The sequence below is a fragment of the Homo sapiens genome, chromosome 12 (genome assembly GCF_000001405.40).
Source record: "Homo sapiens chromosome 12, GRCh38.p14 Primary Assembly".
In the NCBI taxonomy this organism is placed as follows: domain Eukaryota; kingdom Metazoa; phylum Chordata; class Mammalia; order Primates; family Hominidae; genus Homo; species Homo sapiens.
The window spans coordinates 46,761,356-46,905,534 of NC_000012.12; the positions used below are offsets into that span (position 1 = coordinate 46,761,356).

The following is a 144,179-nucleotide window of genomic DNA, read 5'->3' on the forward strand; positions in this document are numbered from 1 at the left end:
ATTATCTTAGCAGCAGCTTTACCCTTTCATCAACCCATCAGCATAGTTTCTTGCTATAGGAACTTAGATTATTGGCTTGAGACTTCTCCTCATTTCTTTTTTTTTTTTTTTTTTTGGAGACAGAGTCTTGCTCTGTTGCCCAGGCTGGAGTGCAGTGGCGTGATCTCGGCTCACAGCAAGCTCCACCTCCCGTGCTCAAGCCATTCTCCTGCCTCAGCCTCCTGAGTAGCTGGAACTTCAGGTGCCCACCACCACGCTTGGCTAATTTTTTGTATTTTTAGTAGAGATGGAGTTTCACCGTGTTAGCCAGGATGGTATTGATCTCCCGACCTCGTGATCCACCCACCTCAGCCTCCCAAGGTGCTGGGATTGCAGGCGTGAGCCACTGCGCCCTGTCAACTTTTCCTCATTTCTAATACAAGCATTTAGTGCTATAAATTTTCCTCCTAGCACTGCATTGAATGCATCCTCCATATTTTAATATGTGACTTTAAAATTTTCATTCAGCTCTATGTATTTTAAAATGTCATTTGATACTTCTTTTTTGACCCATGGGTAATATTGAAGTGTGTTGTTTAATTTTCATTTATTTAGAGATTTTGTTATTGCCTGTTATTGATTTTTAATTGATTCCATTATGGTCAGAAAATATACTCTATATTATTTCAGGTTTTTAAATTTGTAAGGTTTGTTTTATGTCCCAGAATATGATCTATCATGGGAATATGAAAAAACTGTGTTTTCCACTGTTGCTGGCAGACTGTTCTATATATATATCAATTAGAACTTGGTTGATTGTGTTGTTTATATCTTCTATATCTTTGCTAATTTTCTATCTAGTAGTTCTATTAGTTTCTGAAACGTGGGTGTTGATGTCCTCAACTAAATGCAGATGTATCTACTTCTCCTTTCTACTCTATCAGTTTTTGCTTCATGTGTTTTGAAGCCTGTTGCTTGGTGTGTGCACACTTAGGCTTATCTCTTCCTGATTAATTGACCCTTTATTCTTATGTTCATGATAGGAACAATGGACACCTCTTGTCTGTAGTAATTTTATTTTCTCTAAAGCCTGTTTTACCATATATTAATATAGATACTCCTTCTTTATATTATTAATTTTTGTATGTATATCTATTTCCATCCTTTTATTTTCAACCAACTATGTCATTGAACTAGAAGTAAATTTCTTATAAGTGGCATATAGTTGGGTCATGGTTTTTATTCACTCTCCAATCTCTGTTGATGGGTATATTCAAACCACTAGCTTATAAGGTAATTATTGATATATTAGTGCTTAGGCCAACCATTTTATTATTTGTTTTCTTTGGTTCTTGTTCCTGCTTTGCTTTTCTTGGTTTCTGGTGGGTTACTTAAATATTTAAATACTTAAATAAATTCATCTTAATTGATTTATAGTGTTGTTGAATGTATATCTGTGTATAGTTTTTATAGTGGTTGTTTTGTATATTACATTAGACATACGTGACTTATTGCAGTCTATTGGTATCATTTAACCACCTTGAATGAAGTGTAGACACATTACTTCTATTTAGGTCCCTTACCTTCCCCATTAAAAAAAAATCTTTGTCTTGAGTATCAGTGTTTTTTTCAATCAAAAATGTATTTATAAAACTCATTAAAAACAGAAAAGTCTTATATATGTCCCATATTTCTTATCTTTCCTTCATTTCTTCTTCTTTCCTGATACTCCAACATTTCTCCTTTTATCATTTACTTTGTGTTTGAAGAACTTCCTTTAGTCAATCTTTAAGGGCAGGTGTGCAACAAATTACAGGTTTAGGATTTAAGTTTGGAGGATAGGAGTTGTATTAGTTTATTCTCATATTGCTATAAAGAAATACCAGAGACTGGATAATTTATAAAGAAAAGAGGTTTAATTGGTTAATGGTTCTGCAGGCTGTGCAGGAATTATGATGCTGGCATCTGCTTGGCTTCTGGGGAGGCCTCAGGAAACTCACAATCATAGTGGAAGGTGAAGAGGGAGCTGGCACTTCACAAGGCCAGAGCAGAAGGAAAAGAGAAGTGGGAAATGCCACACACTTTTAAACAACTAGATTTTGAGATCACTCATTCACTTTCACTATGACAGTACCAAAAGGGATGGTGTTAAACCAAAACCACCCCCATGATCCAATCACCTCCCACCAGGCCCCACTTCCAACATTAGAGATTACAATTCTACATGAGATTTGGTGGGGACACAGATCCATACCATGTCAAGAGGCTTCTGAGGCTTCTTTTTAAAATTTCTGTCATTTTTTTCTTGGTATAGTTTTTGCCTTGTGGCTAGTTTTAATGTATGCTGATCTAGTTTGCCTTTATAAAGATGTTTAATTTAAAATAAGTTTTTCCAAGTACTATTTTTGTTTTTTTGTTTTTTTTTTTTGCATCTTGGTTAGATGATCCAGTCCTACCTATATGGGCCCAGGACATCAAAACATTTAATTTTGACTATACCACTCTGATTAATTTTATCTCATTAAGACATAAATTGCAAAACTTTGAGCTATGGTGACCTGGCCCCAGAAAGATGTAATTAAGACACCTTTAGGAAAATAAGCAACCATACCATAGACTGGGAAAATATATTGGCAATCTGGACATGGATCCATATTTAAAGAGCTTCTACAAATACCCAATAAAAACACATAACCTAAATTTTAAAAATGGGCAAAAGATTTGAATACACACTTCACAAAAGAAGATATATGAGTGACCATTAAACACTTGAAAAGTTTTCAACATTAGTTGTCACAGAAGCAGAAATGAAAATCACAATGAGTTACCATTTCAGACCCACTAGAAAGGCTAAAATGCAAAAGACAACACCAAATGTTGGCAGGGCTGTGGAGTCAGTGGAAGTTGTAGGTAGTACGGGTGGAAATGAAAATGGTAGAAACACTGTGGAAAACTATGTGGAAGTTTCTTATAAAGTTAAGCATATACTTACCCTGTGATCCGTCAATCCCCCTAATCGTTCATTCATAATCAATCCTTAGCACTCACATGTTTTCCCTGCCCCCATATTTTCTCTGCTCTTTATTTTACTATTCTCAGGTTTCTTCTATTCTCTCATTTTCTATCTTCAATGGATTCTTTCAAACTAACCATAAAAGACTCATTTCTTCCACATTCATTCTAGGTGGTATATATGTGATGCCAAAATTATAATCATCATAATAATTTAGGATTAAATATCTATTTTGCCAAAATAAGATGGCAATTATTTTCAGGATGATGGCTATAGATGTTAGTTATGTGTCAAAGGTAACAATGAAAATGGAACATAAACCAATATAAGAAAGACAGTATTTGGATTTTAAATTTTGTTTCATGGACAAATAACACAACATTCTTTAACAATAGATCAAAAATCACATCATAGTCATTTGAAAAGTTCATTTATTATATACCAATATACACTTTCTGTAATAAAAAAGAAGCCTCCCAATACATTGAGCCATCTTATAAATGAAATAAGAAAATAAAATTTTCATCTGTTTACAAATGGGGTTAAATTAATCAGCACAAGCTATCATATGTATGTCTGCCCTGCAGTATATATGAATTTTAATCCTGGTTATGAAGAAAAAAATGGTGCTTTATTATTTGGCACTATAGGATGCTCTTGAACATTCAGAAGATACCTTTTTCCACTTTTTATTTTTGTATACTTTTTAGATGAGTGAAAATGTAAATATATCCTAAAGATGCTATTTGGCAGATTTTTTTCAAATAATAGTAGCTCAAAAGTACGTGTATGATACTTGTACTTCATAATTGGCTTTACTAAAATATAAAATACACAAGTGATCTTACTATGATTTGAAAAAAAGGTAGTGAACTCCAGAAGTTTTAGGCTGTGAGTAGGAATTTTTAAATCCATTTTATGTAAGTTTGTTATAGAAGTGAGCAAGAATGATCGTGTGCATTTCTTCGTAGTGTTAGCACTTATACTTTTACAGAGAACCACTCAACACTGTATTAAATGGCCAATGAATGTCAGCAAACACCTGTGTGAGCTAAACTGAACTAAATCCTATTTTAGATATGCTAAATTAAAAGAACAACTTTAGTATGATAAAAATTTGCAAAAAGAAACTTATTTTCTTGTAGATCATCCTATTATTGTAAATATTGAAGAAGAGCATTGCCAAACTATATATAACTTAGGTTTCAAATTTAAATTATCCCCAGACATTTGTAGACAGATACATATGAATGGATTTTCGAGCCCACCAACTTAATTCCCTGCCCCCACCCCCAATAATATAAATGCTTTGACTGTGAAGAAAGAAAACTACACATGTAAAAAATAAAAATCAAATGTACCTTACATTAACATTCTGATGACTACAGAATAAGATTATATACATAAACATATAGCAAATCACAGTTTCCTGCACTGAATGTTTATCAAATAAAAATGTATCAAACAATACTGGGTAGTGTATCTCCACGATTGTGGTCTTCTAAAAATTCTGAATGAGGATGGAAGACGAGAGGGAGAGCATTGTTCAATGACAAAAGTATGACAAGAGGATTTAGGAATAACATGAAAAAGCAGATGCTTTCTAGAACAGGCAGTTTAGCTATAAGCATTATTTTTGTTGTTGCTCTATGATTGAAATAAAGCCCCTCTCTATATTTAGTGTTTTAACATTTAAATATAGATGTTTTAACATTTACAAAAATCTATTGAATATAGAAGTCACAACTCAATGTCACAAACAGGGTGGGCAAAATATTATTTTGCTGTTGACAATAAGATGCTCTAGACTGGTGTTTGACCATTCATGTACCTTACAGAAACAGAAACAGTTCCTAAGACATGCCTTTTGCCTCTGTTAGTAAACAGACCAGAGACTTTGGTGCAAGACTGAGAGAAGACATTAAATGGTGATAGCTTTGCCACCAGGGCATTTTTGTTTGATGTTCTGAGAATGCAAATGTTTGGTACTTTTTTAGGGGGTGCAGGATGAGGAGACGGCAGGGGAAAGAGTACTATCTGATGATTGTTACATGCAGTTACCCTTATTCTGCTCGTAAAGCAGCAAAAATACACCTTCATCATCTCACACTGCTCTAGCAAAACCTGGGTAGAAATGTGCACCACAGGTTTTATTTTAAACACATACACAACCATCCTTGACAAAAACAGTGATTTTCCTCTTCTGCAGGTGCCTGGTGATATTACTGGTAAACGTCTTTGGAATCTTCCTGTTATTTCCTATGAATAACATTCCAATCAAGATAATTCAAATATCTTTTGGAGTATAACTTGTAACCATTTCCAATAGAAAAAGAAAGTATTTTTCCTTGTGTTAGTGATGCTTGGAATTTGGAGGATCATAAATCCAGTCAATTATAATGAGTGCCATGCTTCCAATCATGAAGAATATTCCAACCACAAGGAAAATTAAAGCCTGTAATTCAGAGAGACTCTGTTAGGAGCACAGAAACCATACTTAGTACAATTTGTTTTTTAGTTGTTTACATAATATGGCAATCTGATCTATATATTGAGCCATATTATTCTTAATATCTCAGATGCCCAGGCCTAACCTATCAGTCAATTTAGAATCCTAGTTGAAGAAAGAAGAGGAATACAGTGGAGAGATACAACCTACAGGTTCAACAATGGAGTAATAGTTAATTGATTTAGTACACCAAGATGATGGAATACCCTGTGATTATTAAAAATCAAGGGACAGAAAAAGATTCAATAATCTAGAGAATGCTTACAATCTTTTAGGTGAAAAAGAGCAGGTTAAAAAAGAATAGCATATATGATATGATTCTAATTTTATAAAGCAAACAAAACCAAAAGCTTAATAGATGTTGCAACAAAAAGTGTATATATGTGTGTGTGTGTGTGTGCATACATATAATATACACACACATATATAAGGATATATGTACATACCTACATATAAAATACTTCAGCATTTTAACACCAGAAGAGGCCTTACATTTTATCACATACTTAAACCTCCTAATCCTACATATAAGAAAGCAGCAACTAAACATTTTTCACTAGAATGGGTCTAGGAGATAATTGTACTCATTTCACAATTGGTCAAACTGAAAATAGGTCACAAACAGGACAAGTAATTTGCCAAGGTCACACTGCTGTAAAAATCCAAGCAAGACGGACTACATAGAGTTAAAATTTGGGAGCAAGCTGCTGGGTGGACCTTTTGATACCAAATTATCCTGAAGTCCCCAGAACATCCCAAAGGTAAATGACTTCAAGGTAAAAATTCAGAGTAATTCAGTAAGAAATATTCTTTTCAAGCCTTAACATGACTTTATTAAGGAGTGAAAGATAATATTTCCTTATTGGAAAAACAATTATTTCTAGCATTTGTTTCTATAGTAGTCTTATGGAAAAGAAATATGTACTCTCTAATTTAATAAGACTGTATTTTGTATCTAAAGAGGTTAACAGAACGATGAATGGTTCTGTTCTGGATCTTAGTCCACACCAGGGACAACAGGTACTATGGAAGGGAAAACAAAAGCAACATCTTTCCTTTGGCTTTGCAAACCTAACAACCATGACCAAAATATTTAAATTATTCCATAACACCGCTAGGGAGCCTAATTCCTTCTTGCATGATTTTCCACGGATAGCACAACAGCAGCTTGGTATTGGACACTGCTATTTGCCTGAAGCATATGTGTCTGTGGGAAAGGCTACTACTATTTGACATGTATGACAGACTCAACACAGGATATTTGATATTTGAAGTAGAATCATTTGAGTTTCAGAAATATGTCCCCTTTCTCTGCTACCAGAAAGTTCTAGCCCAGTTTTGATTTTTGGTTCTTGTACATTGATTCATTTTTCTGAACTATGTGTATTTTCTAGTTTATTCTAAGTAGTTGGAAGAACAACTAATAATGGGGGAAATTGCAAGGTTTACTTACCCCGACCTTTTGGGGTGACCTAAAAGTTTCTTTCTTGACAAGTTTAAGATAAAAAACTGCTGGAAGAATAAAAATCAGCATAGTGGCAGAAGAAGCCCCTGAGAAGACAAACACAGGGCAAGGTCAATGTCTTACCCAGCAGTTCCTAGCAAAGGAGATGCCAGCACACACTTTAAATAAACCAAATATAAAGCTATCCTATACTTAGCACTAAAAACACACACTTAAGTCACATAAGCTCATCTTGGTTATTTATTCATAGAAGATATGTTTATAGAGACAATTAAAATGTACCTAACATCAAAGCTGCATAAGTATATGCAACATATAATAAGCAACAAAAGGCTGAATTTAACACAAATTTACAGGGGATTAGTAATATAAATACATACTAAGGTGGCTGAACTCATGACACACCCTATCCACCTCTTACTTTGCAAGTGACCTACCCATGGTTCTTTTAAAGTTTTAGATTGTGTTTAAAGTTTAAGTAAACCCTCAATGAGTAGAATGAAAATTAATAGACCATGCAGTTATGGGGAAATACTAATAATACACTTTATATAATCAACCTCCTATTCCTCTGAAGATACCTTTCAATGTTCAGCTGATACTCGTAGTATCAGAGAGCTTCTGGCAGGTAAAATCTATCTTCCTCTTTTCCTGATGGTGGAGCTAATACCTAAGTCCAAATCCTGGGTCCACACCAAGGTATATGACTTGACTTTTATAGGGGTCAGTTTCCTCATCTATCAGAAAAAGCAGCTTGACTAAATGACCTATAAGGTGGCTCCCAATGTCAGTTAGGAGGAAGAGACAGTGAGCAGCTCAATCACCAGAGCCTCTCAGGGATAAAGGGAATCCATGAGCCTGAGAAAGAACGGGGATCTGGATGACCCAGCACTGGTTCCCTGTCCATCATTTAATGAGGCGTGAGTTTGGGTTGACCAAATTGAAGCCTTTCTGAAACTCACCTATGAATCCGAAGATGTATTTTATAGTTGGCACAAGGATGACCAGAACATTATTAAGTGCAATAAGCACAGCTGCAATCAGGAAATGTCGTATCCAGCTGAAGGGTCGTTTGGGAAATAACAGTGTGATCACTGATGTACGAATCTTAAACAAGAAAGTTCAAAGGCAAGATCATTTCTTTGTTTTTGACTTTATCTATTACTTCAAATATTCTCATCACTCTAATGCATTTTCTTTCCTTTTCTTTTTTCCCAGAAAAGATGTTGATGCTTTTTTCAATTTTTTTATTATTATAAAACATACATAACATAGAATTTACCATCTTAACCATTTTTAAGTGTACAGTTCAGTGGTATTAAGCATAGTCATTTCGGTCAACAACAGACCACATATAAGACAGTGATACCCTAAGGTTGTAATACTGTATTTTTACAGTAGCTTTTCTACGTTTGGAGACACAAATACTTACCATTATGTTACAGGTACCTCCACTATTCAGTACAGTAACATGCTGTACAGGTTTGTAGCCTAGGAGTACTAGGCTATGCCATATAGCCTTAGTGTATAGTAGGCTCCACCAATTAGGCTGCAAGTACAATCTATGGTGTTTGCACAATGACAAAATTGCCTAAAGATGCATTTCTCAGAATATGTCCACATTTGTAAGCAACACATGACTGTACATTCATCTTGTGCAGTCTTGATGCTAACTTTTGATATTTGAAATGGAGTGTCATTTTTTCCTTGGCCTATTTTATAAGACAATATTTTATGCTTTCACTTTCTTAGTTTTCAGAATTTATTGTTAAAAATAATCTCGGTCAGAAAGAGATAACAGGCAAGACACATAATTAAGAAACATAGTAAAACCCTTGTTGATCACAAAACATGTCTCATCAGACTGGATGAGACATTAAGGGCAAGCACTGAATTGATTTACACAAGATTGTGAAAGGAATTTTTATGAATCTAGGTTTTCCTTAATTTTGCATGGTATTTAACATTTTAAAATAAAATTTTAAAATGGTATTTTAAAATTTTGACGTTTTTGTGTTTGCTCCTTCCTCTTTCTCTCCTTTTTAGCTCTCCCTATCAATAGATTGTAAATCTATGAAAGGCAAGGAACAGGACCTAATAATCTAAACATTCCTCAGACTTTCTAGCTTAGTGTTGTGCACACAGCAGGCACTGAATAAAAGCTTAAATTAAATTGAATAGTAGGAATCTTATCCTTCCCTTCAGGATCCTTGACAGATTTCAGCCCTATTTTAGCAGCTGAAATAAGTAGGCGAAGGGTCAAGAGAGCCTCAGTTTGCAGCAGCTGCTCAAGTTACGCTGCTGTAACTGGATAAAGATCCCTGTGGGCAGAGGGAGGGAGTGACATTTGTGTTTGTACAGCTTGACAAAGTTGAAAACACTCTTATCTTTGGAATCTTTTAGAGGACACTTTTTGGACTTAGTGGAATTACTCTATCAGCTTTCCAATAAGTGAATACTTCGGTTAAGCTAGGAGTTCACATTTTTGGAAATGCTGTGATTGATGTTCACTTTAAAATTTTAGTTCTGAAGTCACTTAAGGTGCAGAGATGGGAACTCATTTAAAAGAGAGAAAATGTAAAATATATTTTGAAACATGTATGAATGACAAAAAATTCAAGCTAAATAGCTTGCAGTTTCTCATGTGACATTCCTTTCATACCACTCCACCAAAAATTAAGGCCATCTGTTTAGGCTGAAAAGGCAATTTCATTTCTAGAATGACAAACCAGATAGTCTCTGGAAATAGTTTAAGAATAACTTTGTAAAGGATTTTAAAAATTGGATTAGTGAACATTATGAAACTCATTCTGAAAAGGAAACTGAGGAAAGCAAATGGTGTGATATTGTTTTCCTCAGCAGCCTATAATTCTACATTATGATCTGCAATTAGTGCTTATTCAATATTGTCAAAACTGGTCCAATTAGTAGGCTTACGAATAAGCTTTTTATGGTATATACATAGTGCCAGAGGACTTAATTTGTTTCACAGTGTTAAACAGAATAAATAAGTATGAGATATAGGCTCATTTTCAGAGAATAGTCACAGTTTGTTTTTTAGTCACTTGTTAAAAAGGTGCATTCAAGTCAATAAGCTGAGTTAGAGTGAGTTAGAGGCAGTCCTATATGTCCAGGGCCTCTGAATGTGAAAGCAGTCTCCTGGCTCCCAGAAAGATTAACATTTGGCCTAATGATATGAGATCACAGAAAGTTTATGGCAATAATAGGTAGAACGGTTGGAGTAAATGCAAAAGCTTCTTCCTCTTTCTGAATAAGGAATAGGAAAATTCCAAACAGAACTGAAGGTGGTTTCCAGTGCATTCCTGAAGAGAGCAACAGAGCAAAGAGGGAGGGAGGTACTAGGCTTGTGGTGGTGGTGGAAAAGATCAGGAAGGAAACTTGCTGGTCATTCCATGTTAAAGTGCCTCCCTGAGTAGTGAGCCTAGGACCAAAAGCCCCCAGCAGTTCTGTTTACCTTTGCTAGGGCAGACCACTGGCTGATTCCCACCAAGCCTCATCTGCTCTTCCACTTAGCTATGTGCCTTTTTCTTTACTGACACAAGTCGCTAGGAACCTGGAAATGTGGGTCAGATGCTGTGGGTCAGGGAGGTCCCCAGCACCATCCAGGGCCTCTGACCCACAATGATTCCATTAAGGTTCTATGCAGCTCTAGAGACAACATCTGTTATTTCCAGAGAAAGAGTCCTGAACAGGAGCCTGTTAGGGGGTGCTGTATTCTGATGCAGGGGCCCAATGTGAAGGTCAAAAATGTGGAGGCACAGGAGGAAGTGAGAGTCTTAGTTCTAACTCTTAAAAAAAAAAAAAAAGCCTCTCCCATTGTTTAGACGTAGCTCACACTTTGATTTTGCAGGTTTGCTTAAGGCAAGGATGTTGGAAAACCTACGAATCACTGCTCCACTGCAGTTGATAGCAATATACGCTGCATTTCTATGTTGATATCTATATACACTTCAAAACAGGAGATCTGAAGGCAACATAAGTGAAAAGACTGATTTTAATTATAAGATGAAATACAAGTAGCTAGGGATCTTTTTTCAAAGGCATGGCAGGTGAAATTTTCATCTGTGTGTTCATTATATATCCATTAGGATTATTTGGTTTCTTGTTCTTTATGGAAATATGGAAACTTTACTGCATAAAGGGAAGCATAAGCTGAAAATGACATGATCAGTCCTCTGGAAGGAGGTGCCATTCCATAACTGATACCCCACCCACTACTAAGAGAGAAAGAAATGTTGGGCTGCTAGTGAAAACACTACCTTAATTCATTTCATTTATTCACTTGTTCAACAAATACTACAAGCAGTTACTATGCACCTTTTACTAAAAAGGAAAAAACTAACCTGATTGGAAAAAAGAAAGATAATAAATGAAGTAGAGAAAAACAAACCCCAGTCATATCTTCTCAAGCTCCTAAGAAAGAGAGCCCAGTTACCATGTTGAAAGAAGGAGAACACAAAATAATGCCTAAAGCTGATAGATTTTAATTCAGATTAGGTTTTGTTAGTTTTATTATTAATGTGTGGAGATATCAAGGCAAGTAAATAAACTTACTGGTGAAGAGTTCCTTAAATGAAATAAACTGTCAGGAGAACCATGCTGTGAGTCAGCATTTGACACATTGAAAATCTGAGCCCTAAGTTATACGAAATAAACAAGCAAAAGCGCCAATAACAACTTTTATCATTTTAGTAAAGAAAAAAAATTGAATTTAGCTTCAGAGGACTTGATTGAGATCCACTCACGGAAGTGACCACTCTCTGTCACCTTCTCTGTGTATCCTTCATGTATAGGGAGGTTTGGTTCATTTAGCCCAGATCCTCAACCCAGCTGAATTCGTAGCACATGTCACCAAGGGAAAGAGTGTCTATGCTTTTGCTAGAAAAGGCAGTTTATACATTTCAAGACAAAGCAAGATTCATTTGAAGACCATTTTTCTTCCCAAGCACGACGGAGCTCACCCTCTGTGCCAGTCACTGTGCACATCACCAAGTCCCAGGGACTTATGACTCTGTGGGGCAGTGGAGCACTTACACAGATTATATAAATGTAACATTGCAAGGGTGAGGACAGGATAATGTGCAAAATGTTTCATAAATGCTAATGTTGAGTGGAAATACATAATGAAGGACAGCAGTTAGTCATTTTTCTGAACTCTGGTTCTTATGGTCAATTTTGGTTCTAATGGCATCTAATGTTTACACACTATTGCTGTTCCTGATGGTCAGATTTATATCAGTGCTTTATTTCTCACATAGGGTAAGAATTTCTAAGGGGAGATTTGGATTTTCCATGCTGAGGTGAAATGTTCATCAGTAAATGACTTTTACTTCCCATGACAATAATTGCAGCCCTCAGTGTTGGGCTATGAGCTGCACTAGTTGAACTGTTACCAGCTGTCTGTGTGACGATGGCCAATTCTGGCAATCCCTTAAAACCATGGCTTGAAAACACTATATGAATATGAATAAAGCAATACAGAAGCACATCACAGATTTCTTATGCTTTGATTCTACAATGATGTGAATGCTTACACTGTGCCAAAATTTAGTGAGTGATTTTTTTACACATAAAAAGAAGGGCTCCAGATATCCTTTTCTCAGTGAAGTTGTTTGCCTGGCAATTTTACCCTATCGTATACCTTCTGTTTATAGTTGTCTTCTGTCTTGTACCCAAGACGGAGCTGATTTTAGGCTAAAGCTATGTGTATGTCATCTGAAATACTTTCAGATATATTAGAGGCAAGACATGATTTAAGAGTAAAATATTAGCCACCATAGTAGTACGGATCTGATTTCATGCACTCATGAAAAAGGAATGTGCCAAAATATATTTCAGCACACAAGCTGCATTTAAAGTGACCACAGTGTCATTATAGAAATAGTCTTCATATGCAAGCCCTGTATGGAACATTATGTCCAGGACAGTGCTGGTTACTGTGTCACTTATTTTTTTCCCCCTCAAATGAATGAGTAAATTCAGTGTTTATGAAACAGGAGCTGGCAGGAGGGTGAAGACCTGTGTTTATCCTTAGGTGGTGGTTTTAACTCACACAGCCCAAATCTTCACTACCAGCTCTGCTCTGGGATCTCAGAACAAACTGACACCAATGACAAATGCCAGGGAGGGGTGACCTGGTGTGAGTCTGGCAGAGGCCATGTGTGAGAGAGATATGTGATAGATAGCATAACTGTTTTTTGAAAAATTTTTTTCTGGTATATAATTTACTTAACATGAATCCCCTTTTCATTAGCCTTCAAGGCATCAGGTTAAAAAAGGCAACTTTTGTATATTATTGCAGCACAACAAACTGGAAAAAAAATGAAATGCCTTCAAAACTGTGATGAAATTTAATAAGATTTGAAAGTTAATATGGTTTTGGCTTTCAAGGTTCCAAAGTTATATGAACTCCTACTCAGTTTTACTAATCCACAAGACAGAAGCTCCAGCTCCACTTTTCAACTTTGAGTTTAAAAATAAGTTTTATGATTTTTTTCCTACACTATAAAAATACCACCTGAAACTACTTGCTCTATCTACACATTAAATGGCCAATTTTAAGTGACTCAAAATGCTATAGGAAAATAATATCCTCAGGCATTGCAATTGCAAACTCACCCTATAATTAAATCAAAATGAAGGTAGAACACATGTACTAATTTATGGGGTCAAGTAGGTTTCTTTCATCAAAGTCTTATGTACTTACTGGGAAGAGGACAATGGGCACAGTTAGTGTTACTGCCACAAGGACTGCCAGGCGAACCATGAGAAGAGGGATGTCTAATGTATACACTTTGCTGTAGGCATGAAGTAATTCATCTTCAACTTCTCCTACAACAGGAAAAAGAGAATGAAACCGCTTGGTGTTGTCAAATCAGCACAGGTCACTTATGGCAACATTTTATAGAGAGAACACAGAACAGAGGAAAAGACCTAGGCCTGGGAATCCAGGCACCTCTGGTCTTGCCTCTGAGCTCATTAGCTATGCAACCTTCATTCAAATGAACAAAGAGGTCCTGAAGCTGATAACGTTGCAGAAGGTATAATACAAAATAAAGAGCCTCTCAAGCTCATTTACATTGTGATAAATCTATCTCCGCTGTACAGAAGCAATTACAAATCAGACAGAGACCAAGGTGCTCTTGTTGAAGGGGATGAGAGACCCAAGCCCCACATATTGTCTCTCCCAGCCTACCACCTCCCCTGTCCCTACCTGCGCAGCCACTCCTGATGCAGGTTACAAACCCAGTGTGTAAACTCTAGGATGAATGATTGCTACCATTTTTTCAAGCTCAACAACTATGACTCCATCACCACACTAAAACAGATATTTTTGGGCTCTTTCAAGTTTTTGCTTGTCTTATGAAACTCATTAAAATAAGTATAAGTAACATGCAGGGATAAATTAGTATAATTTTTAGATGGTCTCCCAGTGGGTACTACTCTAAGACGAAGATGCAGCCCTACTTGAAAACACCTTCATTCAGGACTCCAAGCACAAATAACAAGAAAATATCTATGGAATCAAGCGTAGTTGGATTTTCACCTCAAGATCAGACAAAAAGGAGTGAAAATACCTTCAGTAGTATTGACCTCGTCATTCATTATTTCACAACCGGCAAAAAGTTAATGCCCAATCTAAAGCACATGTTTGGTTAATAGTCAAATATTAGTCAAATAGAAAAAAAACCTAAGCAAATGGTGGCCTACTCCTGAATCTTTTCCTCCACAATTTGTCATACATGCAATTCAATTTACCAAGTCAGTAAGAAAAAAATTAAGTTAAAAACTTTAAAAGGAGGTTTATACAAAAATATATTTATATTGATACACTGATTCATGTAAACATATGCTACCAGGTCAATATGTGATTCCATGAAATCTGTTTATGTGGCCACACTTCATGGAAGGAGTACAATCCTACTCCCTTTGTGAACTGTTAAGATGCCAGAGAGGAAATGTTGCAGGCATAATCTAATGTGGCCATAGTCACTTTTTTTTGGTGGTGCATTCTTAGATTGAAGGAAATTCTGTCATGTCCTCTTTCTTAGGAAATCATTTAGTATAACAAAATAGAATGGGATATGTCAGAAATTTTACCTAAAGTCCCAAGCTCCCAGATTTGACTTGACTGGTAAAGAGGAGGCAAATTCAAACTTGAGGACCTGGCAGTTTCCCTGCTATTTGTGTGGCAGGTAATAATTCCATCAAAGGAGCTTTATCACATGCAAGTGGATTCATTCTCATCACTTGTAGCCTGAGTTGGACTATGGAGTCTAGCCAGAGAAATATCATCTATCCCTAGAGGAAAATAATTTTGTTTGAGGGATATTTTTTATAAAATAGGTGTTAATTCACAAATTCTTGTAACTTGTTAGCCAGGCTGAATCAGGCCCCATTTCCTCAGGTCAAGTGACAAAACTAAAATAGTATATTAATTGAATATGTGTCATCTATAGAGCATGCTTATAGAAGGCAATTTTTAAAAATCATACCTACCCAGGTCAAGGACCAGCCTAACAAGGATTTGCATATAGAGAATGACTTTCAGAGTGACCTACCATAGAAGGTTAGGTAACCAAAGAGGGCGGCAAGCAGGTACATGACAAGCATCCCCGTGATGGAAATATTTGACACCGTTTGCATTTTTCTCCGGGACCGACTGGAAAAAGAAAGAACACCAAGCTTTGTTTTTTAAACTTACAAAAAAAAATCACTTTTCAAAATGAAAATAATAATAAAAAAGTATATCTATATTGCTCATCATGAAGACATATTTAGTACATAAACTTATAGCTGATTTAAATTTGTCTTAGAGAGCTAATGAGGATTCATTTCCATTTTTCTTAAACACTAGTCCTTCAGTCTTAAAAACAATCATTTCCCTAGAAGAGGAACAGTCTATTTCACGTAGGTCAGTAAGCTTGCCCACTGAATAAGAATATAATTAACATAAAGATCAAACAGGCTCCTAACATAGAAAGCTTTTGCATTTCATAATGAGATGACTTTAGATGAGGAAAAGAACCTAGTAGAGTCAGCAAAGTACTACTGCCAGGAGTCCAGACTACCTGAAAAGCTTCTGAAAACCATTCTAGAAGGAACCTGGCTGCCAAAGATCAATTGTCAGGCTTCTGGAGTAACTGCTACATGTAATTTTCAAAGTAAATCAAAGACATCAAAATACTTGAAAGTGTTCTGAAATTTTTTATGAGGTAAATCAGAATTTATGGGGAAAGTTTTGCTATTTAGTGAGAATGAAGACTGAGGTTACTGATGTCTAGATTAAAGAAGTTGAGAATTATTATATAATACCCTCCCTTAAAGGAAAGAGGAAAACAGCTATAATGAGTTCATATCCTTTGTTCCCAAGCAAATATCAACAACTTCAAAGGGAAAAGAATACAAATGAACCATAGACCATCAGCTGGAAGAAACAAGATTTTCTAGCCAGTGACTCTATTGTACAAATAAGACAACAAAGGACAGATATTGACACATCTCTTGTAATGAATGTGTTCTAGACAAGGGTTAGGTGCTGACTATAAATGACATCACTGGCTTATCGAGGCTGCCCCTAACCATAAGTTTTGGTCGTCATGGGTGTTTTCATTTCTAGTCCAGCTGACATCGTTTCTTCCGAACAAAATTCAAATTTAAATTCCCAACACCTGCCAAAATTATTACAACCATCGACTCCTTGTCCACCTGCCATGAACCCCTCCCCTGAACCATTATGGTGGAGAGAAAGGAGAGAAAGAAGATAAGGTAGTGCTGTGGTGGGCTGATTCCCACCTTTCTGATTAAAGCATGTTACTGAGGAGTGGATGGAGTACATATTTTCTCTGAAGAGGAAGCTATAAACTGTGTTTCCTGTTAAAGAATCTTTGAACATATGAGCAGAATTTCAAAGCAAATTAGAATGCTAAAATGATGGCTGCCTTACTCTTTAAGTTCACTGTAGATGGGAAGGACCTCAGGGTGGCATACAAAAGCAAATACTAGGATAGGAATTGCATAGGCCGTCTGAAAAACAAAGACAACACCACGTGTTTAGCATTCCAACATAGATGGTGATCTCAGGCCATCTCAGTTTATTGAATAAAAACTTAGAAAACACATAACTGTACTCATTAGAAGCCCGGACCGCTCACTTACCCGGGAGTTGAATACAAAGTATTTGGGTTCACACTTGTCATCACTATGAGCTTCATATTCTACTCCACTGTCATGAAGAGAGCCCTTGGCCTGGTTCTCATCCAGCCCTGCAGGATTGCGGTGGGTGTAATCCATCATGAAGTTCACATCAGAACTCTCAGAGTTGTTGGGTAACATTACCACATGCATTGGAAGCGTGTTGTTGAATGACAGATTTCCAACACTGTGATCCAAAACAGGTAGAGGGCAGGGTATTTGGAATTTCTTGTAAATCACCTAGACTCAGTCATTAAAAAAGAAAAAAAAATCAGCTTTTTGAGAAAAAACAATGAAATAAGAATCCATATGTGTGGCTTATAGGGTGGGGGGTGAGGGAACTCAGTTAGGGATTCCTTTTAGACTAATGGACAAAGTAAACTTCCTCTAGCCTCTGTTCTAAGGGAAGAGTTGGAGCTGTGATTGGCAGCCCTGCCTCTTAGAGTTAACAGGACAATATTTTGCAAGAATCCTTCCCACCCTCTTTCATGCCCTTCCATGAGAAAGATGATCATTTCCTTATTTCTTCAAACTAAGGTGACATGGGTCTTCAAAACTTTTTTTCCTTCTCCTTTACCTCTTTGGGGAAATGCTTTATAAATTTTGGCATTCATGATAGTGCAAGAAATTCCCTCTTTTGTCAGGGGCCTAGAGAGGAGGATTTCTTCTTTAATCCCACTGTTCTTGTCCTCTCTTAATGGGTGGAATGTGTAAGAGAGAATGGCTGATTCATGTGAATATGGGTATAGCCTTCTTGTTTCTCATCTGGGACTCTCCTCTGCTGTTCTAAATGCCAGATTATTGTCATGTTCCTGCTTGAAGTTTTCCTTTTTTCCCCATATATAACCAGTGTGCCTAGACCAAACCATTAGTAGTAGCTTTGATATTCTACCTCAACTATCTTTAAATCGTAGCTGCTCTTTTTTTGCTCTAAATTAGTCTACAAGAAAATCACTTGTGATACAAGAACTATTTCATATTAGTGAAGTGCTTGAACAAAATGAGGACACTAATTTAGGCACAAAAAAACTCATGCTAACCAACCTGCAAGGATCATGTCATCACATCACTTACCACACTAACAAAAAACACCATGCAGGTAAGAGAAAATCCACTGGTATAGCCAAGATAACCTAGAAGTTAGAAGAAGCATTTTGGAAGGTGAATATGGCATCTACAATTAGCTAACCTATTTAAATGTGAAATAAAAATAAAAATATTTCCAGTTAGAAAATATCTTTACCTAAATTTTTAAGGAGCGAAAGTGGAAGAATAATTCCAACAGACACAAATATGATGAGGTAGTTGCCATTGAGGTACCATTCTCTAGAAGTGAGAGACAAGGATATTAGAATCAGAAAAGACCAAGTAGAATGAGTCACTTGATGTCACAGAGGGAGCATAAGACATACCCAGTATTTTCTTCAAGTCCCATGAATGCTCTGATTACTTCAGGTAGTTCATATTTAATGATAAAGAGGTAGCTTGACATTGCTAAAATGGAAAATGTGACAGCTTAATGGTGTGGACAGTACTGAAGTCACATGCAAGCAAGTTATGACATTTGGGATATGTAAGATGAACATCTAATCCCCCAAATGGAAAAAAAAGTCATTGTGTATTTGGCACTGCTTCCAAGTTCTCTTCCAAGATAGACATTTGACCTTCCAGCTCTTTCAGGTGGACCTTTGTTAACAGTATCAGGGCTGATTCTGTGTTAAATCCTGCTCCAAAGTTTACAGTGAAGCTGCAGTTCTAAGGTTCTGCCCTCATTAGTTATAAATCAACATAGCCCATACTCAGTGTGCCTGTGTTAGTGTCTATAACTTGGGCAGTAGTCTGGCAACAAAAGGCATGGGCCAGCTGAGAGATGGCAGAATCAAAGGGCAGATCTGCAGAGTCAATATATCCCCTCTGGTTTTCTGCAGATGGGCACCAATCTAGTCCTCCGGGACCTATCTGAGGAGTACACAAAGTCTCAGACCACTTATTGTCAGAACCAAAGGCTTCCTGGATTGATAAAAGAATACAAGAGATGACAGCTTCTCTCCATCTTTGTCAAAGAAGTTTTTTTTTTTCCCCCCTCTTCATCTTACTCTCCTTTTGGCTAACTAAGGAATTATATAAAGTGGCAAAATTTCATGAGCATCTAGGTAAGTGATACATGAATGATTATCTACTCTTGTGAAAGATTTCTTGATGAAATCTACAAGCCTTCTCCCTGAAAAAATGAATATGTATTCATATACATAACATTACAATTTTGCCTACAACTGTAAATATTTATGCATCACGCCTTTTTCAAGCCCACCCATTTGGTGAAGGATAACGTTAATTTGTTGACACATGGCCAAAAGATTCAGTTAAAAATAGAACTCACAAATTTTACATGAAAACTTTAAGTGTGTCCTACATCCTTCTAGTGAATTTTTGCTAACAGGCACTTTAAAACACATACTTAAATTGTAAATTAAACTACTGAGTTTAAAAATATTTTCTTCACTTCATATGAAAGTAACAGTGATGATAATAATTCCCCACATTGGTTAGTTCTGCACATTACTTCATTTGATCATCTGAAAAACCCTGTGAGATGACAAGATATATGTTGTTATTCTCATTCCACTGATGAAGATATAAAAACTCCGAGATGTTAAGTTGACATGTCCACAATCATACAGCTTGAAAAGGACGGACTACATCTAAAACAGAAGGGCTGGTGCTTCTTCTGTACTGTCAAAGTGAAATGATTTTTACAATAGCGGATGTACCTTCTGTACACATTATTTGGTTAATCTTTGCAAAGACCTTGGCTAAAGCTAAATCTTACAGAGTGTGAACACAGGAGATATTTCTGATTAGCTGGCTTGGTGAGGTACCATTCAATGTTACAGCTATTAATTGCTGGTTTTCAGTGATGTCAGTGATGTTAACATGTTTGGTCTTCAAAAATTCAGAATGATCCAGACATTAATCTGTTAATGTGAAAACATCTGCAGTAAATGTTAATTTTTTAGGGGATTGAGAAAATTAAGTGTTCTAAATGTAGAGTTGTTAAATAGAGAAATACAAGTGATTTCTCTTATGCCAAATATCAACTAATCAAATAAAGTAACCAAAGTGAGAGCATTATTTCTGGGGTGATGTTACGATATTTCATCTTACTCCCTTAAAGTCACGCCTCTTACCTGTGTGAGGCTTGACTGAGAGACCGCTTTATACTTTATTCCATTGTTTAGAAGCGTAGTAGTGGCTATGCTTTGAACCACAGCTGAGGTGCTGCCACTCAACTTCTTGAGTCCAGGGTTAATTATGCTTATGCCTGGTTATTTCAGTTGTTAAATTAGACCAACTATAAGGCAATCCTATGAAATGCTCGATACTTTAAACCTTGATAAGGCTGAGAGTTTGAAACAAATGTAAAGTGGTCTATTTGTTGGGATTTGGGGGGCTAATATGCATATGGCTCCAAACCAGTAAAATGAATGAGACAATTTTGATATTACTGTCAAATTCTACCCAAGATTGTAGTCTTAACATATAAAAATTTTTTTAACACAAATCATAAGATATGGCTGAATTTTACTTATCTGCTTACCAACTATCCATTATCAGGGTGAGTATAGTTAGATAGATTACTAAAGAAATTTCTGCATTCCAGAAATCCTTGATAACTCCAGTGAATTTATTTATTAAAATGGGTTGCCTGTTTGCAAGATCTCTGTGCAAGTGTATTTACTGTAGCATTTTTATAACAGTGAAAAATTAGAAACAATCCAACTGTTCATCAATAAGGATACTGTAAACAAATTATGGCACATTTGTGTAATGGAAACCTCAAAAATCATTAAAAAGAATAACATGCAAATATATTCAAGGCATATTGTTAAATTTAAAAAGAAAGCTGAAAATCGGTATCATAAGATGATCCAATACTAACAATATTCAATGTATTTGTTGAATTAGGCATAGGGGAAAACCTATGAGTAGTTATTTCTGAGGATGACTGACATAAACTTTTCTTGGTAATTTATATATTTATGCAGTGTTTTAGTTTTTCACAATCATCATATATTTGTTTTATAATTTTTTAAATGCCTATTTAAAAAATAATTCAGGCAACTCCAGAGACATGGATATGGAAGCAGAGAACCAGGGAGGAGAGAAGCATATACAGAACACTTATTATGTGCCATATGTTACCTTATTTCATCCTCACAATAGCCTTTGTAAGGTAATTTTTATACATGAAAAAATTAGACAAAGGAGTACAGTGATCTTCCCAAGTTCACAGATAGTGACAGAAACAGACTCAAATTCAGGTCCATCAGACTCCAAAAGCTTATTCTCTACTCAAGTGTTTTAAAATATCCTTTAGAAAACAGTAACATACTAGATACAAACAGGACCATGAGAGCCCAGAGGAACTAGTATTTACCAGTCTAGAGGAGCAATAGACCAGGTGAGCAGAGTGAGAGAGAAAATGTGTGTGTGTGTGTGTGTGTGTGTGTGTGTGTGTGTGTTAGGGTTGGAGGACTTTGAGAGACAGTCAAGGGGAGAAAGTAGCCTGTGAAAAGAAGGCATGGATGATTTTTAAAAATATTAAAATAGTACTGTTAGGGGAATAAATATAATTTGTTATGGTTTGACACAGGACATGTAGGGTATAGATGATGGATAAATTGATAGATGATAGATAGATAGATAGATAGATAGATAGATAGATAGATAGATAGATAAAGATAGATAGATATGGGCATTGCTAGGAAAGGTTTAGAAAGATTGAGCAGAAGAACTAGACGAAGATCTTGTGTCAGTCCAATGAGTTTAAGTTTTTCCTTGAAAATAATAAAGGCATGCTGAAGAATTTTATGCACGACAAAAGTAGAAACAGACTCAAATTTGAGAAAGTTTATCTGGAGAACAAATTAGAGTTTATCTGAGAGCAGGGGAAACTCAAGCCAGGAAGACCAGTTAGAAGACTACTGCAATAGTCTGAGCTATAAATGGTGATCATCTGTGGTCATGAGGACGGACAGAGAGGAGAGGTTCAAGAGATAAGTAAGAGATCAAATGAACAGACTTTGCCATTTGATTGGACATGCAGAGTTGGGGAAAAGGAAACATTTACGCTGACATCCAGATTTCTGCCCTCAGAAACTGGATGACTGCTGGTGGTATTCACTGAGAAAAGAAAGATCAGAGAAATAGAATAGCAGGTTTAGGGACTGGGTAGGAGGTGAGGGAGTAAGTGTCATTATGTGGGGAGATGGCTGGGGCCATGTGCCAGGAAGCAGCCGGCAGGACATCTGAAATATGGGTTTGGATGCCTTCTGAGGGCCAAAGACACAACAGAAACAGTATGAAGCTGGTGGGCAAACACACCAACGAGAGAACATTGTTAAAAATATATATATATATTTCTAGGTCCTACACTGGAAATGATAATTCAGTGGGAATTATAAGAATCCATAGAATCAACAAACCGGGGTTTATAGTGCATTTGATGCCTAGCCAGACTTTTGCCTTAGTAAACTTCCAGAGACACTGTCTAGTGGGCTGGCTCAGTGCAGGCTGCGTTTCAAGGACCACAGCATTTGGCTATGTTCCCCCAGACAACCACTTTTCAGTTTAGTAAATCGAACTCAGTCACACATAGAAAACGTCAACTGTTTTGTCAATGACAGATATAAGCACAAATTCTTCAATTTTTAAGAGTAATAATTCATGCTGTAATAACATTAAAAATCAAGAAAGCTTTTATTTTATATTTTAATTCTAGAATTCAATTGGCAGGGTTTTATATGTTATTTCATTCTTAGATATTGCTGTTTTTAATTAAAGCAGGACACAAACCTATTTAAGAAACTATCATTTTAAAATTTAAGAACTATAAGTAGCAATTTTTCTGTATCTAAAGTGCCTGTTTATTGCCATAAGTTTTCTTATTTATTGAACACGCTATAGAAAGTTTATGGGATCCATTGAAAAGTATATCCCCTTACCTCCAATGTTCTGCATTGTAATGGAAACAAAAGCTCCAATTTTTCCCGGCCATCCAAATGCCTTTTCTCCTAATTTTTCATAAATCAAAGACCCTACAATCAAAGATAAAATAGCCTTGTTAAAGAGATTGTTTTAATGACTAAAATATTTTTGTCATATAATTCCATGCTGGAGTCTCAAACATGTAAATAAACATCATATAGAAATTATAAGCCCAAAAGATGCAACCTCAAAAACCAATAAGCAATATATCAAAATGTTCTCCAAACAAGAATCAATGGTTTTATTTATTTTAGCTGCATGTAGCAAGTCAAAACAGTTATTTCTATCATATATCAGAAATTTCTTTTTTCTATTTGTCTTGAACCTGAGCCAGTTGACTTTCACTCCTGCCTCTCACTTGCCCAAACAACTATAAACACTGAGAGATCGTGTCACTGGGCTCAGAAGAAAATGAAATGTGAAACTGACTATAATCATCCTAAGGTTATGAAGCAACAGACTGAAATACTCTTTTATGAGAATTAAAATAGAATGTGTTGGACTCAAGTGGTAGCATACCTCCTTCCTTGGCTGTTTTTAATAAAAGGTGAACTGAATACAGTGATAATATTGCCACAGCAAGCAGCATGATTCTGCAAAGGGAAGAGAGAGTAGGTAATAAAGTTTCTACAATAAATAAAATGTAATTATGTTAGATGTTACAATAAAGGATCACATTAATCTTTTCAATCATCAGCTTTCCAAAAGTATGTGGATTTGGGGGAGGCTGAGAAATTCTTTTCAGAACTCTACACATACCCTTTAAAGTCGTAGAAATAGAATTTGCTATATTTTACATACCTGAAGTCCCTAACTTTTTTAATGTTACCCAGTGGTAGAATCTGGTTCATAACTTAGATGCTAAATGTATAGCAACATTAGCAAATGCTACATCTACTTACTCAGCACATGGGAATATGTACATCATATTTGCATGATATTCACATCAACACTTAGAATTGAAGGGCTATTCAATAGCCTGACTAAACCTTAATCTGAAATCTAGGAATCCAAAGGCGAAAGCATGCAGTCTGAGCTGCATTACTGCTGATCCTGTGCATTAGATTACGAAGTACTTTGTAAGATAGAGGGGCAGGCAGTTGCATATATAATAGAGAAAGCAGAGAAAGCTAAGGATGGGGCACGAAAATTCCTTTTTTTTTTTTTTTTTTTTTTTTGCATTCAGAGTTATTTCTGGTGTTAGGACCCCCACATGCATGTATGGTTTCTTTATGTTTATACGGATTGGTATTTTTCCAAATCCAAGATTTGGAGCACAAAAATAAGAATGTTGATAGAAGCATCTACGTAATAAATGGAGGAGCAATGCTGCCTTTTACCTGGAATTCAGAAAAAAAATCTTTATCTTTGTTTATTTTTAAAAAATACACTTTCCCCACAATTGATCTAATCCCTTGGTAATTCCCAATGAAATCAATACTACAAATGTACATTTGGACCATGAATTATAAATTTTATAACCCCTGTAGCTATGTTGCACTCTTATTTTCCATAGAGTATGTTTGCCAGAACTGTCTAACCAATGACTTATTCCTATATTTTTCCATATGCCTTATGAACTTAACTGTTTTTAAGGAATAATGTAATTCAGATTATATAATTTTGTTCCCTGGAAAAATAATGAGCATTCCCTGTATTCTAAACATGTACTTTCTCTGGCAGAAAATACTAAGAGTAAAACCTTTAAAATACTGTGTCACTTGCTATAAATTAAGAGAGAAAGCTTAATCCAGTCTGGGCTACTTAGACACACAAAACACACCCCATGATGTTTAGTGATTTAATTGTTCTGACCAAATTCATCTGCTAAGTGTTTATAAGCCTAAAATGAGGCCCTCATTTTAAAAAGTGGAACATTCTTCTCTCATGAAGATGATCTATGACTGTGGGATTGGGGGAAGTTTTTCCTATTTCTATTCATCAGTGATCTGTAACTTCCTAATTCATTTTAATGGTATGTATAATTAATAAGGAAAGGCAGCTTTTTTTGTCTTAGAGGTAAGCACATTACAAAAGCATACAAATATATGACTACATACATAGCTATTAAAATTCAGATTATTAAAATCCTAGTTTATTTCAAAACATGGCTTATATAAAAGTAAAGTTGATATAAAAACCCATTCAGCTGAAGAATATTATACATAAAAGAGTTCAATCAAAGCACTAACACAATACAAATATTTATAGTCCTGATGCTTAGCCCTCAAATAGCTGTGTGATTACTAATCATATGTGATATTCAGAACATAAACAGCACATATTTGTGATATAAATGTTGCATTCTTAGACAGTTATTTAACTCTCTAGCGTTGCATTTGGGATTAGGATCTGTGTCCACAGTGGTGCCTAACATCAGACTTTATTCTTGTGAAGAATTCCACTGCTGCCAACTATATCCTGGAAAATGCCAGGCTGTACATGATGCACATAAACGTCTGTTGTTGTCTGTCATAGACAGTGCAGTATCCACCCTACAGGTCAACTACCAGATGCTGCTACCCTTAGGCAGCATTTGAACAAGTTTGGTGAAAGTACGTAGGTTTAGGAATAAGGTTTGGTCACTCAACAAATATTGCCTGTACCAGGCACTGCTCTAGGTTTGGAGGTAGAGACATTGGTGAGTAAAAACAGACATGGGCTCAACTTTCTAGAGCTTATAGTCCAGCAAGAGGGACAGATATTAACCAAATGAATCAGACAAATGGCACTAAAACATTAAAATTGTGGTGAGTGTTATGATAAGGTGATTTGCCCCAGTCATGGAGATCAGGGCGCGCAGTATTCAGGTGAGACTGAACTGACATATGAGGAGTTAACTAGATGAAGAAGGAAGAGAAGAGGGTTCCAAGACCATGTGCAAAGGTCCAATGGTGAGAGGGAATGTGGCATCTTCATAGGATGGAGAGAAGGCTATTGTGCCCAGTGTATCTGTCGCACAGGGGTACAGGGAATGGGACATAAGGTAGGCAAGGGCATGCAGGGCTCTTAGGCTTGGTTGCTTCTTTCCTAAGAATGAGATAAAATCAGATTTGCTTCTGGGAAAGATCTTTTTGGTTGCTAAACACCAAATTATTTCAAGTATTTACTGAATAACAAAATTCTTCTGGCGAGGCTGCTCCAGCACTTTGGTTGATTGAGCACATACACTTTCTGCCGTTGGGTTAGGGATGGTTGGGTGACCAAGTGCCATGATTAGCCTCCTCTGAGTCTTCACGTTCACAAAGATCAAACTTGAGATTGTTAATTGAAAAAGCCACCAGGTATGCATGGACTTCATCACCAAATGTAGACATATACATTCACTTACATAAAAAGTATGATCCCTGTGTTGGCCATGGCATAGGACAAGCCCAGGATCCCACTGCCCATGATGGCATTACTCAGGTTAAATGAAGACATTCCAAAGGAAGTGGTTCCGGGATGCTTGAAAAAGAAGGGATGTATTATAAGCAAACATTTGCCAAAGGGCATACCTTTAGGGGTTATCCTTATTCTCACATTATCTGCAGATTACAGTCCAAAATTGAAGACTAAGATAACATTACAGGAGTAAAGCCATTACTCAACATCAATAAAAGCATGTAATTTTCAACGGAATGCAGTGCTTGGTTTCAGCAGAGGCCTCAGTAAAAATACAAATTACAAGGGGAGTCACATAAAGAAGGGAAAACATGTATGATTGTAGATTACCTTTGGGTTAGAATGATTTCCCCCCAAAACACATAAGTTTCATAAATGATTCATGCAGCCATATGGCGAACAGGAAAAAACAAGCCCTTATTCCAGTAAGAGCCTGAATAAACACAGAATGTGCTGATCAAGGCTTGGAAAATTTCAGTCACATTGTTTTCCCACAGAGACCTAGGTAGATCAGACACCCTCAGTCCCGTTTATTGCCTGAAAGCATAGATTCACTTACGTGTTCATCAGCATAATCTGCCAGCTTCTTTTTCCCCAAAAATCCATTTGTCAGGAATTTCTGACTTTCAGTGTCTTCATTAGCAAATTGACTGAACACACACACACACAAATAAGAAAGTGAAAACATCTAAATATATGCTCTGAATCATATGTATGTTTCAGGTGATCTAAGTAACTGAATCAGAGGAGGGGAAATAAGACACCCCAATTTTCTTTTCCTCCTTCACACTAACGGTCATTCCAGACCAACAATTTTGAGTTCCATTTACAACTATACTTTGGGATGGAAGAAGGATGTTATAAAGGAAGGAAATATTATTTTTAGTTAAAAAATTGTTTATACCACATTCCCTCTTTCTCACATTAGCTATGCAAGAGACTACAACTAATTGTGTTCCCATTTAGAGCCCTTCCAAAGAAAGAGTACAGGGTTATGACAGAATTTTCTGAACTACTACCATACCATAATCAGATGATTTTATTAATTCAACGAATATTTATTAAATGCCTAGGCACTGTGATCCTTATCTCATCTGATGTTCAAAATATCCCTATAGGGAACTGTGGCTCAGAAAGGTGAAGCAGCAGGCCCATACCCACCCATACCCAGGGGGAGACCCCATTCTCCCCCTGGCATCAAGCAGTCCCAGGCAGGGCCCTGTAGCTGGTATTTTCTTTCTTTTTTTTTTTTTGGTACAATCATTTATACATACATCTCTTACTGGAAAGTAATTCAGTGGTAGCTGTGTGTTGTGTTGGTTGTTTCTGTGTGTGCGTATGTGTTTTAATTACTCTCAAAATGTACATGGATTATTAACAGATAATGAATGAAACTAAGGAAATTATTAAAGCAATTCAATGAACTGGCAAAAGAGTTGGGAGGGAAAGAAAACTTTAAGATGTCACTATCCACAGAGCGTTGTGATTCTGGTTTTCTTGGACACAGGCTAGAAGATGTACAACTTGGTTATAGAGCTGTGCTGGTCAGCTCCTGCAGTTACAAGCCAGGGCCTTTGAGGCTACGGACCTAGGACCAGCCACATTTCCAAGAGGCTCAATTAATAAGGCCTGCTGCTGCCATTGCATTTTTATACTGCAAAATGTCACAGACTTTTTAGTTGTTTTTATATAAAATGCTCGACTATGTATAATTTTAAAAGTGCTTTCAAATTGAGGGTTTGAAAATTTTAGGACATTTCCTACATGAAAAGAAAGATAAAGAAAGATAAAATAATTGAAGATTGTTCTATTAATATAATCCTAGAGGCCAGGCACAGTGGCTCACGCCTGTAATCCCAGCACTTTGGGAGGCTGAGGTGGGTGGATAACTTGAGGTCAGGAGTTCAAGACCAGCCTGGCCAACATGGTGAAACTTCGTCTCTACTAGAAATACAAAAAGTTAGCCGAGTGTGGTGGCAGGCGCCTGTAATCCCAGCTACTCAGGAGGCTGAAGCAGGAGAATCGCTTGAACCTGGGAGGCAGAGGTTGCAGTGAGCCGAGATTGCACCATTGCACTCCAGCATGGGCCACAAGAGTGAAACTCTGTCTGTCTCAATAAATAAATAAATAAACCTTAGAAATAAAATAGAAAATAATTATTGTAGGAGATCTGTACAAGCTATTTTTTATAACAGAAGCTAATCCTGAAAATAATCTGGAGAGGAAAGAGGATGACAGGGTTACTTTTTGAGAATAGAAAACAGTATGAGATGTAGATAGAAACAGCACACGAAACCACAAAGTTGTATGTGCTTTTCTAGAACTCAAGGCATAAATAGCTCTGAGTACACAAGTTAAGAACATTTCCTAGCCTTCTCCCCATATTTCTCACAGAAAGCACAATGCCCTCAGTTGTTGCCTCTTTCCATTTCCATTCACCCCCCACCCACTGCCCACCACTCTTTTGTGGTTTACATTAATGGTCTGTAATTAATGTACCTGCTATGTGAAGACTGGTACATAATGTTCACAGTTGGAGACTGAGATGACAGGATAAAATGAAGCCTAAAATGGGCCTGAGGACTATAAAAACAAAAGTGCCACCTAGAATTTAAACTCTGGAATCTTTATTTTAATCAATAAACTAAAATCTGTATTCCATAGTAGTTTTTAAAATTGAGAATTTGAAAGTAAACAGATTTTCTTTCTTTGAGGCATTTGCATGTTCTTATTTTGGCATGAGATGAGTTGTAGTCATTTAACATGCCAAGATTGTATAAAATAGATGAGAAATGTCCCCAGTATGTTAAATGTTTTGATACCAAACCCAGCATGTATTGAAAACACAAGTATAATGATCACAAATAAATACATTATGTTGAATTTCTCAAAAATTTACATTTAAGGGTTCAATCCAAACCACACATAGATAAAACCCATCTCTTTAAACTGATTTTAAAAACTGCAAAATGATGTCCTATGTTTAAGCCAGGAGATAAAAGGTAAGTCACTGTGAGTGGTTCGGAACACATTGCATGAAGCTTAAGAAAAGCATTCATGCTCTTTCTACTCTGGCTTTTGAGGATCAAGTGGAATGACACTATGACAGTTCTTAGGAGGGTGTCCCCTTTAACTCTGTCAACCTCGGCAGAGCTCATATTTGTGTGCATGCCTTTCAGAAACATCCTCAGGTTTGAATCAATTTACTGAGGGTAATGCAGTGAAGGAGAAGTAATAAAAAAGTATTGAATGTCATCTATATTCTGGTCACCCATCTCATCCTTGAAAAGCAGCTGTTGGTTTGCCATTTTACATTTTCCATTGAAGCTCAAAGAGGACAAACAGCTTCTCTAAAGTCAGGCAACTACTCTGCAGACTCCAAAGCCCTGTCTTCTAGCACCCTAGTGTTTCTTCAAGGGTCACCTAATTTAGAAAATGCTATAATTTACATCTCAGTGGCCTCTCTAGTCCGACATCCCTAAAGTTCATTGCACTGAGCTACTTGAAGGAAGAACGGTAGTTTCTCCTGATGGATTTTCCTGGGTGTTGTAAATAAAATGAGAAGTCTTTGTTTGAGCACAATATTCTCTATTTCACGCCTAGATTTGGTCAAAAATTCCCTTCTGAGCATCTTAAATCATGTACAATTTGATATAACATTTTGTGGGAAATCAATTGACTTATCAAATAACTATTGTGCACTCACTATGCACCAGACAATGTGGCAGGTGGTGGGACCACAGAGGCCATTAACCTGTAGTAGTGGCGTAATTAACATCTGCACAGGGAGAGGGTACATGAAGGAGGGGCAGTCACTTCTACATGGGGGAGTAGAGTAATTTGGAAAAGGCTGCATAGGAGACCTGATGTTGAGCTGATTCTTGAAGGATGAGAGGTGTCAACACGGAGAAAGGGGGAGCAGGTGACTGATTCCAGGCAGTTGGAGCAGAATGAGTGAAGGCAACAAGTAACAAATAGGGAGAGGGCAAAAAACAGGACAGGAGGGGCAGGTCAAGAACAGATCACAAAGGACCTTACGTGCCCAGCAGTGTGTGTAATCTACTTTCTCTTATGGCTATTGGAGAGGTGCAGAAGGGCTTTATCTAAGGATGGAAATTGATTCAATTTGCAATTGTAAGAGATTGCTCTTGCAGGAGTGTAGAGGGCTAGACAGAGGAGAGCAAAATGTAAGACAGGGAGAGAAATCAGGGCTCTCTCCCTGTCTCACATTTAATGTAGGCCTAACGTAAGACCACAGTAGAATGGGTACAGAAAAGTAGGTGTATTTGAAGCATTAATAAGGTCAAACCAACTGGATATGACTGACCGTTGGCTATGTGGGTCAAAGTTTACACCTAGGGGCTTTTGAGTGAGTTGCTACATGATAGCAGTGATTTTCACTAGGATGGGGATTACTAGAGGAGGAGCAGGTTTTGGAGGGAAAGATAGGAGTTCAGTATTAGACATTACAGGTTTAACTTTATAAATGAGGCAATTTAGACACAGTAATGGTCCAGTAGAGACGTGCAGTAGACATTCAGATATAATTATCTGAAATTCAGTAGAGAAACTTAACAGGCTGGGTATATGGCATATATTTGGAGGGTGAGGCCATAGTAGTTGTGAGTGAGCTTGCCCAGAGGATACTTTTAGAGAGAAAAGAATCCCTACAGAAACCAGGAGGTGTAGCAACATTCAAAGAGGAATCTGAGAAAGATAAGAGGAGCAATAGGCTAAAATAATTAAAATTATTACACATTATTAATGGAGACAAAGACATTGTAACCTCAATTCTAAATCAGTCACAAAAGAGATTGACATTATCACTGTATTTCAGGACCAGGGAATTGATGTGCTAGCATCAATATCATTGTTATCACAAATTTACCTGTAATAAATCCAGTTCTTCCCATCAAGACCCTGTTTTCCATGTCCACATCCTGTCTTATTTTTCCATGGAACATAGTAATTTTTAACCCCATACCTGCTCATTGCTGCCTTTTCTGAATTTCCTATCCCGATGTAGCTATCTGGAGCACTTTCTCCACTGCTGCTCTCATCATCTGGTTCGATGTTGACATTTCTCAGTTCCATGGGATCCATTTGAGCTGTCAGCGCTTTCTTGTCCACACACAAGCCCCTTCAGTGTAAATAATATACTGTACCTTCAGCTTAAGGTTCTTCCACTTTGTGTTGATGTTCAGAACACTCTGTTCTGCAAACAGAACACAACATACATCATTATAATTTTATTTAAATGAAATAAGTGAATATGAATCATCTACATTTTGTATGCTCTCTGTAAAAGGGAGGAAGGAAAGAAACTCCTGAAAACTTTACATAAGAAAATCCTGAAATGTTCCTTTACCCAATACAAGAAAGGAAGAAATGGAAGAGAAGAAAGGAAATTACTAATAATTGCTAAATTAGCAGATATTTATAGAGTGCCTATGTATAATGAAAATGGCAGGTTTTACTAGTCACTATGGAAAAAAAAAGAAATCTTAAGACATGGCAGCAGTCTTCAAGGAAATTTAGGTATTTGTGAGTGGGATACATGTTTTAAAAGAAAGGAAGACAAAAGTAAATTGTTGACAGAGGAAGGTCTACCAAGGCAGAATCTACCAGTGTCTCTACTAGCAATAACTAGAAAGAAAATTACTGCTTTAATTTAATTGGACATGAAAGAATTAACACCACCAAATGCTTGATAATATGCAACATAGGTGAGGATCAAGTTTAGGAAGTAACTTTCTAGGCACTTGGATCCTGAAGCCAAAGTTAAGAATAGTAACAAAAGAAAGTTCAGATTTACCTCTGGGTCAGCATTACTCATCATCTGTGTCAAATTAAAATGTATTTTAACAACAAAGAGATCTAGATTTTAGCCTCTGCTCTGCCTTTAATTCATTGGATCTCAGCAGAAGTCATTTAACATTTGGGGACCTCATTTTCCTCAATTGTATAGTGAAAAGGGGTGGACTGGCATTGTGTTTTTGAAAAATGCCTTGAATCTACTATATGTAGTTGATATAATTTCTTCTGAAATTCTTACCATTAGATTCATTCAATTATTGTTGAACCATCGTATTAGGAGAAACACTATCATTCTTGAAAAGTGTGGTCATGACATGTGCAATACCCATTTGATAAGGAAATCTTGAGCAGAGAAACTAACATAAAAATTGCTCCAGAAGTCACAAAATGTGCTATTCCTCTGACAAACAGAAACTACCACATGGGAATACCTCCACAACCCAGTGCCATGGCAGTACTTTTTTGAAAGGCAACTCACACTTGAGAAAAGTTCACATCCTCAAATTACAAAACATATAGAACACACATGGAAACTCACTAGCAAGAGTGCCAGTAGGCACAAGAAATGATAAAATTCACATCTAAGGAACTACAAATAACAAAGCAATTTAAAAGGGACTTTTACATTAAATTAATAAAAAGAAAGACATTTTGAAAGAAAACATTCAAAATAAGAGAATAACTTTCACAGAATAAAAACATTATAAAGGAATATAAAAGGAGAACAGGCTGTTGCAAAAAGAGTCAAAAAAAGGAATTCTTAAAAAAAAGAAAAAAATAGAATCATTGAAATTTAAAAAAACTCAGCTGAAGGAAGACTTATAAAATTGAAAGACAGATCTGTGGAAATCACTCAAATTATAGCATGAAGAGATTAAAAAAAGAAAAATACAAATAAGAAGTTAAGAGGAATGGGGAAAAAATAAGAATTACAAGTTCAAATATACACTGATAGTCATTCCAATATAGAGAATTGTGAGACTAGGGTGAGACAAAACAGAAAGAGATAATGGCAGAGAATTGTCTAGAAATAAAGAAAGCAGTTCTCAGAATTTAAAAAAATAGCACACAGTGTTTTAAGCAGGAGGAACAAAAATGAAACTATTATTAATATAAGGCAGCCTAAATGTATATACATAAAAGATGAAAAGAAGCAGGTTAAAAGCTAAGAGAGAATAGAAGTAAGACATGCATATGGGTAAAAGAAAAAAAAAAGAAACTCACTAAATGAGTACAAAGGTTTTCCTCATTCTTCACACAGTACCAGTCTCACTTCCCAGCAGCAACCACTATTGACGGTTTCTGTTTTTAGCTTGTTACTTAAAGTTAGCCATTCTAGATCTGAATAATTCACTAAAGCTTTTTTGACTTGGTTTACTGATTTTAGACTGGTTACCCATAAAAAATAAGGACATTAGCATACTTTTTCTTTCTTTCCTTCCTTCTCCTACACTCCTAATTATTTTAGTTAATAAAATACTTTTACAATTTGAGAATCATAATATTTTCATCTTGTTCTGTGAAACAAGTGTCATAACTTGCCTGTAGGTTGTTTCTAAACATGGAAAACCAATAAGCAGCAATTACAGTATTATCACTGTATAAATAGTATGCCCTAAAGACAAAGTGGTGTATTTGACTACATAATAAGTGAAATATAATTCTATATTACCAAAACTTTGAAAGCAAATTTTCTATGCTCTTTCTCATTCTGAATGGCTTCCTCCTCCAACCTCTGAGTCTTGCTCAGCTGCTAGTTTCTTGAACGGCATTCTATCTTCTTTCTTCAGTTTATTTTGCATTATGCTAAAATAATGCCTTGAATAACTTTTTTCACACAATGAGCCTATGTCTGTAAATAGAATTTCTGAGTTGCTTCATGTTGGAAAATTCTTTATTTTGCCTTCAAACTTTGTTAATTGTTTGAATTCTAGATTCAGAAGCATTTTCCTTCAGAATATTGAAGAAACTTCTCTCTTCTAGCTTCTATTGATGAGTCTGGCTCTTATTTCTTTATAGATAATTTATCGATGGTTTTCTGAGGATTTCAGAATTTTTATCCTTATCCTTTCATCACGACGTGACTAGATGTGAGTCGCTTTTAAAATTCATCATACTCAGCATGCAGACGGCCCAATCAAAAGGCTTGTCTTTCTTCTATAGAAGACACATTTTCTAAAAATAAAAAAAGTTCTACTATTTAAAAAAACTATTTCTTCCCCTTTGTTTACTCCTGAAACTTTTATTAATCAGGTATTGGACCTCTTGATCCATATTGCTAAGCTTTTCTGTTTATGTTCGATCTGTTCATCTTACTGCTCGATGTTCAGGAATATTTCCTCAATGTCACATCCAAAATAACAAATTTCACCTTCAGCTATATCCGTTTCATTTTTCAACTTGTCAGCTATTTTTCTCAATCATGCTCTTAATTTCTAATAATTTGCTCTTATCCTCTTTCTCTTTTTTCATATCACTTTTTTTGTTTTATGGATACTATATTTTCTCAGATTTTTCTAAGGATATTGATGTGAGGTTTTCAGAAGTTCCTTTTGTTCCCTAAATTATACGTTTCTTCTGAAGTTAGTTATTCTGTTTGTTCCCTTTGGTCCTTCTCTTCCATGCTGCTCATTTTCCTTAGTTTCAAGTGTTCCTAGGTTATCTGTTCATATTTGTGAATGACAGAGCGCATCGATTAGCTTGGACAGCTGGTACTCAGAGCTTCTCTGAAATTGTGTGGGCCCATTTCACTGATGGGCTGCTCCCTTGTAGGTTCTGTGTAAGTGGCTCTTCTGCTGCTTGTCTGTGGGAGGAGCATCCCACTCCCAGACACAGCTGCCACTCTAGGAGCAGTTACTCCGGGGGTGAAGCATTTTAATGTATCTTCTTTTTGGTAGAGCTTCCATTCCTGTTTGTTATACCTCTTTGTCTGCAGTAGAGGCCCTAATGCTTATCCTAGCATCCTCCCTTGAGGTTTCTTTACAGATTGGATCACAGCTTTATCTTATAGTCAAAAATGGTATCCCAAACAGACCATGATGTCTAAACTGAGGTTCCTTGGTGGATACCTGATCACTGGTTGCCCATGATCTATGCCTCCTCTTTGTCTTTATCGACTTAACTTGAAGCTACTGCAGGGCTCCCTATGGGAAAAGCACACTTATCTTGGTTCCTTTTCTCTTAGATTTTCCAACCCTATCTTCTTTCTGCCTTCTAGGAATTCTCAAAAATTTCTATTTGCTGATGACACCACTATTGCTTTTCACAGTTTTTGTGGTTTGTCCTTTTAAAAATATGTGACATTTCATTGCTTGACTTCCTTAAAGCTAGATCCTAAGCCCCATTCTTCCAGTCCACTCCCAAGACTTCATATAACGTGATGGTTAATTTTATATGTCATTGTGGCTGCATTAAAGGATGGGAAGATAGCAAGTAAAACTTTATTTTGGGGTGTGTCTGTGAGGGTGTTTCTGGAAAAGATTACCATTTGAATCAATAGACTGAGTAAAAAAGGTCCACTCTCACCACTGAAGGTGAGCATCCTCCAAACACTCCAGGTTCCACATAGAACAAAAAGGCAGAGGAAGGGCAAATTTACTGTCTCTGCTTGAGCTAGGACATCCATCTTCTGCTGCCTTCTCCTGCCCTTGAACATTGGAGCTCCTGCTTCCCAGACCTCGTAATTCTGATACTTATACCAGCAACATCCTGTTTCTCAGCCTTTGGCCTCAGATTAAATTATACCACCAGCTTTCCTGGTTCTCCAGCTTGCAGATGCTGTACTTTGAGATCTCTTGGCTCCATAATCATGAAAGCCAATTCCCATTATAAATGTCATCTTATATCTATATACATCTATACCTGTCTGTCTATTTATCTCCAGTTGGTTCTGTTTCTCTGGAGAACTCTGATGAATACATATACCAAAGACTCCTCAAGTTACATCAGCCTAGGCTTCTCCTGGGAACTCAAGTTCCATGTGTCCAGGGGCCTAAATGTCATCTATATATCTCAAAGGCAGTTTAAATTCAATGTGTTCAAAGTCTAACTTGTGATAGGCCCTCTTCTTCCAATGTTTCCATTCCAAAGAATGTTGTCACCATTTATCCAATTATTCAAGTCAAAAGCATAAGAGCCTTCTATTATAAATTTTTCTTTCTTACCCTCCACATCCAGTTCTTTACAAAGTCTGGTTGACTTTTACAATAAACTGAAGTATTTCTCAAGTTAGTCTTTTTCTCTTCATTTCTTTCACCTTCACTCTTGTCCAAGCTACCATCATGTCTACTGTAAAAATCTCCTAATTGATCTTCAATTCTCTTTTGCCTCCCCTAACCACCCCCACCATTCATTCTTTACCCAATACCCAGAGTGATCTTTGAAACATAACAGCAACAACACAGATCATATCATTTATTTGCTTAAAACCCTTTAATGTCTTCCCTTTACTCTGAGGATAAAGTCCAAAATTCTCAACATGCCTGGTAAGATTCTGCCTGGTCCACCCACCTCTCTGGTCTCATCTCCGTCCACACTCTCCTCACCTTAGTGTTCTAGCTACACTAGTCTTTCCATTCCAGAAATCCACCGTGTTCTCTACATCTCAGGTCATTTGCACATGTGGGTCACAGTGACTGGCATGCTCCCCTCCCTCCTCCACTCCATCCTTAATTTATCCAGCCCCTCTAGGGGGCCATAGCAGTGTCTTTCATAGTATCCAACTTAGTCTGGGGGATCAGGGAAGGCTTCTCTGAAGAAGGAGCAGCAGGGCTGAGATCTTTGCTGCTGTAAGTATACATGTCTGCAGTCCAAAAGCTTCAGTTAAAGTCTGTTCTACTTTGTATATTAATAGGAACCTCATTCATTTCATTTGCATTAAGCCATGCTAATCCCAGAATTTTTTTAGAAAAGATATATCAAACACTCATATGGCACTTACCACATGCCAGCCACTGTTTTAAGGCCTTACATCTATCAATTCTTCAGAGCGGTCCTCTGAGGTGAGTACAATTTTTTTTCTTATTCCCATTGTACAGATGAGGTAATGGAGGCACCAAGTTGAGTGGCCTTCATGCTATGCCACCTTTGTATTGCCATCTCTACTACAGAGAACTAAAGCCTAATCAGGGAACAGGAACTATGTCTTTGGCAGTAAGCGAAACTGGGTATAAATCCTGGCTGCATTAACTAACTTCTGACTTTTCCATTTTCTATGAAATGAAGTTAATATTATTTACCACAAAGCAGTGTTGTGAGAATTTAAATGAGATAATGAGTGTCAAAGTTTGGCCTATAGTAGGCCTTCAATAAATTTAGATCTGTTTTCTCTCTTCCAGTAATCAGAATTGAATTGATGTCTTTATGTAGCTGCAAACATACATAATATTTCATATGCATAATTAGACACTTACAAAAGAGGGCTTTACAGTTCTCAAAACTCTCACAAACATTGTGAGTGAGGTAGATGCCCCTTCACAAATGAACAAATTAAGACCTAATTTTATGCTGTTTTAACATATATAAAATATTTATTGGGATGGGCACGGTGGCTCACACCTGTAATCCCAGAGCTTTGGGAGGCTGAGGAGGGTCTATCTCCTGAGGTCAGGAGTTTGAGATCAGCCTGCCCAACATGGCAAAGCTCCATCTCTCCTAAAAATACAAAAATTAGCTGGGCATGGTGGCGCATGCCTGTAGTCCCAGTTAATCTCCTGAGGCAGGAGAATGGTTTGAACCCGGGGTCGGAGGTTGCAGTGAGCTGAGATTGCACCACTGCATTCCAGCCTGGGCAACGAAGATTCCATCTCAAAAAAAAATGTATTCTATTTTTGCCTTGGCCAAGGGAGCTCTCACAAAAGTTGAGACACTTTTTCATGGCTTATATCTTAACTCTGAAGATTATATCACTGATCTATTTAAGGGAACAATGGTTAAATGCACAATTCAAAAAGAATTAGCACATTATGAGAAACTAAATATTCTGAATCATCTGTCTACAGCACAAAGTATATACCTTGAAGCCTTTAGACTATATCATAATTGCTAAAATTTAATCAGAAACTATGGAAGACACAGAGGATGAATAAAACAGACTCCTTGCACCTGAGGAACTCAGCCTACTAAAACAAACAGATTTTGAGCAAACTCTTAAAGCATAATATAATTAACATTTTTTACCTTTTTCTTGGAATAAATGTGCATTGAATTAATCAAAGAATTATTGCATGGGTAGGATAGAAAAGAATATTGCTGGCAAACACTGTAATTGAAACATAAAATTTTCATAGGCATAGATTCTTCTGCTGTTTGCCATCTCAGAACATGCTACCTTCATTCACCCAACCACTCACTGGGTAGACCTGGCTGTCCCATTCTCTATCCTTCACCTCCTACTCATGTCCAACGTATCACCAAGTCCTATCAGTCCTTCTTTCAACATTTATTTAAAATTCATCCACTTCTATCTCCATGACCACTATGTTATTCCAAACGACTGCGCTACTGAAGGCCCTACTGTGATTTTGTCATCACTTTTAGACTAAAGTCAAATTTCCTAATACACTGGAAGGTCTATATACTTTGACCCAGACATAGCTCTTTAGTCTCATACTGAAGCCGATCACCCCTCACTCACTGAATATATTAGGCTTCTTTCATTTCCCCACTGCCACTGCAGGACCTCTTAAGGCACTGTTCCCTCTGCTTGGACTGCCATTCCCCACATTCTTAGCCCAGGTCCCTCCCAATGTTAACTAAAACAACCTGAAAATCTTTAAAGGCCAATTGGTCAGAGTGTCCTGCTCTGACCCCACATTCCCACATTACACTAGATCTGCCACTATATGCTCTCCTCTCCTGCGTAGTATTTATCACACTTCTTACTTACTCTTTTAGTTGCCTATTTGATAATTAACTGTCTTAGGCAGAAGCTTCATGAGAATAGGAATGCTGCTGGGGTTGTGGATTCTACATATTCCTAGCATCTAGCACAGTGCCTAGTGTTACATTCCACTAAGATAAATGCAATTTGATATGATCTGTGTTATAGTAATAGATAGAGGTATGCTTTTTGATTATAGTTTTATAGGATAATGCTTCAAAATGAAATGAAAATTCTCTCCTCTGATTGTCAGGAGAAAAAATCGCTTTGTTGCACAGGGAATGTTCAAAATGCTTCTAAAAGAAAAGTCAAATTTAGTTCAACAGAATTTTCTATAGTCTAGCCTTTCTCCTCATTAAAGTTAAGTTTCTCTCTAATACAAAGAGGTCTCGCAGAAACAGACTGGATTTTCTAGCACAGCAGTGCTCAACTGCGTTGTTAATTCAATTGACTCTTCATGAAAATACAAAGTCAAAACTTGAAACCAAGTATTTAGAATATTATTATATTAGAATAATTTCATTTCTATCATATTAATTAAAAGGTATCTAAGTGTTCTGAGTAGCTAATTCTTTATATCCAAATTCTAATTATTAAACATTGTAATGTCTTGTTCTTTGGATGGGTACCTAAGAAGTTCAGGGTGTAAGGGTGTCAAAACAGTAAATTTCTTAAATTTTACCTGTATGGTTCAACTTTAAAGAAAGACATCAAGTCTGGAAAGCAAAACAGTCCTTGAGTCGAGAAGCAAAAGTTCTGACCTTCCCTAGTTACTGTAAACATTTATTTTACCTGATAAGTGAAAGTGAAAAAGGGAGCTAATATAGCCAGAGCAGATTTCCCAGCATTGCTATCTGTCTCATCTTTCATGCCTACCCAGTATTGACAAATTCACTTTGAAATTTAGGTTTAGGTAGCAGAAAGCCTCACCTATCATTTACCCTTTGGTTGAGCAAGGGTCATGCAACTTCTAAAAGCCAAATCATCTTGTATCCAAGGAACTTATTTAAATCTACATCCACCCTGTACCATAGATAAATGAATGTAGCTTTTACACTACAATCAGTCTAATATTACCTTTATATTAAATTATCTTAATTTCCCCAACAATGCCATTCTTGTCATATTTTGTCAGTGAGAGCGCTTGTTGGTCTATAGCATGAGTTCTCACAGAAATTAGCTTCCATAAAAGTATTCAGTCTGAGGTAGCTCTTAAAGAAGAAACCAACAATAACAGCAGAACTGTACTTGACTATTTCCTATTGCTAGTGCTAATATTTTGGCATTTCCTTTTTTCCTCTACTCAGATATAGCTTACAGATAATATCTAGGAAGAACTAGAAAAGTTAAGATAAATAACCAAATACTAAGGTCTTTTCCCATTTCTGAAAAGATTACATGCTTGCTAATATAAGAATTAAAGCAGCCATTTGATGAGGTATAAAGGACTGGTCATAAGATTTGAATATGCGATTTTGTTTACAGACTTTCTAGCTCTGCTCTTAGAAGAAAACATAGTCATCTTAAACATAAATTGCCACATAAATTTTAGTTCATATTTTCCCAAAGAGTAGTTTCCAGAATGCACAGGGATATGTAGCATACATGATATTAACATAGTGAACTCTTTCTGCTCCACATTTTAATGCATGATACTTAATCTGTCATGAGTTCTGGATGCAGTAAGTTCCATTCATTATAATAGATACTGGACCATTCCCAGAGGTACTTTTTTCTTCTTCTTAGAATAATTATTTTCACTTTCTTTAAACTAACTCACATAACTAAAAAACAGCTTCAATAACCTTAAAGCACACTGTATAACATGTTTAAAGAAAACTCAAAAGTTGAGTCATTAAAGCTACATTTTTCAGATCTTAAATGTTGCTTATATACTTCTTAGGAGTACAAATGTAAATACTTTCAAGAAAATCCCAGAATGCTATCTAAATATAAATCGAAACTGGAGGATCTTGAACTATAAACTAAATGGCAATCTTTTATTAAAAACACACCCAAATTTCTTTACTTTGTCAAAACTAAAACTTTTTAGCCCAGTGTTCATGAATGTGATATATATCATCAATTCAAATATTCTTCCACTGAGTTACAAAACACTCTTAGTTTTACTATACCCTGGGCATTTAACTAAAACCATCCACATATGCTCTGTAAGATACTCAAAGTACAGGGATACTTAAATCCACTGGGAATTCTCCTCTGTCTGATTAATAAATTTGAGGAGAACACCTCTACTTTTAGATAATTGACTCTACTCCTTCAAAATCTAAAGCTATGCTTATATTCCATTCAATTCCCTAGTTTCTTTTAGTAACTTTGTTCTAAAAATACTCCTTAACTAAAATGGTCAAATTAAGAAGAAAAGGTAAGACACAACATTTTTTCTTTTTCATTTGATAATGGTACAGCCCAAACTCTTAGCCATTCACATCTGCTGCACTGAAGTGATGTTCCTTCTTTGATTAGTCAAAAATTTTGTGGGGTTTTATTTGTTTTCAAGATAAACAAAAATCTTTAATAGTGTAATATTGAGAATGTATTTCTGAACTTTCATATTTTTTCCTAAGACAGATTATGTCAATTCTTCATTATAGTCCATGATCAACCTGGAGATATAAATAACTAAACACATTTTACCGGCTGTATTTGCAATGTTTCCCTTTCTTATTATTCACTGTCCTAATTTTATGTTAAACCTAAAATTATCTGTAAAAGAAAACTGCAATCAGGACCTGGGTAAATAATTTCAATGTTTGACATTATACTGAATTGATCATTTCTAAAATGAGGAAAAAAAGTTATCCAAGTAGTATTTTCAAACATTTTAATTTTTAATTAATAAACAAACAACACAATAAAAATAAGAAAGTAAGCATTATTTTAACACTGCAAATATTCATGTAAAAACAGCTGTACCTTAATTATTTATCCAGTCCTGTGCAGGCTTTCCTGACTTGTTTGGAATGGCAGACCCGTGTAACAGCTTTGATTTATATGAAACTTTAGAGATCTAGACATTGATTTAAAGACCAGTGGGAGTGAACGAGACAAGCCAATCAACACCACCACCTCACCCCAACACCTCCTTCTGTCCAACTTGCGTCAGCTCTTGAAAAAAAAAAAAAGAGAAGCTAAGTCAGTTTACTGTTGTACATTTGGATTAAACATCAGTTACACCAATTTCTATTTGCTTTTAGAATTTTGGCTTTCATACAATAAAATAATCACTGAAAGTTTTAGCTTGGTTGGTGTCATTCTCTATTAAGATTTTACTAGGTTGGTTGACTGATGAATCCAGAAATATTCCGTTTTCAAAAGACTTATGAATTGAAGTCAAAGCAAAACAATACAGTAACAATAGTTATGAGGTCAGATTGTTTAATGAAACATAATCGAAATCTCCAGAAAATATTGATTACATAGTGAAAGAGTTATTTTCTTTTAAGTTGTTGATCTTTTCAGAGAAAATTTTACAGAATGACAAATACTTCCAAACGGTACAGTTACTCAAGATGCCATGAAGTTGGAAATCACAGGCCAATATCAGCCACCACTCCTACACCAACGGCAGTGTGCTGAGTAGGCAAAAGGCTGTTTGGCATTTTAAAAGAATTTTTAAGTAGGTATTTTCTGCATTAAAAAAAAAATCTACTTGGCTCTCAACATGTCAGAGGTAGGGTTTTTAACTCTGCCATATTTTATATGTTGGCAAATCATTTATTTATTCTGCTATTAAAATGTATCAACTAGAAACTATTCTGAAAGTGAGGAAAGAAAAACAAATCACAAACGAATCAAGAATTGAGGGTTCTTTGCCTTTTAAGTATTTATGACATGAATGAACAATCTAATAACCAATCAGAAGCAATGCTAGATTACAACAGATGTGTCAATTCCTATTTCTATAAAAGAAAACTAAACATTGCTCCTCGAGTAAGATATTCTTAAGTCGATGCAAGACATTAAACATTAAACAAAATGTGTAGTTAACAATTTTTTTTCCTTTCCAAATGTGCCCGTTTGGTCTATTAACTGTATAGTATTGCAAACTTACTTTTACTTGTCTCTTAGCTCATTGTCTATTTTTTAGAGTTACCCCATAGTTTTGTCTTTTATCAGACGAGAAGTATTGTGGTCTAGGGGAACAATGATAATAACAAATGTACTAATTTTAACGGTAGGGAAATCTCAAAAAAATTCCTTTTAAAATTTCTATTTCCATCATTTAATAGTGATGTTTCCAATTTAAGATTTCTTTCTGTTTGCAAAGTTACCAGATAAATAAAAGATTAACCATGCAAAAATTGCAATAATTGTTAGAAAATCAAATCTATTCTTGTAAAATTTCATTTAATAGTGGGTCAATCAAACAAGAATGAATGCACTCCAATATGTTAATTTGATATTAAATTATAATATCATTTAAAATCGGGTGGAGATAAATGTATAGATCGTTAAAGTTTTACTCTTCCTAAAATTGTAAGCTTTGGCTTTGTTGTAATTCTGATCTTCAAGTATAGTAAATAATTATAGTAAATTAGCATTGGATAAAAATTAAAAGCACACACAAGAGACTTCTATTGAAGAGTTTAATCATGTTTCTTTTAAACCTACTCTACATAGCAAAATTCTTATTACAAAACTTTTCTAACACTGACTTAAAAATCAGATATATACACATGAAAACTAATTTGGCAAAAGTTAATAAATTAAAACAATTAAGTATCTGGTTCATCATTTGACTATTTTTTTCCCTAGATCATTTGACATTTTCAGATGTGGCCAAAATTAGTGAAGAAATATATGGTCTGCTCTCAACAAAACTCACGATAACTTTTCTTTCATAAGCAAAACACAGACTTAATCATTATAATTATAATTTAATGTTCTGAATATTTATTAAAATCATACCACAATGTAATCTCATGCGCATTTGCTAATAGACTTGTGCTGTTTTGAATTTTAATGCATGGCACATGCAACATTCAGTTAGGCTCATGCTTGTTTCATGTACCATAGTAGAAAGAGCTAATCATCAGAATATGGGCAGACCTTAAAAATGAATAAAATGAAAAATACGTAAGTAGTGAATAATGAAGCAAGTCTGGGAATGAGATGACAAACACTTTAACTTGACCTTCACATAAGAAATTAAAATATGTGCCACCATGAATAGATATATGAGATTTGGTCTGTGTGTCTATAGGGGTAGGGGCTGGGGGTAAGATACATCCACATAAAGGGAGACTTGGCTTCCCAGACTAGAACCTACTTAGTGTCAGCAGAACTGCACAGCATGCTCCAGGACTCCAGGAAATAAGGAGTCCCTAGGGACTGAGGACATTCAAGATTTCAGAGAGCCCACAGACCTTGAGCCGGCTATTAAAAGTCCATGTGAGATTCTAGTAGGTGGAGAGGAAAAGGAAAGACATCCTAGATGAAAAATACCCTTGTAATTCTGATCTTCAAGTATACTAAATAGTTACAGTAAATTAGCATGTTGGATTAAAATTAAAAGCTAAAAATTAAAATGCCAGAAGTATATTCTGGCAACAGTGAGAATCATTCTGGCTCCAGTAGAGACCTTCTGGAGCAGAATAGGAGAACAGAATGGAATAGTACAGACTGCAAAAGGTGTTAAGTCTAGGGAACTCAGATTTTTAGTGATGAAGATCTTTTGAAAACTTCTGAAGAAAGTAAGAAAATCAGCATAGTAAAAATGTAGGAGAGATGATGGTGTGGAGGTGGTGGTGGAGGTGGAGGTGGGTACAAGGAGGCCAGTAGGAAGGTTGACTGATAGTTTGGGTTTGGTGATGTTTGCCTATCTGAGAATAATGGCAGAAGGAAAGGTAGATGGACAAAATTTAAATTGGAACCAATGGTAATTTGACTCTTTCTCTTGTATTCCTATTTCTTTTTATCACTTTCACTAGCTCACAATGCTATGAATTTTAAGTGATCATTTTATGAAAAACAAGAACTAGCAATAAAATCTTCATTTTCCTTACATAGAGAAAGAGAACGTATGGTGATAATTCATCCATTTCAACACCCGTTTCATCAATCTATGACTATCACCTTCAAATAGTGTAGAGAAGGTCTTAGAATGTACATCCCAATGTAATGTTATCTATTGAAAATACAAGAATGTTGGCTCAAAATACAGTGATTCAGATTATACCTGTACATTGAGTAAGAAATTTTCTTATACATATTTAAAATCATTGATTATATGGTTTAAAATTTCTACCTCCAACAATGACCTTAAAGAGAAAGTTCCAGCGGGATCAAGTTAAAATTAGTCAACAATTAAAAAAAAAAATCTTAGACCATCATGGTATTTTGCAACGACAGTGGGAGAGATAAACTGTTGTTCTCGTCATGACTATACCTAAATTTCTAATTTTAGTCATAGGACGAAATAATATTTGAAAATAAAATTTGGTTGTAGCCAAATTGGAAGAAGACATTTAGAAACAGTAATGACTAAGAAACAAATTATGTATTTTTTAATACTTTTGTAATGCCTTTGTTTCTGTAGTCATTGCTTTTCTTTGCTCTCACTTCAATTTCCCTTTAGGTCATCTCCCTTTTTTCTTGCTTCCATTTCTTTTTAACTTTTCTATACAACATTGTATTTATGATGCCTTATTCTCCAAGAAGTTACCTTTTACCGTAGATTCATAAACTCAAGATCTAATTGATTTTTTTAATCACATCATAGGTAAATGTCTATCTGACCTCCCAGGTCTTTCCTAAAAAGTGGAAAATACTAGCAGGACTGCAGAAAGAAACAATATTTTGATTACTTCTCTTTAATATGGATTTGCTGTCTGCCTTTTCGTTTTCAGACTTACAGTGTTAAAGAGAATTTGTGATCTTTTTTGATGTCATTGTTTTGGCACTTCAAATTCTTCATTTTATTTCTCTTTTAATATAGATACTTGCAAAAAAAGAAAAATAGAGAAAATCCATAGAAAAATGTTACAGAAATCTTCCTAAATTATTCAAATAGCAGAATTCTCTGCCATGATAAAGGGGAGTCAAGCACTTCTATACCTGAGCTGTCATATTATTTGTATCACTTGTAAAGTAATGAAAACTTAGGTACACTATAGGCATCTCTTTACATGGTTCTGTAATTATTAACCTCAACTTACAAAATAAAAAATTGGAAAGAAAAGAAGAGATAATTAAATGTTACCCCCCCCCCCAAAGCCACATATAAAATTAATTGCAAACAAAGAAGTAAAGATCAATAATTTTCTAATTTGCTTTGGCAAAGCCTCTCAGATTTCCGTGGAAGCTTGAGCCACTTCTATTTTTTTAAGACACCAAATATACATATATATCTTTGCATTGTTTTAATCCAAAATGGGATTACTAAAATGTAGTGCATTTTAAACATTTCTATTTAACAAAACAACATCTTAACACACATACAATACAAATGACTACATGATTAGGATCATTTGATGATACCTTCAAAAAATCTAAATTTGAGACCCTCCCAAATATGAAGCCCCAAAGAGCTTTCAGCCCAGGCCCCTGGGAGAGGCTCTGATTTTCCATTCTAAGAAACCCCACCAAGTGAAATGCAATGACCCACAAGTTTTGAGGAAATTGCTTAGCTGATCGCACGCCCCTCTCTTCAACCCAACCTAAACCACCTTTTCAGTTATATAATGGAGCATTCTGGAAATGTTTGAATAGTCAACTACTATGTTGCAAAATTAGCAAACAAGTTTGGTTCAGGTTGACAAATTTATTGACTTTGCCACAGACCTAAATAGAAAATTGCTTTTAGCCTCAGCTGACAAAACAAGAAAATTAAATTAAAAAAAAAATCTGGTTAGACAACAGCCCATGATGTCTATATTTTGCCTCTGCCTTTCACCTTTGAAAAAGATCCTTCTGGTCCACTTCATTTATTGATCCCACACTGAAATGATGCAATGAAAAGTATCACAAGTTCATTTCAGGCTTCCACCTAAGCAGAAATGTAATGTAACAAGGTCTATAGGACTTATGGGTGATTACAACTTAAATAATGTACTGAAATTCTAAATGTTAAATTAGAACTTTTAGAAGCTTGCTTTAAAGAATAATTTCTAGCCTTTAAAATGCCTGCTTCAGAAAACAGCACTGCTAAGAGATGTATAATTATAATAAGTATAACAATACTTCCTGAAAACTGACTCACCTTGTTAACGTAAGTTCTTCATACAGAATACATATTATGGCAGTGCTGGGCTGGGTTGACTCTCTAGTTCATAGCAATTGATAGTTTAAAAAATTACATTCTTCTTAGATCACAGCATATTAATTTCCATGACTCTCTTTCATACTCCTGCCTGTCCCTACCAGAACAATTTTGATGCATTTTGATTTTGTAATTTCATTAGTGATTGGACTTTGTAAACCTGTTATCATCTTGCTTAAATTTGGACTTTCGGTAGTTTAAGCTGTGACCCAATATGCTGTGTGGATAGACTTTAAAAGCAAGGGGGCCCTCCTAAATGGTGATAATGCTAACATATGCTTCAAAGAATCAGGATCCCTACTAACTAAAGATATGTTCAGGCTGGCCTTTTTACTATCCTATCCAGAATGTTAGAAATAAGAAATGCATGTTCACTAGAAAATGTCTTTCAAAGGAATCTGAGCAGAGAGAGAGAAATAATAGTGTCATCGACATTTCCTCATTCACTTTTTAATGAACTCGGGAGGATTTCCGAGTCAGGTCTCCTCAGTAGAGAAGAGGGCAGGCTTCTGCCTGAAAAGCTTATTTCTGCTGCTGGACTCCAAGCAACTCCCAGGTGGGGCCATGGTGTAGTCAGAGCCCTTCACAGGGACACTTGTTGCCTAATGCACCCATTCTTCACCACAAGAGTTTGCAGTGCCCAGCATGGGACATTAACTGAGCTTTTTGTACTTTACGGTTGCTTTAGTTAGGAATTATAATTCTTGGAAGGCTGGGTATAAAATTGGTAGCACCAGTCTTTCTTTAAATATAGGAAAAATAAATTCAGAATAGAATGCAATTTCTATTCAGAAAAGTAAATGTTTTGACTTCATTTGGTGGGACAGCAGCAGAGGGCAGACTTTGGACAGATGGTATATTTAGGTCTGGGGATGGATTCAAGTATGTTTAGATGGCCGATTTGCAGTAATTATAAGTATTCTCCTTTTTTGTTTACCTTGATTAATATTAGACTATGCCTCGTGCATAATAGGTACTATATAAACACTGAATGAATGAAAATCTTTATTTAAGGCACTGATTCAATTTGTGCATTCAAAATCTTTCTTTAAAACTTATTTGTGTATGAGGTTGCAGCAAGAGACATTCTAATAATTATCAGTTGATGGGTCCTGCTATATATTAAAATGTTCCTTCTTATCCTCAGAGCCAATTGTGAAATGGTAAATATTCATGCTATATGCAAGGACCCATTAGTTGCTTTAGAGAGAGCTACCTTACTTCAGTATTAAGCAGTAATTACAAATGCTGTGTTCAAGAAAATAAGGACATAGGGCAATTATAATTAAAATAAGTTATAAATGGTGAAATAGAAAATCTAATAATAATAAGGTCCCTATGTTGTTTCAAAGATTATGTTGTTCTCACTCATAAGTGGGAGTTGAACAATGAGAAGACATGGGCATAGGGAGGGGAACATCACACACCGGGGCTGTCGGTGGGTAGGGGGCTAGGGGAGGGATAATTACATTAGAAGAAATACCTAATGTAGGTGACAGGTTGATGGGTGCAGCAAACCACCATGGCATGTGTATACCTATGTAACAAAACTGCACATTCTCCACATGTACCCCAGAACTTACAGTATAATATAAAAAATAAATAAATAAAATAAAATAAAAATTATATACATAACATATAAAAATATATGCAAAGAGAAATCATGTATATCAAAATGTTAATCGTGGTTATTTCCAGAATGTGGAAATGTAGATAGTGTCTATTTTATTTAATTTATATTTGCCGGCTAACCTTTAAAAAATACAGATTACTTTTATTATCAAAAAAGAATAAACATAATTAGAAACAAAAGCAACAAAACAAAGAGTTCCTATCTTAGGTTTTTCAACAATTGTTAGTCAAATCCTGGGCATTAGCCACTAGCTAAATCTCTAGTTTGGGGTACTTAACCAGCAAACAATCAACTCCCTTAAAAAATCTTTGATTCTGAATGGGCATTTATGAGCTATTTAGAATCTAGATAAAATTATACATCTCCAGTTTGTTCTGAAAGAATAGGAAAAAAATGATTGTTTTTTCCCCATCTGCAAGAGATATTCTAAATAGATCTCAAAATATTGTTGAGAAAAATGGGCATATAATATTTTTTACAATGTTGTGAGATAATCAGTTTCTATTATGGCAGAATAAAGAATCATCTCATTCATTCAACAAACATTACTGAACACCTACATGTGCCAGATTTTATGCTAGGGGCTAAGGCAAAGAGACAATTAAAAAATAAAAGACCCAATCTCTCCTCTCAAGACCTAGTCTTTCAAGTGAATTCATTGCTTATGTAGGTCATGATGATGTAACAGGATGCACAAAATGCCCATGACATCTGAGGGGCAGGAGAAGTGTGGCACCCAACTCAACTTGAAAGGGGCAGAGAAGCTACTGGAGGAAGTAACAGCTGGGCTAAATCTGAAAGAACAAATAGAAGTTGGCAGGAGAAATGCGATGGGGAGCAGACTGCAGGCAGAGCAGATGGCACAAGCAAAGGCAAGGAGGCAAGAAGCAGTTACTGGCAGCTGGGTGTTTCTGAAAGAATAGAAAACACCACTGGAAAGGTCAGTGCAGGGATCACAGAGGGCTGAGGATACCATGTCTTTTCTTTGTTATGTTTAATTCATATGAGTTCATTAAAAAAGTCCAGCTCAGCAGTTCCACATAGAGCTTGAGATTTCAGATACATGAAGAAAATGTGTTTTGTTAGAAATTGTGATAATAAAGGTTACTGCAAACAGTAAAAACCACCTGGGTAGCATGAGGCAATCCTTCTTACATTGCATCCCTCGAGAGAGTGTTTATGTGGACCTGGTCCTCTGCTTTGTGTTTGGACCATCAGGATTATTGTATTAGGCTAAGAACAGAAAAGCTTAGGTTCATGAAGTATTTTGCTTCAAATGATGTAAACTATGTCAAAAAAAAAGCTAATTGCAAGTCTTACAGGAGTTGAATATTTAACTATAGAAATCCTGACTCTTCCTTCCTAGATATTTGAAGTTGATTTTTTAAGTTAGACTCTGAATTTCAACATATTTCAACTTGTCTTAATTATTTTAAAATCCACCTAAGTGAAGATCAATGCTTAAGTTAATTATATATGAGCAATTTTCCAGTAATATTAATTAATATCTTAATTTGCAAGCATTTATATTCCTTAATTATTTCTTAATAGGGTCTAGTATAGTGTTACAAGTAACAGTTGAAAGACTGATATGTGCTTATTTGGATGGGTAATCTGATTTTTACATGTGAATAAGATAATCATATTGACTTAAATAGTTTTGCTTGCATCTTTTCTTTCTCTTTAAATTAAAGGCTGATGGCATTTCCTTTGATGTTTGCTTAAGACTTTTAGCATTAGCTTTTTCTGAGGAATCCTGAGAGGAGCTTCACTGTTTTTGTCTTGAAACTGTCTGTTCATCCCTTTTTATCTACATGAGAAGTCTTCTGACACCCTATTGATCTGAATGTCTGAACATGTTCTCTTCTGTTATGCTAACACTCAGTGCTGGACTTTGATTCAGAAGATCTGGGTTCTAATTCTGACTCCATAAATTACTAGCTGTGCTATCAACAACTTGGCAAACTGTATGAGCTTTTTTCTCATTTATAAAATAGTATATAGTTCCTAGGGTGACAATAGAACTATTGGTGGCAGCAGAAAAAATGTACACATTCTTTTATTTTAGTAAATTAAAGCAAGGAATTTTACAAACCTAAAATAAACTATAAACATGACTGGAGTTCAAACTAGCCAAATTTCTTTCTCCCTGTGGAACTCTTTTTTGCCATTGTTTGGATTAAAAACCTTAACAATGTCAATAAGTAGTAATTACACTTAAAAAGGGGTCAGAGAAATATCAAAGTGGTCATCCAAAAGAAATGTTGGGCATAAAATTCTGACATGTCGATATGAAATCTCAATTCTGAATGTTTCAATTTCACTAATTCTCCTCAGCAAAATTTTCACTAAATGTGAATTGGAATGAGCTGTCTTTAGTATTTTTTTAATTCCCTTTCCTGTTTTTAATCAATTAGTCAATTAACCAATTATTCCATCAGTGAGTAATCTTTGAATATCTATTATGCACCCAGAATGGTTGACATCAGTGTCTCTATGTCTTTTGGCTTTCCTTCTGCTTCCTCACATTGGCCCTGTTTTATTCTGACTGACCATAAGCCTTAAGATAACCTGGGAGAGTTACAGCTGAACTGATATTCACAAGAGTTCTGTTGACATATACATATGTACATTAATTTATTAATTATATGTTATATAAACAAAGAGATCTGCATACCTATATCTATGTCTGTATTTATATTTATTACAAAGCACAGTCCTTTATTTTCTGTTCAAATGAGCTCAGCTTTCATCCTGTGTTCAGATGCTATGTTCCTCTAAGTTCGTTATTGTTTTCTCGCTGTAAATCCGAACTCTTTTTCTCAAATATGGATCTGCCCAGTGAAATGGAGAACACATTGACTCTGGAGTTCAAACTCAAGGATTCGGATCCAATCCCCACTCTGCTGCCTAGGAGCTGAGAGACCTTAGATAAGTCAAGTTAACCCCTTCCTCCTTCGTGCTGTCTGTGCCTCTTGCAAGCCTCACTGTTGAGCTTAAGGGTTGCACTGTAACATATTTGTTTACATGCCTGCCCTTCTAGACTCTGAAGTCTTCAAACACAGATACTGTGTCTTATTCAGCACAGCACAGAGTCAAATAGTAGATTCTGGAGCTCCACTGCCTAGACTTAAATCCGACTTCTGTCTTTTATCCTGTCTGACTTTGGGCAAGTTATTTGCCATTTCTGTGCCTCAGTTTCCGCATCTACAAGAAGGAGATAATAATAGTGCCTACCTCACAGTGCTGTTATGAGGATTAAGTAAGTTAATATTTGTAGAGCATTGAGAAGAGCATCTGGCACATAGTGAACATTTGTGAGCATTTGTTATACATGCATATTTAAAGAATTGTCTCTGACTTCAATACCTAATATGATACCGATTTAATAAGTCTTTTTTGAATAAGTAAAGTCATGCAAATATTCCGGAACTCAGTTTTCTCTTTAATACTGGGTCTAATGAAAACTTAGACAAGGTTATTGTGAGGGTTAAATGATGTATTGGATATACAGCATTATAAACATACAAGGTATTTCTATTGTTCTTTTTTATAAAAGTGAAATGACATTAGCAAAATAGATTATAGAATTAAATTAGCTTCAACACTTTTTGCTTTGAAAGTGTATTGTTACTGTGTATTAGACTATTATTTCACTTGTTATACTATTGGTTGGCACTGGGGAAAAGGTGAAAAATGTGAGGATTTGACCCTGACCCCTGGAATCTCAGAAAACAACCTCATAACAAGGCACAGTTTGCAATATGTGTTTGTTTAATATTAACCAACCTGTGAAGCTGAACAGCCCCATGGTACATATTTACCCCTGAACCTGTCATCAGCGCCAGTGTTTAAACATGCAAGTGTACTGGCAGATTTGGGGGGTTGGTTGGCTTTGCTTTGGGTTAATCTTTTTTGTGAGATTGATAAAACATGAAGACCCAAAGATGTACCACGACACACTTTCCAAATGCTAAAGTAAGTGACCTACATTTCACTCACACTGTACCATTTGATGTTGCTGAGCATTTTAGTACTAATTGCCAAAACAGCCACACAGTTTTGGTCTAATCACATTCAGTAGAATCAAATATAAGACGTTTTTAATCATTATGAATCAGTGCATGGATTAGCTGGCAGCAAGAATGGATGACTGGCTCTCTTTGAGGCAGTTTCTTGATCAAACAAGACAACATGCTTGTCTTGGACAAGATACATGGGAATCTCCCATCTTTACATCTCTTAAATTCAAGGCAGTCTTGCAAGCATGCATACATGCTACTTCTCATTAATTTGAGGTTAACCTGGCTAAGATTGCTTAGAATTTGAGCTGAAGACTAAAAGGCTGTGGTGTCAAATACTTTATTAGGTCCAGTTTCACTCATTCTTTGAGATTTAGAAATGAGGAGTTTTATTCATTTCAGTGTGGAGAAATAGATCACGTACCATGGCTTTGTGGCATGAGTTTTCACCTAAAATGCTTAAAAAACAATTTTCTTCCAAAGCTTTGCATTATCTCATGTAATCACAGTTATTCTATGTTATGGTTGCTAAAATTATTTGAGAATAATTGAATAGAAGATGTATATGAGATAGTATACTGTATTAACTAGATTTTTGGGCAAAATGACTTTTCAAGGATTATAAATGGCTAAAGGATATATATATATATATATATATATATATATATATATATATATATACACACACACACACACACACACACAGAGATTGAGAATATGAATCATATTGAGATGGCCTTCCTTTTATCTCTTGAGTAGACTGGTAAATTAAGACCACTTTTTGCTCGTTATTCAACTCTTCCCTTCCTCTCTTCCATCCTTCCCTTTCTTCCTTTTTTATTTTTGCACAGAGCAGTAACTTAGTAAAGAAGGCATGTGTCTAGTTTATTTACTTTTCTTCAATGAGATAATTTACAACCTTAGAATATGGCCTGGGATAGAGTAAGAGCTAAATAAATATTAGTTGCTGTTGTTGTTGGCTGTATATTTTTAAATCAGTGGACTCCATAAAATCGCCTAGGCACACAATATTTTAAGGGAATCTATTCATAAGCAGTAGATTATTTTGAATTCAGAATAACGATCAAATATTAAATAACTAAACTCCAATTCAAAAATTTAATTCTGTATTTCTTGGCTAAAAATCAGATGACAAATTTAATTCGTAGGCCTCCAGGCAAACATTTCAGGAATGGTTCCCAACTTTTGTTATTAATAATATTAACAGGTCCCCAGGAGAGATGGCTTTCTTTAGTAGGTCCCTTAAAATATCCAGCCACTTGGGCATTAGCATTCCTTGTCTTGTGTTAACTTGTTAAGGAGTTAACGTTTCATACATAGAAAGCCCTGAAAAAATATATATTTAAAGAGAAATGCTGACATGGTCTTAATTCCTCCAGCACTGCTGCAACATCTGTTAACTGTAGTCTGACATTTAATAAAATATATGGACTTGCCATAGCAATGTCTGCAACACAAAGAGTATACGTGTTTCTAAGATAAAGAAAACTTTTTCTTTTAAAGAAACATACAAAAATATGTTAGTGATAGGCACCAATGAGATATTCTGCAAAATGGAAATGTGTATAGCAGCAATATTTTAATATGAGACCATAGAATACTTCTAAACCCTTAGAAAATTTCTAAGTTACTTATTATTATTACTTTACAAAAGGAATCTTAAAGGGTAATATTTGGATGCATAATATTGACTCTGGCAAAAAACACAAAACCATACATGTAAGAATTTGGGGTCATGACTGTCACTTTAGAAAAAGCATAATACATAAATATAATGTCTTTGTTTTCTTTTGCCTGACACTTTCTGTATGTCTGAAGTATAATTTGTGAAAAGTGAACCTCAAAAAACTTTAAAAAACAGACAAAAAACATTCTATACCTATTTCTAAAGTATATGCATAAAACGTTGCTTCAACTTCTATAGAAATAAAAATACGGGCAGCTGATTAGGCCTTCTTTCGGCCTCAATCAGCATATTTGGTGGCCTAAACCTTATAGGGAATTTGAAGCCTACCACACTTGACTGTTTCCCCATTTTCCCTATTTAGAAGGTGTGCACTCATTTATTTTTGCTCAGTTAATTCTAGTGGAGAATAAAGGAGTAATAAAAAATGTATTCACATGGCTACTGAACGGTTTTCTAAATTTTTTTGCAAAACAAAATATTTATAATGGTAGAAACTCAGAAATATATGCATATATATTAGTCTTACTGAGAGAATTACAAAGGGGCACCAAATGGGCTTTTAATTTCAATTCTGATGAAAAATTCAGAAAGTAACTATGTAGGAAGTAACAGCTCAGAGGTATTGGGAGATCTTGGCATAGAATAACCTCTTACCCAGTTGAGGGAATCAAATTCCTGAAAAGTCCATGACCGGAAAATTTCAGGTAGAGTAGCTTAATAGCTTAAGGGGAAGATATGGTTTATGCAGTTGGGGCCAGGCTTGTGTATATCTGTAAAACATTTTCACACAAATAAAAGTAAAAAAAAATCACCAATGATATTTTTACATAGTTTTAAGTGGCAATAATAAATACAATTAAATTTTGAGTTCCCACCTTTTGCTCACTAAAAAAGTTTCTAGAGTGGTTCTGTACAAGAGTTCCAACAACAGCAAACTCATACGACTTTGTTGTAGATAAACACATACCAGAGGAAATGTTTGGCCTTTTTCTATCAAGACATCCAATGCCTTTTTGATTTTATGGATTAGAGGAATTGTCTCCTGCTTGCTAACTCCCAGTGTTGGTTCAGGAACAGGACTCACTAGATGCTTGACAGGGAGAAACTTCTGATAACTTTAATTGACCTACTAGGTCTAGATGAGTAGATATTTCTCAAGCTTGTTCCTCTGCCTCTCAAAGCAGAGGTTTTTAACCTGGTGCACGAAAACGATATCACAAGGTACAAATTGCCAACCCTTCTTGCACTTATTGTTGCTCCCTCCCCTGAAACCAAAACCCAGTTCTAAGGCCTTACCTGAAGCCCCAGGAGCCTCTTATGTCTTCTAAGCCTTTGGACAAAAGGATCTCCTCTCACTGTGCTTCCATTTATATTCCCTTTCTATCAGTGAGCCCCTGGGTCTTACTCTTTTTCTCTTAATTATTCTTAATCAGACTGACTGGGATTTGCATATATGATGTTAAATTCATGCAACTTCCTAAAAGATACATTGAAGCAAATTCATACTATGATTTTTGCATAGCTGACTGCAGTTAAAATTAATTCCTATTAGTAAAATTACTTAGATATACTAATAAAGTAATAGAAAATTATTATTAATAAAGGTTATATGTTCTTTAAAAATATTTTCTAGTATAGGTGAATTGAGTAAACATAAAGTGTTAAATTTGCTTATTTTTTCAAGAGTTGAATAGAATAAAGAGAAATAATACAAAAGTGAGAAGATGACAGGTTTTTGTAAAAGTTTGCTTTTGACTTTCATCTTGGGAAAATAAGACCTGCATGTTCATCTGTCATTGTAGTAGGGAGAACATGTAAGTGTGACCTTCATAATCCATGCTAGCATTTGTTTGTTATGAGATAATCCAATGGTTTGTGTCTTGCTGTCACTCATCTTCTGGGAGTATTCTGTAAACTATTGGTAGGTTACAGGGGCATGTCAGTGAGTTCTGCCACACTAGAGTCTTAAGAGAAGCAGCTTAGACAAAACCTATGAACCACCTTTATATGAGTCATATTTTCATTCATCCCAAACCAGTTCCCTATTTTATTTAAATATTATTTATATGCTGATTATTTTAGCTAAATCAGATTTGCAGAATGAGAAAAGCAAGTAAATTGTTCCTTAAACATGATTTTTCATGATCCTTGGCAAAAGTGTTATAATCTAGACCCCAAAGTGAAAGGTCTGATTACTTAGTTTTGGTAATATAGTACAACTCATTTTTACTTCTTTATTATGAAAAAATTTAAATTTAAACATAAGTAGATGGAATAATATAAGGAACCCTCAGCTGGCATTATCCAATATCAACTGTGGCCAATCATTACATCTAAACCACTGTGCCCCCTCTCCCATTATTTTAAGGTAAATCCCAGATACATAATTGCATAATAAATATTTCTATGTATATCAGTAATAGAAAAATACTTTTAAAATGTAGCCATGTGGGACAATTTTAAAAATCAAAACAACACTTAGTGTTTACTGGTTATATCTTGCAATCTTACAGAAAGTTGAGCAAGTGCCTCTGGGTGAGTAGACCAGTACATTTTGAAACCTGATTGAAAGGACACTTCAGACAGGCTGAGTTCTTTCAGGAAGAAATGTTAGGTAAATCATGGGTATTAAAGTGGAATTGATCAAAATTAGGCAACATATAGCCTGGAGGATCCTCAGGGCAACAGAAGAAGAAATGACAATTTGCAATTTAAAAAAAAGGGAATCAATTTTATGAGGGTTAGATTGAAGAAGGCAGAATTTTGGAGTTTGAGAATGACATTTTAAAAGTCATGTAAATCAACACAATTCAGAATATGGGTAATTCTGTAAGACAACTAGATTTCATCATCAAATAAAACGTAAGATGTGGAAAAAAGACATGAGAAGTTATTAACTCTGAGGACTGAAAGAGACTTAAAAGACTTATCAACCAATGAGAGTGAGAACCCTGTTTGGATTCTGATTCAAACTAACTAAGGGGAGGGAGGGGGAGAGAGAGAGAGAGAATATGAGAAATAAATGAACACTGCATGAATAATTGATAATATTAAGAAAATGTTGGTTTGATGAATATGCTAATTACCCAGATTTGATCATTACACATTATATATATGTATCAATATATCATTCTGTACCAATTATTAAATACCAATTAAAAATTAAAATAAGAAAATAAATGTTGGTTATATTTAAGATGTGATGATATTTTAGTTATTCTTAAAGAGTTCTTTTCTTTTTGAGATACATAGTGATCATTCATGGATCAGATTATATGATGACTTAGATCGTCTTGGAAATAATTTAGTAATGATTGTGGTGGGGTAGCAGAGGAGAAAAGATGTGAGTATAGATAAACTACAACAGACAAGTATTGATTATTGTTGAAACCAAGTGAAGCTGGAGATTCATTACACTATTCTCTGTACTTGGGAATGTTGAAAAATTTCCCAATTGAAAAGATTTGTTTAAATTTCCTAGTTTGGAACTACTACACATAGTTTTCTTGATAGTTCCCTCGAAAGTTTGAAAGAAGATACTACAAATTCTTTCAGTCAACCAGAAGTATTAATTAACTAGCACTCTTGAGTTGTGCCATTATAGATGAAATTTATAATGATGACTCCGAGGCACTCTGAAACATTGAAAAGTTAAATTATGTGCAACAAAATTTTGATTTTAAAGTGGGCCTCACTGTGTTGTTTTAACAGCTTTATTGAGGTATGACTGATATAAAACAAATTATACATACTTAATGTATACAACGATGAGATTGGACATGTCTATACACTTGTGAAACTGTCACCATGGTCAATGTAATAGATATATCCATCACCTTCAAAAGTTTCTTTGTGTCCTTTTGTTTAGTTTTGTTTGAGATAAGAACACTTAACATGAAATCTACCCTATTAACAACACTTTCGTGCCTAACGATAGGCATTATGCTATACAGCAGATCTCTAGAACTAACTCATCTTGCATAATTAAAACTTTATGCCAATTTAAGAGCAACTCTCCATTCCCCACTTCTTCCAGCCCCTGGTAACCACCATTCTATTCTCTGCTTCTGAGTTTGACTACTCTAGCTACTTCATATAATTGGAGTCATGCAGGATTTGTCCTTCTGTGACTGGCTTATTTCACTTAGCATATTGTTCTCCAGGTTCATCCATGTTGTCACAAATAGCAGGATTTCTTTCTTTATCAAGGCTGGGTAATATTTCATTTTATGTATATACCACGTTTTCTTTATCTATTCATCTGTCCATGGACATTTGGGTTGTTTCCATAACTTGGCTATTGTGAATAGCGCAGCAATGAACATAGGAGTGCAGGTATCGCTCTGAGATTTTGATTTCAATTCTTTTGGATATATACCCAGAAAGTGGGATTGTAGGATCATATAGTAGTTCTATTTTTCATTTTTTAGGAACCTCCATACTGTTTTCCATATTGCCTGTACTAATTTATATCCGCACCAACAGTGTACAAGTGTTCCCTTTTCTCCATATGTTTGCTAACATTTGTTATCTTTTGTGTTTTTGATAATAGCCGTCCTAATGTGTGTGTGGTGATATTTCATTGTGATTTTAATTTGCATGTCCTGATGATTACTGATGTTGAGCATCTTTTCATATACCTGTTGGCCATTCGTATGTCTTTTTGAATAAATGTCTATTCAAGTCCTTCGATCCTTTTTTAAATCATGTTATTTGTTATGTAGGTGTTCCTTATATATTTTGGATATTAATTTCATCAGATACATGGTTTGCAAATACTTTCTCCCATTCCGCAGGTTGCCTTTTCATTCTATTGATTATTTCCTTCGCTGTGCAGAAGCCTTTTAGTTTGATGTAGTACTGCGTGTCTATTTTTGCTTTTTTGCCTGTGCTTTTGGTGTCATATCCAATAAATCACTGCTAAGACCAATGTTAAAAAGTTTTTCCCTATGTTTTATCCTAGGAGTTTTACAGTTTCAAGTCTTACATTCAAGTTTTTAATCCATTTTTAGTTTTTTGTTGTTTATGATGTAAGATAAAGGTCCAATTTCATTCTTTTGCATGTGGATATACAGTTTTCCCAACACCATTTGTTGAAGAGGCTATGTTTTCCCTATTGTGTGTTCTTGGGACCCTTGTTGAAGATCAGTTGGCCATATATGTGTGGGCTTACTTCTGGGCTCTCTATGCCATTCTATTGATCTATCACTCTCTTTATGCCAATACCATACAGCTTTTGTTGTCTTGTTTGTTTTTTGGTACCATATTTTTTCAGTTACTATAGCTTTGTAATATATTTTGAAATCAGGAAGTATGATGGCTCCAGCTTTGTTCTTTAATAAAATCACTTTGGCTATTTTGAGTCTTTCATGGTTCCATATAAATTTTATGATTATTTTTCCTATTTCTGTAAAAAATGCCATTGGGATTTTGATGAGGACAGCATCGAATTTGTAGCTCACTGTGGATAGTATGGGCATTTTAACGATGTTAAGTCTTCCATTCCATTAACCCAAGATGTGTTCCCATTTATTTTCTGCTTTAATTTCTTTCATTTACCTTTTATAGTTTTCAGTACATAGGACTTTTACCTCTTTAATTACGTTCATTCCTTAGGAATGTTACTATAAACGTGATTGTTTTGTTAATTTCCTGACAGAATAGTTCATTGTCAACATATAGAAATCTAACTGATTTTGTATGTTGATTTTGTATCCTGCAACTTTACTGAATTTGCTTACTAGATTCAAGAGTTTATTGTGGGGTCTTTAGGATTCTTCTACATGTAAGATCATGAAATGTATGCATATGAAATGTGCATGTATGCACCACACCCCTTAATTCGCTTTTTTGACATCTTTGGGAGGGTGTTATTTTGACACACACGTACACATAGGGTTCCAATCACTTAACAAAGGGTAATTATTTAAGATACAGTCACAGGAATAGAATAAAGCTAGAATCTCTTACCAAAAATAAAATCTGTGCCAAACATACATATTTTTATGAGACCTAAGATGGGAAGACTCCTTCTATTTGTTTCTGTCTCAGTGGGTGGGTAACTGGAGATTCTGTCTTCCTAGTTGATAGGCATAAAGGGACCCTACCCCTTCTTATGACAGCAATTAGGGTTGAGAGACAACTTACTCAAAGACCAAAGCTAATAAGGTCCTGGCATGATAGCTGAGCCAAAACTCACAACCCACTGTCTAACTTCTGAGCCCAGCTCCTAAGACAGTCCATCACCACTGGGCACCTACTTTATGTTGAACATGATTCAAAAGATAGGATCCCTGTCTCCAAGACACGTGGAAATGAACTGGAGAGCTGAGGCAAATAGAGTAGGTTTTGTATAGGAAGAATGGTGTGACTTCAGAGACAGAAGAGTGGATTCCAGGCAGGGGACATGGGATCAGAAGTTTGACCTTGGAAACAACAAACAAGAGTCTACTTCAGCTAAAATAGAATGTTTGTATAGAGTTTGGCTGAGGTTGATCTTGACTACCAGATTAAGAAGTTTAAACTTTAAGGAATTTTGGTATAAAGAATAATGGAAAGCATTATATTTGGTTTAATTCTTCAATGTGGGTACCATGATAATATTATGAAATAGTTTTAAAGTAATTATGCAACATACACAGTTTAACATATAGTTTAAAAGTAATTATACAATGCACATAAGGCATTTCTATTTTACTTTTCTTTCAAAAACTGCATTACTTCCCTTCAAAGAAAAAGCTTTAAAAAATCAGAAAACAACCCTCCCATCACCCTGTAAAAAACAATGCCTGCAATGTTGAGCATCATAGTCAATATATTTACATTTCTTATCACACCTTCCTAATGACTGTCATCATTAGTCAAATAAGTAAACAGTATAAGAGCGGTATGCAAAATTCAGTGGGTCTTTTGTTTGGTCTCGTGACTTACAGAGAAGTGTTCATTCCCTCAAGTTTATAGGATTAAATTATCTGCCCTGCCCACACACACAGGAGATATGACCCAGAAGAACAGCCTGCAAAGCAATGTGAGATATCTAATGTTTACTTAAAATAAAATACATTATAAAGACAGCACAAATGATTCTATTCCATTTCAAAAGACTCAGAAAAGCAGATCTACCTATAAAAAGAGTTATAAATTATTTTAGCTGTGATGTTTCTTCATGTTGAGACTTTGGAACCACCATTGCCAGCTACACTCCATCCTTTCCCAAGATTTAGGACAAGGAATATTTTTCTGGTAACAGAAATCATTAAAACAGAGACTCAGGGCAATGCATTCAGTTAAACTCAAGTCTAGTCAGGGCTCCAGACTGACTGTTTCGTTCTGTGAATTGACAATATGTCTCTGAAATTCCAGAATGTGAAATTCCGAAACCTCAACGGGATATTTACAAATGCTTTCAGATAGTAGTGGATATTTTGTTCTCTTCTCTCTTTGGAGGTGGGAGGAATTCTTCAATGGGTACGGGCTGAAGGGAGGGATTTAGCCTAAGCCTTCCAGGTACTATTCAGAAGTGATGCATTTCCCTTGGCTAGTTACAGCCTCCAGTTTCAAGGTTTCTCATGCTTGTGAGCATGCAGATAAAGAATAACATTTCATTTTAAAACCTGATTTGAAGGGACCTCTGGGAGACCTCCTCCCAGCAGCAGATGAGGTGGAGGTGAAAGTAGTGTAACACTGACAGTCTCTGAACCTGAACATCTGCCCTTGATAGTTGCCCTTGGGCTAAAGATGCTGTTTTGGGCTCTGGGTGACCCCTGTCAAACCCAATAGCTACTCACTGTCATTTCCAGCCATGCCACTGTCCCTCAGTTGGCAGTATGTGTCTGAGCATAGATAGGCAGGGAACTTCCGATTGCAGAGGCATTGTTTTGATTCATTTCAAGAACTCTGAAATGTCTTAACTAAGGTAAAGTAACAGATTACTGTACCAATGTAAAAATTTTAAAAGGTACTAGATTTTATACCTTATTGTCTAAGTACATACTTTTTTTCTGTCCTGTTCCTTTTCTCCTTTCCAATCCTCCAGTGTTTTAAATGAAGATGGAGTGTATACATCCTTTTGCCCTAACACAAACAAATGTCATTTTGAAAATAAAAATATTCACATTTCGTCCTCACACTTTTCACCTCTTCAAGTGCCCTCAAGTACCTCCTTAATCCCACTGAAGTTCCAAGTTTCACTGATTTAAAAAGCAAAGGAAAATGTGCAGCACTAGATAGAGTCAAACAACTGGAATGCTACTTAGCATGAAAAACGACCAAACTATCCATCTACTCAATAACTTGCATGGATCTCAAGAGCATCAAGTTGAGTGTAAAAAGAAAAAAACTCAGTCTCAAAAAGATCACATGCAGTATGATTCCATTTATATAATAGTTTCAGAACGATGAAAATATAGAGATGGAAAACAAGTGGTTGCCGGGGTAGCGAGGAGCAGGTGGAGATAATGATAAAGAGGTGGAACAAGGGAGATCTTATGCAAGATACAGGTGGAAGTTCTGCATCTTGACAGGCCTATAGTGGGTCAGATTGCACAAATCTACACATGTGGCAAAATGGCATAGAAACTATACACACATTATTCCAATGTCAGCTTCCTGGGTTTAATATTATACTAAAGTGTGTCAGATGTAACCACTGGAGGAAACCAGGTGAAAGGTTTAGGTGGCCTCTCTGTGCAACTGGATGCAAATATATAATTACTTTAATATACAAAGTTTAAATGTCAGCTTCCTGGGTTTAATATTGTACTAAAGTGTGTCAGGTGTAACCACTGGAGGAAACCAGGTGAAAGGTTTAGGTGGCCTCTCTGTGCAACTGGATGCGAACCTATAATTACTTTAATATACGAAGTTTAAATGTCAGCTTCCTGGGTTTAATATTGTACTAAAGTGTGTCAGATGTAACCCCTGGAGGAAACCAGGTGAAAGGTTTAGGTGGCCTCTCTGTGCAACTGGATGCAAATTTATAATTACTTTAATATACAAAGTTTATATATATATATATATTCCTTACAGATGCCTCTGTACAGAAAGAATAATGAAATATAGCATAGTGGCACATGCCAAAAATGTGTCAGATACCTTCTTTAAAGCATACTGTTACTAAAGAATTACTAAAGTATTGCTTCAAAAGATAAGAAGGAATAAAACAGTAATGACTGCATTCTCAGGACTGCAATAAAATAGCTCTGTTTTCCAGTGTTCTCAACCTTTGGATTGCTTTTCAGGCATTCACAAAGCAAAGTGGGAAACACGAACCCTTTTAGTTAGATCCCTTTAACAATAGAGGTCAGTTTGGTCATACGGTTTTAAAGAATACTCTGCATCCTTGAAACACATTCCTCCCATTTGGAAAAATTCCAGAAACAAGACTATAGCCTGAATAGCACTATCTAGCATGCACGAAACGCTTCTTAAAAGCAAGGACTGCCACAGCCTCTCTTCTTAATGAATCCCTCCCACCCACCTCGTTTTTCAGTGCTTTGCAGTATGTCTTTTTCTCTTTCCCCTTCCACGTTCGTCTCACCCACTCTCCTGGACCCTCTAACCAAGTTGCCACGCAAAAGCAGCAAGCAAACCTGTGTGAGTGGGGTGTCCCGAGGCGGCAGCCTCCCGCGATCCTCCGTGCACGCCACCACCCGGCTCATGCTCCAGGCGCTGCGCACACCCCAGTGGCCGCCCAGGACGTGCGGTCACTGGAGAGCCCCCAGCCACGCCCCTAGATGCTGCTGGGCGGCCTGCAGGAGTACCAACATTGCAGACAGAACAGCGACCTATCCCGCCGTAAGCCAAAGTTGCCTGTTGGTAAATTGCGTCTTTTTTCTTTTTCTTCAACATCTTTATAGTACCGCGAGTGTACCCAGTGTTATTAAATTATGCCAAAACAAAGAGCAAAGTCCCTGCCCTTAGGAGTATGCAGTGTAAAATGAATAAATGACGCAAGGCAAAATGACAGGACAAACACAGGGTGGGTAGAAAGAGTTACGAGTGAAAGGGAAGGTAGAAACAATAAGACTTTCACTGGACCAAAACATGGAAAGGCTGTTAGGGCCCCAAATCTTCATAGCAGATTATAGAAATGAAGAATTGCGATAATATCTATAGTAGCAATCCTATTTTATTGAGTGTTTACGTGCCATGCAGTATCATCATCACAATAATTCTATACCATAGCTGTTGTTTTAAAAAGTGCCAGATATGATTCTAAATGTTTTACAAATATTCACTAATTTGATCCTCCTAAAATCCCTGTGAGGTTGGAACTATTATTTTCCCCATTTCAGAGATGAGTGAAGCAATAAAGTGGACTGACTTGCTCAAGGTAACTCAGGCAAAAAGTGGGAGAGCCAAAATTGGAACCCAGGAAGTTGGATGGTAGAGTCAAGATCTGAGCCCAGGAAGCCCAACTTTATGATGGCATTAGGATTCATATCCACATTACCTTGCCTACCAAGCTTATACTCTTAATCATGTGCAATCATGCAAATTAAGTAAACAATTTAAAAGTATTTGTATTGACTATAAACAATGCACAAAATCATTTTGCAAAGGCCTTTAGTAGGTCCATGAAAAAAATGTTTATTTGAAGAATATTTTCTGTCAAAAAACAGAAAGAAACATGTTTTCTTTCTTCCTTCATTCATTCAACAAACATGTACCAGTGTCTGTTTATACCAGGCACTGTGTTAGGCATCAGGGTGACAGTAGTGAACAAAAGAGACAAAATTGAGGGGAAACAAGGGAACTGAGATAATAGTCATTTTAATCATGAATACACATTAGATTTATTGGGAACAATAGGCAGAAATAGCCAACAAGAAATAATCATATACAGGGAATGACATTCTCTGGGCTGGACTGTCTGGCATGAGTATTATTTAGTTCTTTTTTCCATCTCCTCTCCTTTTTCCTTTGTTTTAGTTATGATAGAGGAAATCACGCTATCGAAAAACATTTCGTATGGACATTTGCTAACATTTCAAATAATGCTTTGGGTGGTAGAAGTAATTGAATTCCCTTCCTAATAACATTATGACCAAGAGTATTTTACAAGCATGGATATGGTAAAGAGGTATGCAGACCTCTGAGCTTGGAATAAAAACCTGGAATAATAGATCCTTACAAAACAAAAGTTGTCAAAGTCTGTTATGAAAACCCAGGATCTTGACTGGCATAAACATCTACTAAAAAGATAAAAGGATAGCATTTGTTACTGTCATTCAATTCCCTACATCACCTTTTAAAAATACATTTGTACTTCCTGACTCTGCTATAATATACTAAAATGAAAAATATAGCCATTAAAAACTAAAATCAGAAGAGAAATCCCCTCCACCTCTCCCCTCATAAAAGCATAGAAGAACATTTGTTTGGATTTTGTTGTATGTTTGTGTAAATTTTATCTATGCTAAAATAGAATATGCCCTTGAGAACCAGAAAAATAATTTGGTTTTCCCTCAAATGGAAAGATAAGACTTTGTTGTCTTATCTTTCCATTTGAGCACTGGTTTTAAATCCTAACATTAAAAGCAATCAAAAAAGCTGTATGCTTTCTATTATGGGGCCATAATAAAATAATAAAATGTATTGCTAATTCCTATGTTCAGTTACTTTGTTCTGTTAGCACAGGTAACTTTCAAAATTCAGGGGAGGGGCAGAGCTAAGGGACACTTGCAGAGAGAATGTGCAAGGATCTCCCTGACCACACCTCCCTCCCCAGCCTCCTCCCAAGCATTCTCTACTGACTAAGAGTACTGAACTCTTAAATTCCTGAACTGACTCCCTCCTTATCCTTTCTCAGTCTGGTCTCTCCACTGAGAGTCCTTTCCTCACATCCTCCAATTCTTTGCCTGGCTAACTTTTATTTCTACTTCAAAACCTTGCTCAGGTACCACCTGGTCTTGAAATGTTCTCTGACCCCTTTCCTAAGCCAGGTTCTCTGGTAGAGTATTCAAATCTGATTTTTCCTTTTTTTTATTTTTATTTTTGTTTGTTTTGTTGGTTGGTTGTTTGTTTGAGATGGAGTCTCGCTCCGTCGCCCAGGCTGGAGTGCAGTGGCATGATCTTGGCTCACTGCAACCTCTGCCTCCTGGGTTCAAGCAATTCTCCTGCCTTAGCCTCTCGAGTATCTGGGACTACAGGCGCACGTCACCACATCCAGCTAATTTTTGTAATTTTTAGTAGAGATGGTGTTTCACCATATTGGTCAGGCTGGTCTGGAACTCCTGACCTCAGGTGATCCACTCTCCTCAGCCTCCCAAAGAGCTGGGATTACAGGCATGAGCCACGGTGCCCAGCCTTTTCCCTGGTTTTTAATCATGCTGTATTGCAAATGTTTCCTTATCTATTCTTTCCTCCAGTAGACTCATTCATTGTTCCACAAATATTTCTTGAGCACCTGGTATTTGCCCAGCACTGTGCTAGGTGCTAGGAAGATAGGAATAAAAGAAACTCCCTAATATAGTTCTTTGAAGATAGTAACACTTGATAATTATTTATGGAATGAATGAGTGAAATTAGGTCATTATATACACAGTGGAAGAAAGAACTAAGAGACATGAAAGTGATTCTGTTTTTCCATTTCTCCTATCTCTCACACCATACTGTGTTATGTAACACATTTCTAACACCCTTGTTTCCTTAAGTTTTTGTTCTCCTCCCTCTGGTTGTCTTTATTTTACTGCTGTCTTTATTGCAACAAGCAGGAGCTTTTGCATAGGATGAATTTTATTCTAATATCAGCATTGTTACTTACTAGCTTTGTGACTCTTGGCTCTTTCCTTAACCTCTTCAATTTCCTGTCTGTAAAACAGAGATAACAAATACCTATAGAATAGAGTATCATGTGAAGATTAAATGAGATTCACATTAAAGGGCTTAGTATAAAGACTGGCTCTTAAAGCACCTTTCCTTTCACTTGTCCCTCCCCTACTTCTACCTCTTATCCTTCCTGCAGAACATCATCAGGGCAGTAGTGGCTTGCAAGATGATTTCAATTGATAGGTGGAAGCACATTTTTTAAAACTGTGTAATCATTTTGATATATTATTGTTTTGATGTATATAAAATATATAACAGCCTTTGATTTTTATAGAAATATTTGCTTTGGATATGTAAAAAGTAAAAAAAAAAAAAAGGAGGGTTAAGGTTCTAAAAATAGGATAAGGCAAAAAGAAAAAAACAACGTCCACAAGCTGTTATGTGTACATCACGAAGTCCACAAGCTGTTAAGTGTACTGTGATTGTCCTCACCACGTTTGTGCTGATAAACTGACATGGAACACAGGTACACTATTCCTTTCTCAAATGTCACTTATATAGAAAAAAGTCCAGTCCTAAGACTGCAAAGATTCAGAGAGTCCAGCTGCGTGATCATGTCTTTAGCTTGCTTGGAATAGGATTAGTCTGTAATAGAATAAGAAGTCAGCCCCAGGTCCTTAGAAGTCACCTGTCCAGCTCTGCCCTTGATAAAGAACAAAGAATTGTTCATTTACGTTTATGAACAATTAATGCCCAAGTAGAACTTCCAAAATATTTTGTGTTCTTCACACTGTGTATCTCCATTTTCTGATCTATAAAATGGGTATAATAATAGAATCTATCTCATAAGTTTGTTATGAAGGTCAAATGTTAACATAAAGGAAGTACTTAGAAACATATAATGTAAAAGTTCCTACATATGTGTGAGCCGGAATTACCATTAATCTAGTTCAGACCAGCCTCCAGCTTGCCTCCTGTCCCAGCAGCCTCCAAAAAAAGTTATTTATCTCTTTACACCACCAATCTTCCAGCCTTTTGTTGCTTTGTGATAAAATCAGCCTGATAAAAAGTTTCCTTTCTCTGGACACTGGTATTCAGAAATATGGAAAGATCAGATATTCTTTTCAATGTCTCTATTTTTACAGACTTCTACCCAAAACTTAGATTTTCTATAGATTTATTTGTTAGAATTTAAGAAATTCTCTCTCTCTCTCTCACACACACACACACACACACACACACACACACTCTTCTTGTGTTGCACAGGAAAGAGTTCACCAATTTCAGCGACTTTTTAGGAGACTTGCTTGTAGTGGGAACAACAACAAAATACAACATAGGCTGATTTCTCCCACCCCCTGCTAGGCCCTGGAAATTGAGATCTATGTGTAGGATGCTCTCTTTACAACATAACACATTTTAGCCCTAATGATTATGTCACAGCTACCCAGAAGCAAAAAAGGATGGCTGTAGGATAGCTAGAAATCGGGAACAGGCCATCCACTGTTGAAGCTCTGGCCTCTTTCCGCTTCCTTTAAGGTGAGAAACTGCCTGCCCACCCGCCCCCGTCCGCACAACTAAGTGGATAACCAAGCAGTGGGTCCTTTAGCCTTGGAGGATGGGGCTCTGGGCTAGGGAGAGTCTGCGGGAAGTGCCTGCCAGGATGGGCTTATTGCTCTAGAGCCACTCCTACTACCTTCACACTGTGCATTTAAGACCTCGGCATTTAATATCTCCCTGAGACAGGTAGAGATGCAGCTTTTACTCTGAGAAATAGACAAGCGCCAACCTGTCCCGGCCCTAGCCGGGAGATTCACAAGTGCTCAAGTTCACAAGTTTCACAAGTGCCCGCATCACTGCCTCCTGCACTCCTCTGCAAATGCCCTGGCACACCCGCGACCACGTATCCCTGAGTTTCCTAACTTAGTTCACCCCTTTTCCTCCAAGTCAGCAGCCCGGTGAGCATTCCAGGGTCAGTCCTGGTGCTCAAAGTAAGGGCAATCTTCCATCTCTGCCTGCTGGATCACAAAGAGGAGCTGGGAGATTCGCCGTTTTCCCCCACAACCGGCACCTGCCCTGGCCCAGAGCGCAGCGTCCACCTGTACCACCGCTAGATGAAGAGTACCTCACCGCGCGCTGCCTGGGCGCACAGCTGGTGTGCCGCGCTCGCCACCTCTCCTGGACTCAAGGGTGCTCCCGGCTTACGCTTCTCGGGGCTTCCCGGGTCCGGGTTCCCTCTCCCCCGTCTCACTTTCTTCCTTCATTCGCTCTTCTCTCAATTTTTCCTCCATCAGCTCTAACCTGTAATCAATTCCCGCCTTCTGCCCCTCCTCCCTAGGCTTCTCTTAGCTCGGTTGCCGCGACCCCACTATCCGTCCCCGTTCGCATTTCTGCACCGCCCTGCCCTTCACTCCAGCGCGCAGCAGGCCGGGCAATCCGACCGCGCGGTAAGCCGCCCTCGGAACCGCTGGCGCAGTTTTCAGACTCGCCCACCGCCCAGAGACCAGGGGCCCACATCCAGCTCTGCTCTCGCCTTCTCCCTTGAAAGAGACTCCTTGGGGGCTCCCCAGGTCAGAGTACCCCGCCCGGGGAATCATGCTGGTCTCTGGGGCGACCCAGCTATCAGAGACGACAGTTCTATTTTAAGCCTTCCACCCAGTGTCCCCGACCTGAGGACGCGGGCGCGGGTCCAGGGACTCGGGTAACACCTTGCCAGCAGGATCCCGGGCGGTCGCGGAGCCAGCTCCCGCGGGGGAAGTCGGGCCTCTCAGCCAGGCAGGCGGCGCGGCCACGGAACGCAGTCCCAATACAACCAACTCGAAATCCAACAGCCCAGGGAATCCCAGTGCGGGAGGCGGAGGTGCCCCATACCCCAGCCCTCCTGGAATAGGCTACCTTGGCACAACCGCTTCTCCTTGAAAAGAAGTCACACATGAGCCCGCCCAATCAGTCTCTTCCCTCCATGTGCCCTAGTTTACGTTATTTCTAGTCAACCGAATCATTAGCCTGCAATAACCCACCCAAAGCGTGAATGTTTGGAAAATAATAAGAATTAGGAACTATGAGCATGTCATGAAGAGCCCCAGACATAAGCCCCAGATGATTGAGAGACCGGGCTACACACGTGTGGATGTCCCCCGTGCATACACACAAGCACCCATCCGATAGGCTGGGATCCAGCTGCAAGTTTGGACACTGACAAGTCTCAAGTCTAACAGGAAATACAAAAAAAAATTCACTCACCCGCCTCTTTTACTACCCTTTCCAGACTGGGATTCAGGGAAAGTATCAGAAAGGGATGGATGGAGAGACCCTTCTTTCTTTTCTTTTCGCCTTTCTAAAGAGTGGAAATTTCCATCATGTGATAGGGGCAACATCCCCAGTGTCGCGTTTCCTGCGGACCCTCCCTTCCAGGCCAGCCACCAATCGTCAGGCGGCAACCTGAGAAGTAGACCAAAGCATCCTCCCAGGTGGGGCTGAGATGTCCAGCTGTCCTTCAGGAGTGAAGCCTGGAAGCCCGGTCCCTGCTCCCTCTTTCCTGGGTCCGGGATAACCGAGAAGATCCTGGTGTGGGTTTATTTTTCGACGGTTAGATTTCTTCCATGAGTCAAGGTTGCATTTATTGGATCTGTCCTATAAGCTGAAGTACATGTGGATCTTTATTTTAAAGTCTGTAAAAGAGTGTTCAGGGTAGATGACTCACTAAATTTCCTCCTGGTATGGAGGTGACAAACGTGAACTTTACATAAAGAAAAAGAAACATTTGAGGAAGGAGTACAAATGAAAAACCTGTCATTCACAGTAAACGTCACTTTATGCATGAAAGAAATGGGATAACTTGCTAGTACTTAAGAGTGGGTCTTTGGTGATAATTTTTTTTTCTAGAATTCCAGTTTAAGCACAATCCTCAGTACATATGAAGAAGGAATTAGGCTATAATAATAAATAGCATTCGAACGTTAATTCTATTTGTTAAAGTTACAACCTACCATTGTAAGGAAAATTATTTACGTTGAAACTATTCTCTAGTATTAAACAAAATTCTTGTTTCGAAGAAGGCCTGTGTAACAAATATGTTCACAATCCCCCATTTATTTAGTAGTGAGTTGTCATTCTTTAGGGAAAGAAAACTATCCTATGGAGACGTTGAACCCACAGTGTAACTAACTCTCCAGGCAACACAATTTACCTTTTGTATTCTCACACATCCAGTTTAACTTTATTCAGAATGGCAAGTTTCACTGCCTGTCCATACTGTCCACCTAGAACCTTCTCGTTTTATAGCTCCCAATAACTAAAACCAGCAACAGCTTAGTGCTTTAAAAAAATAAGATAACAGCAGAAACTCACCTGGATAATGCATAATAATCAGAAACACTAAGAACACAGGATTAATGCACACACACATACACATCAAACTGTACTAGGACAATCTGACAATACAGATTCAATAGAAGGATGATGTAACACACTTTCACTGGAGCTACAATTTTAGAAACTAAAAAAAATTATATAAAAATGTTTGTTTTGTAAAAACTGATTTTCTTCTGAGCCCCCAAGCAAATACGGTAAACCTCTCTATCATAGCAAGAAGTTTACATTTTGTGGAATTAGACTGTATCAGAATAGTTTTGAATTCCCTATAAGCTTGTTGAAACTAGATTCTCTACACATTATCACACTTCTCCATTGATTCTTACTTTATAAATATAAACATCTTTTATAAAGCTACTAAAATGTCAAAATTGGTAGGATTTGGAGAGAATTAGTGAGATCAAGGTAGATACACATTTCTCTTTTCCTAACCTGCGATTTAGTAAAAGCAAAACTCAGGTTTATAAAACAAAAAGCCATTCCAGAGAAGGAAGACTCAAATGAAGGTAAGATCATTTGAGTCTTCTCAAGATAAGTAATTCCACGACACAAACTGGTTTACTGTGCAACTGCTCAACGTTTTTTGTTTTTTTGTTTTTTTGTTTTTTTTTTTTTGAGACGGAGTCTCACTCGTCGCCCAGGCTGGAGTGCAGTAGCCCAATCTCGGCTCACTGCAAGCTCCGCCTCCTGGGTTCACGTCATTCTCCTGCCTCAGCCTCCCGAGTAGCTGGGACTACAGGCGCCCGCCGCCACGCCCGGCTAATTTTTTGTATTTTTAGTAGAGACGGGGTTTCACCGTGTTAGCCAGGATGGTCTCGTGATCCGCCTGCCTTGGCCTCCCAAAGCGCTGGGATTACAGGCGTGAGCCACCACGCCTGACCGCAACTGCTCAACTTTTAAAGGGACTGCTTATTTAATCAGTTCTTGACATCATATCTTAGCTAGTACAGAAGAGATCAAAAGCAGTGGTTCATGGTCTAATGTAATAGAGAACTATGAGTTATGCATTTATATGTGCTAGTAATATTAATCAGGTTGTGGGTTGAGGTTAAATGAGTCTTGTATTCATCTATAAAACAATAAAATTATGGCTATTATACATCAGTAGAGTCTGAGAAGATCTAACGCAATGCCTAGGTAGGATAAGACAACTGACAACTCTTTATTTTCTGTGTTACAATAAAAAGTTTGAACCATTAATGGCCACATTGAATCTGCTCACCAATCCTCAAGGGTTTCTTTTAAACTAGTGTTTGAAAGGATGGGAAGCAATTCTAACTAATGACATGAGTATTCCTGAAGGCCACATTGTGAAACACATTTTGGTTTCTCCTCAGATCATTCACTGGCTGTAGAGTACATAGCTTGATTTAGAATCCCAGAGTCACCACCTACTAGCTATGGAAACTTGGACAAGTCTCTTTAGCTCTTAGTGGCTCAGTTTGTCATCTGAAAAATACAGAATGTTTCCTGATACATTGCTTTCCTGGCTTAAGTCAAGTTCAGACAGTACTACAAACACACTTAGTGATGGAGAAAAACAGAAGTTTACAGAACAGTTAGAATTTACTCATCATTTTGATAAAGCTGAATTGATTGGAACACTCTAAAATTATTTTAACACTCTGGTTTTAGGAGTGGTCATTGGTTTTGTTGTGGTTGCTTTTGTTTTAAGAAAAATCTATATTTAAAAATTTATGAAATATATTTTTCAGAACTGAAGCTAATGCTTGTAGACAGAGTTCTATGCTGCAACAAGTTTAAAATAACACTGTTACAATTATCGTGATTCCTCAAAGGTTTTATTTTTTAAATAGATGTACATATTATCTGAAGCACATGTGATAATTTAATACATTCATATAATTTGTAAAGATCAAATCAGTGTAATTGGGCTATTACCTTAAATATTTATCTTTTCTTTATACTAGAAACATTAAAATTATTCTCTTCTAGCTATTTTGAAATATACAATCAATTATTATTGTTAACTATAGTCATCCTACTAATCTATTACATGCTAGGGCTTATTCTTTCTATCTAACTGCACTTTTGTACCCACCAATCTTCTCTTTATTTTTATGAGATCCACTTTTTTAGCTCCCATATGTCACTGAGAAAATGCAATATTTGTCTCTCTGTGTATGGCTTATTTTAGTTAGTGTAATGACCTCCAGTTTTATCCACGTTACTGCAAATGACAGGATTTCATTCTTTTTTCAGCTGAATAATATTCCCTTGTATATATATATCACATTTTCTTTATCCATTCTTCCATTGATGGACACCTAGATTGATTCCATATTTTGGCAATTTTGAGTATTACCACAAAAAACATGGAAGTTTAGATATACCTTCAATATATTGATTTCCTTCCTTTTGGATATATACCCAGAAGTGGAGCTGTTGGATTATATAGTAGTTCTATTGTTAGTTTTTTGAGAACCTCCATACAGTTATCCATAATGGCTATACTAGTTTATATTTCCACCAACAGTGCATGAGGGTTCCTCTTTCTCCACTTCCTTGCCAGCATCTGTTACTTCCTATCTTTTTGATAAAAGCCATTTTAACTAGGGTGAGATGACATAGTTTTTTTAAAAAAAAATTAAATGTAATTATGTATGTTTTTCTAACTTATATTTTAAGTTCAGGGGTACATGTGCAGGATGTGCAGGTTTGTTACATTGGTAAACGTGTGTCATGGGGGTTTCTTGTATAAATTACTTCATCACCCAGGTATTAAGCCTAGTACCCATTAGTTATTTTTCCTGATTCTCTCCCTCATTCCACCCTTCACCCTCTGATAGGCCCCTGTGTGTTGTTCTCCTCTATATGACCATGTGTTTTCACCATTTAGCTCCCACTTATAAGTTAGAACTTGCAGTATTTGGTTTTCTGTTCCTGCATTGGTTTGCTAAGGCTAATGGCTGCCAGCTCCATCCATGTCACTGCAAAGGACATGATCTCATTCTTTTTTATGGCTGCATGGTGCTTATTGTCATTTTGATTTGTATTTCTCTGATGGTTGGTGATATTGAGCATTTTTTCATATGCCTGTTGGCCATTTGTATGTCTTCTTTTGAAAATTTTCTATTCACACCCTTTGCTAATTTTTTTAATTTTAGGTTTTTTTTTCTTTTTGCTATTGAGTTATTTGAGCTTCTTGTATATTCTGGTTATTAATTCCTTGTCAGAAGGATAGTTTGCAAATATTCTCCCATTCTGTGAGTTTTATCTTCCCTTTGTTGATTTGTTGTTGTTGTTTGCCATGCAGAAGCTTTTTAGCATGATATAATCCCACTTGTCTGTTTTGGCTTTTGTTGCCTGTGCTTTTTAGGTCTTGCACAAAAACTCTTTGTCCAGAACCATGTCTTGGAGAATTTCCCCCAATGTTTTCTTCTAGTAGTTTCATAGTTTCAGGCCTTAGATTTAAGTCTTTAATCCATTTTGATTTGATTTTTGTGTATGATGAGAGATTGGGGTCTAGTTTCCTTCTTCTGCATATATATGTCCAGTTTTCCCAGCACCATTTCTTGAAGACTGTCCCTTCCCCAGTGTATGCTCTTGGTGCCTTTGTCGAGAACATGTTGGCTGTAAATGTGTAGATTTATTTCTGGGTTCTCTATTATGTTCCATTGGTCTATATGTCTATTTTTATGCCAGTACTATGCAGATTTGGTTACTATAGCTTTGTAGTATATTTTGAAATCAGGTATTGTGATACCTCTGGCTTTGTACTTTTCAATCAGGATTGCTTTGGCTTTTTGGGGTGTTTTGTTCTTTGAGGTTTTTAATTAGTCAAAAACTCGATGACACTCTTAAGTTGGGATAGAGCATGCAGTATTTCTCTATGATCATGATTTGTGAAGGAATATCTCACAGGTTTAATGATCCAGAGAACCATTAATAGACTAATATAAACATATGCCTTAGGAAGGACATAGAACATAATTATTATTTAAACACCATATAATAGTGCTACGAAGTTCATTTGTTTATGGATTATCATCGTGAAGTCTGATTGCAGTGATTTTAGTAGGCTTTTATATAATTAATGTTTTATTTGACAGTAGAGTTTTAACATGAGTTATTTTTCAATGAATAGTTATCATAATTAGTAAAGTGGCTTTAGGTTTCAAAGTATCTTCACATGTGTTATGCTACTTTATACCAAAACAATCCTGTCATGTAGGTATTTTTATTTTCCCCTTTCAATGGGAGAGGAAATTGGGTTCAGAGAGGTTAAGTGACTTTTCCAAAGACATGGGGCCAATAAATGACAAAACTAAAGTATGAACTAGGTTTTCTGGCTCTAAATTCAACATCCCTCCTTCCACAGCTCACTTCCCTTTTCTTCTGAGCATTTTCTTTACTAATACTCATTATTGCTTTTCTGTCTACAGTGGAGCCAACCCCAAATGGCATGTTTAGCCATAAAATTATGATTTTAAAAATAAATTTCTATAAAGTAATCTTTTGCTTTGTCATAACTGCAGGAACCTCTGTAAGTCTTCTAATGATAGTAAAATGTTTTTATTTTGTATGAATTTGGATTTGATTTATGTTGAAACCTTAGTTCAAGAGAGGTGACTAATTGATCCTTATACTTGGGTGGTCTTTATATCCTACAATTGCTCCAATTCTGGGTATTTGCTTCCCTTATTCCTTGGTTGCCAGAATTAAACTCCACCTTCCTCTTATTTGCCTTCTGAAGAGATAGAGAATATTAATCTATTTTCTAATTTTCACAAGGCTAAATCTAAAATGAAACAAAACTTGCAAAGTTGTACAGAAACATTCAACTTTTCATCTTCAAATGCAGGTGTCATGAAAGGGGTCAGAATTAGGTGCTCATTTTCATTCCCCTCCAGTGTTTGGTTGTTCAATGCTGCAGTGTTGTTTCTATTATGTCTCATCATGTAATCAGTTGTTTGCATGGTTCCTCTTGATCCTGCAAGTCCTGTAGATGCTTTGTCAGAATATTTTTGCTGAATAAATCAGTGAATGGATGGATGGATAAATCAATTCAAGCTTTTCTACTTTTCAGAAGTTTTGCTGAGTAAATAATTTTATTAAAGGTGAGAATATAATTGTATCAAACAAAACATTTTTGATTGAAATACTACTATGAAAAACACTTTGCAATGTAGGGGTTCTAAAATTACAACCTAATTTGATGAGGGGCCTTACCTTACTTTGGTCTGGAAGAGAGAAACCTTCCTAACCTATGTGATACATTGGAGGATTTGAATCTGACTGGAGTCATCTTCTGTGCCTCTTCATGCAACAGCCACTGACCAGGAGCCATTCTGCCTCCTACTCCCCTTTGGGGACCAGTGCTCTTCCAGCCCCTTCTCTGATGAGACTTTCAGAAAGGTGAAAGGTCTGGACCTGGCCCTTGTCTCTCATTGCCGTCCTGCCTGATCAGCCCACAAAGGCAGGACTCTACATAATGACAAGTTCTGAAGAGTGAAACACATGTCAGGGGTATTCCAGAATAGAAAAGTAAACTTGAAATTCTGGCTAATTTGGCTTCATAAAGGAAGGCCCTGGCACAAACACCTTCTCAAGGAATTTGTGCCTCTCAGACACTGACCTACCTTGAGATGTCTCTCCCTCTGGGCTCGGCCTGCCCATAGGTAGACCCCTATTCAAGTCTGGTGACCCCATCTCCTCCCTTGGAAAACCAGGGGCTGTCCACATTTATTCATCCTCTGATACAACAGTTATTTATTGGGTACCTCCTAAAGGCTAGATGCTAGGAACAGAATAGTGAGCAAAACCAGGCACAATCCCCATCTTTGTGGAGTTTATAATTTGGTAGAAGCAAGTATTCTAATCAAAAAGTGACAGGAATAAACATAGGATGACAAAACTGCAGGGATGAAAAGATACACTGGGTCTGGGGAGAGACTTCACTGAGGAAATGACTCAAAGATGAATACGAGAAAATGTTTGTTTCTTAAAGACGATTGCAACTCAGCATATTTATATGCTGTAGGATGCCCAAGCCTGCAGTTGAAGCAGGTTATGAGCTGGTGCTCCTGAGATGGTGGGGGGAGGGGGATTCATCTCAGTGGAGCAGTTGCCTTAGGTAGCAAAACGGACACCTGACCTCCTCAGCTGTTCTCTACTCATTTTCTTCAGAGCCAGATAAGCTCTAGTCTCCAAAACGGGATAAATGTGGAACTAAAATTCCAATTCTGTCTCCCCACCATAGGCTGGTCTATGTGACTAGGTTTCCTGTGAATCCATATACCTCTCAAAGACATGCATTACTTTTCTAGAGATAGCCAGGGTTACTTTTATTATCCTGGCCCTTTCTTAATAGCTGAAAATCTCATCCACCCCCCAATGCAGTGCTTTTGTCTTTGCCCTGCCCTAGGTCAGCCACATGGCTCTAAACATCAGAGTACACTACTTGTCCGTGGTTGCTCCCTTTGCTATCTGGAAGAAATGATCCAGCTCGGTGGAATCTTTTTGATATCAGATCCTCCACTGATGAGCAAGATGGGGCATAAAGGAATTTGTTAATTCAACTTGCCACAAAGAGTTCAGAAAAAAAAAAGTCTGGCCCTTATAATAAACCAGACTGTGAACTGGAAAAACCTGGGTGAGTCAGAAGGAATGAGCCCCTGATACAAGGCCAGAGTACCTCCACTTTAAGGAGGATTTGGTACTTGATGTCAAGAGAGGTTCCTTTAACCCTTAGACACATGAACAAACAGAAAAGTGGGAAAGTCAATATGTAACTGAGATTTACACGCAGTCCTACATTTGTTCTTCAGTTTGTGTTGACATATTGCAGCATGTAGTATGTTAGGAAAGATGTGTTGCAAGATCCTGCAATATTTAATGTGTAAAGAACAAAGTCACACCTTAATTCTAGGTTCTGATTTTGCGTTTTTTAATGCAACCAGTTTTCATGCTACCAGTATAATTAGTATCATCAAGGGTAAATCTCACCAGACAAACTCAACCATCCCTTTTTAAAGGTATGAGCTAGTATATGAGTTTGTCTAGATGATCATGGCATTTGATATCCGAATATAAATTCCAAACATCCTCATCAAATAAGGTCTTCTGCTCATCAACCCATTATTCTGTTACCCTTGCTGTCAATTTAAAATTATCCCACCAGGGAGAGTCCCTACCCTTTACCGAAGCACAACCTTCTTTAGGTTGGCGATAAACAGAAGAGTAAGTTGGATGGAGGGTGACTTTGGCACACTGTCCAACCTTCTCCTTTAAGTGTCTTTCCTTTTCCTATTGTCCCTTGATGCCTGTCCACTGCTCTATTTCCTATTTCTTGCAGGGCAAAAATGTTAATTCTACCAAGTATGAAAGCAAATTCTCTACTCTTCCTCTGGGTGTGGTGTCTCAATCTCTAGATACTCCATCAAAATTTAATGTCCTCTCATTTTATCAGCAGCTTGTTCTTACTTAGATGTCAGCAGACTGAATATCTAGGGGAAGCAAGCATTTAGGCACTACCAAAACCAAAACCCACAGGGAGTTACCTCTTCTGCGTGCCTCCAGAGCAAGCCCTGCAAAGACCTATATTATGGGAAGCCTAGGAGATGTCCTGATATGAGACAGGCTCACCCTTTCCAGAGCTGACCTAGAAAAAATATGACCATTTGACATCTGTCTAATATGTCTTCAGCTTTCTCTTGCCCCATTGACAGATGGCATCCCAGGGTTCTTATGTTCTCATTCTTCTTTAATTCTCTATTAAAACCTGTTCAGAGAAAAAGGCCTGATAAGCCCACTGGATTAAGATGTGAGAATAAAGCTACTATCTTCTGCTTATTAAGCCACAATTTTTTGAACACTTACATGCTGGATAATGTTAAGATACAGAGACAAATTTGACGCTCTCTATTCTTAACAGTGTAGTCTGGTGGAGGGGCGTGTTATGTAAAAAGAAGAATTCTACATGAAAGTAATTGTGGGGATGGCAGGGAACAGTGCTAAGAAGTATGTACAAAGGAATGTAGAACTAAGTAGCCTCATGGTTCCAACTGAGACATTGTTGGAACATACCTAAACACCCTCCCAAAAACAACGTGGTTGTGTTTAACATCAATTATTACTATTCTTTGGTATTTGAAGGGTTCCTCTTTCCCAAGAATGTTTGCATATTAACAGAATAATAAAATAACCTTCAGGTCAAAGGGATGAATCTCAGGTACCAGGAAGGAATATGAATATCCTTTTAGTCTCTAATGGCTGACAGAGCAATCACAGGTTTGCATCACATTTATCTGCAGCATGGGGTAAAATAGAAACTCCCAGACTCCATTCTGGAGAAGATGGTTCGTAATAACGTTGGGCTGTGGCCCTTGAATCTATATTTTCATGGCATACCACAGGTCATTATAATGGGTAGCCAGATTTGTAAACCGCTGTTCTCTCTCTTGAAATGCATAAAATTAAACCAGGTCAAAAGGATGCCTATTTGGGAGGCAAGCTCTCACCACTTCCTAGGACCCTATCTTAATGTCAGGGAATGACTTGGGCCCAAAGAGCCTTGTGTTCTTTGTGCTTCAGCATCAATAAATGCTGTATGGCTCCTGCTTGCTCCTAAGACCAGGTCCATGCATTTCAGCAGCTGGCGCCAACTGGCCTGAAGCCTGCACCGGGTGAGTGTTTTGTAAAGTAGGCTCCCAGGATGGCACCTTGAATGAGAATGTAAAACATTACCTAGTCCCACTGCAGAGTTACTGAATTATAATTTCTGGGATGAACCCAGGGATCTACATTTTTAACAGGTTCCCCAAGAGGTTCCTGCTCCTGCTAAACTGGGACTATCTAGACCAAGCTCACCCACTGAGCAGACAGATTTGAGGAATGCATTGAGAGGGTGGCAGGTCCAGCAGGTCAAACACAGAACCCACAGATCTGGTAACAACCAGCCATAGTGTGGAGGAGGAGGAGGGCCAAGCAAGGGGAGTGAATCAAGGTCTTGACCTCTAGGCAGAATTAGGAAATTCTAGGCAGTAGTGTGGAGGGAGCGGAGAAGAGACCTGGGATAGGAAACTTAGGGGCACTTTGGTCATGGACTTCTCTTGTCATGGTCCTGGGAACTGGGGACAGGATACCAGTCCCTCCAAGGAAACTGGAGTCCAAGGCAGGTTCCAGAGGAAGAATTTAGATTAGACGAAACAAAGCAGAAACCTATTGTCAATTCTGGCTACCCAAGTGACTCAAGGAAGAGTCCCTGAATATAAGATTCCTCTGGCCTAAGGTGAAACTGATTCTGCAGGTGGAAAATAATATGGCAGCTATGAGTAAAGGGAGGCTAAAGGCTAGGTAGGGCAACACTTGACCACACTACATTGCCCTGGGAAAAAGGAGGATGGCCACGGCATCCTCCCTGCTGGAGGAAGAAATTCTTACACCTGAACTTGGGTGTAATCATTCTATAGTAAGATGTTCTCATAGTACCCCAGTCTTAATGAAGAAATAATTATAAAGAAAAGAGAATGCTGATTAGCTGCAAAAAAGCATTCAATTATATTTTCATTTATGAAAACCAGCTGTTTTATGTAGCCAGCAAAATTAATTTGTATAACTTTTGCTCATTTTAGTAACAAAAGAAAGTGAAATAAAAGAATGTAAAGGATAGTATGTAACCAAGAGATGTACACAAACTTTAGTTAAAACAGTTCCATGCTGGAGATGCTTTATAAAAACTGGCATTTTATCGGCAACTTGTTATGTGAATTGTAATAAGTAGCAATTTTTTAAAATGTGAAACTATGCAAAAGGATAAACTCATCCATTGTCTCTTTCTATATGCAAGGGACTATACCAAGTGTCGTAAAACATTAACTATTCATTCATCAATATTCAGTGCCTATCCATTCTAAGATACAAAGTTCCATTCCTACATAAGCTTAAATGTAATAGAGGATAATATAATGTGTGATGTGATATGGTATGATATTATATAACATAACCTAACATAATATAATTTTGTTATTTACATGCAATATATATAATCTCCTATCAAAGCAACACTAGGACCTGGTTCCTCTGTTTCAAAACACCCCTAGTTATTTCTAAGTGTATCCAGTGAGGGAACCTCTCACATGCCCATAGACCAGCTTGTCATCAGCAGTTGTCCCCTGATTCTCTTCCTATGTTCTGGCATCTATTTCACTCCAGCTGTTGATGGAGCCACTTAGAAAAGTTCAGAGAGGGACACCCTTGCCCACCCCCAAAGTGTGGTTGCGAAGAATTCCCAAGCTTCTGTCCCAAGGAGGCCCCCACCTGGATGGGCTTGGCAGTGGTGGGGAGAAAGGAATCCTGAGTTCCTTAGGACCCAGGGCAGGAACCAGAGGTCATGCCAGCCCCTGCATCTTCCTCTTCCTCCTTTTTGCTCTGCTCCTTCCTCCTCCTGCCATAAAAGCCTCTCCTACATGTTAATGGTAAGAAATTAGTCGAGCACAGAAGACAGAAAGGAGTTGGGGCCTGGCATTTCCTGCGTTAGCAGTATCCAAGCCCAAAGACTCCAATGTGAGTTTCTCAACTGCTGGACTCATGCCTGGGCTATGATTTAGTACTGGGGATAGCAATCTTTTTCTGTATACTTCTTTAGGACAGCTACCAAGGAGTATTGACTCTCAATCCTATGGTTTTGGAGGCAAATATTGCTTTTAGGCAAATATTATTTTAACTCTATGTGGAATAGGAAGAGAGGCCGGTAATTTGGAAGTATTTAGGATGCCAATATTTAATGAAGGAATATGACACCAGAAGATATTAACTGAATTTTTCTCTTCTGGTAAATTATCTGTTTGCATTGCTTTGGGAAACACACGCAAAAGTTGGCTATTAAGTTTTCTTTAAAAGACACCGGGAATGTGGCTTCCCATTACTATGTATTACCACCTCACCAATAAGTACAGTAGCTAGTGACTTAACTCTGACAAAACAATTAGTGCACTTTGGGGTCTGTGATCTGTTTAGCATTCTGTTTAGCATCAGGAGAGGCTGGAGGGAAAGACATTGGCAGACCTCAGGCTTCCACTTTAGGAAGCTGAGGCCCCCAGGCCTGGCCTCTCAGAGAGAAATTTGTTCTCCCCTTCCTCTTTCTGGGCCAGAAGGCTAAAGGATCTATTTAGATTTCAGAGCAGTGGAGGTGATACTGGGAGGGGTAGGGCAGAGGAGGGAAGATGGGAGCTTGCTCTGCTCCCTTGGCCTCACACTGGGTCGCTTTGGGGTTACAGTGGCTTTAGGTCATCTGAGACCCCAGTTCTTGGTTTTCTGCCATGATTAGGGACAAATCTTCATGGTCTAGGAACATTTACATTTCTCCACTCCCAGGAGCCCGCCCTTCTGCCCTGAAGATTAGGCACAGCCGTGCCCTGAAGTTAACAAAAAAGACAAAGATCCATGGCCACTAAAAATGGGAGATGTATATACAACATTTCTCTTACATTTAAAAAACAGGGAGCTCTTCAGGGGCTCCTGATAAAGAAAGTGCATAAGAATCACACAGTTCTCAGTATTTCCCCTCTCTCCCACTTTTCCACCCATCTCATGTAGGCACTAAAAAGAAATTTGAAAATTTGCTCCACTGATAACATATGTGCCTAAGTGCCTGGCCTTTGTGGTAAAAGATGCCTCAAAGATGCAGAGATGGAATTTCCAAGCTGCAATCACAAATCCCTATATAACTTCTTTCATGGAGACATTAATAACATACAATATATGCTTGGGAAAGAGGCAGAATCTGAAGAACTCCATTCCCTGTTTGCAAAATGAAAAGTTAAATTTTTCTATTTATTCAATGAACATTTCTTGAATATCTGAATTCTCTATGCCAGATGACATGATACACGCATGAGAACGGAGCTAATAGCCTTTGAGGATGACAGGCTCAAGTGGGTTTTCAAGGTGGTTAGTACAGTGACAGAGGTCAGCTAAGTAAAAAGTGTGTGTGCAGAGAGAGGACACTCCGCTCCACCTGGGGAAAAAGAGAGTGAGGAGGGATTTCCTGAGGAGGTAACGCCTAACCTGAGGCTTAAAGAATTATGAAAGAAGGGACCAAGACAGCATGATCTTGCGGATAGATGACAGTTGATGAAGAACGTTACATGCGGCTGGTCGGGTGTGGTGGCTGATGCCTATAATCCCAACATTTTGGGAGGTCAAGGTGGGGGTGGATCACTTGAGGTCAGGAGTTCGAGACCAACGTGGCCAACATGGTGAAATCCCATCTCTACCAAAAATATAAAAAATTAGCTGCGTGTAGTGGTGTGTGCTTGTAATTTCAGCTACTTGGGAGGCTGAGGGAGAAGAATCGCTTGAATCCAGGAGGTGGAGGGTGCAGTGAGCTGAGATCGTGCCACTGCACTCCAGCCTGGGCAACAGAGCGAGACTGTATCTCAAAAAAAAGTACATGCTCTTCACCTTGTTCTGATACTGCCCATGAGATGTGAACTCTACTGTTCCATTTTACAGGTAATTGAAGGCTCATACAGAAATTTCCACTGGGAAAGTTCCTTACTTCCTCTTTCAGAACATGGCTACTATGCCATTGATATTATTCCTTTAATATTATTTATCCCATTAATAATTCTAATTATTTAAATGATTTATACGTCTTATCCTCAATATATACTGTTACCTAAAATCAGTAACAAGGTTGTCTACTCTTGCCACTTTTATTCAATATTGTGCTAAAGGTTCTATCCTGGGCAATTAGGCAAGAAAATGAGGTAAAAAACATCCAGATTGAAAAGAAAGTAAAACTATCTCTATTTGAAGATGATGTAATCTAGTATAAAGAAAATCCAAAAGGATGCACAGCAAACTATTAGAACTAATAAATTGGTTCATCAAGGATTCAGGATAAAAGATCAATTTGTAAAATCAATTTTATTTCTATACAATTGTAATGAACAATCTGAAAATAAAATTAAGAAAATGATTGTATTTATAGTAGCATCAAAAAGGATAAAATGCTTAGGAATACATTTAATAAAAGAAGTGTAAAGTTTATAGTCTGAAAACTGCAATACATTGTTGAAAGAAATTTAGAAAAATTTTACAAATAGAAAGACATTGTAGTCTTTTATCCCACACTGAGTGATAGGTGCACCAAAATCTCAGAAATCACCACTAAAGAACTTATCCGTGTAACCAAAAATCAACTGTACTCCAACAACTACTGAAATAAAAATAAATAATTAAAATAATGGAAAAACACCTCATGTTACTGGAATAGAAGACCCAACATTGTTAAGATGGCAGCAATACTCCCTAAATTGATACACAGATTCCATGCAATGCCTATCAAAATTCCTACTGTGTTCTTTGCAGAAACGGACAAGCTGACTCTAAAATTCATATGGAAATTAAAGAGGTCACAATAGTCTTGAAGAATAAACTTACAGAGCTCACACCTTCAATTAGTCAAGACAATATGGTGCTACAGCTATAAATGAAAATATATGCCATCAATGGAACAGATTGATGGCATAGATTCCATTGATGGCATACATCTACTTTTATAGAAGGAAAAGAATCTAACTTTTCTATTTTTTTTAATCTTCTTACCTCCAAACCTTTGGCAACCACCATTCTGCTCCATGCTTCTATGGATTCAACTTTTTGGATTCCATATATTGGTGAGATCATGCAATGTGTCTTTCTGTCCCTGGCTTATGCCAGTTGGCATAATGTCCTCCAGGTTCATCCATGTTGTTGCAGATAGCAGGATTCTCTTCTTTTTCAAGGCTGAATACTATTCCATTGTGTATATATTCCATGTTTTCTTTATCCACTCACCTGTTGATGAACACTTAAGTTTATTGCATATCTTGACTATTGTGAGTACTGCCTCAATGAACATGGGAGTGCAGAAATCTTTTCAACATACTGACTTCATTTCCTTTGGCTCTATACGCAGACATGGGATTGCTGGATCGAATAGTAGTTCTATTTCATAATTTTTTGAAGAAACTTCATACTGTTTACCACAATGGCTATATGAATTTACATTCCCGTCAACAGTGTACAAAGCTTTCTTTTTCTTTACATCCTCACCTTAACACTTGCTATCTAATTGTCTTTTTGATAATAGCCATTCTAACAGGTATGAGGCACTATCTCATTGTGGTTTTAATTTGTACTTCACATATGATTAGGGATATTGAGCATTTTTTCATATACTTCTTGGCCTTTTGTATGTCTTCTCTTGACAAATATTTATTTAGGTCCTTTGGCCACTTTTAAATCAGATTATTTGTTTTCTTGCTATTGAGTTATTTGAGTTCTTATATACTTTTGATACTAAATTTCTTATCAGATATATGCTTTGCAAATGTTTTCTATGTTCTGTCATATGTTATCTCTTTATTCTGTTGATTGTTACGATTGCTATGCAGCAGTTTTAGTTTGATGCAATCTAATTTTTCTATTTTTGCTTTTGTTGTTTATGCTTTTGGGGTCATGTCCAAAAATAATTGCCCTGACCAATGTCAAGAAGCTTTTTCCCTATGTTGCATCTAGCAGTTTTACAGTCTCAGGCCTTACATTTAAGCCTTTGATCTATTTTGAGTTAATTTTTATATGGTATAAGAAAAGAGTCTAATTCCATTCTTCTGCATGTGGATATCCAGTTTTCCCAAAATTATTTATTGAAACAGACTTATTTCCCTGTTGTGTGTTCTTGCCAACTTTGTCAAAGATCTGTGAACCCTGAAAATCTGAGACAGGTCTCACTTGATTTAGAAAGTTTATTTTGCCAAAGTCAAGGATGCACACCCATGACACAGCCTCAGGAAGTCCTGATGACATGTGACCAAGGTGGTTAGAGTGCAGTTTGATTTTATACATATTAGAGAGACATGAGACATCAATCAACATATGTAAGATGAAAATTGGTTCAGTCTGGAAAGGCAGGACAACTCAAGGAGGGAGGGGGCTTCCAGGTCATAGGTAGATATGAGAAAAAGCGTTGTATTCTTTTGAGTTTCTGATGAGCCTTTCCAAAGGAGGCAATCACATGTGCATTTATCTCAGTGAGTACAGGGGTTACACTGAATAGAATGGGAGGCAGGTTTGCCCTAAACAGTTCCCAGCTTGAATTTTCCTTCTAACTTAGCGATTTGGGGTGCCCAAGATATTTTCCTTTCACATTTACCGCCTTTTCTTTTTGAAAATCTTTTGGAGAAAGGATTTTAGAAGAAAATGAGTCTCTGGTCTCAGGTTTCATTTGATCTGTGATGGCTAAGATGGTTTATCCCTAGGCATGTAGGTCTGGAGTTATTAGGAAAGTTCATTTTTAGAAAGTTGTGAAGTTTCCTGTCCTATGAAGAGGAAATAAGGGGAAGAAGGAAGAAAAACAACAAACAAAAGAACAATACTGGAAAATTAATATAGGCCACATTACTCTGAAGTCCATACATCAGTAGGTGGGTATGAAAGTGGCATACGGCCTGGCTCAGAGGGTCCTACGCCCACGGAGCCTCGCTCATTCCTAGCACAGCAGTCTGAGATCAAACTGCAAGGCGGCAGCGAGGCTGGGGGAGGGGCGCCCAGCATTGCTGAGGCTTGAGTAGGTAAACAAAGCGGCCAGGAAGCTCCAACTAGGTGGAGCCCACCTCAGCTCAAGGAGGTCTGCCTGCTCTGTAGACTCCACCTCTGGGGGTAGGTAATAGCCAAACAAAAGGCAGCAGAATCCTCTTCAGACTTAAATGTCCCTGTCTGACAGCTTTGAAGAGAGTAGTGGTTCTCCCAGCACGCAGCTGGAGATCTGAGAATGGACAGATTGCCTCCTCAAGTGGGTCCTTGACCCCGAGTAGCCTAACTGGGAGGCACCCCCCAGTAGGGGCAGACTGACATCTCATACGGCTGGGTACTCCTCTAAGACAAAATTCCAGAGGAACGATCAGGCAGCAACATTTGCTGCTCACCAATATCCGCTGTTCTGCAGCCTCTGCTGCTGATACCCAGGCAAACAGGGTCTGGAGTGGACCTCCAGCAAACTCCAACAGACCTGCAGCTGAGGGTCCTGACTGTTAGAAGGAAAACTACCAAACAGAAAGGACATCCACACCAAAAACCCATCTGTACGTCACCATCATCAAAGACCAAAGGTAGATAAAACCACAAAGATGGGGGAAAAAAAGATTAGAAAAACTGGAAACTCTAAAAAGCAGAGTGCCTCTCCTCCTCCAAAGGAACGCAGCTCCTCACCAGCAATGGAACAAAGCTGGATGGAGAATGACTTTGACGAGTTGAGAGAAGGCTTCAGACGATCAAACTACTCTGAGCTAAAGGAGGAAGTTCGAACCCATAACAAAGAAGTTAAAACCTTGAAAAAAAATTAGTCAAATGGCTAACTAGAATAACCAGTGCAGAGAAGTTCTTAAAGGACCTGATGGAGCTGAAAACCAAGGCACGAGAACTACGTGACAAATGCACAAGCCTCAGTAGCTGATTCGATCAACTGGAAGAAAGGGTATCAGGGATGGAAGATCAAATGAATGAAATGAAGTGAGAAGAGAAGTTTAGAGAAAAAAGAATAAAAAGAAATGAACAAAGCCTCCAAGAAATATGGGACTATGTGAAAAGACCAAATCTACGTTTGATTGGTGTACCTGCAAGTGACGAGGAGAATGGAACCAAGTTGGAAAACACTCTGCAGGATATTATCCAGGAGAACTTCCCTAATCTAGCAAGGCAGGCCAAAATTCAAATTCAGGAAAAACACAGAATGCCACAAAGATACTCCTCAAGAAGAGCAACTCCAAGACACATAATTGTCAGATTCACCAAAGTTGAAATGAAGGAAAAAATGGTAAGGGCAGCCAGAGTGAAAGGTCGGGTTACCCACAAAGGGAGGCCCATCAGACTAACAGTGGATCTCTCCACAGAAACTCTACAAGCCAGAAGAGAGTGGGGTCCAATATTCAACAGGCTTAAAGAAAAGAATTTTCAACCCAGAATTTCATATCCACCCAAACTAAGCTTCATAAGTGAAGGAGAAATAAAATACTTTACAGACAAACAAATGCTGAGAAATTTTGTCACCACCAGGCCTGCCCTAAAAGAGCTCCTGAAGGAAGCACTAAGCATGGAAAGGAACAACCGTTACCAGCCACTGCAAAAACTTGCCAAATTGTAAAGACCATTAAGGATAGGAAGAAACTGCATCAACTAACAAGCAAAATAACCAGCTAACATCACAATGACAGGATCAAATTCACACATACCAATATTAACCTTAAAAGTAAATGGGCTAAATGCTCCAATTAAAAGACACAGACTGGCAAATTGGATAAAGAGGCAAGACCCATCAGTGTGCTGTATTCAGGAAACCAATCTCATGTGCAGAGACACACATAGGCTCAAAATAAAGGGATGGAGGAAGATCTACCAAGCAAATGGGAAACAAAAAAAGGCAGGAGTTGCAATCCTAGTCTCTGATAAAACACACTTTAAACTAACATAGATCAAAAGAGACAAAGAAGGCCATTACATAATGGTAAAGGGATCAATTCAACAAGAAGAGCTAACTATCCTAAATATATATGCACCCAATATAGGAGCACCCAGATTCGTAAAGCAAGTCTTTAGAGACCTAGAAAGAGACTTAGACTCCCACACAATACTAATGGGAGACTTTAACACCCCACTGTCAACATTACACAGATCAATGAGACAGAAGGTTAACAAGGATATCCAGGAATTGAACTCAGCTCTGCACCAAGTGGACCTAATAGACATCTACAGAACTCTCCACCCCAAATCAACAGAATATACATTCTTTTCAGCACCACACCACACTTATTCCAAAATTGACCACATAGTTGGAAGTAAAGCACTCCTCAGCAAATGTAAAAGAACAGAAATTATAAGAAACTGTCTCTCAGACAACAGTGCAATAAAACTAGAGCTCAGGATTAAGAAACTCACTCAAAACTGCTCAACTACATGGAAACTGAACAATCTGCTCCTGAATGACTACTGGCGACATAACGAAATGAAGGCAGGAATAAAGATGTTCTCTGAAACCAATGAGAACAAAGACACAACATACCAGAATCTCTGGGACACATTCAAAGCAGTGTGTAGAGGGAAATTTATAGCACTAAATGCCCACAAGAGAAAGCAGGAAAGATCTAAAATTGACACCCTAACATCACAATTAAAAGAACTAGAGAAACAAGAGCAAACAAATTCAAAAGCTAGCAGAAGGCAAGAAATAACTAAGATCAGAGCAGAACTGAAGGAAATAGAGACACAAAAAACCCTTCAAAAAATCAATGAATCCAGGAGCTGGTTTTTCAAAAAGATCAACAAAGTTGATAGACCACTAGCAAGATTAATAAAGAAGAAAAGAGAGAAGAATCAAATACATACAATAAAAAATGATAAAGGGGATATCACCACTGATCCCACAGAGATAAAAACTACCATCAGAGAATACTATAAACACCTCTATGCAAATAAACTAGAAAATATAGAAGAAATGGATAAATTCCTCGACACATACACCCTCCCAAGACTAAACCAGGAAGAAGTTGAATCTCTGAATAGATCAATAACAGGCTCTGAAATTGAGGCAATAATTAATAGCTTATCAACCAAAAAAAGTCCAGGACCAGATGGATTCACAGCTGAATTCTACCAGAGGTACAAAGAGGAGCTGGTACCATTCCTTCTGAAACTATTCCAATCAATAGAAAAAGAGGGAATCCTCCCTAACTCATTTTATGAGGCCAGTATCATCCTGATACCAAAGCCTGGCAGAGACACAACAAAAAAAAGAGAATTTTAGACCAATATCCCTGATGAACATCGATGCAAAAGTCCTACATAAAATACTGGCAAACTGAATCGAGCAGCACATCAAAAAGCTTATCCACCATGATCAAGTGGGCTTCATCCCTGGGATGCAAGGCTTGTTCAACATATGAAAATCAATAAACGTAATCCAGCATATAAACAGAACCAAAGACAAAAACCATATGCTTATCTCAATAGATGCAGAAAAAGCCTTTGACAAAATTCAACAATGCTTCATGCTAAAAACTCTCAATAAATTAGGTATTGATGGGACATATCTCAAAATAATAAGAGCTATCTATGACAAACCCACAGCCCATATCCTACTGAATGGGCAAAAACTGGAAGCATTCCCTTTGAAAACTGGCACAAGACAGGGATGCCCTCTCTCACCACTTCTATTCAACATAGTGTTGGAAGTTCTGGCCAGGGCAATCAGGCAGGAGAAGGAAATAAAGGGCATTCAATTAGGAAAAGAGGAATTCAAATTGTCCCTGTTTGCAGATGACATGATTGTGTATCTACAAAACCCCGTCGTCTCAGCCCAAAATCTCCTTAAGCTGATAAGCAACTTCAGCAGAGTCTCAGGATACAAAATCAATGTGCAAAAATCACAAGCATTCTTATGCACGAATAACAGACAAACAGAGAGCCAAATCATGAGTGAACTCCCATTCACAATTCTTCAAAGAGAATAAAATACCTAGGAATCCAACTTACAAGGGATGTGAAGGAGCTCTTCAAGGAGAACTACAAACCACTGCTCAATGAAATAAAAGAGGATACAAACAAATGGAAGAACATTCCATGCTCATGGGTAGGAAGAATCAATATCATGAAAATGGCCATACTGCCCAAGGTAATTTATAGATTCAGTGCCATCCCCATCAAGCTACCAACGACTTTCTTCACAGAATTGGAAAAAACTACTTTAAAGTTCATATGGAACCAGAAAAGAGCCTGCATTGCTAAGTCAATCCTAAGCCAAAAGAACAAAGCTGGAGGCATCATGCTACCTGACTTCAAACTATACTACAAGGCTACAGTAACCAAAGCAGCATGGTACTGGTATGAAAACAGGGATATATACCAATGGAACAGAACAGATTCCTCAGAAATAATGCTGCATATCTACAACCATCTGATCTTTGACAAACCTGGCAAAAACAAGAAATGGGGAAAGGATTCCCTATTTAATAAATGGTGCTGGGAAAACTGGCTAGCCATATGTAGAAAGCTGAAACTGGATCCCTTCCTTACACCTTATACAAAAATTAATTCAAGATGGATTAAAGACTTACATGTTAGACCTAAAACCATAAAAACCCTAGAAGAAAACCTAGGCAATACCATTCAGGACATAGGCATGGGCAAGGACTTCATGTCTATAACACCAAAAGCAATGGCAACAAAAGACAAAATTGACAAATAGGATCTAATTAAACTAAAGAGCTTCTGCACAGCAAAAGAAACTACCATCAGAGTGAACAGGCATCCTACAGAATGGGAGAACATTTTTGCAATCTACTCATCTGACAAAGGGCTAATATAAAGAATCTACAATGAACTCAAACAAATTTACAAGAAAAAAGCAAACAACCCCATCAAAAAGTGGGCGAAGGACATGAACAGACACTTCTCAAAAGAAGACATTTATCAGCGAACAGACACATGAAAAAATCCTCGTCATCACTGGGCATCAGAGAAATGCAAATCAAAACCACAATGAGATACCATCTCACACCAGTTAGAATGGCAATCATCAAAAAGTCAGGAAACAACAGGTGCTGGAGAGGATGTAGAGAAATAGGGACACTTTTATACTGTTGGTGGGACTGTAAACTAGTTCAACCATTGTGGAAGTCAATGTGGTGATTCCTCAGGGATCTAGAACTAGAAATACCATTTGACCCAGCCATCCCATTACTGGGTATATACCCAAAGGATTATAAATCCTGCTGCTATAAAGACACATGCACACTTATGTTTATTGTGGCACTATTCACAATAGCAAAGACTTGGAACCAACCCAAATGTCCAACAATGATAGACTGGATTAAGAAAATGTGGCACATATACACCATGGAATCCTATGCAGCCATAAAAAATGATGAGTCATGTCTTTTGTAGGTACATGGATGAAGCTGGAAGCCATCATTCTCAGCAAACTATTGCAAGGACATAAAACCAAACACTGCATGTTCTCACTCATAGGTGGGAATTGAACAATGAGAACACATGGACACAGGAAGGGGAACATTGCACACCAGGGCCTGTTGTGGGGGAGGGGGAGGGGGGATAGCATTAGGAGATATACCTAATGTTAAATGACGAGTTAATGGGTGCAGCACACCAACATGGCACATGTATACATATGTAACTAACCTGCACATTGTGCACATGTACCCTAAAACTCAAAGTAAAAAAAAAAGATGTGAAATAATAAAAAAAAAAAAAAAAAGAAAGTGGCATATGGCCAGGCAAGGTGGCTCACACCTGTAATCACAACATTTTGGGAGGCCAAGGAAGGTGGATCACAAGGTCAAGAGTTCGAGGCCAGCCTGGCCAATATGGTAAAACCCTGTCTCTACTAAAAATACAAAAAACACTAGCTGGGTATGGTGGCATGCACCTGTAGTCCCAGCTACTTGGGAGGCTGAAGCAGAATTGCTTGAACCCAGGAGGTGGAGGTTGCAGTGAGCTGAGATTGCACCACTGCACTCCAGCCTGGGAAATAGAAGGAGAATCCATCTCAAAAAAAAAAAAAAGAAAGTAGCTTATGTGTGTAAATAGGTTGCTGTTATCTTCTTCTGAAGTTGAAGTTGTCTAGCTTCAATTCGCAGGGCTTTACAAAAGCACAGCTTAGTTTTCAGTGACTCCAAATTAGGAAAAATGGGGGGGAAAAGAAGGAAAAAAATTGAAAACACTATTTTGAAGACTTGTAGGCAAGAAAAATTAGCATTTGATCCAAAGTGTAGAAAATAATAAAAATTGAAAAACATTGGGCAAGACTAGAACCTAACAACAGGTGTACTATAGTTTTTGAAACATAATTTTTCTCTCCCCAGTTGCCCATTTTTACTAAAGACAAATCATAGTAGGACTGGTATGCTTTATTATATTTGGCCTAATTATTTTTATACAGTGCAGCAAGAATAATTATTTTTTACACAGGCTTTTAAATTGGCTTTGAGGGAATTTTGTTCCATAGAAAGAATCTCAGATAAGACTTTTTTAAAGCTGAGCCCAGCCATGGATTTGTACCATTAAATACCTAGAAGTTTGGTAAATTCCTTTCCTTTTGAGGTTCCAAGATAAACTTGGGGATCCTGGGCCTGTCAGAAAGTGACATTCTTTACTTATCACATGTCACAACCCTGTACAGGCACTGTTTTGACAGGGTATGAAACCAGTTTTTCCAAGTGGCTTTTATTGTCTTCATAAGTCAAATTTAATTGCTTAAAGGAAAGCACACCATTCCAGTCGAAGCCTTGGTGAAATAATCAGTTTCTCCAGTTGTGCCCGGTTACAAATGAAAACAGATTCTTCCTGCACTTATGTAAATAACTGTATTGTTATAAGTTAAGAATACTCACAAATAGTTTCCAAATTCTGTAGAAATCAGGTAGAGAGAAACAAATATGCTCCAAATTTTGTTCATAGGAGTATAATTTACTCAATTGTTAAAAGCTGTAAATAGCTTAAAAAGAAGTTTTCTTGACTCTGAAAAAACAAAACAAAGGATCAGCAACGTTTTAAGCAAAAAGTTAAAAAATTACTTCAGACTTCTATTAGTTTAGTCCATGCAGTTATTTCCTGTTCTACATGATATTTTTGAACATTTCAGCTCTCCATGAGTACTAAAAGTTTTTCCTCTATTCTGATGTCACAATCTCCAAAGTTATTAGAAACCTGCAATCAGTTTTATAGATGATTATAAAACCACCTTCTAAAGAGGACCAAAACAAGACAACTGTCCATGTATGACAAAAAGTTTTAGGGCAGCCATAGCCAAAGACACAATTGACAAGGAAGTTTGTTACCTCCGTGACACACAATAATTTAACATAACCATTACAATTATTACTGATATTGTACATTAAGTCCTATCAGAATTATAGGAGTTTCCCATAATTTTGGAATACATACCAATACCATATTTATACAAATACAGCACAAAGAAAACCAAACACGGTTTTATGTTTGATAATGCTTCCTGTAAAATTTTTATGCCAAATAAGCCAAATATGTCATTTTTGGACTTTAGGGAGCCTATTAATAATATCTTAAAGGATTAATTCGGTCAGAAAAAGACATAATTTATAATTTGATTTTGGAAAATTTGTCAAACATCAATTGTTTAAAACAGTTGATGTTACAAAACAGGATCACAGGCCGTAGTAAAATTAGTCATTCATTTAACCAAAGTGATAACTCAAGGATTTCAAAAAATGGTGAAAGCCTTTATTCTTTGAGAGAGGAGACTTAATTTCCCAAACAATAAGACCTAAAAAAAAAAGCATGAAGTCAATTAAATTTGTTTTCCAAAATTTTATAAACAATCTATAAAATTTTCATCTTGATCATAGGATATAACTTCCATAAGCCTTTATAACCTTTATTAAGGAGTCCATTAATGCTTTGAGAAAACCTTGTTAATCTGACATCAGGGCCCATATGCTGGTCTTGCATCAGTATGCCTTTGACATTAATGATTAATTTATAGAGAAACTGAACTTATTTTATCTCTCAAAATCAGCCGTTACAATCTCATACACCTATGTCTTCTGTGATAGTCACTCGGCCTTGAGGAATTAAAGAGCTTTAATTTCTGGCCCTGTGTTTTAGGAAGGCAGTTTACTTTGATTGACATCTTCTACCAGGCCTGAAGATGAGGGTTTAATTGCTTTCAGTGTTTAAGATTTAGCAGGACTTGGTGTTCGTTTTAGACCCAGGAGTCAAAGCCCGGTAACTCAATGTCACAAGGAATTTAAAAGCACATATAGGAAGTTACAAGGATGTAATAATCCTAATTTTAAAAAAATTTAATCTCAGTTTTTCCCAAGCAAACCAAACTTAATAATAATGGAATAGGAATTATTTTGATGAAATATAAAATCTGTTAGGTTGTTGTGGGATCAGGAGGACCAGAGAGAGACCTTCAGGTGTATACAGGAGGATATTTTTATTGAGTGTACTTAGGCCCAGCGGACTTAACATCCAAAGACTGGGCCCAGAACAAAGACAGCACTTGACTTTTATACACACTTCAAAAAGGGGGTGAACTAGCTTGAAGCAGGCTTATGGTGATGCAAAAGCAGGGATACAGATGCAGAACAAAGACAGTTAATCAAACTGTAACAGGTTCATAACTCAGGATTACACATGACCATTGCCAAGCACCCCAGATGTCTGTTATTTATGTTTTGCTCTAAAGAGCCTTTTACTGGTTTATGTCACAACCTTCACTATGGTGCCCAGAAAGCTGTAGTTCAGGCTTGCTCAGGCTTCTCATGACCTTCACTGTACTTCTTAGATAAAACAGAATACTTGAATTTACTAGTTACAGAGAACAAGAATTTATAAACTCATACCATAAAACAGGAAAATTTGTTTTCTTCTCCCTATGTTGAGGGAGTGCTGGGAGAGTCTCCAGAGCACATTCCTTTGTGTCCTAGCTTCTCAGAAAGTATTATCAAGACTTTCCCTGGGTCTGGGCTGTGCCCATTGCTGCCTCTGGGACAAGTCAGCCTAATACAGGAAAGCTTATTTCTTTCTCTTTTTAATTTTATTTTTCTTTATTTCTTTAATTTCTCACCTCAAGGTCAGTTACCACAAGGCAAAAGAAAAGACCTTTTGAAGTGCACAGAATATTATGTTGGAAGAAAACATTTCCTTTAGGCCTTTAAGAAAATATTGTTAGCATTATGCCACAAAAAACAGAATCCAAGCAGGAAAAAAATAAAAAAACCTGCATGAACTGAAAATGACTTGAAGGGGAATGTTACTATTTCACACGTTTTGAAAGAGGAGAGAAAACCAAAACCAGTGCAATGGAATAAAAGTTGAACTTTGGGTTAAAATAAATTAAAATCTTTTATAATTTATTAAGAGTAAACCAACCCCTTAGGAAAATTTTATTGTTCTAACCAATTCTTTAGTGTATAAGTGTTTTTTAATCAAACCCAATCTCTAGAAAGACCATTATAATTTCTCTTTAATCATGGATAACTTGATCGTATAAAAGTTTTTCTTTTTTTTTTAAAATAAATCCTATTATTGTGACATAAACAGACCATTCGTGACATGCTTGGACTTTCCGGTTGATCCTGAACTTAAGCAACCATTCATTTTACTCTAGAGCTAAATTTACCGTACAAGATTCTTTCTCATATGAAAGTATTTCTCTCTAAGCTTTCTTACCAAAAAAAAAAAAGAAATCTATTGTCATAACTTTCTTCACATCTTTTTTATTTCCTGGTTCCTGTTACCTTGTTTAATCATGACCTTTAAATAAGCTTTGAATTAGACAAAAATGTTCACCTTTTTAAAAAGGACACACTTTTTTTAGGAAAAAATGTTTTCCTAGAAATATATTTTTATTGGAAAATACCCAAATAATAAATTATTTATTATTTTATTTAATATAAATTTAGTTTCTAAATTATGAGTTTCTCTACAAGTATTTATCCTATTACATTTACCTAATTATTTTAATTTAATCATTTATCTGGATTATTCATAAAAACTGTGATTGTCATTATTTAAAGTTATGGAACTGCCATTGCAAAATTATAACTGAGACAGTGAAAAAGATTTGACCTGAGTCTATCTTCCTTCTAACCTCCAAGCCATTCTTGTTAATTCCTGGGAATGGGCCCAACTAACCGTGGGAGGAACATAGTTCATATTTTAGCTTTGAAACAAAGATGATAACAGTCCTTCTCCAAAACAAAGCTCACTGCCTGTGGACTAAACTGCCTAAAGCCACAAGATTAGAAGTTATAGTAATCTTACTAAATTCAAGATGGAGCTATTTTTATCAAATCAATATTAACATCTTATTTATTAAAGATTACACAAGCAAAGATCATTCTGTCTTCAGCTGGGTTTATAGTTTTGTAACCCTTGTGCCAAATTTTGACACCTTATGTTTGTGAACCCCAAAAATCTGAGACAGTTCACAGTTAATTTAGAAAGTTTGTTTTGCCAAGGTTGAGGACCCATGCCTGGAACACAGCCTCAGGAGGTTCTGCCAACATGCGGCCAAGGTGATAAGAGCACAGCTTGGTTTTATACATTTCAGGGAGACATGAAACATCAATCAACATACGTAAAATGAACATTGGTTTGCTCCAGAAAGGTGGGACAACTTGAAGCAAAAGCTGGACAACTCAAAACAGGGAGGGGGCTTCAGGGCACAGGTAGGTGAGAGACAAATTGTTGCATTCTTCTGAGTTTCTGATTAGCCTTTCCAAAGGAGGCAATCAGATATGCACATATACACACACATCTTGGATGTTAGCTTTTAATTAAGTTGACTTTTAACCATTGATCTTCTTTTAAAATATTTTTTTAAATCTCATTACCATACTTCAGCTAGGACAAATTGCTGCTATTTCAGAAGCACAGCCATTGCTATTTCAGTTTGGCCTGGCTAGCAAAAACATAGCCTTGTTATGTAAATAAAGCCCCTTAGTAGGCAAAATAAAAAATCTTTTATTTCCTTTCGCTGGCCTTTATTCTCTCCCTACCACACCACCTTCGTGTGTGTGTGTGTGTGTGTGTGTAGGAATTTAGCAACTTCAGAGGCCTTGTTTCTCATAATTAGGAACTTCTTTGGATTTGATCAAGTCAGATAGTTCAGATTTAATCAAGTAGGGTGGAGTTGATCAAACCCAATGGGAAAAAGACCAAAACAAAAACAAAAACAGAAATAACAACCAAAAAAAAAGTTAAGTAAAACAAATGATTGCCCAACCCATATGATTACTGAGGTCTCTAATGATAAGGATAAATTAAGACCAGCTGGTTGTCAATCTTAACTTTAGAAAAGGCAAACCCCAATTCAGTTACTTACTTAGGGATGGGTCTCAGGCTGAAGATGGCTCTTTACCATCCTAGAAGCAGAAAAAAAACCCTCATCTTCCCTGTTGAAAGCAAGCTCAAACTCCGTAAAGGAGTTACCTGACTCCATTGTCACAGAAAACTTGCCTACCTTGTATTGGAAGCAAGTAAAACTCCAAAAAAAAAAAAAGAGTCATATAGCAAAGTAAACTTTAGATCTCTACCGAATTTTGGGAGATCAGGGATTCTTTGGAAGTGGTACTTCCAGGCCTCCACAAATTGTCCTATTGGTTTGAGCCATAAAGATAGTACAAGCTGGTACCAAGCACCAATAGAGGATTTGTCAAAAGTCAGGGGCACCTACACTCAGAATCCCATTGGGTTACCAAAATGTGAACTCCAAATATCTGAGAAAGGTTTCAGTTAGTTTAGAAAGTTTATTTTGCCAAGGTTGAGGACATGCACCCCTGACACAGCCTTGGGAGGTCCTGATGACATGTGCCCAAGGTGGTCAGAGCAGTTTGGTTTTACACATTTTAGGGAGTGTATTAGAGTTCTCTAGATGGACAGAACTAATTATATTTATATATATTAGTTCTGTCCCTAATATATATATATATATACGAGTTTATTAAGTATTAACTCACACAATCAGAAGGTCCAACAATAGGCTGTCTGCAGGCTGAGGAGCAAGAAGAGCCAGTCTGAGTTCCAAAACTGAAGAACTTGGAGTCTGATGTTCCAGGGCAGGAAGGATCCAGCATGGGAGAAAGATGTAGGCTGGGAGGCTAGACCAGACTCTCTTTTCATATTTTTCTGCTTGCTTATATTCTAGCCTCACTGGCAGCTTATTAGATTGTGCCCACTCAGATTAAGGGAGGGTCTGCCTTTTCCAGCCCACTGGCTCAAATGTTAATCTCCTTTGGCAACACCCTCACAGACACACCCAGGATCAGTATTTTGCATCCTTCAATCCAATCAAGTTGACACTCAGTATTAACCACCACAAGTCCACCCATTGTCAACTTGAACCCATATACATTTCCTGAGATCATACATAATCTTCAAATAAAGACATTAAGAAGGTCATAATTATGCCTAACATGATACAACTATCCTTCACACAACCAGAAACACCAGTCCCCAACCAAAATACTATTACTTAACGTTAAAAATACTTAAATGCTGATATGAAGTCAATAAATCTTATGGCACATGATAAAAGAGAAAGGAAATAAAATGAAGATATTTTCTTAGTACAAGTGTATACATGCACAAACATGTTTTTGACAAAAGAAGGAGGAAACTCTCATGAGAATTTCAGTCCTCATTGATACAACTGGTCACGTGGTCGTAGCTGGTATTGATAACTACCTTCTTCTACTACCCATTCTGTATTATCTTTGCCTTCAGCAAGCACCTCAGCAGGTCATGGTTTTTTTCCTGGTGGAGTAACCCAAACCTTCATTCCTGAAGGGTCTGAGTCATTTGTAGTCCTGCCTGAATTGGGCTGTTGTAGTTTCCCATTGACCTTAATCACGGGGCATGGTAATACTAAGAGATGCCCTAATGGATCTCCTGTATTCCATGCATAGTCTTCCTTACTGCCATTGTAGAGTAGTAAACTGATTTCATCTTGATAGTCCGGGTCAGTCAGTCACCCCAGCCAACACTGTAACTCCCTTCTTAGCCTGTTGACTTAAAGGTCGGAGGAGCCCAAAGTGTCCAGGTGGCAATTTTAACTTCCAGTTTAATGGAATCATTGTTGTGTCTCCTGGTGGCAGCATCCCTCCCTCTGGAACTAAGACCTCTAGGCCACCAGAACTTAATGTCATGAAAACAAGAAGCAAAAATTTTGCTAGTGGATCACTATGGGTGATTCCTGGTCCACCCCTTGATTCCTGGACCCATAAATCCTGGCTACGGGAGAAATAGTACCATATATTGGACACTGCTTCAGAGCATACATGGCCTTCTGGAGAACTTTGTCCCAGCCCTGCAAAGTATTGTCACCTAGTTGGCATTGTAATTGTGACTTCAAAAGGCCATTCCACCATCCAATTAATCCAGCTGCTTCAGGATGATGGGGAACATGGTAAGACCAGTGAATTCCATGAGTATGAGCCCACTGCTGCACTTCTTTAGTTGTAATGTGAGTGCCTTGGTCAGAGGCAATGATGTGCGGAATACTATGATGGTGGATAAGGCACTCTGTGAGTCCACAGATGGTAGTCTTGGCAGAAGCATTGCTTGCAGGATACGCAAACCTATATCAGGAGTAAGTGTCTATTCCAGTGAGGACAAACCTCTGCCCTTTCCATGATGGAAGAGTTCCAATATAATCAACCTGCTACTAGGTAGCTGGCTGATCACCCCAAGGAATGGTGCCATATCAAGGGCTCAGTGTTGGTCTCTGCTGCTGGCAAACTGGGCACTCGACACTGGCCATAGCCAGGTCAGCCTTGGTGAGTGGAAGTCTATGTTGCTGAGCCCATGTGTAAGCTCCATCCCTGCCACCATGGCCACTTTGTTCATGGGCCCATTGAGCAATGACAGAGGTGTTTGTGGAAAGAGGCTGAGTAGTGTCCACAGAACAGGTCATCCTATCCAGTTGATTATTAAAATCCTCCTCTGCTGAGGTCACCCATCGGTGAGCACTCACATGAGATACAAATATTATCATAGTTCTTGACCATTCAGAGAAATCCATCCACATATTTCTTCCCCAAATTTCTCTATCACCAATTTTCCAATCATGCTTCTTCCAAGTCCCTGACCATCCAGCCAAACCATTGGCTACAACCAATGAATCAATATATACTCCTACATCTGGCCATTTCTCCTTTCATGCAAAGTGCACAACCAGGTGCACTGCTCAAAGTTCTGCCCACTGGGAAGATTTCTCTTCATTGCTGCCCTTCAGCGATGTCCTAGAAAGGGGCTGTAGTGCTGCAGCTGTCCACTTTCGGGTGGTGCCTGCGTATCGTGCAGAACCACCTGTGACCAGGCCCTAGTCTTCTCTTCCTCTGTCAAATGAGAATAGGGACCTCCTCATGAGGTCATTAGTGCAGGCTGGGGGAGAGAAGGCAGGGTGGCAGGAGTGGAGACCATGAGCATTTGAGCCACCTTCTCATGTAACTTACTTGTGCCTTCAGGAACTGCTCGAGCCTGATCATGAATATATCACTTGTGTTTGATGATGGAATGCTGCTGTGCATGACTCACTTTATGGCTAGATGGGTCAGAAAGCACCCAGTTCATGATAGGCAGTTCAGGTCACATGGTGACTTGATAATCCATAGTCAAATTTTCAATTTCCCCTAAGCCCAGTAACAGGCCAAGAGCTGTCTCTCAAAAGGAGAGTAGTTATCTGCAGAAGATGGCAGGGACTTGCTCAAAAATCCTGGAGGCCTCCATTGTGATTCACCTATGGGAGCCTGCCAAAGGCTCCAAACAGCGTCTCTTTCTGCCATTGACACTTCAAGCACCATTGGATCTGCTGGGTCCTATGGTTCAAGTGGCAAAGCAGCTTGCACAGCAGCCTGGACCTGTTGCAGAGCCTTCTCCTGTTCTGGACCCCACTCAAAACAGGCAGTCTTTCAAGTCACTTGATCAATGGGACAAAGTAACATACCTAAATGAGGAATGTGTTGCCTCCAAAATCCAAATAGGCCCACTAGGTGTTGTGCCTCTTTCTTGGTTGTAGGAGGGGCTAAATGCAGCAACTTATCCTTCATCTTAAAAGGAATATCTTGACATGCCCCACACCACTGGACCCCTAGAAACTTTACTGAGGTAGAAGGTCCCTGAATTTTGGCTGGATGTATTTTCCATCCTCTGGCATGCAAATATCTCACCAATAAGTCCAGTGTGTTTGCTACTTTTTGCTCACTGGATCCAATCAGCATAATGTCATCAATGCAAAGGACCAGTGTGATATCTTGCAGAAGTGAAAACTAATCAAGGTCTCTCCAAATTAGATTATGACACAAAGCTGGAGAGTTGATATAGCCCTGAGGTAGGACAGTAATGCCTTGCCAGCTGAAGGCAAATTGCTTCTGCTGGGCCTTATGGACAGGAATAGAGAAAAAGGTATTTGCCAAGTAAATGTCTGCATACCAGATACCAGGAGATAGGTTAATTTGCTCAAGCAATAAAACCACATCTGATATAGCAGCTGCAATTGGAGTCACCACTTGGTTAAGCTTACAATAATCCGCTGTCATTCTCCAAGATCCATCTGTCTTTTGTACAGGCCAAGTGGGGGAGTTGAATGGGGATGTGGTGGGAATCATCACCCTGAGTCTTTCAAGTCCTTCACGGTGGCACTAATCTCTGCAATCCCTTGAGTGATGTAATATTGTTTTTGATTTACTATTTTTCTAGGTAGAGACAGTTCTAATGCCTTCCATTTGGCCTTTTCCACCATAATAGATCTCACTCTACCAGTCAGGGAGCCAATGTGGGGGTTCTGCCAGCTGCTAAGTATGTCTATACCAATTATGCATTCTGGCACTGGAGAAATGACCACAGGATGAGTCTAGGGACCCACTGGACACACTGTAAGTTGGACCTGAGCTAAAACTCCATTAATTACCCGACCTCCATAAGCCCCTACTTTAGCTGGAAGACCACAATGACATTTTGAGTTTTCTGGAATCAATGTCAGCTCAGAGCCAGTGTCCAATAGTCCCCAAAATGTCTGATCATTTCCCTTTCCCCAATACACAGTTACCCTGGTAAAAGGTCAGGGGTCTCCTTGGGGGAAGAATGGGAGAAAGATTCACTGCATAAATTGTCGGTAATGTAGTATAGTCCTTTCTCAGTGTGACCTGACCTCTCCTTCATTCAAGGGGTTCTGGGTCTGTAAACTGGCTCAAGTCTGGAAATTGATTGAGGGGCCATGATGCTTTGTTTTTATAATTCAAATTAGTCTTTTGTCCGTTCGACCTAGAAGCTTTCTGCTTATATAAATTAAGTAGAAATGCAGTAGGTTTCCTATCAATTTCACTTCTAGGAACACCATGATTAATTAGCCAAACCAGAGCTCTACACAAGTCAGATTATTCTGATGGCTGCTTTGCCTCTGCTGTCCATTACACCCACCTTGCCTTTGATGATTGAGTGTCACCACTTGGCCCCTGCCACCTATGGATCCAATTATTCCCATTGTATTTAAATGTTGTAGTTGAGTGACTGTGGTTCCCATTATTAGATCTGACATACAGAGAAGAGCAATTACAGGGTCCTTAAAAAATGCAGATGCTGCCCTCAGAAGTCTATTTCACAAGGAATTGATCAAGGGCATATCTTGTGGGCCCTCCTGGCTGAGATGAGTAGATCTAAAGTGACTAATCCACTCCACTATCCCAATCTCCCTAAGCCTTTTGATCCCTTCCTCTATATTAAACCAAGGGAAATCAGGCATTTCCAGCTTACTCAAAATGGGCCATCTTTTATCCAGATTTCAACTAATCAAGCAAATAAACTATTAGAACCTTTTTTAACTCCCTGAGCTGCAACATTAAATGCAGAGTCCCTACTTAGTGGGCCCAAATCAATAAATTCAGCCTGACCCAACTCTATGTTCCTTCCACCATTATCCCACACCCTTAATATCCATTCCCATACCGTTCTCCAGATTTGTGTTTATATAAATTGGAAAACTCAGGCAGTTCTTTTTAAGTGTAGCACACCTCCTCATAGGTCACACTCTCAACCTCACCTCTAGGGGCCTGCAGGTACTTTAGTCTAGTTATAAGTCTAGAGGCAAACAGGGGTGTTGGGGGTGGCTCCTGAGAAGAAACCAATGTTATCTTGCCTGGAAACTGCCTCAGGGAAGGCCATCACTGTTGCTTCAGGCAGCACAAGTTTTATCTCCTCAGACAAAAGTGGAAAGGCTGATGGCAGCATGGGTTGGGGAGGGGATGTTGCCACTACTGGGAATGGAGAAGCTGTTTCTTCTGGCAAAAAAGGTTTATAAGAGTTTACAAATTCAGTGTCCCCAGTTTCATCAGGGTCCTCTCACACGCCCCCATTCCAAGTTTCAGGGTCCCATTCTTCAGTCAATGCTCTCGCTTTGAGAGTAGACACCTGGTGAGGCTATGCATAGGTCAGCCACTTGCACAATAACAGCTTGTGTCTGTTTTTCCACAATTTCAGCTCTTTCTCCACAGGAGATAAGACTCTTACTCAGGGTAATCTTGGTAGATTTTAGACTCAGTATCTGCTTCTGAAGCTGGGAGATAGAATCCCTGAGTTCATTATTTTCTTTCATCACTTTGTCCAGTGAACTTAGGAGCAACCAACCAGCTTTATTATGTTCCTTGATTGTTCACATATGGTCAAAGGTATTATGTAGAGAGTCACCAAACTCCTTGCTTCTCATGAGCAATGAATCAGGAGTGTCAAATGCATTTATTTTGCATAACTGTCTAAACAGTTCATGCCAAGGGCTATCAGTGTTCTCCATACTATTAGTAGAGTCCTTAACATTTTTGTGTCTAATTATATTAAGAAGCCAACTCCAGAAACCCTAAAACCAATGAAAGAACTCCACCCTTAATATTCTGTTCCTCTAGAACCACTCCTGGTACAAAAATCTTTATTAGTCAGGGTTCTCTAGAGGGACAGAACTAATGAAACATATATATATGTGTTTATATATATATGATTTTATATATATATATATATGTGGGAGTTTATGAAGTATTAACTCACACTATCAGAAGGTCCAACAATAGGCTGTCTGCAGGCTGAGGAGGAAAGAAAGCCAGTCTAAATTCCAAAAATGAAGAACTTGGAGTCTGATGTTCAAGGGCAGAAAGCATCTAGCATGGGAGAAAGATGTAGGCTGGGAGGCTAGGCCCGTCTCTCTTTTCATATTTTTCTGCCTGCTTATATTCTAGCCTTGCTGGCAGCTGATTAGATTTCACCCACCCGGATTAAGGGTGGGTCTGCCTTACCCGGCCCACTGACTCAAATGTTAATCTCCTTTGGCAACACCCTCACAGAAACACCCAGAATCAATACTTTGTATCTTTCAGTACAATCAAGTTGACACTCAGTATTAACCATCACAGGGAGACATGAGACATCAATCAACATATGTAGGATGAATATTGGTTTGGTCTGGAATGGTGGGACAATTTAAAGTGGGAAGGGGGTTTCAAGGTCATAGGTAGATAAGAGACAAATGTTTGCATTCTTTTGAGTTTCTTATTAGCCTCTCCAATTGAGGCAATTAGAGATGCATTCATCTCAGTGAGCAGAGGGGTGACTTTGAATAGAATGAGGAGGCAGGTTTGCCCTAAGCAGTTCCCAGCTTGACTTTTCCCTTTAGCTTAGTGACTTTGGGGGCCTAGGATATTTTCCTTTCACAAATCAAGTGACTGTAAATTCATGCATTTATTTCTGGGCTTTCTATTCTCTTCCATTAGTCTATATGTCTGTTTTCATGCCAGTACTATAATGTTTTGATTACTATAGCTTTATAATTCATTTTGAAATTGGTAAGTATGATACCTCAACTTATTCTTTTTGCCTATGATTGACTGCTTTGGCTCTTTGAGGTCTTTAGTGATTCCATACAAGTTTTAGGTTATTTTTTCCTATTTCTATGAAAAAATGTTATCTGAATTTTGATAGTGATTGCATTGAATCCATAGATCACTTTGGATAGTGTGAACAATGGAATAGTTGATAGTCTGTAAATAAACTTATACATATTAATATTAATATATGGGCAACTGATTTTCAACAAGGATGACAAGATGATTTCATTGGGAAAGAGTACTCTTTTCAACAAATGATGTTGAAACAAATAAACATTCACATGTACAAGGATGTAATTGGTCCCCTATTCCCACGATAAACAAAACCTAATTCAAAATAAATAAAATACCTAAGAGTAGGGCAAAATTATAAAACCCTTATTCAAAAACTTAGAGGTAAAACTTTAACAGTTTGGATTAGGGGATGATTTTTTATGCTAACTGAAGTACAAGTGACAAAGGAAAAAATTAGATAAATTATATTTCATCAAAATTTTAAACTTTTTTGCATTAAAGAATACCATCAAGAAAATGAAACTATAACCCATAAAATAGAAAAAAATACTTGCAAATCATATATCTGATAAGTGACTAGAATAATTTTAAAACTCCTGCTATTCAATCATAAAAGGCAAATAGCCCTGTTTTTGCTTATTTATTAATTGATTTTTATAATTTCAGCTTTTATTTAAGAATCAAGGGGTACATGTACAGGTTTATTACATGGATATATTGCATGACGCTGTGATTTGGGTTACAAAATGAAAACCACTTCACTCCATAGGATGACCATAATCAATAAGTGTTGGAAAGAACGTAGAGAATTTGGAACATTCATACACATTTGGAGGAAATATAAATTGGTGCAGCTGCTTTGGAAAACAGTCTGGAAACTCCTTAAAAAGTTAAACTTAGAACTATCATGTCATCTAGCAATTCCATTCCTATAAAATATAAAAACATACATCTACACAAAACTTGTACACTAATGCTTATAGCAGCATTATTTATAATAGCTAAAAAGTGGTAACAACCCTAATGCTCATCAACTGATGAATAGATAAATAAGGTATGTCCATACTATGAAACATTATTTGTCAATAAAAGAAATGATGAATTGATACATGCTACAACATAAATGAACATTTAAAACATTATGGTAAGTGAAAGAAGCCAGCCAGAAAAAATGCATACTGTATGATTCCATTTGTATCAAATGTCCGGAGTAGGAAAATTTATAAATAGAAAGTAGATTGGTGGTTGCCTAGACCTGTAGATGAGGGATAAAGTAAAGGATATGGGGAGAAATAGTGAGTGACTGTTAATGGGTACAGGGTTTCCTTTTGAAGTGATGAAAATGTCCTGAAATTGATTATGGTAATTGTGGCACAACTCTGTGAATATACTAAAAACCATTGAATTGTGCACTTTAAATTATGTAAATTATATGGTATGTGAATTATATCTCAGTAAAGCTGTTTTTTATACAGTAAAAAAAAAATTGTTAACCTGATACTTCATTCTTTGAAATTGCCCAAGAAATTCTACATGACATAAACCAAAATTTAAGCTAATTTTATTCAAAATTGCTTATAAGCCTCAGAACAAGATGAATGTGGGCATAGGAGAGACATAAGGCTCTGCCAAGCAGAGAATTCTGAAGGTGATGAGAAGAAAAACGGAAGGGAAAGAGAATATGAGGAACACCATCCTGAAATCTGAAGGGAGATTCCGACAGAAACCAAGCATCATTTTTCTCTCCCTTTGGATCCCCTTCGTCTAGCATTCTTAAGAAACGAGAAAAGGAGTTGACTTATGTCTGCTTCTAAGTGGTCCGCTTGACTACTGATCCTTCAAATTGCATGTTCAACTCTGCTCCACTGCTCTTGGCCAGAGACCATTGCCTACTTTGCTTCTCTTTACAGCTTAAAACAAGAATTCCGTTCATTCTCAAATAAATGCTGCCACCTTTGCAAGGGTCTTTGTAGAGGTATATGTTTTGCTAGGGGGTGGGTGTTCCTTAGCTTGTGGGCCTGTCCAATCTCTATCTCTGTCTTCATGTGGCCTCTTCCTTTTTGTGTCTTCCCCTCTGTCTCTTATAAGGACACTAGTCATTGGATTTAGGGCTCACCCTAGTCCAGCATGAGCTCATCTAGAGATCATTACCTTAACATCTGCAAAGACATTTCATCCAAATAAGATTACATCATTAAGTGGATTATTGGAGGACATTATTCAACCCACTTCAGAGAGTGGATGAATACTTCCATTTTTGTCATCTCCTTGTTTTTCTCTATATATCACTACATAAAATTATATGGCTTAATCACATTTTGCTGAAAGTTTGGCAGAAATGAAAAGAAACTAGAGCACATAAGGAAGAAACAGCTATATGCTAAACATACTTTTCCTGTGCCAAATAAGAGTCTTTAAGAAATTAAACCATTCATAGCCATCATCTCATGAGTAATTTAGACTCTACCTTAAGTCCATGAGCCCTGTGGGAGGATTTCTTCTTCAAGCCTTGACAGTGTAGCTGTCCCTTCAGTACTCCAGGGGTTGGCTTCACCCCAAGGACCTTTCCCTTTCCCCACCAGCTAGCCCATGGGACCCAATCATTATTAACTATTTTCCTAGGTCTGAGTTATTTACTACTAGAGTAACACCATGGAAGTAACTCCAACAGGATGGTCCAAGGTGGGCTTGGGAAACCCCAGTCTGGCAGAATAAACTAGGCTAGGTGTAGCCCTCCATGCTCAGTTTCTTTTGAAATAATCTCACCATTGGGAGTTATAGCTATGCCCCTTTCTTTTTTCTAATTGTCTCACATTTCTCAAGGATAGTTTCTCAGAACAATAGTTTGCATTTTGTTAGGTACAGAAACCTCCAATACTAAGCCATATATCCTTTAATACAAGAGCCTGAGTAAGCTCTTAGAGAAAAGATCCCTTTTAAAATCATCTCTTGTGGGTAGTGGAGAGGAAGGGATGCTAGTGATGGTAGTAGTAGATAGTATTGGGGAGTAGAAGTGTAGTTTCATTATTTGGTTATACTACCAAAGCCACTTCTCATTATAGATCACTTGTAGATCACCATTCTTGTTTCAGACATAGATTTCTTCCACATTTTAAATAATATTCGTGTGCATATAGGCTCAGAAGAGTTACATTCATTCATTAAACCAAACCAACCACCTTTCTGCACAGCTAAAGAAAATAATATTGGCCAGCTTCTTACTCCTAGTTGCCCTGAAATATAAACAGAGCCAAACTTTAACTTATTGTGTCTATAATGCTAGAAATTTCTACCTTAAAAAGTTATCAGCAGAATCTTTCAGGGTACATCTTTCTAGGTTGTACCTAAGCTGTTTTCTATTGGGGTCAAGGAGCTCCTTGGCAATGCCTCTAATCCTTTATTCTTCCCTAAATTGCTTTTGGTATTTAATTTTCTGGGCCGAGTTTTATTGGCTTAGGCTTTATTCCCTGGAAATTTTTGTTATTGCTGTTGTTTAATTATGAAATATTTCATTCATACAAAAGTACAGAGACCTATAACAAACACCATGTGTTCACTCTTAAACTTAAATAAACGCATGCTTTGGAATTTTTTTATAAGTGAAATCTTACATTTGATTCATTTGAAGCCAGACAGGTGTAGATTTTTTTAACTTTTTTGTTGATGTTAGGATTTTAATACTTGGTTAAGAGAAATATTAAGAAGCACATAAATTTCTTCGGAAAGTGTTTTCCTTTTAAATGGCTAGGAAATGAATCCTTTACACAAGGCATTCCAGATGGATGAATCCTAGGCCCTCTTCTCGTCTCTTCACTTCTCTTCTCTTTCTTCTCTTCTCTTCTCTACTCTTCTCTTCTCTTCTCACTCTATATTACTTCCCTGCTTGATCTCATCCATGCCCATGGCTTAACTAATACTCCACTGATGACAGCTCCTGAGCTCATATCTTCATCTCAGATCTCTGCTTGGAGTTACAGACCTATACATCCAGCAGTTATCTTATCATGCCACAAAGTCTTCAATTTAACCCACATGACCCAACAAAACCATGATTTTCCTAACCTTTGCTTTTCTCTCTCTCAGCAAATGGCACCATCATTTATCAAATTAGGCATCTCAGACTTCTGGGATTTAACCTTGATAACTTCTTCTCCATCAACTTCTTATTTAAACAGTCAGCAAGTCCTCCTGATTGTACCTCCTCAATATGTATCAAATTCATTTACTTATCTCTTCCTCTGTGACCACTCAACTAGTCCCAACCATCATCATTTCTTATTCCAACTTCAGCAATAGCTTCCTAACTATTCTGCATGCATTTTTCCTGGGCCCCTCCAGCAGATTCTCTGCATCGTACCCAGAGTGAACTTTTCAAAACACCAGTCTGATTATATGACCTCCATCCTGCTGGATCATCATTCTTAAGATAAACAGAATGATGCATAGTGTGCATGATCTGGCCCAGCCTTTGTCTCTTGGCTTCATTTATTATGTCTCACTCTGTGCTCTAGCTTTGTAGGTTTTGAAAGCGTCACGCCTTCTTCCTCCAGATCCCTCGCACATGCTGTTCCCTCATCTTGAAGTGTCCTTCTGCCATTTATAAGGTAACTTCTATTCATCTCTCATATTTTAACTCACATATCACTTCTTTAGGGAAACTTCCCTAACCCTGCTCACCACCACCACCCCCCATTAATCTTGGCCACAGTTCTTTGTTAATAGCTTTTATTTAATTGTACTCTTTTCTTCCCTGGGCCTTTTCTCAGATGTAAAAATATACCCCAGCCCCTACCACTATATTGTAAACACCATGAAGACATGAATAAATAAGTGATTTTCAAGCTACATAATTTATAAGCAGCCTTGTCTGGATCTTGTGGAAACGTGATGGTATTAATAACAAAGTTATGGAATTTTGAGTTTTCATTGCTATAAATCTTCCCCTCCTGTTTTCAAAGGTGACATCAAGCCATAGGCTAATGTTCTCACTGGTATAATGAGATAAAGGGTAGGAACGCACCTGCCATAAGGTGCTTTATGAAAGATAGAATATTTTTGAGGTATATTAATGAAAGGGAAAGAGCTGTGAATTCAAATCCTGGGTCTTCCTCTTGAGTGTTCTTAGAGCTGGAGGCAGGTTGGACAACCCCCAGCCTTGGTTTCATCATCTGTAAAATAGCAATATGCTACTTCTAAGTTACTTCTAACAACTAGAGTTTATATATCCACAGTGCCTGTGCCATAAATGTCAGTAAATATTTACAGACTAAAGAAATAACTGAATAAACAAATAGATGAAGGAAAGTGAAGCACCCAGTGGAATCCTTGGTAAATAGCAAGTGCTCAATAAATTGTAATGATAGTAATAATATTATGAAATGGCTAAAAAAGATGCTTTCTTGTAAGAAAAAGGAAGCAGTGAAATAATTGAAAGTGTATGTGTTGGGGTAGAGATGGATGGAAATCCTAGACAGTCATCCACAGAAGGTGTTTCAGGGTCAGGTGCCTTGGCAAGTTGACTACTCAAATGCTAACAAGTGGGAAAACACATACAACCAGTTCCCTACCATACCATGTTACCTGGATGTCCATAGGAAAAAAAAAAATATATATATATATATATATATATATATATGAGTGAAGAAATACAGCCTCACAAAGAAAATGAAAGAATAAGCCAGAGAGAGGAGCAGAACCAGCAGAGGGGCATGTCAGAAAGGCAAAACAAGGAGGAAGTAGGCAACAGCATCAGACCTTCACAGAGTCAGTTCAGATAAAAATGAAGCATGTCATCCAAATCTAATGATAGAAATAAGAAGGTCATTGGCAACTTTGGCAAAAAGTTTTCAATAAAGTGGGATAGAAGGAAGACCAATTAAGCTGGATAGTGAAAAGGAAATGAGAAATACAGACAGTGAGCTTATATTTCTTCCTCCCTTCCTTCCTTCCTTCCTTTCTTCCGTCTTTCCTTCCTTCCTTCCTTTCCTTCCTTCCTTCCTTTACTTCCTTCCTTCTCTCTCTTTTCTTTTCTTTTCCTTCCTTCTTTCCCTCCCTCCCTCCTTCCTTCCTTTCTTTCTTCTTTCTTTCTTTCTGTCTTTCCTTCTTTCTTTCTCTTTCTTTCTTTCTTTCTTTCTTTCCTTTCTTTCTTCTTCGCTTTCTTTTTCTTTCCTTCTTTCTTTCTTTTTTTTTGACAGTGTCTTACTCTGTTGCCCAGGCTGGAGTACACTGGCATCATCATAGCTCACAGCAAGCTTAAACTCCCGGGCTCAAATGATCCTCCCACCTCAGCCTCCCAAGTAGCAGAGACTACAGGCACACACCACGCCCAGCTACTTTTATCTTTTATTTGTAGAGATGAAGTCTTGCTTTGTTGCCCAGGCTGGTGTCAAGCTCTGGCCTCAAGCTATCCTCCTGCCTCAGCCTCCCAAAGTACTGTGATTACAGGCATAAGCCATTGTGCCCAGCCATGAGTTTACATTATTCTTTGAAATGTGTCTAGAATTGGCAGAGCAGAGATTGGGTGAGGTAGTTGGAGGGGAAGACCAGGTTGACAGGTTTTTGGTTTCTTTTCTTCTTTTGTTTTTAGGTTAAAAGACAACATATTTGTGGTCTGAAAAAGACAACTAGAGAAAAGGGAGGTGTTCAATATGTTGGAGAGAGAGAGAATAATTAATAGGGTTGAAGCTGAGGAGGGGTCAGTGTCAACCCAGCCTTCATTAACCCACTGGTCCATATCCCCCATAGTTATATCCCCAAAAATAAAAATTTTAAATGCCTTTTTTAGTATCCTTTTCCCATTCACCCGTGTGGTCCTGGACCTTCTCACTTAGTCATGCGTTGCATTTACATTCTTGACCTCCTCCTGCATTCCTCTGACCTTTTGCTTTGCCTCTTATTTTCTTCACCCTTAGGACCTGATGATTGATTTAGCATCTTTGGCATCCGGCCACTGCTCTGCTTGGCCATACTGCTGCCTTCACCCTCAGCTGTTGCAACTCTTTTGGCCACTTTGTGTAACTGCCCTGCCAAGCCCTGCTTCCTGGCTGTCCAAAGAAAGAAGTGTTTCCTACAGGAGATCACAACAAAAGGATGAAATCTGGGGTGCAGGGGAAGGGTAGCTTCTGAAGCTGGAAAATAAAGAAGTAAGGAAGGGAGACTGTGGAATTTACCAGGGAGGGAAACTAATATTTCCTTTCATATAAGTTGGTACTATTCTGGCTTTTTACCATGATCATATATTATATTCAAAATAAAGCTCTTGTTTTTGAAACAAAAAAATATAAACAAAGGAAGGAAGGATGTTCATTTATTTAGATAATAGATACCTAGTGAACCCCTAGTAGACCTTGTACTGGGTCCTGGGGACACTGGTGACCAGGTTCCATTCCTGATCTCCTGGAGCAGGGGACACGAAAAGACATTAAGCAAATAATTACACATCTTTTTACATCAGTACAAATGTTGGGACTTTGCAAGAGTTCCACCCTGAAAGCTTCTGTTTTCACTGAAAGAGAGGAGGCAAGGTCATTTGTTCATAAAAGCAATGGAATTGAGTAGGGGACTTGAAAGAAATGATGAGGCTAGGAAAAGCAGCTATAGGAAAGGGGGCACCAGTCAGACTAAGAATATGTAACCAGAGCACAGCTGTGCATACTTTGCTTGAATGTCTCCAAGTTCAAATCCAAGAACTTGATATTTTAGGTTGATTCTATGTGTAACCTATTTGTTTTTAAAGAGTAGAGTCTTTTTCTTCCAGCATGTGTTAGTTAGCCCTGTCTTTATCACATCACCACCACCAATTGTCATTTGCAGAAGTATCTTCAACTCATCATAAATTTACTAGTAATAGCTAACTCATGTCTATAGAACTGTTAAGTGACAAGATAATATTTAGATTAAAAGCTATAGTTGCATTCTTATTAGAGACTTAATCAGATTTTAACATGCTCCTCACAGGGGCCATTTAGCCCTATTCTGCTGGGCTTTGGCAAGCACTGAATGATTGCCCTCCTAGGGCAGAGGTACTGCAGCCCTGGTTAAGCATTGAAAAGATGATATTACCAATAAGTTGACTCTAATTGTAAACAACATATTTAAACAATTACATCTTAATTAAATTCTTATAAATTATAAGTGCCTCAGAACTTTCTTTCTTAATCTCAAATGCATGTTTCTTAAAATCATTCACTATTTTATGAGAATATATTTGCTGAATATTAGAAAAAAGAGTTAAAAATAAAAGGCATTTCTAAAATTTTTTCTTGTATGAAATATGCTTTCTTTTATTTATAAATCATTGGTTTTATCTTCTATATAGTGAATTTCTAAAGGGATTTAATGTTTGATATTGAATTGTATACTAAAATAAGGTTGTTTTAGACATAAAAGAGTAACAGCAACAATAACAAAGAAGTTGTGACAAAGAGGATTGTTGTACTGAGATTTGATGGATAACTTTGATTCATTTGTTTTATGTGTATCTTGCCTACATCTGTCCATTCATCTCACCATTTCTATCAACTATCTACCTGGTGCAGTTTGATATGTTATAAGCTGTGAGAAGTGAGACAAGGAAAGAACTTTTTGCTGAATTTTTTAGAACATCTGTGATGTGTTGTACATATTAGGCAAATAATAAATACTTACTGAATTAAATTAAATTTAACCAGGATCAAGTTCAGATGGCTTACGGTTGAGATACATGTTGCTATGGCAGCAGGAAGAAAATGATGGAAAAGAAGAAAACAAAAAGCAAGAAAAAGTGAGAAATCAAAGGACAACATTTTCAAGGATGAAGAGTGCTACATCTATTCATTATACATTGTAGATATAGATAATAACAATAGTAATAATGTGGTCAAATTTTAATAAATAAAAAATTGAGTTAAGCTTAATCATACATAGTGCTTTTATTGAAAACTAACACCTCAACAATCACATCTCTTCATGTCACACAGTCATCCATGTGAATGGAACAAATATCAGTAGCCTGAAGGACAATACAATTATTGCAAAAATAATTTGCTTTTTCAGTTAAGGTCCTCACTTATACATGGGTTGGTTCTTTTTTAGCTTTGTGCTGATTTCCTGTAGTCTTCCATTGCATTTAGGCACTAACTCATTTGTCTATGTTTCAGAATGCCAGCGTAAAGGTGAAATAAAGGTAAAACAACAACAATAACAAAAAGGACAGGAAAGAACAACAACAAATAAATGGTGTGGCAATTCTTAGCTGTTCAGTGTCTGACTCCCCTTTCAGTGTTTGGGGAATTGCTCACCTTATGAGTCTCAGTGGGAGACTCAGGCTCTGCTCATTATTAAAGTTGAATACATCAGGAACTTGCTTTCCCCACCTTGTTTGCAGTTAAGCCCAACACACCCCACCGTGGAGCCACAGAGATATGGAGGATGCACTCTCTGGCAACAGTGGAGGATGCACTCTCTGGCAGTAGTAGTGGGAACGCCAGTGGTGTGAGCACTGCATGGCTTCCCGAAACAAGCCCTCTGGTGTGACGAGACAGTTTCTACATTCTGTAACTCTATACTGGATTCTCCACCCAAAGCCACAGCTTGTCTGTCAAGGGCCTTCATATGAAAAAGGAAAAGGTGCCCCTGGCAGATGCAGGCTCTGTCAGCACATGGTGGCTCTGCCTCTGTCCTTCCTGTGGGCCCCTCAGCTGCCCATGCTTCTTTTCTTAAATAGATTTTCTGCCAAAATCAGCTAACATTTGCGTTACTGCTTACAACTAACAACCTTACTGATACACATAATAAGGCTACCACACCTGCCCAGCCATATCCATAAACCTTTCCATTATGCTATGTGCCTTTTAACATACAGTATAATTCTTTTATATGGATACCGCCTTATTATCTGGAATTATCACAGCACCCAGTGGATGCCCCAAAACAACACAACTAGCAAAGATTCAATATTCAGTTAGAGTAAATAATTCATTTACTTATACTTTAAAACATTTATATGCAATTTTAAATGACACAACTTCAAGTATTTAAATGAGATAGTTTAAAAGTTAAATTCCTTCACTATGTGTGTGATGGCTACACTAAAACCCCAGACTTCACTACAGCACAATATATGTATGTAATAAATCTGCACTTGTACCCTCTAAATCTATAAAAGATTTTTGTATTTTAAGGAAATTTTTAAAATAAAATAAAAGTTAAGTATCTTTTGCCTTGGGGAAGGAGGAAAGAATAATAGTTATCAGCTAGTATATGGGGAACTATTTAAAGTACATGTAACAAAAAATGGTTCATGGGAAGAGTAAACTGGACCACCTGGAGACCCTACTCTCCTGTCCATTGAGAGACTACAATCCTCATGCTTGCTGTGCATTTTCTCCAATACCATCATGGCCACTGTAGCTGCCACTACTAGTGAAGACACACCAGGATCCCACTGTAATCACTGGGCTTATTTCAAAGACACAGCTGCAAATTTCACCACCCCAAATCAACAGAATATGCATTCTTTGCAGTGCGACATGGCACTTATTCTAAAATCAACCACATAATTGGAAGTAAAACACTCCTCAGCAAATGCAAAAGAACGAAAATCATAACAATCTCTCAAAACATAGGGCAATCAAATTAGAACTCAGAATTAAGAAACTCACTCAAAACCACACAATTACATGGAAACTGAACAACCTGCTTCTGAATGACTACTGGGTAAATAATGAAATTAAGGCAGAAATAATGAAGTTCTTTTAAACCAATGAGAACAAAGAGACAATGTACCAGAATCTCTGGGACACAGCTAAAGCAGTGCTAAAAGGGAAATTTATAGGAATGAATGCCCACATCAGAAAGGTAGAGAGATCTCAAATCAATACTCTAACACCACAATTAAAAGAGCTAGAGAGGCAAGGGCAAACTAATCCAAAAGCTAGCAGAAGACAAGAAATTACTAAGATCAGAGCAGAATTGAAGGAGATAGAGACATGAAAAACCCTCCAAAAAAATCAATGAATCCAGGAGCTGGTTTTTTGAAAAAATTAACAAAATAGATAGACAGTGAGCTAGAATAATAAAAAAGAAAACAGAGAGAAAAATCAAATAGACACAATAAAAAATGATAAAGGGGATATCATCACTGAACCCACAGAAATAAAAACTGCCATCGGGGAATACTATAAACAATCACCTCTATGCAAATAAACTAGAGAATCTAGAAGAAATGGATAAATTCCTGGACACATAAACCCTCCTAAGACTAAACCAGGAAGAAGTCGAATCTCTGGATGGACCAATAACAAGTTCTGAAATTGAGGCAGTAATTAATAGCCTACCAGCCAAAAAAAGAAAAGCCCAGGACCAGAGCGATTCACAGCCAAATTCTACCAGAGGTACAAAGAGACACTAGTACCATTACTTCTGAAACTATTCCAAACAATTGAAAAGGGGGGACTCCTCTGTAACTCATTTTATGAAGCCAGCATCATCCTGATACCAAAACCAGGCAGAGACAGAACAAAAAAAGAAAACTTCAGGCCAATATCCCTGATGAACATTGATGCGAAAATCCTCAATGAAATACTGGCAAACTGAATCCAGCAGCATATCAAAAAACATATCTACCACGATCAAGTCAGCTTCATCCCTGGGATGCAAGGCTGGTTCAACACATGCAAATCAATAAACTTAATCCATCACGTAAACAGAACCAATGACAAAAAACACATGATTATCTCAATAGATGAAGAAAGACCTTTGATAAAATTCAAAATCCCTTCATGCCGAAAACTGTCAATAAACTAGATATTGATGGAACATATGTCAAGATAATAAGAGCTATTTATGACAAACCCACAGCCAATATCATATTGGATGAGCAAAAGCAGGAAGCATTCCCTTTGAAAACTGGTACAAGACAAGGATGCCCTCTCTCACCACTCCTATTCAACACAGTATTGGAAGATCTGGCCAGGGCAATCAGGCAAGAGAAAGAAATAAAGCGTATTCAAATAGAAAGAGAGATAGTCAAATTGTCCCTGCTTGCAGGCGACATGATTTTATATTTAGAAAACCACATCATCTTAGCCCAAAAACCCGTTAAACTGATAAGCAACTTCAGCAAAGTCTCTGGATACAAAATCAATGTGCAAAAATCACAAGCATTCCTTTACATCAACAATAGAGAAGCAGAGAGCCAAATCATGAATGAACTCCCATTCACAATTGCTACAAAGAGAATAAAATACCTAGGAATACAGCTAACAAGGGATGTGAAGGACTTCTTCAAGGAGAACTACAAACCACTGCTCAAGGAAATAAGATAGGACACAAACAAATGGAAAAACATTCCATCCTCATTGACAGGAAGAATCAATATTGTGAAAATGGCCATACTGCCCAAAGAAATTTATAAATTCAATGCTATTCCCATCAAGCTAACATTGTCATTCTTCACATAATTTAAATGAATACTTTAAATTTCATATGGAATCAAAGAAGGCCCCATATAGCCAAGACAATCTTAAGCAAAAAGAACAAAGCTGGAGCCATTATGCTACCTGACTTCAAACTATACTAGAAGGCTACAGTAACCAAAACAGCATGGTACTGGTACCAAAACAGATATACAGACCAAAGAAACAGAACAGAGACCTCAGAAATAACACCACACATCTACAGCCATCTGGTCTTCGACAAGCCTGACAAAAACAGGCAAAGGGGAAAGGATCTCCTATTCAATAAATGGTGCTGGGAAAACTGGCTAGCCATATGCAGAAAACTGAAACTGGACCTCTTCCTTACACCTTATACAAAAATTAACTCAAGATGGATTAAAGACTTAAATGTAAAACCCAAAACCATAAAAACCCTAGAAGAAAACCTAGGCAATACCATTCAGGACATAGGCATGGACAAAGACTTCATGACGAAAATGCCAAAAGCAACTGCAACAAAAGCCAAAATTGACAAATGAGATCTAATTAAACTAAAGAGCTTCTATACAGCAAAACAAACTATAATCAGAGTGAAGAGGCAACCTACAGAATGGGAGAATATTTTTGCAATCTACCCATCTGACAAAGATCTAATATCCAGAATTTACAGGAACTTAACAAATTTACAAGAAAAAAGCAAACAACCCTATCAAAAAGTGGATAAAGGATATGAACAGATACTTCTCAAAAGAAGACATTTATGAGGCCAACAAACATATGAAAAAAAAAAACTCAACATCACTGATTATTAGAGAAATGCAAATCAAAACCACAATGAGATACCATCTCACGCTAGTCAGAATGGCAATTATTAAAAAGTCAAGAAACAATAGATGCCAGTGAGGTTGTGGAGAAATAGGAACACTTTTACACTGCTTGTGGGAATGTAAATTGGTTCAACCATTATGGAAGACAGTATGGCAATTCCTCAAGGATCTAGAACCAGAAATACCATTTGACTCAGCAATTCTATTACTCGGTATATACCCAAAGGAATATAAATCATTCTACTATAAAGACACATACACACGTATGTTTATTGCAGCGCTATTTATAATAGCAAAGTCATGGAACCAAGCCAAATCCCCATCACTGATAGACTGGATAAAGAAAAAGTGGTACATATATACCATGGAATACTTTGAAGCCATAAAAAGGAATGTGATCATGTCCTTTGCAGGGACATGGATGAAGCTGGAAGCTATCATCCTCAGCAAACTAACACAGGAACAGAAAACCAAACATCGCATGTTCTCACTCATAAGTGGAAGTTGAACAATGAGAACACATGGACACACGGAGGGGAACATCACCTACCAGGGCCTGTTGGGGAGTGGGGGACGAGGGGAGGGAACTTAAAGGATGGGTCAATAGGTGCAGCAAACCACCATTGCACATGTAAACCTATGTAACAAACCTGCACGTTCTGTGCATGTATCCCAGAACTTAAAATTAAAAAAAAATAGAAACTATTACTCATGAGCTCCTCCGTCTTAGCACCAGCAAGTCTACAACTATTCCTGTATCTATACCCGTCTTTTTCATCCTTCCTGCTAATGGGCAAGCGTCTCCATAGTTATCAAAGGCAGGTACCTACTTGAATGCTCAGATGTCTTTTCCTTCTCCCCAAAAGAACTCAATCTACTGATTGTCACAATGTCCTGTCCCTGGCCCTTGTCTTTACCTTCCCTTTTATCTAGGTCCTTCCCACATTAAGAAGAAGCTCTAGTTTCTCCCAACTTATTGATGTGTTATCAATATTCTCTCCCAGTTTGTAGACTGTCATTTTACTCTCTTTGTGGTATCTTTTGATGAGCAGAAGTTCTTAACTGTAATGTAATTCAATTAATCTATGTTTTATGGCTTATGTTCTTTGTACCATATTTACAAAATTCTTTCCTACCCTAAAGTCATAAAGATATACTCTTTTATTAACTTTTTAAAGTTTAGTAATTTTGGCTTTCTCATTTAGATTTTAAATCCAGCTATGATTATTTTTACATGGCATGAGAAAGACATACAACTTTACATTTGTCTAAAAGGATAACCAATTTCTGAGAATGATTTTTTTAAAAAAAATCTTTAATTCCCCATGGACCTGCAGCATGACCCCACCCCATCTTGTTTCAAAGGCCCATATATTGATGAGTGTGTTTTGGGAGTCTAATTTGTTCTATTGGTCTATTTTCGATGCCTGCACCAACACCTTATAGTCTTAATCAATTTAGCTTGATAATGCCTTATATGAAGCATGTACAATTGGGGTGTCACTCTCACCTATTTTTTCTTCAAAAGCGTCTTGGTTATTTTTGGTTCTTTGAATATATAAAATAAAAAAGAGCATCAATTTTCAAAGAAAAATACCTGTTGGGGATACAGTTACTACTTTATTGAATCAACTTAGGGGAAATAGACCTTTTTAAAATATTGCATTTTCTTTTTTTATTATTATTATTATACTTCAAGTTTTAGGGTACATGTGCACAATGTGCAGATTTGTTACATATGTATACATGTGCCATGTTGGTGTACTGCACCCATTAACTCGTCATTTAGCATTTTCTAACCTGGTCTGGCTTTCCATGTCATTAGATTGCCATTCAGAAAAGTTTTATGTTTCTCAAGAAAGGTATTGCATATCTCCTGTTATATTTATTATTAAGTACTTGTTTTAATGCTACTTTAAATAATCTCTTTAATTTTATTTTTCAACTACTGCTGGCATGTGAGATGCATACTGATATTTATTTAATTTTGTTTCCAAATCTCTTGCTAATTCTTCTAATTTATCTAAATAATCTTTTTTAGTTTTTATGCAAAAACATTATTTGCAAGTAATTTCAATTTTGTTTCTTCCTTTCTAATCATTTTAATTTTATCTTCTTATCTTTGCCTTTTTTGCATATAGGCATGCTAATTGTCAAATAAAGTGGGCTGTGTTGTAAGTAGATGTATTAAACAAATTCCACCGTTATATGTGTCAATTTGCGATAATTCATTGGTAATAAGTGAAGAAGTAAATATGTGATGAAGAAAGTCCAAAAGAACTATTAAATACCATGTTAATGAAGATATCTATGATGTTGCAATGCTATATCATCTTGATACCAGTAAGTAAACTTTACAGAATTATCAAATTGTGCCTCATTAAAAATACCCTTTAAAGATTGCCCATTGGCAAAATTTTGACTAACATATCTGATTACCTTGAGCTAGCAAGCAAAGCTTTGATGTTAGTAACATCGTTTTATACAAATCATTTGTGAACAGGCATTTGTACAGACTGCATCTTTTAACTACTAAATCAAGCTTTGACAATTTAGTTTTCACAAACATCTTCCATACAGTTTATTTATGTTCTAAATTTTAGTTATATTTTTCCTAGGGCTTACTTTGTAAGTTTATTTGGTTTTATAGTGGTATAAGAACAATAATTATACTTTGTTTATGCCTAGTGTTGTTACACATTTAAGTAACTATAATTAAAATAGTTTAAATAAATCCTGAAAACCTATGGGGATGTTTTCCTTTGAGATCATCTGTTATTTTATTACTTATATTTGAGAAATTCTGTTCTTATGAGCTAGGAAACTCTACTTGGTTCCACTTTGGAGAATCCTGGCTTCCCTGGTCTTCCTAAACGTGGAAAAAAAATTTCCAGTTACCTTCTTACATTGGGTGGAGATATTTCACTACATCATTTTCACCCTGTAAGGGCTACTGAGTGATCTTTTTAAAATGGCCATCTGATTCTAACCTTTGACTACTTAAAAGTATTCAGTAATTTTCCTTTAATTTTAATATAAAGTTCAAAATTTTTAACATGACTCAGAATACTCAATAATTTGATTCCTACCTCCCTCTCTAAATTCATTTTTGCAAACTATTTCTTCCCCAGTTCACTTTATCTCAATAAATAAAAAACTCCAAGACCAAAAGTCTTGGAGTCACCCTTTCCTCCCAATCATACACCACATTAGCAAATTTTTCAGGCTCTACCTTCAAAATATATATATTTCCATACCATTATCTTGTCCATGCCACCATCTTTGTTAGAATTTTGCAATAATTTATTAATTAATGCCCTTATTCCTGTATTTGTTTTCTGTTGCCACTGTAACAAATTATCACAAACTCAGCAACTTAAAATAGCACTAATTATTATCTCACAGTTCCATACCAGTCCAATAGGCTTGGCTGGCTTTCTGCTCTGGATCTCACAAAGTTAAAAGTGTCAAGACAGGATTGTGTTTCTTTCTGGAGGTTTGGGGGATGAATCTATTTCCAAGCTCATTCAAGTTGTTGGCAGAATTCAGCTCCACCTGAATATAAGATTGAAGTCCCCAATTCCTTGTTGACTGTTTGCTGGGGGTTGTTCTCAACTTCTAAAGATCATCTGTACTCCTCAGCTCATTGGCCCTCTTTTCTCTCAAATCTCTCTGACCTTCCCTTTGCCTCATCTCTCCCCAGCCTTTCTCTTGTTCCGCCTCTCTTTTTCTCTTTCCGGACAGAGAAGTTTCTCCATCTTCAAGGGCCCAAGTGATTAGATTGGACCCATCCAGATAATTCAGGATAGTTCCCTATTTTAAAGTCAGCTAATTGATAACTTTAATTCCAGGAGGACCTACATTCTTGTTTGACTCAATAACCAAGGGACAGAAATCTTGTGGGGAGAGAATTCTGCCTACCACAGCACTCCTCTAATCTATTTTCACCACAGCAACTGCAATGGTCTTTAAAGAATATTGATGCCTGTTTCTGTCAATTGTCTGCTCAAAACTGTCCACGGACTTCCCATCTCATTCAGATTAAGAGACAAAACCGTCAGGAAGGTCTATAAAGTCTTACATAGGATGTCGTGTGCTCTCTCTCTCTCTCTCTCTCACACACACACAATACCTGTCTGATTTTATTTCCCCTCACTCCTTACTCATCTCCAGCCACACTCGTCTCTGCTTCTCCTCAAACTTGCAAGCCATTCAATGCATCAGGTCTTTGCACTTACAAATATCCTCATGGTTCTTCTCTTTACCTCCCTCTATGCCTCTGCTCAGAAGTTGCTTTATCGGTGAGGTAAAGCCCCTTGCTCCCTGTAGTTCCTCACCCCATACATCTTTTTTTCTCTGCAAACTCTTAAAAACCATCTGAATATTCTACTTGTTTAGGTGGTGCTTGTTTGAGTAAAACCAGACCACAAAAATGTTTTAAGTCCCAGTATTAATTAGTTAAATATTATCTTCATAAGCAAGATAAAACCATTGAGCCTATAATCTATTTCTAGGTGGGTTTACGAGAAAATAATCCTATGGGAAGTAAACTTCTGCTCCTAATGCAATAGTCCTGGGGCAGATACACCACTAATGAGGAGGTCCTACTCTGATGAATGCATATGCGGTGAGACCTGAGCCCTGGACAGGTTGGGGTTGCCGTTGGATCTAGCTTGCTGCTTCAGATGATGCTTTGAGGCTGCCTTATTCCCTGTTCACCTCTCTCTGGACAAAAGGGCAGGAGTGAAGATTTAGCATCAGTCAAGCCTTGTTGCAAGAAGATGCTCTAATCCTACAGTTGTCCCAGCCACAGCCATGTCAAGGGAGACTGTGGATTCTGAGAATATACTACCTTAGAGTTAAAAAGGAGGTTAGGTAGGGGAGATGGTAGCTGCTTGGTCTTCTTTCTAAGTTTTCTTTATTGTTCACTGTTCCCTTTCAGTAGGCCCTTCTTCCTTTTGTAAGGGCCTGGTACAGAGAGCTCAAGTTGATCTGACAGTGTGAGTGGATTGCAATGGTCATGTTTAATACCTCTCAGCTAATGAAGAAGATATACAGATCAACTTGTGCAAAAATTAAAGGAAATAACTAGTGACATTTGTGAAGATATTTTTCTGCTTACAATATTATAGAAGCTGTATAAATGATTCTACTAATTTTTTAGAGTCTATTCCATAAACCAGAAACTATCCAGTAAGCTAGAGATAAGCAGGACTCATAAAGAGCGTACCTTTTTAAACAGGAATGATTAGTTTCACAGAAAGAAAAATAAAAATGTATTTGTTCAATTCATACATTCAACAGACATTTAAAATGATCAACATTTGACTTTTCTGAATGGTCCAAAAGAGAATGTTGAATTGAATAACCCCTTCTGTGTGTTCCCCAGGCTTTGTGGATTTCTACAATGCTGTGAGCAATTGCACATCCCAGTCAAAGCCAAGGAGACAAAACCACTGTGTGGTGAGGGCTAATGATTTGCCATAGGACTTTAGATGTGGTTTTCTGGTCTATCTGGGCTCGATTCCCTCATCTCTAAGAGAGGGTAAACATTTCTCACCAAGGGTTTTGAGAAACAATTGATGAGCTAATTGTACAAAACTTTGCTAAAATACGATGCCACACAAGGGCTCAATAATAAAGGCCACTTTATAGTTACAGAATGTTTTGAAGGTTGATCAGAGAGGGTGTGGATGATGTCAGTTTGGGAGCTAATATTTTCTTTAGATTTTGTTTTCTTTTCTTGTGGTGCTGTGAGGAGGGCTGCACATCTCCAGAGTTAGTCACTTAGGTCTGGGCTTCCTGTGTGTTGGGCATTTTGACAGCAATGGAATGATGGAAATGAATAGTTATTGACTTCAAGGAGCTTAGAGAATGGGGGAGGCAGAAAAATGGGCACTTGCAATTGCCTGCAGCAAATGCTTCCAGAGTGTAGATGTCAGTGCTATGGAATACACAGGAGAACCATAGCAAAGCAGCTAAATCTGAAAGAATCTGTACAGGGAGAAATGGATAGAAGAAAATGGTCCCAGGATTGAAGAGAGATGTTCCCATCTGGCTGAAGTGCAGAGGGCACAAGGAGGAGCAGCAGCTGTAGTGGAAGGCTCATCCATGTTATGGATTTCTACCTAAGCTTTTCCTAAGGGCAGGGGGAAACCATTGAAAAGTTTGAGATAGGAAAGCAACATAATTAGATTTGTGTTTTAAAAGACCACTCTATAAAGGTGTTCTAAAAGCTCATGGTGTTATTTACATTATATTTACACTGAAAAGTCACTATGAATAATTTTGTTAATAAAAGAAAAAACTTGACAAATAGGATTTTGCTCTGTGAAAGTTCATGTGCAGGGGATGAAAAGACAAGCTATGGAGTGTGAGAAAATATTTGCAAACCTCATACCCAACAAAGGATCAGTATGTGGAATATATAATAAACTCTCAAAACTTAACAGTAAAAACAACAAAAAAAATTCAATTAGAAAATGGACAAAAGATGTGAACAGCTATTTCACAGAGGAGGATTATAGATGGCAAATATGCACATGAAAAGATGTTCAATATCTTTATCCGTCAAGGAAACATAAATTAAGCCCACAAGGAGATATCACTACATACCTATCAGAATGGCTAAAAGAGTAACAACACCAAATGCTGGTAAGGACATGGAGAAACTGGATCATCCATACTTTACTGTGGAATGTAAATGGTAGAGCTACTCTGAAAAACAGCTTGGTAGTTTCTTATAAAGCTAAATATGCAACTACATAACACTTAGTAATTGCATTCTTGGATATTTACCCCCAGAGAAATGAAAACATACATTCACACACCAAAAAAAAAAAAAACTGTACAGGAATGTTCACAGCAACATTATTTATAAGCCAAAAATCAAAATAAATCTAGATGCCCTTCAACAGGAATGGTTGAACAAACTGTGGTACATACCACAGAATACTTCTCCACAATAAAAAGGAGCAAACTATTGATGTACACAGCTTGGATCCATCTCTAGGGAATAATGCTGACTGAAAAAGCCAGTCCCAAAAGGTTGCATACTGTATGATTCCATTTATGTGACATTTTTGAAATGACAAAGTTCTTGAAATGAAAAACAGATTAGTTGTTGCCAGGAGTTAGGGATGAAGAAGGTGGGGGCTGTGCAGGAGGGAGGTAGGTATACTTGTAAGTGGACAAACCGAAGGATTCTTGCAGTATTGAAAGTTGACTGGTGGTGGGTATGTGAAACCACAGGTGATAAGCCTGTATAGCACTTAATACACTCACACATATATTCACAAGTATACACACTCACACATACACACATGCAAATGACTATAAGTAGAGCTGGAAAAATCTGATGAAAATAGATGTGCCATGTCAATGTTAATAACATTATTAGACTATAGCTTTGCAAAATCTTCCCATTGGGGGAACTGGGGAAAGTGTACAGGCAATCTTCTTGTGTTACTTTTTATACTGCATGTGAATCTACAATTATCACACTAAAAATTTCAATAAAAAAAGGTCACTCTGACTGTCATGTAGAGACGAGATCGAAGTCAGTGGTTTTCACATGTTAGTGCTTGGAGGGCTTGTTAACCACAGATCGCTGGGCTTTACCTCCAGAATTGCTTATTCAGCTGGTCTGGGTAGGACCTGAGAATTTGCCTTTCTTGCAAGTTACCAGGTGATGCAGATACTTCTGGCTGGGGAACCATTCTTTGATATCCACTAAATTAGAGTCATTGTAGCTTTCCCTTGACCTCCATTTATTTCAAAGGGGAAAACAGAGCATCTACTTGTTCCTTGGTGTTTCTTTCACAAAGTCTTTAAAGACTGCCCATGCCTTTGTCTTTTTTTTATTATTATTATACTTTAAGTTTTAGGGTACATGTGCACAATGTGCAGGTTTGTTACATATGTATGCATGTGCCATGTTGGTGTGCTGCACCCATTAACTCGTCATTTACATTAGGTATATCTCCTAATGCTAACCCTCCCGCCTCCCCCTACCCCACAACAGGCCCCGGTGTGTGATGTTCCCCTTCCTGTGTCCATGTGTTCTCATTGTTCAATTCCGACCTATGAGTGAGAACATGCAGTGTTTGGTTTTTTGTCCTTGCAATAGTTTGCTGAGAATGATGGTTTCCAGCTTCATCCATGTCTCTACAAAGGACATGAACTCATCATTTTTTATGGCTGCATAGTATTCCATGGTGTATATATGCCACATTTTCTTAATCCAGTCTATCATTGTTGGACATTTGGGTTGGTTCCAAGTCTTTGCTATTGTGAATAGTGCCACCATAAACATATGTGTGCATATGTCTTTATAGCAGCATGATTTATAATCCTTTGGGTATATGCCCAGTAATAGGATGGCTGGGTCAAATGGTATTTCTAGTTCTAGATCCCTGAGGAATCGCCACACTGACTTCCACAATGGTTGAACTAGTTTACGTCCCACCAACAGTGTAAAAGTGTTCCTATTTCTCCACATCCTCTCCAGCACCTGTTGTTTCCTGACTTTTTAATGATCGCCATTCTAACTGGTGTGAGATGATATCTCATTGTGGTTTTGATTTGCATTTCTCTGATGGCCAGTGATGATGAGCATTTTTTCATGTGTTTTTTGGCTGCATAAATGTCTTCTTTTGAGAAGTGTCTGTTCATGTCCTTTGCCCAATTTTTGACGGGGTTGTTTGTTTTTTTCTTGTAAATTTGTTTGAGTTCATTGTAGATTCTGGATATTAGCCCTTTGTCAGATGAGTAGGTTGCAAAAATTTTCTCCCATTCTGTAGGTTGCCTGTGCATTCTGATGGTGGTTTCTTTTGCTGTGCAGAAGCTCTTTAGTTTAATTCGATCCCATTTGTCAATTTTGCCTTTTGTTGCCATTGCTTTTGGTATTTTAGACGTGAAGTGCTTGCCCATGCCTATGTCCTGAATGGTATTGCCTAGGTTTTCTTCTAGGGTTTCTATGGTTTTAGGTAATTTATAGATTCAATGCCATCCCCATCAAGCTACCAAGGACTTTCTTTACAGAATTGGAAAAAACTACTTTAAAGTTCATATGGAACCAAAAAAGAGCCTGCATTGCCAAGTCAATCCTAAGCCAAAAGAACAAAGCTGGAGGCATCACGCTACCTGACTTCAAACTATACTACAAGGCTACAGTAACCAAAACAGCATGGTACTGGTACCAAAACAGAGATATAGAACAATGGAACAGAACAGAGCCCTCAGAAATAATGCCACATATCTACAACTATCTGATCTTTGACAAACCTGACAAAAACAAGCAATGGGGAAAGGATTCCCTATTTAATACATGGTGCTGGGAAAACTGGCTAGCCATATGTAGAAAGCTGAAACTGGATCCCTTCCTTACACTTTACACAAAAATTAATTCAAGATGGATTAAAGACTTATGTGTTAGGCCTTTGTCTTTTAGGACAGCCTTGAAGTATCTGGTTAGAGCAGTAGTTCTCAAAGTGTGGCCCTCAGGCAGGTGGCATCAGCAACACTAGAGAACTTGCTAGAAATATACATTTTGGGGGTCCACCTTAGACTTGGTGAATAAGGAGCTGTCAGGGTGAGGCCCCAGCAAACTGTGTTTTAAGAAGCACACCAGATGATTCTGATGTATGCTAAAGTTTAAGGACCATTATATTAGAGGAAGACAGGAAGACATTAGGAAGCCAGTTAGGAATTTTATTTTATTTACAGTATTAACAAGTAGGTGGGTCCACCAAGAGACACCTAATTTTGAAACAGGATGTAGCAAAGGAAAAACTGAGGTGAGGTCTCCACAGGGTAGTGGTTATTGACTTCTAGTCTCTAACCTGCAGATGCAGATGGCAACACTAACTTACCTCCTTCACAGCAGGTGCTATTCTAATTAACCAATAAAGATATTTTAAAGCACATAGGAAGAAGAAAGCCCAAGATTAACACTAAGTGGCAATTAGTGGTATTAGGCAATGCCTATTATCTGCTCATAAACATATCAACACATTGATCTTAGAAGGAAATAAAACCAGACAGTGTTTGTGAACTGCCAGGCTTTCAGGGGCATCTTATTTATACGAGTCACAGAATCAATTGACCCTTGAACAATTATACTTCACATTGGTTAATTCTACCATCCTAGAATTTAATCTTTCAGCTGCCTATTGAAGCCCTACTCTGGTTTTTTCATCATGTCACTGTGAGGTTTCTGGAAGTTGAGAGCAGTATCTAATTTCTTGGCCCCCTTTTATTCCTAGCTATGATTTTAGGCCCTGCTGTCAACATTCAGAGAAGAAGTAAGTCACTGAGGACCACAGCTCAGGGTGCTGAGTGTGTGTGTTTAATACCAGTTCCACGCACATGAGTCATCCCAGCTCTATTTGTGGAAAGGGGCAGAAGATTGCCAGATGATCTTCAGCACTTGCCTTGGCTCCATAGTTATCTAAGAGGATGTTAAATTGGAATAATTCTACTCATTTATTGCTCTGCTTGCAAATTAACCAGGAAAATGTCAAAAATTATATTTTTTTTTAAAAAAAACAGTGTTAGGGGAACATTGGCACCTCTTGAAAACTCTCCTGACAGTGCACGGTGGCTCACACCTGTAATCCCAGCACTTTGGGAGGCCGAGGCGGGCAGATCACTTGAGGTCAACAGTTCAAGACCAGCCTGACCAACATGGTGAAACCCCATCTCTACTAAAATACAAAAATTAGCTGGGTGTGGTGGTGCGCACCATGTAATCCCAGCTACTCGGGAGGCTGAGGCAGGAGAATTGCTTGAACTTGGGAAGTGGAGGTTGCAATGAGCTGAGATCGCACCACTGCACACCAGCCTGGGCAACAGAGTGAGACTCTGTCTCCAGAAAATAAAAAAAAAAGAAAAGAAAAAGAAAAGTCTCCTACGGTTTTCTGAAATTCTCACCAACTTCTGACTTCATGAAGAGATAGTGTGGTATAGAGGAAACAATCTGGTTGTTGAACTCAAACAGATTTAGTGTAAGGTATATGGATGTGCTTTGGTCAAGGAATATGCTGAAGCAGATATCCAGGCGTGCATGACTAAGTGAGTTTGGTGCACAGTTTCATACTTGACTCTGAGCCACTATTGTCTGCAAAAGGTATAATTGCCCTGCTAATGCTGTACAGGGGCGCTTGGGGCTCAGCTCAGCTCAACATGGCTTGGAATTGCAGGCGCACTGGCACCCAGAGAAAGAGAGAGCCAAAGCTGTCCGTCTGCAAGAGAGAGCAAGGACACAGTTCAGCTTGCTCACGCCCAGAGAAAGAGTTAAGCTGCTGACTCTGAAGGCAAGAGAGAGCTGCTGACCCTGAAGGCAAGAGAGAGCCGGCCACACAGTGGTGTGTGGGAGCCACCGGCTCAGGCAGCCAAGACAGGGAGGACAGTGTAAGCAGCTAGTGTAAGTAAGCTGTTAATGAGAGCTGTTGCTAAATAAAATCATCTTTCACCTGCCTACGGCCCCCCGAGTGTTCTTTCTGTCCATCCGCCCACTCCCCTCAGACTTCAGCATGGGCTGGACCTGGACCCCAGGATGTGACATTTAGGTTTGAATATCAGAGCTGCCATATAATAGCTGTTTGGTAAAGTGCTTAAAATTCTGTAAGCCTCCGTTTTTCCATCTGTAACATGGACTAAAATGCTTGCCCTATGTGGTTGATTTGAGAAATAAAGTGTACATATACAGTTTCTAGCATGTGTTTGGCACACAAAAACTCAGTTCCCTTCTCCTCAGATTGAAGATAATGGCTTGGTTTTGGTATAGGTTTTTTATCCCCCATAAATTTAATAGTGTATGACAAAAATTAAGTGATTATATGACAGGTCCAGTTTGCTTTCTCTTGTTTTCTTTTCTCCACTGCTTCAGTCAGCATAAAGTTAGTCGTTCTGAGGTTCAGTCAGTTCTAGTCCATTTGCCAATGATCCCGAGGCTCCTTTTATGGTCTGAAAAGCGATATTCATATCTGGAAAGCATCCAGATCATAATGATACTCTAGCTCATGTTTGTCAGACATAGCTACAAAAACAGACTATAAAATATTAAAAGTAACAGAATTATTTTTCTATACCCTCAAAAGAACTTAACAAAAACCAACGGAATTCTTAGACTTGTATGACCAAAACCATATTACGATATATGATTATAATAAAAAGATGAAATAGGATACAAGTTGCTAAAGTTCAACTCTACGAATAATAGTAAACTAATTCTCTGTGAAGTGCATTAGCCCTTTGGTAAATATGAAAATGAGTTTTTCTTTAAAATAAATATGTATATATTTTTCAGAGATAAAAATGAGCAGGCATAGGTTTTAGGTGAAAATCAGTTTTGTTCGACAGCATAATAATTTGGAAAAATTAAATGCAAATGCCTTGGGCAGAGCATGCATTCTCCAGCTAGTCACCATTTCTACCTCCCTTCTTTTATGCCCACTGGCCCACCTGCTTCACACATCACAGGACATGCCAAGCTTCTAGAGACATTTAAGTTTTGTAGATCCCAGTTCCAAGCATTTAGATCAAATTACTGGGCTCCTATTCAGGCAGCTGGGTTCCAACAGCAGGAACCTGAGCTGCATATCCTACCTAATCTTTGGGCAGAGTTTTACCTGTTTGGCACAAAGATAGTGGCAGTTTCCTGTAGTTATTAATCTTTGAGTAACTTAATCTTATCGCTGTTGCTCCTCCAGAATGTCCAACAATCTTTTAAAGAATCTCTGCTTTAAATTTGATCTGTATCAATGTTTGGAATACGAAGAGTGGTTTATGTTTTCCTGCTTGGACCCTGACTGATAACAGAGCCAGACTGAAGGGGTGGGAGTATAGTTGAACACAACTGCAAAGGAAAAAATTAGCTGGGCGTGGTGGTGCACACTTGTAGGGCCAGCTACTCGGGAGGCTGAGGCAGGAGAATTGCTTGAACTTGGGAAGTGGAGGCTGCAGTGAGCCGAGATCGCACCACTGCACACCAGCCTGGGCAGCAGAGCGAGACTCCGTCTCCAGAAAAAAAAAAAAAAAAATAGAAAAAGAAAAGAAAACTCTCCTAATGTTTTCTGAAATTCACCAACTTCTGACTTCATGAAGTATACATACTGAGCTTGCCTTAAGCTCGGTATGTATACTTACCAATATTCATAAACAGAAAAAGGAAATCAAGGGTTACCAGTCATTTGAGAAAAACCAACACCACGAAGGAGAAAGACCAAGATGTAAAGGAAAAACCATGCAGAAAAGGTAACACCTTAGTGAGCAAACAAGAATTTACACTTAAAAACTTAATATCAGAATAAAGAAGATTTTGCAATTGAAAATATAAGCTACTATGAAAATAAAACAATCAAAAAATGGAAAAGAGTTTGTTGCAATTAAAAATACAATTGCCCAAATTTTTAAAAAATTAATAAATGGACTGAATAATGACTTGGACAAATAGACAAAACCATGGTATAAAAGTAAATCCAATGAACTCTTTAGAATATGTAGAGCAAAGAGTCAATAAGGAAATAAGAGTAGTTTAATTTGTGTCAGGCTATTCTAATGGCTTTAGTTATAGTAACTAATTTAATTCTGACAACAACTTTTTTGAGCTAAGGATAATTATTATATACATAGAGGGGTTAAGTAACATGCTCAAAGTCACACAGCTAACAGGTAACAAAGCTGAAATTCAAATCCACAGAATGTGACCCCCCAGAGACCATGCTCTTAATTAGTATTCTACATTGCCTATTTTAAAAGTAGGAGATAAGTTAAGAGACATGGAGGATATATTCAGGAAGTTCAATAGCCACCTAACTGGAGTTGTAAAAAAAAAAAAAAAAAAAGCAAACGGGATGAACAGAAGAAAGAAAATATTCAAGAAACAAGAATAGAAAATGCATTGAGCTGAAAAAAGACTTGACAGACACCACTAAGTGCCAAAAAATAACTTTTTTTCAAAATAACCTATCTAGACACATAACTGTGAAATTTTGGAACTCCAAAACAAAGAAAACCTTCAACCTCCAGAGAGAAAAACAATAATATACAGAGTATTGTAAATCAGGTGGACATCAGATGCTTCATTTGCAACAGAATAATGATTTGTCAATTCTGAAGTTTTGGATTTAGAATTCTCTACCCAAACAAGTGTTAATCAAATGGGCAGGCAAAATAAAGACATTTGGACATGCAAGAATTTAGGAAGTCTAGCATTCATTGCTATTTGAATAGATAAAGTAACAAAATGTAGGATGATTCCAAGAAACAGGAAGATTTAAGACATAATAAACATCAGCAGTTGAGTGTGACTCAGATGTGAAAGACAAAATTAAATAGTGAATTTATTGGGTTTGGGCTTATAAAAGGTTCTCTTTAGAAAAATATAAATGACAATAATATATTTCTCTGTAGCTGCAAGCTTAATATTTGTTTCTACTGGTGAAATATTTACATAATCATAGTATTGTAAGAAATGTACTGTAAATGACTTTTTAAATTATTATTATTTGAGATTTCAAAAAATCATGTTCATATAATTTAGAAAATACCTAATGGATGATAACAAAGAAAATTAATGAGTGCCACTAGTTATAAAGAGATTAAAGCCAAAACAAAACCAAACAAAACAGATTGTAATTATCAAGCTCTGCTTGATCAAACAATTTTTCCACCCTTTGGGGGGACGACTGTTTTGCTTCTACATTTTTTCATAATAATGGGAAGATGTTCTTTTCTTGATCCTGTCTCAACTATTCTTGAAAAGGCAAGCAGCAACACCTTCCAGCAATCCTGAAGAGATTACTCGGCAGCAATTCAAGACATAGGCAATGAATTGGAGCCAACTTAACGACTTAGGTATGCTGAATCTAAAAGTTATCTGAAACTTTCCCAGCAAAGCAAGCATTTTGAGAAGTTAAATAACCTACACCTCCTATTTTACATTTTCCAATTATGGAATTTACTCATAGATTAAATCAAGGTCTAGTAAATATGGATAGTAAAGCCATATAAAATTGTAACCATATAATATTATAATGTTCTCTGTTTGCCTATTTTTCTCCTCATTCCTCAACTTTAAGTAATTTGTTTTATTTACAGTTATCATGGTGTCTTGGTGACATGTATTTTCCATACAAGAAAAAAGGTTTTTTTAGGTATAATTTTTATTACAGACTACTGACAGGGGAGAGTAAAAATGAAACGTACCTTTTAACAGAGATTCAGTTACTTACAAGTAGAGGAAGAGTCACTCCTATTATGCAACTATCCCATATTATCAAATATATACTAGAAGACTCATCATTAAGTCCTTTGCCACAGCAAAGAAAGTAAGGAGGGCATAGGCTTTGAACTGATCTGAGTTTGTTAGGCAAGTCACATAAACTCTCTGAGCCAAGCTTGTCCAACCCGCGGCCCACAGGCTGCATGTGGCCCAGGATGGCTTTGAATGCAGCCCAACAAGAAAAATATTAAACTCAAAGCAAATGTCTCTATATGACATAAATTTAAATATCTTTTTAGAATTTTTACAATAACATGAAACCAAAGCACACTCAAAAGAAAATACTGATTTCATTACATATATGTTAATAAGTCTAAAAAGATAAATTTTCAAACTAATCAGTAATGAATGCTCATTAATCCTTCTATTCATTTCCAAAACATCTATTGAGAGCTTCCTGTGTATTTCACAACTGTGCTAAGCTCTGAGAAATCGGTGGTGAAACAGAAACTTGGTGCCTGCCCTCAGGGAGGTTAAACTTGCCAATAAGATCCAACAGGATGGCATTTCACATGGAATGTAGACTTTAATTTAGAAAAATTATCCTCTTCTGCTTTCTCTCTTTAACTGTAAATTTATATTTGTGACTTAATCTCCTACTGAAATAAGCTAAATCTGGTTTGAAATAATGTTCTGTTGAAAGTTGTGCAGTCGGAACTGAAGAGAAACTTCCTGTTAAACGCGGCATACTTATCACATGGGTATCTTCTCTTGCTCCTGAATACAATTAAAATAAATAACCAAAATGAGGGAAATAGATATGAGTAATCAGCAGACAAGAGCTTTCAGTAAATTTTCAATTGATAAAATGAAAAAGAGGTACAGTAATTGACTTGGCAGAGTGGAGGAAGCTAAAACTGAAGTACCCGCTGAAAGTAGATAGTTCACTGATAAGGAATGAGCCAGTTTGCTCCACTGACACTCACAAGAACTGAGTTTCACAGGAAGTGGAGGCAGCAAAGTGTGGATACAGCAAAAGGTTGAAATCTGGGAAATAAGTTGAAAGTCTGCATGTAAAATGGCTGCATCTAAAGTGGCTGAGCACTCCCAGATCTTTTTCCCCAACCCACATGGACAGGTAACAACCTTCTTCTACACACCTACCAATCATTTCTCCCTAAATGATCACAGATTAACTTTTTGAAGAAATTGAGCTAGAGATGTCCCAGACCTGGAAGCAATAGGAGCAATGGGGTAAGTAAGGTACAGGGTTGAAGACAGAGTGATGTGTCTTTGAATATTACCTTTTGATATGATTTGGCTCTACGTCCCCACCCAAATATCATCTCAAATTGTAATCCCCACATGTCAGGGGAGGGACCTTCTAGGAGGTGATTGAATCATGAAGGCAGACTTCCCTCTTGCTTTTCTCATGATAGTAAGTGAGTCCTCACAAGATCTCATTGTTTGAAAGTGTATAGCACTTTCCCCTTTCTCTCTCTCCCTCTCCTGCCATCTTGTGAAGAAGATGCTTGCTTCCCCTTTGCCTTCCACCATGATTGTTAGTTTCCTGAGGCCTCCCAGTCATGTTTCCTGTTAAGCCTTTGGAACTGTGAGTCAATTAAACCTCTTTTCTTCATAAATTACCCAGTTTTAGGTATCTTTATGGTAGTGTGAGAACAGACTAGTACAGTTTTTCAGGGGACTCAAGGAAAAGGCCAGCTTGCTGCCTATAACTCTAAACTAAAGCCTCTTCATTGATTAGCCCTCTCATGAACACAACACTTCTAATTGGTCTTTCAGTATTTCATTCCAAATGGTGCTGGGACAATTGGATATCCACATGCAAAAGAATTAAGAATTAAGTTATATCCTGTTCTTAAAACCAGACACAAAAATAACTCAACATAGATCATAGACCTAAATGTAGAACTATAAAACTCACTGAAAAAAGCATAGGAGTAAATCTTTGTGACTGTGGGTTAGGAAAAGACTTCTTAGGTATGACACCTAAACCACAAGCCACAAAACAAGAAAAAAGATAAATTGGACTTCATCAAAATTACAACCTTTTATACTTCAAAGGATAATGTCAATAAATTGAAAAAGACAACTCACGGAATGAGAGAAAATACTTGCAAGTCATAGACCTGATAAGGGACTTGCATCTGGAATATATTTTAAAAACTTTTATGACACAATAATAAAATGACAAGTAACCCAATTAAAAATGGATGAAAGACCTGTATGAAAAGACATCTCTCAAAAGAAGATAGATATAAGGCCAATAAGCACATGAAAAGATGCTTAACATCATTAGCCATTAGAAAAGTGCAGTCAGAACTACAATGGGATACCACTTCATACCCACTAGAATGGCTATAATTTTTTTAAAAAGGGTGGATAATAACAACTATTGGCAAAGATGTGGACAAAACGAAACATTCAGATATTGCTGGTTGGAATGTAAAATAGTGCAACAGTTTGAAAAACTTTTTGGCAATTCTTTAAAAAGTTCCATACAGAACTATTATGTGATTCAACAATTCTACTCCTAACATACACCCACGAGAAATAAAAGCATGTCCACATAAAAATTTATACATGAATATTCATAGCAGCCTTATTTATAATAGTCAAAAAGTAGAAACAACCCAAATGTTCATAAACTAATAAATGAATAAACAAAATGTGATATGTCCATAAAATGGAGCATTATTTAGTAATAAAAGGAAATGAAGTATTCATACATGCAGCTGCATGGATAAACCTTGAAAAATATTCTAAGGTTTATTGTGTTGGTTGCACAACTCTTTGAATATGCTACAAATCATTTAAGTGTACTCTTTAAATTGGTGGATTTTATGGTATGCGAAGTGTATCTCAATCAAGCTGTTAGAAAAATGTAAATGGACAGCCACTGATCACAGAAAAATGTAAATGGACAGCCACAGATCACAAAACATCTTAGAAAGCCTCCAACATGAAAAACTGAAATAAACACAAATAATAAAAGTGAATTTGGGGGAAAAAGGCGCACTGCAGGAAATAGAAGAAAAGGTCACCTAAAACATTGTGTTAGTATTCTTAGAGAGATAAGAATCTGTAAAACAAAACCATGATGTTATCAGGAAATAAAAGAACAAGAAAGAGGCCAAAAAGACAAAGAGCTATAAACCAACGGAGATAAGATAACAAAATTACTGGATCAACTCAGGAATTTCAGCAGTAAGATTTCTAGAAAGAAAAAGTAGAGAAAGTGAATTGAAGAAAGATAAAACAGAAATAGCCAGAAAAACTCCTATGACAAGAGGACATGACCTTCTAGATTGAAAATCTTCATGAAACACTGAATAACAAACTTTTAAAGATTTATTTTAAGACATCTTGAAATTTAAGAATACCCAAAATAAAATTCTTAGAGATTTTTTAAACCCTAAGTATACATAATCAGCATGACATCAGACTTTCCAATGTAGCACCGTAAGATATAAGACAATAAATTAATGTTTACATAATTCTGAGAAGAAAAAAAAGTTAGGATAAAATTTCTATACTCAGCCCAAGTATCAATCAAATATGAGAGTGAAAAATTCATATTTGATTGATAGGTTGGCTGAGTGTAGAAATTTTCAGACATACTAAAACTCAGAATAATAACCACCCATGCACCCTTTCTTAGGAAACTACTGGAGAATATGCTTTAAAAAAATGAGGAAATAAATCAAGAAAGAAGTTTTGTGATCCAGGACACTGGAGGCACAACACAGGAAAACAGCAAATGGAAGGATCATGATGGTAGCTCTACTCACAACTAGAAATTAACTCATGTCATTTGGAGCAGAAGAAAAGAAAACTCAAGGCTAGAGATTCATTGGGGATGTGAGGGAATGAAATCAATACATATCTAATGTGATAATTTAATAGGTATTTGACAAATCTCAGGAGGCAGTTGGATAGACACATGAGAAACTACCAAAAAATTGAAGGAAACTGAAGAGGTATACTAGAAAGAAAACATTTCAAACTTCAATGCTTGACTCGACAGTAGTCCATGTTGCATGCCTATAGCAATATGCACATGGACCAATAATTTAATTTTAGAAATTATGATATAGCTGAATTGGGAGAATGGGGCAAGGGGAAGTGGTTAAGAAATGTAAGATTTGTAAGACAGTTAAATAATTTCAATAATAAACATTGGCTAAAGTTGAAAAAAAATCAAGATAGAGGAATTATATTTTTAAAGCATGATGATGATAAAACCCAGAAGAAACAAAGAAACTGAAATGGGGAGATGTGGATTAACCAACTGCTGTTTTTTAATACAAGTGTTTCAATACTACCTGGATTTTTTTTAAAATCATGGCATGCAATAATTTGGATAAACTGTTTTTTTAATCCATTAAGGGATCATAGCACTGAAAAAACACTGTGTGATCGCACATGTCCACCCTCATCTTTGAAACCCGGCACACAAGTGCAGCCCAGGACAGGAACATTTTTAATAGATGGGAATTGGATTAAGAGGACATCAGGAAGGGCTAAGCTGGGGGAAGGGGGACAGCCTGGTGAGGTGCATAATTAAATGATACTCAGGGGCTGGCTGGATGGGAACCAAAATTCTCTCCCTTCAAGGAAGTAACCAGGCTATGAACCGACCCAGGAGAGACTGGAGAAGGTGTATGAGTGTCTTTATTTTTCTGCTGTGTTTCTGCATAATTTAGAAAAAACAAACTAAAGAAAAAGAAAGCTGTCCCATCAAAAAAAAAAAAGAAAGAAAGAAAAGAAAAAACACTGTGTGATACAGACATAGGCTGTCAGAAAGTTTGTACAGAGTATAGAAAAGATATATTTCTTTTTTTATGAAGACCACCACTGAACTGAAAATGAAACTGAAATAGTGTAAGTTTTAACTGTGAGCCATCTTGGAAAAAATCATTAACCACAGGATCTATAATTTACAGACCTTTCATAGACTGCCATCTGAGGACAGTAGTTCTATCTTTGCAAGAAAGACATTCCATGAGAAATAAGAATTCTCTTAATACTGACTCTCTATGTTTTATAACTAAGAAAAGGCTTCCCATAAATAACCAATGTATGTTGTAGAGAAGCCCAGGAAAAAAAGAGAGGAAGGCAAATGTTTATGTGCTAATCTCAAACCCTAGAGCTGCCAGGTAGAAAGGTGAGCAAGAGAGAGTGCAGAGTAGTCTGAGCCAGTTCCTTCTGGACAATCAACCGAGAGTGTTGCCTTGGGCCATGTAGTAAAGATAGCAAGCCATCAATACAGAGACTGGCCTCATCTCCTCTGAATCTTGCATGGCCACTATCTGAAGATCAATAGAATTTCCTCTTCTAATCAAATGTGTGGGACCACCTACAACAACAATCATATTCCATATTTTCTTTCCATGCCTTCATCATAAATCTCAGCATATAAACAATCAACTCTTCTACAAAATGAGGAATTCTGTAGTACAAACCCCATGCAGCTAAGCAGAGCATAGGGTAGCCAGTAACCTGTCTTTCAGGTGATCTAATACTTCCATCTGGTTCTGCCACAAGCTGTATGTAGGCCAGCTCTAGGAGCTCTAGAACTTGAAGATGCCACATCCATTCCACTTTAGCCAAGGAGCTGCTCCTAGACTAGGAGAGGAGCTGTTCTTGTTCCTCCCGCCCTGTCTCCTGGATGCCACTCTTTGAAGACACCTATCTCCTACCCTAGTCAGGGTCATATCTCATCATTCTCAGGGTTCCCCGTGTTCTTAGTCTCATTCACTTATTAACTTCTTTTTGTCAGAAGAATAAACTTCCTACTTTCTGTGTCTCCTGGGTTCTCCCATCAGAAGCCCTCTGTTTACTGCCTTACTAATACATGTCAAAACTCTTATATCCATACAACCTTGTAGTATGGCTCTGGTCTGAGGTAGAAAGAAAGGAGCATAACTGTAACATGCATGTAATTATCCAGCTAAGCAGAGCATAGGGTTGTTCGAAATCTAGCACAGAAGACATAATTAAGAATTTTTTAAAGTATACCTGTTTAGGATTGTGAATTGTATTTCCATTCACTCACTTCACTAGATATTTACCAAGTGCATTTTTATATGAAGATTTCATGTGTTGTAAATCATATAAGGCCCATAACGACAACAAATTTATAAAGTGTAGGAGAGATTGGACAAGGAAGAAAGATTAAAACAATAGAAAAAGAGTTAAAGTAAGCAGCAGAAGAGAAGTGCTAAGTGTGGAGGTTTGCAGAGGAATAAATTATTTCTGGCTGGAGAAGATATGTACAGAGTTTATTAAACAATTTCATGCAGCATTTATGAAGCATCTGCTGTGTGCTACACTAGGTACTATATTAGGGTCTGAGGAAACCAAGAGCATAAAGACAAAGTTATGCTCCAAGGATGAAAAAGCCCTTGAAGATCAACAATGAGGAGGCAATTTATTCTCCTGGAAGTGGGAGTAAGGGTGAAACTGTCAGGTAAAGCTTCATATAGGATATTGGTTTTTGAACTCAGACCTAGAAAACAAGTGGACTACTGACTGGCAGAAATGCTGAGATAGAGCACTGTAGGTATATGTAACAGCAGGAGCAAATGTGCAATAGCAGGGAAAATAAACTATAATAGAGACTATTCCAAATTATCTAGAGTACTGGGTGTTTGTGGCAAATAGGGGCAAAGCTGCAAAGACAGAGGACAGAATGTGGAGAAGCAGTATGAACGGAGCACCTATTTAACTGTGTTGGAAAATGAGGAGCCAATGCAAAAATTATTTGTTCAATTTAGTGATCAGCATAGTGTTTTGAAAAGATAAGCCTGGAATCAGTATATAGAGGATGCTTCAAAGTGAGAATAGAAAGAGGCTATTTCTTGTTTCAGGGGTGAAGTAATGAAAGTCTGAACCAGCTGGTGCCAATAGGAAGAGAAAGATGGGCGTAAGCATTGAAGAAGCTACATCTACTTACATTGGTTGAAGTTGGGGAGAGTTGGAGAAGTGGAAATCTCTCAATCAGGGTGGTCCTGGAGCCTTAGCAAATCATGCCAGGCCTTTTTCTTACAGATGCAAGGAATTAGGCAAGACTTGGGCTTGAAAAACAAGTTGTATTTTATGACGCTAGATGCAGAATCTAATGTTATGTGTGCTTGCAAGCACACGCACATGCCACACACAGACCATCATAAATTATACTCTTGGAACATAGTTGTTTTGGTATCGGGCACACATAACACTGTTGGCTTTCATCCAGATACTGGCAAAAATCTCTCTAAGGGGTCACTGGATATCAGTGGCCTTTACTGCCTTCTGGGAGACTGAAGAACTCGGTTACAAACACAGGCTGTGGAGACATAGAGCAGTTCAAACCCAAGGTCGGTCATTTACAAGTAACTGCATAATTTTAGGCAAATTACTTACCCTCTCTTCTCTTGATTTCTACATTAATAATATAGGGATAGGGAACACACTGACTTTTATGAGAATTAAATGAGCTATTACATGTGAACTGCTTAGAATAGAATAATACCCAGCACATATCAGGTGCTCGGTAAATGCAGGCGATTATTACTGTTGTTATGGGTATTCTGTGGTAGAAAAGTCAATGCTGAATACTTAGCAACTGGCGTATATTTTTAGGGAGAGAAGCAGAACAAGTTTCAGTAGAGAAAAATAATGTCACTTCCTTTTAAAAATGTTAGTCAAAGATTGAGACTTTTTGTGTGATTAACAGCTGATTTCCTATGATTCTGGTGCAGTAATTCACATTCAAAACTGTAGACAAGTGTAGAGAGACTTTGAGAAAACTTCCATTGACTAAGGTAGCCTTAAGATCTGAAGGATACTTTGGCCTTTGGAAGTGGCACTATACAGATGTCTAGTCAGCTATTATCTGCTTTGCATGGTTATCAAACACATCATTAAGTACATTATTTCATTTATTTTAATATGCAGGACAAAATGTAGCAACAACAAAAAATGTGCTTAACGCAAACTGGGAAGACTCGTTCTTTTTATACTGACTCATTAAGCCTTATTAGTTTGGTAGTTTTGTGATTTCAGAACACCATAATTCTGAACCGGATTCCCATCTTGTATGGCTCTGTTAGAGGTTTTGCCTGCAGGGTGTTCTCTGGCCCTCTTTCTGAGTGTGTCTCCCTCTTTCTTTATTTCTGTCTTTTCATCAGTGATGCTCTGGGCTTTGGAAGCAGGCCAGAATGCCCTGAATCTTGCAATGAATGATGCTGCAAAAATTGCTAACATACCAATTTCAAGCATATTCCACAATTCAGACAAATATTCCTTGGGGCCTTGAGTCCAAATTTCTTTACATGCAGCCCATATCATGCCTCTGTACTCATTAAATCTGTTTTTCTCTAGCAGAGGCAGGTTAACCATGAAACTGAAGCTTCAAGATGACTTTACTTGCCCAGGCTCCTTCTAAGTCCTCACTTTCTCTTCTTTTTCTCTAAATGGAGCCCTCTGAATAAACAAGCCTCAGATTCCACTGGGTCTTACCCCGTGCCTAACCCTCTTCATAATAAATGCCTCAAGAAATTCAAGTAAGCAGAATGTTTGCTTTCACTTTGTCCCATTGTCACCCCGGTTCTTCCGAGCACTCAGCTTTCCCACCAAGCTTCTTTCAGTCGTCCTCGGGTGTCCTTTGACAATGCATCCTCTGCTTTTACACACTCTAGCGTTCCTTCACTGGGGTCTTTGCTGCCCCACACTGGGCAGCCAGGAATGTTGGGGTGATCGGGCCCGACATCAGGTCGTGGGGGCAACGAAGTCCGGTGGAGTCAAAGGAATGAGAAAGGACAGTTTCAGAGAAAAAGTGGGTCCAGGAGGCCAACACTAAGTATGGAGGCTGTGAAGTCCCTGAGCTCTGGAAGCCCAGACTATTTATTGGTGATCAAACAAAGAAACAGGGTGTGAGAATGTGGGGGTCGAAAGGGCAAGCACATGATCTACAGCTGTGACGGTTTAGCATTTCCTTTGCGGCACATGGAACATGTTCTTCTGCTTGAGATAATGGAAAGCAGGTTCTTTTAACTCAAGATACAGTCGATCCTGGGAGAGCAAGGAGCAAGGAGCCAGCAAGTCTAGACACATTCCAGAGCCATGAGCCCTGGATTCTATTCAAGCCATGAGG

At 37.4% G+C, this 144,179-nt stretch overlaps 1 protein-coding gene across 3 annotated transcripts, besides 4 other annotated features; it reads right to left on the reverse strand.

Moving 5' to 3' along the window:
- Positions 1-3,405: 3,405 nt before the first annotated feature.
- Positions 3,406-71,076, reverse strand: SLC38A4 (solute carrier family 38 member 4). Of its 3 annotated transcripts, NM_018018.5 has the most exons (17): positions 64,548-64,642; positions 42,248-42,439; positions 31,598-31,828; positions 27,173-27,263; positions 26,561-26,676; positions 23,749-23,822; positions 23,187-23,279; positions 18,594-18,675; positions 18,425-18,507; positions 18,256-18,314; positions 17,146-17,421; positions 16,934-17,013; positions 15,549-15,649; positions 13,694-13,818; positions 7,929-8,073; positions 6,955-7,052; positions 3,406-5,447 (listed from the first exon to the last, which is right to left on the reverse strand). In NM_018018.5, exons 3-17 carry the CDS (start codon positions 31,714-31,716, stop codon positions 5,346-5,348), a joined length of 1,644 nt encoding a protein of 547 aa, NP_060488.2. In that variant the 5' UTR covers positions 31,717-31,828; positions 42,248-42,439; positions 64,548-64,642; the 3' UTR covers positions 3,406-5,345. The 3 variants fall into 3 exon arrangements, with proteins under 3 accessions (NP_060488.2, XP_005269054.1, NP_001137296.1); XM_005268997.3 differs by lacking the exons at positions 42,248-42,439; positions 64,548-64,642 and adding an exon at positions 70,972-71,076; NM_001143824.2 differs by lacking the exon at positions 42,248-42,439.
- Positions 64,102-64,660: an enhancer, noted in NCBI's record as "H3K4me1 hESC enhancer chr12:47219240-47219798 (GRCh37/hg19 assembly coordinates)". NCBI's record gives its function as "activates a minimal SCP1, AML or CMV promoter by ChIP-STARR-seq in primed H9 embryonic stem cells {active_cell/tissue: H9 hESC(primed)}" and the evidence as "EXISTENCE:reporter gene assay evidence [ECO:0000049][PMID:30033119]".
- Positions 64,661-65,218: an enhancer, noted in NCBI's record as "H3K4me1 hESC enhancer chr12:47219799-47220356 (GRCh37/hg19 assembly coordinates)". NCBI's record gives its function as "activates a minimal SCP1, AML or CMV promoter by ChIP-STARR-seq in primed H9 embryonic stem cells {active_cell/tissue: H9 hESC(primed)}" and the evidence as "EXISTENCE:reporter gene assay evidence [ECO:0000049][PMID:30033119]".
- Positions 70,177-70,985: an enhancer, noted in NCBI's record as "H3K4me1 hESC enhancer chr12:47225315-47226123 (GRCh37/hg19 assembly coordinates)". NCBI's record gives its function as "activates a minimal SCP1, AML or CMV promoter by ChIP-STARR-seq in naive H9 embryonic stem cells {active_cell/tissue: H9 hESC(naive)}" and the evidence as "EXISTENCE:reporter gene assay evidence [ECO:0000049][PMID:30033119]".
- Positions 77,255-77,441: a silencer, noted in NCBI's record as "fragment chr12:47232393-47232579 (GRCh37/hg19 assembly coordinates)". NCBI's record gives its function as "represses an EF-1alpha promoter that drives an FKBP-Casp9 reporter gene in an ReSE screen in K562 erythroleukemia cells {active_cell/tissue: K562}" and the evidence as "EXISTENCE:reporter gene assay evidence [ECO:0000049][PMID:32094911]".

Bases quoted from the DNA above. Each gene is read 5' to 3' on its own strand.
- SLC38A4 (XM_005268997.3), bottom strand. From the start codon at position 31,716: ATGGATCCCATGGAACTGAGAAATGTCAACATCGAACCAGATGATGAG. The intron at 17,422-18,255 runs GTAAGTGATGTG...GACTGAGTCTAG, and splicing joins TGGTGTTTTTTGTTAGTGTG to GTGATTTACAAGAAATTCCA. The intron at 15,650-16,933 runs GTAAGGCAGCCA...TTCTTTTTCCAG, and splicing joins ATCTACAGTGAACTTAAAGA to TCGGTCCCGGAGAAAAATGC.